We start from the raw sequence: 135095 nt of genomic DNA, 5'->3' as shown, positions 1-135095 counted from the left end.
CATACCTGAGCACTGGTGTTCTCCCTCAACAACAGGCAATCTGACAGAGTGTGCCACCAATTTCAGCCGTCAAAGACCATCATAAGGAGCATCTGGCGGCGATCTGCCGAGCTCCTTCTCGTCTGAACTGGTGATGGGGAAAACGACGACGCGTGGCAGGATTGACGGTTTGACCTGTGGTGCCAATGGAGAGCAAGTGGGGGAAAAAAAAGAGCTTGGAGACTTTGGAGGCCTGTTCTGGAGATAAGAGGAAGGTCAGTGGCGGAAAGACAAAATACAAGTGTGCGACTGAGAGGGACCCGTCTGGAAGGTTGGAGATTCAAAGAGTGGATGTGGTGAAAGTGAATGATGGGTCAATCATCCAGAACAATGGAGGGAGTTAGAGAAGAGGAGCAGGGTGGAGGTGGATGTCAGGGCTGATGTGTGACCGGAGGACAGCAGCCAGAGGGAAAGAGGCGGTTTCCAAACTGGCGACGCCTGCTGGGATGTTTGGTTCGGAGACGTTGACGGTGTATGACGGAGACGAGGCTGAGCTGGAGGTGAGAGAGATGGAGATACAGAGATTTTTACTGGGAGGAACTAGTATGGACTGAAATATAAATGAACTCATCAGGGGCAGTTTGTGGAGTTTTAGGAATAAAGCTGAGATTTAGAGGTTTGTTTTGGTTGATTGACCAAATAATACAAAGTGCTATGATTGGTAAGGTGTTCGTTAATAACTAAAAAAAACTAAATAAACTAATTCTAGTCTTGGCTTCTTCAATAGATGATTAAAATGAGCTATAAATGCCAACTCTTTTTTTTCAAAATTGAATATACCCAGATATTTGTAAGACCACACAAATCAATGGGGGAACTTTCTATACTTGGCAATAAACCCTTATTGTGATTCTGTGGTCACCATACAGGACAAAGTAAAAGGTACTTCCTGTTTGTTGGCCTTTGTCTCAACTTTATGAGCTGTACGGGATGACTGTAACTTTAAATTACAATTAACTACAAAAAACTGGAGTGACAGTGCAAGCACAGCAATACACAAGTGTCATCTGCATACAGGTGAACCCATGCTTTGTTAGGATACTATCTCATAAAAGTATGAGATACACCCCTCATATTTTGGCAAATATTCACATCTTTTCATGTGAATACACTGAAGAGATGACACTCACTCAGCGGTTTAGATATTAATGGCTGATTTATTATGAAGTAAATTTATCACACAAGCTGAACATAGACTACTTTACGCTGTTATTAATATGTCATATATTCAGTGTCATCCTATGAAAAGACATGATCAAATATTTGCAGGAAAGTGAGGGGTGCAGTCGCCTTTTGTGAGATACTTTAGGTATTAAGACTGAGCCTTGTGGTATTTTCAGCATTAAAAAAAATATTCAACACAACCGCTTTGAGTCAAATAAATAATTATTAAATCCAGAGCAGCCAGATAGGCCTCTGCCATGTGGTTTTTAATGGAATATTTTTTTTTACTATACACACGTTTCAAGGAATAATTTTAATATTTGTGGCAGACAAGTAAACAAACTGACATATCATTTGTCTGCATACTTTTTCAAGTGGACCTTTTTTCTGAGCGGCACAGTGGGTTTAGTTTTGCTGTGAGAATCTTTACGAGAGAGAGGAAGAACCGGGTTAGAGTTTGCATGTTCTCCCAGTGCCTGCATGGTATCAAGCGAGGATGAAAGATGGACGGACGAATAAAATGCTTGAGATATGTCACTTGATCTCAAACAGATTTAGAATAGTTCAAAGATTTACCGTGCCAAATAAATATTCTAATGTTTTTGAGATGCACCCGTAGTCCAGCTCGTACTGATTCAGAATGCCGCTTTACAAAACAGACATGGCTTGAAAGATGTTTACTTGGCTTTGTCACAAAAGACACTATTAAGATGCATGATGGGAAGCGAGGGATCAGGCATTGTTTGGAGCTTGATCCATTGTGTGAATTAAAGCCCGCGCTTCTTAGTCTCGGCTGAATCCGTTGTGCTTTGAATCCATCTTTTTTATTTTTATTTTGCTCCAGAAAGTCGAACAACTTCAGGGAAACGTTAACCGGGGGGGGGGGCAATGCAATGCAACCAGGAGCGTGTTCCCACAGTAATTCTGTTTTCTTCCACGGTAAATTTGTTTGTTGCAGAATTGCGTTTGCAGCGGGATCATGATCTGTTGATAGGCTTTAAGGACGGAAACAGACGGAAGCACACTTTCTAATGCAGGCTCTGAGGCAATCTGCTGGATTCCAATGTGAACCGTATTTTAATCACAAGCGACACGAGCATCAGTCATTTTGCTCTATCTCATTTACACAGTGAGTGGGTTTCTCAGCTGAGAGGCATTGGAAGGAGCTCTTCAAACGGAGTTAATATTCATTAGTGATTTACAACCAGTCTGCCAGTTTCACAAACATTGCTTCTACTATTCAGACTCCGTTTCAACAGTGCGTCATGTGCTCACGTCATTGAATGGGATGAGTGTCGCCGTATCTCATCGTCACCTTTTATGGTGCAAGTGACCACCGATATGACAGCTGACAGCCTGCAACCAGCAAGGCGACCGCGGCACGGCGACGACAGGAGAGCATGTGACAAACGCAGCCCCGACGAGCTGCCATCCAATGAGAGCAACTAATTAGAGAGTTTTCTCTTCCACTCAAGGGGCTGTCTCCTGATTAAGAGAGCCCAATGAATATGTATACGATTGGAGAACAGGGGATGGCTGGATCTAGGTCATGCTGCTGGTGGATGATGATTTGCCTGTGAAGTGAAGCAAGGAGGCGTGCGGCAACATCGCGCTTTTTCAGAGAAACCCTCAAGAGGCGCTCAGATGTGAGGAACCTTAACTTTTCCAGATTATGGCTCTAACAAGTTTATAGGCGCTTGGCATTCGGAGGGAGGCAGTGCATCCAGCCGAGGAGCCCTAAATGACTTCTCGGGGGATCATTTCTGTCTGTTACAGCTTGGCATTTAAATACAGCAACTGGGTGCATCGATTGGACTGATTCTGCAAACGGCATGTGAGAGAGACAATGGAGTGATGGAATCTGCTGCCAGTTGCAAAACGGAGTTGCGTATTAGATGTGGTTTGCAAGATAAAAAGGCAAATTAATGGGATGAATGGATAAAAAAAAGGCCAGTATTCTCATGTTCAGGTCCTGTGACTCTTTAGTAGTCACTGCTTGTATATATCTATCCAGGATCATAATTGTAATAATTATAAGAACCAAGAGGAGTCCTCTTATTCTACCATATACTTACTGTGGCTTTCAACAGGGGGGTCATTATACTCTTTAATTCCAAAGCAAATAACATTTTTTTTTTAATGTTGAAGAGGTCATTTTATGCAAATTATCGCTCTCTTTGGCTTGTTTCAGTTTATAAAAAGTGTGCTGCTCCAACCAGCCAATCAGAAATCAAACCCTATATAGTGTCATCGGGGGTTTAGCCAATCACAATCAAGGTAGACTCCTCCCCTTTGACTCCTTCCATAAATTGGCAGCTCTGCTCTGGCACATGGCACCACGGGAATTCCCAAGACGGGCATGTGTGGGCGGAGCCAGTCCAGCTCACACAGACACAGCAGATTCTGAATGTAGCGCCTATCATTCCATATTCAAATGGAAGAAGATCAAGGCGAAGCTAGAAATTTTAGTTTCTGGTTTCTGGACCAACAAGACCATGTGAAAGTGTTGAAAATCTGTATGATATGACCCCTTTAATAAAATTGTTGACTTAATATTTAATTTATTGGGATTGCTGTGGCTCTGATGGTAGGGCGAGTTGTCTTTTTCAATCAGAAGGTTGCAGGTTTTATTCCTTACCTGTCCACATGTCAAAGTGTCCTTGAGCAAGACATTGATCTCTAAATGGCTCCCTGTGGATGGATTGAGCACTTTAATAGGCGGCTGCCTTCAAACAGTGTAAAGTGCTTCGGAGGCTGCTGTATAAGTGAAATGCATTTAATTCCCTTTTGTCACGAAACTACAAGTTACAAGCAATTTCATTAAAAAAAAGAAAATAATATTAAAAATCATTTGCGATATAGACAAAAGTAGATGGAATGGAGATACATCAGGCTGAAGAGAAAGAATTATCAGTAAAAAAGGTACCAAGAGTTGCAAAGAATGTGGCTTCAAAGAAGCAAAGGAAATAATTGGAGCCGAATGAATCTTTTGTGGTGAAAAACTGGCGAATGAAAGTTTGCAAGTGTAAAGCTGAAGTCGCACCAAACCACCAAACACCCTCAAGTTCACAGTCGTGAAAATTTGGTTCCCTCCCTTGGTTCCATGCTCGTAACATGTCTGGCGGAATTTAAAGGTGAAGTTATCTTTGGATGTGAAGTGGAGCCGATCCCTCCCTGCTGTCGCAGTTACCTCATCAACAGATCTGTCAGAGGATATGAGAAATGCCCCCACTATTATTCCCTTTTATTAAAATGTGCAAGCTTGTTTTTTTTTTACCCCCCCTCCCACTTACTAACCACCCTGGGGGAATTATAAAAGGTTTTATGATTCCTGCACGCATGACAGCTTTCAATAAACCTGCTGATTTTCTTTCCATTTTTTTTCGTTTTTTTGTATGTGATTCGAAAAATTTACCCCTCGCTATTCGTGTTACATTTCAAAGTGGAACCACTGTGCGACACAAACCTGTGATCCCAAAGCTTTTTAAAGCGAGTCTTACATAACTGTGACTGTACCTGTGACTGTTATTCTCAAGCTATTATCACTGAAGAATTTCCGAGATTCACACACACACACACACATGCGCGCCCACACCCTTTTCATTTGTGAATTCTGCTTCAGGACTGAAGTGTTGGACAGGATTGGGGAGGCAGTGCAGGTGAGATACATTGGCTGCTCTCTATAATGAGGAATGCCTCAACTTTATAGGGCTGTGAATTTCAGTCTGGGCGTAATGAACTCCCCGACAGGGACGTGGCAGCATCACTGCAGTAAAACAAGCCTGTTTCCTGTCGCTGCTACTGGGAAGAAAAAAAAAAAAAAAAAAAAAACCCCACACCCCGGTGTTCTTCTAGCCGCGGTGGGGGAGCCGCCGCCGGCATCACACTTCGTGGTGCTCAATCAATGTAATGGATGAGTGTGTGTGCTGTAGAGATGCACAGGCATGCACACATCATCCGTGTTTTATATATATATATATATATATATATATCTCCACACAGGGAGGAAAAACACTGTGCAGCTCTCTATAAGTGGTCACATCTCACCTTTTCTCTGTCATGCAGGAGACGTATGACACAAAGTGACGCTCTTCCCCTGTGCGTGTCGAGTAAAGCCACATCAGTGCAGCTCAACTGAGCAGTGCAGTGGAGCCGTGATCAAATAAACAACCTTTCTCAGCTGAATTGGATCGTTATGATCCTGCTCTTATTTATGGCTCCATATTCCGAGACACGGCTCTAATTGCAGCAGCGTCCCTCAGATGTGATCAGATCGTCTGGGACTGAGAAAGCGTTTCCAGCGGTGGAAGAAGGACAAAGAAACCGATGTTGGTGTTGCAGAGGATGAGCATCCGATTCAAGGAAACTTGGCAAAAAGCAACGTATTCTCGCACCAAAAAAGGGTTCATTCTGGGTTTTCACACTTTTTTTTTAAGAACTTACATTTTTCTCATGTTATTGTGTATTATAGGACGTTGTATTTGCTGGCTTGGAGTTAACAAAATCACCCAAAGTTGTAAGAATGTCAAATATCTCGACATATTTGACAATTCGTGAATTGTTTTCAATCTATTGTTTGAAATACTCAGCGAGATATAAAAATTGCTCCACTCAGTGACATTTTTCAAGTACATAAGGCGAAGTGTGTAAAAATAAACTATTTCTTTTCTTTTAAAATATCTTTTTAAAGGAGCACAATGGAGCAACAACACATCAACATAAAAAAACTTCATAGATGAACAAAGTTCCATCCAGCAGCAGATTGAAAAATACAAGATTGGATGAGGAGGAACTGTAACCAAACAACAATCTCAACCACTTTGTCCATCTTGTGACTCAAACATCTTCAGAAGCATCGTCTTTCTATCCCACGAATCTCTGACGTTTTCAACCCACGGAAGGTGTTTGTTTGCAACCATTTGCCAGAAATCTCTTTCTTTACCGCTACTATTAATTCTTTCAGGGGTTTTCCGTAGTTTCCACCCGCTCCGGTAGCTCACCGAAATGAAGTGTAGTGTTTGCGGTCAAACAGTTTTCCAGCAGTTTTTCCCTTCGATATCTTGTAACTCCAGATGATGTGTTGGTGGTTCACATCCCCGTCGCCACAAACTCTCCAGCACGTGTGATTAAATACGTTCTCGTTTCCGAACAAAGAAGCGCAGGGGATTCTTCTCGACCAAATTCAGGCCGCAGTTTCAGAAGCAATCCCCCACCGTTGGTAGTTTCTGGTGGCTGCGGCATCGTGGAGACGTGTCAGAAGGATAATGAGGCTGTGGCGGTGCAGCATGGAACCACCAACCCCGCTTTCTGTTGAGTCGATCCGCGGGGACGAGGCTGCGTCTGGATGTCAACAGTTTGATGTGCTGGATGTTAAAGGACATGATGATTTTACTCTGGATTTGAAGGCAGAAACCTCATTAGAGGCTTGTGGTGATAAAATTGAACGCCACTTAATTTTGACTGTGTGACGGTGACTGGCGAGTGGCGGGAGAGTGTGACGGTGGCAGGGCCTTCCTATTGGACCTACAAACTGTCACTTCATGTCCTTGTATTTTCTATAGGAGGCATTCTGTACAATTTATGTGTTTAAGAGATGTGCGGTCAAAGAACAGGCAAACGGGCAAGTCTAGGAAATGATCCAAAGCTGAACAAATGTTGGGGTGAAGCAGGAATTTTGTCTTTTTCTCTGTTTTACAGAATATTGGACACATGCATATCAGTAGTTTTTGTATATTTATTGTGGACTTGCAATACTTGGCAATGGCTTTTAGTTTTAGCAAAGTAGATTACATTTTTATTGTATTTTTCTATGATTAAAATGACCTAAATAAGTAATAAAAAAGTGACTAGATACAGTAATATGAGAATTGTAAATCTCTAAATTCAAGTCAAGTCTATTATTTGTCACATTTATACACAGTGAAATGTTTCTAGTACTTCTTCCACGCCAAAAAGAACAATTGTAATAATAGAAGAATGAAAATCTAATAGACAGTAATGTTAACGATAAATTAAAGCACAAGAGATGAATAAATATGTATAAATGCGTGCGTAGAAAACTAATAAGGGAATGTATGAATCTGGTGAATAGTGCAAAAAATCTACAGGCAAGACAGTCTGTTGATTCTGTTATTTGTTCACATTTGTAATTTCTCACTCAAAAAAATATTGTTGGAGAAACGTCAAGAAAAAGCCACGTGACGACACAAAAACCAGATGTAGGAAAAGTTGGGGACTCGTGACAAGTTGTAGTTAAGACAGTGTATCGGCATGAAAACGAAGAGTGAAAAACACAATAAAATATGCAATTAAAAATACGAAATGGGTTGGATCAGCTTTTTTCTCAACTCAAAACTGACGCAAACATAATTTGTTGAAGGAAAGAAGCGCCGCTGCCTTTGTGAACCTTCGGCTTGCTAAAAACCTGCCTCTGCTGGAGGGAAACTATAAGAAGCGATGTTGAGTTAATTCACTTGTTCGGTCATGAGGGGAGCTTGTGTTTGCAACGTGACGGAGAAACTTTCTCCGCAGATGGTCGACTTCGTCCTTGACGAGCGTTTTCAGCCGTGACAATGAAACAAGCAGGAACCTCCTCGTTTAGCTGCAATCGTCCCGGGAAACGCTTCCTATATTTCTTCCATGGTACATTTACAGTATGTCGACTTCGCAGATGTTCATTTCAAAGCATGCACGACAACAGGGGGAAAAAAAAAAAAAGAAAGTGAGAGGATGTCATTATGCCTTCTGAAGTCCTCATTGAAAACACTTCCACAGAAGCAGAAAACTATTTCTTTTTCTCTCTCTTTCGTCCACACTGTTTGTTTTCCCTGTGTGACACAACAGTTCGAAGTGTTCAGATCCTCATTCAGGTAAACGCGCGACCGGAGGGTGGGCTCGATGGCGAGGACAGGCCCAGCATTTGTAATTATGCTTAAAGCTGCATTCATTATCATTCTAATTAATCAAATGACTTTTGTGCCACGTGGCGATGGTCGCCTAATGATAAATCCATACAGGAGTATCTTCCAACTGCAGCTGCGTGGCGCCGCCGAGTCTCTGCGCTCGGTGTTTTGGTTTATTCATTATCGCCGTCTGAAGTTCAGCTGCGGAGAAACCCACTGGACACATTTTCAGTCCTACAAGCTTCTAGAAACCAGAGTGAATATTGGACTTTCATTTGCCTCGTAGCCAGAAGCAAAAAAAAAAAAAAAAAAAACACCGCCCGAATGAATGTTGTATGAACGACGTGTCTGTGAAACGAGTGCGGTGGGAATGTTCATCGACAGCTGCTTCACCAGCAGCCTGAATGTGTCTCTCGTGTCTGCAGATATCGTGTGATGCTTACTTTTGTTGATCAGTGGTTCGGTTGCTTGAAATGCCAGTCAAAAGTTTTGTTTCTAAATCATTACGGGTTGAAGGTATCGATTTAAAAACTGGCACCACCCTCACAAACGGTATTTAGTTTGAACATACCAAAAGGTATGATAAACATTTTCTAGAGCAAAGACGAAAAAATGAGCTGCTGTAAGACGATGGAGCAGGCGGGCAGCCGGTGTCGGGTTTGAATTGGACGAAATGTACCTTCCGTGAGAAATTACATAACTGCATTACACGTATCCGACCACCAGGGGTGCACTTTAGTCTGTAACGTGTGGCGAGTCAGTTCAGGTGATCAGGATTACTAAATGTGTCTACAATCGAGATAATTTCTAGGATTTGATAAGTTATTCTGATCACGATGTGAACTCGACGACTATATTTTCGAGTTCCAGCAACATGTAGCCAATTGTCTTATGCCTTTGAAGATTTAAATAGTTTAGCGAAAATCCGCTGTAATTTGTAAGTTGTCAAGCACATGGTGAACTGAGGTGTGATATTACTAAAGTTGGAGTTGTTTTATTCATATTTCAGAATTTCCATGTGTTTTAAAAAGATGATTCATTAAATGTGAACTTCTTAGTGATATTTGAACATTTTGTTGATCTAAAACAAAGACGGCGATTTAGCATTCTGGTTATTTGAGTGTGAGGCAATTAGTTGCTGGTCTGGCTCACTTGAAATCAAATTGCACTTAAATGTGTCCCCTGAAGTAAAAGTGGTTAGAAGGGTATCTGACGGAAATGGCTGACATTTAATCCATTTTACCAATATCAGGCAGATTTTAATGACAGGTTGGCAAAACAGTTTTACCTATCATGGTAAGCTACATGTACCTCACCTTTTATTTTTCTATGTGAATTTTGGTGGGAACAAAACAAGTTTTTAAAAAAATGGACTAGACTCTATAGAAGTAGAGACCTTGTGAGTGGAAAGTTCAAACATTTCATCCTGACTTGAGTTATTACATGTATGACGCTGTGAAAATATGTGGAATGGGGAAAACACAAAACCTCGGATTCAAGAGGAACAATGCGGTTTTCGTCCTGGTCGTGGAACACTGGACCAGCTCTATACCCTCCACCAGGTGCTTGAGGGTTCGTGGGAGTTCGCCCAACCAGTCCACATGTGTTTTGTGGATCTGGAGAAGGCGTTCGACCGCGTCCCCCGAGATGTCCTGTGGGGGGTGCTCCGGGAGTACGGAGTCCGGGGTCCCTTGTTGAGGGCTGTTCGGTCCTTGTATTCCCGGAGCAGGAGTCTGGTTCGCATTGCCGGCAGTAAGTCGGACCTGTTCCCTGTGCACGTTGGCCTCCGGCAGGGGTGTCCTTTATCACCGGTTCTGTTCATCATATATATGGACAGAATTTCTAGGCACAGCCGGGGGCCGGAGGGGGTCCGGCTTGGGGACCACAGAATCTCATCTCTGCTATTTGCGGATGATGTGGTTCTGTTGGCCCCATCAAGCCTGGATCTCCAGCGTGCACTGACAAGGTTCGCAGCCGAGTGTGAAGCAGCTGGGATGAGGATCAGCACCTCTAAATCCGAGGCCATGGTTCTCGACCGGAAAAAGGTGGCTTGCCCCCTCCAGGTCGGTGGAGTGCCCTTGTCCCAAGTGGAGGAGTTTAAGTATCTTGGGGTCTTGTTCGCGAGTGGGGTAAAGATGGAGCGTGAGATCGACAGGCGGATCGGTGCAGCGTCTGCAGTTATGCGGACGTTGTATCGGTCCGTCGTGGTGAAGAAGGAGCTGAGCCAAAAAGCGAAGCTCTCGATTTACCGGTTGATCTTCGTTCCTACCCTCACCTATGGTCATGAACTATGGGTCATGACCGAAAGAACGAGATCCCGGATACAAGCGGCTGAAATGAGCTTCCTCCGTAGGGTGGCTGGGCGTACCCTTAGAGATAGGGTGAGGAGCTCAGTCACCAGGGAGGAGCTCGGAGTAGAGCCGCTGCTCCTCCACATCGAGAGGAGCCAGCTGAGGTGGCTCGGGCATCTATTTCGGATGCCCCCCGGACGCCTTCCGAGGGAGGTGTTCCGTGCATGTCCCTCCGGTAGGAGGCCTCGGGGCAGACCCAGGACACGCTGGAGAGACTATGTCTCTCGGCTGGCCTGGGAACGCCTTGGGGTGCCACCGGAGGAGCTGGAGGAAGTGTCTGGGGCAAGGGAAGTCTGGGCAACTCTGCTCGGACTGCTGCCTCCGCGACCCGGCCCCGGATAAAGCGGTAGCCAATGGATGGATGGATGGATGGGGGAAAACACAGTTGATATATGTAAAATAACTACCCGTACATTTTAGGGTTAGGGTTCCATCTGGAGTGGGTTGCACCAATAAAATTGTGCCATAATAACCTTTAAATTTAAACATTTGCCATTGTTGTGGCGCAGAGTATACGTGATGAAAATGTCTTGTGCCCTCAACTCTTGGGAAATTTGTTTAAGAATTTTTTTTTTTATGTTTTATTTGCAATTTTTTACCATTTGCTTAATGGTGTGGCGACCAGGTTGGAGCTTTTATTCCGGATAGTTTTTGGTCCACGGGGCTTTATTGTTTGACACTTATGTAAAACCAGCTTCTGCCTGAAGGGTGCAGCAGCAGAGCTGGAAAACGTTTTTTCCCCCCTAAGGTTTATTAGCTTATGTCTATGTATCATGTTCACTTCAGTCACATGACTCCAAGTTCATCCTTCCACTTCATAAAGCTTTGTGTTTTTCTTTCTCTGCTCCAGATTCCCTCTTATGTCTATACTTGCACATGTCGTCCCGCCTCTTAGGTCAGTTTCATCACTTCACTGCAATCCGTCATGCATGAAACGCATTGATGGACACACAAAAGGACCCTCTCCTCTCACTATACTGTCCATTTGAGATGAAACCAGTACTACTGGGGAAAGAACCCTCTGGAATAGCAAATGTGTTTGTGCGGAGACTTGTTGAAACGTAAGCAGTGCAATTAGCTGAAAATCTGCAGAAATCATTTAAACCTGCTGGTTTGTTGACGCGACATTGATGAATCTACTTTTTCACCCAATGTCAGCTGGGATAGACTTCAGAAAGAAATGACATGAATGATCGTATTCTTTATTGTTTCGGGTCGTAGTGGGGAAACTACGACCAATGACGCATTTTAAATAAGCAGAAAGTTCAAGTCTATTGTCATATGTACAACAGAAACATGTTTCCCTGCATGGATTTATTTCTCTGGTTTTCACAGAGAAAAGTAAAATGGCATATAAAAGAGTCTGTGTGGTTTTTACATAAAAGACAGTATTACATGACCATAATTCTTGAGTAATTGTACTATTGGCTTCTGTTACTGTGTCTTTGGGCTCAAAGTGGTGGACTTTAGCCCCCCCCCCCCCCCCCCCCCCACACACACACACACACACACACACACACGCCCTACTGAGAGGTTTGAAGGTTCTTGCTGCCATAATTACACTCATCCTACAGGAAGCGGTTCAGCAGAGGGTGTGAACAGAAGAAAAACCTCTCAGCGGGAGGAGAAAACAGTGAAAAGGACTCAGAATCAGCCAAGCAGAGGTTCCAGTGCAGGGGCCTAATTACAGAGTAACTACCCATGAATCTGAACTGTGGCGCTGCAGTATGTGTGTGTGTGCGTGTGTGTGTGTCCACAACGTGCTGCACTCATCAGCCCAATCAGTCTCACTCTCAGGTGTGCAAGTGCAGCCACGTGCTTTGCATAAGATCTCTCACAGAAAACGACACTCGGAGTGATGGATCGCCTGCAGCCTGGACCACATACACGTCACACGAGCTTTATAGGCGGTGTGTGATTTCCCACACGTTAGAAAATGTGCGTGTTTGTGTGTGTGTGTGTGTGTGCATCGAAGCAATTTGTTTGTATTGTTTCCGGGGTTAGTGGTGAGTGATTGATGCTCAATGCAGTGATTCTCTCCAGCTGGACAGTGATGAGAGATATATTTCTTTTTCTCATATTTCAGGCACGCGCACACACACGCGCGTCCAAAGCAGTTTACCTTTTCTTTCCTGGCAGGTTGAATTCCTTCACAGTTCCCCCAGGTTGTTGAATTGTGAGTCGGGGAAATGATGAAACGGAAATTGAGCTCCCTTGGGAAGCCGCTCGTGAGGGCTCCAATAGATGAATATACAGTAGGTGTGGTTGTGTGAGTGTGTGTGTGTGTGTGGGCAGAAACACCCTTGCTTTTTATTTCATTGGCAACATAAATGAGTCGCGAGGCTGTGACTGAAGCTGCAGGAGTTGGAGGAGCTGTCCAGATGCTGAAAGAGCAGCCAGCAGCCTCTCAGTGGATAATAAGCGCTGGTGGCTCTGGAGGAGGAACTGATGTAATTTTAGAACTAGGTGGAAAATAAACTATTAATCCGCTTCCTCTTTTTGAACGTTAAATTCGGGGACTTTATTTGAAAGGCATCCCTTACAGGTTTTCTTGTTGTTGTTTTTTTTAAGCCAAAACAAGAAAATTTATTTATTCATATTTCTTAAAAAAAAAAGGGGCGCGCGGGGGGTTGGAAGAGACAAGCCAAACCTATTTATCTTCTGTCCTTACAAGCAGTTTGGAGCAGAATAACGATCCGTCTGCTGGAGATCAATACCGTGGATCTGCAACGGGTGTCAGTCGCAGCCCTGCGTGTAGGAGAATGCAGACAGGAGGGTGGAGTTCACAGCTTTGACTTTTCCTCTGGCACAAACAGCTCAGCCTCTGCTCGGAGGAGCAGCGGAGTTTGGCGCTGACGCGTCCTGGCATGTGAACCCCCCTCATCCTCCTCCTCCTCATCCTCCTCCTCCAACACCCACCCTCCTCAGCCGAATCTCTCCGGGTTGAACTTTCCATGCTGGTGCCCCCCTGTCGGACGCCACTCGGGGGGTTCGCGTGGACGGTGGTGCTCGCCCTTGCTCGCTCGCCCGCCGCGCCCCGGCTCTCCGCGCTCCTCCGTTGCCCGGGCTGAGCGGCGGCCGCACGGGGAGCTGGCCCCGGTCCCCCGCGCCCATGGAGGGAGACGTTATGGACAAGGTGGAGGCCACGGCCACGGTCCGTGACTTGGACCCCATCAGCGGCAGCATCCCGGCCACCAAAGTGGAGATCACCGTGTCGTGCAGGTGAGTCCTGCGCGGCGGCGGAGCCCCTGGACTCTGCGTCAGGCTCCGGGAGAGGAGCGCGCGCCACGGGGAGCGCACACTTCGTTCCGTAGTTGTAGGAATTTGCATTGCATTGGCTTTCTCAACACTAAAGCAACAATCTGACCAACTCTTTGTGAAAAGATGAGCGTTGAAAGATTTCGAATAAACTTTAGGAAACGGATGGAGAAACGATCCGCTCGTTGCCTCAGAGACGTCCAAAGACGTCACGAGAAGATCTGGGCGTAGAGTGCTTAAACATAGTCTCCCTTTACGTTTTTTTTTATTAAATTTTTATTTTTACATAAAACTATCTCTACACACACAGTCTAATTAGAATTGAAGCCATGTACAAAACTCCTCATCGTCGTAAGTGAGACAATCTCATGTGATTTAATTTCATCTGTCCAACGCGCTCTTCCTCTCGTCTCTCATCTGTCGTTTGTATTTGTTGGGTTTGTTGTCCAGATTAACCAAAACCTCCATCAGTCTGCGGCTCTGCAGAGCTGTGTTAATGTTAGGTGGAGTGTGTGTGTATGAGTGTGTGTGTGTCACTTTGTCAAGGAAAAGGTGAAGATTTGACAGTAAACATTTGTTTCCATTCAGCATCTGATGGGAGGAATGAGAGGATGCAGGCTGTGTGGTTCAGGGTGGGGCTGAGCTGCAGGTACACTCACTGTATACAGTACAGAGCTGGAGCACAGAGCGGCCGTGCGCTTGCATGATAATGCAGTTTTAATGAATGTGTGTCACATTTATTTGTTTTTTTTTTTTTTTTTTTGTTGGCATGACTCTTCCGGCCCTCCATCATTCTGCTGCTGTGATCCCCTCTGGACTCGGCTCTTTGTACCTCCCGGTTCCACACACGGTGTTGCACGCATGTAAATGAAGTAGGCAAAAGCCACAAGGGAGAGATTTATCAAACCAACTCTCTGCTGCCGTCGTTTTATTCTCTCAGCTGTATTATTCAACCAGTCGCTGAGCGATGCCTTGAAAGGTACCAGATTTTTTTTTTCTTAAAGATTTGCATTGAAGTCAATAAAAAACAAACAGCAGCCCTCTGGAGGAGGCAGGTGAGAGGCTGATGCAGCAGTGAGGTGCGACTCTTGTTTGAGGGAGATGAACAGCGTCACCTTTCGTGAGCTCTTGTGTAGTAAATACATTAAGGTGTATGTGAGGCTGGTGGGAGCTCACACTTCGTGTGTGTGTGTGTGTGTGTGTGTGTGTGTGTGTGTGTGTGTGTGTGTGTGTGTGTGTGTGTGTGTGTGTGTGTGTGTGTGTGTGTGTGTGTGTGTGTGTGTGTGTGTGTGTGTGTGTGTGTGTGTGTGTGTGTGTTTTGTCATGAGCAGCAGCTGGATCTGTTTCCCACCGGGCTGTTCTCTTTCTTCTCGGAGTTTCATGCTTTAAGCCGAACTCCCCTCCCATGTTGATCCACAGCTCCCCTGTCTGTCGTTAATTTCTCCCCAAACAAAGACTCGCTTTAGGACTCGGTTTGATGGAGAAGAAAAAAAAAAAAAGAATGCCTGCTTTCTCAGGGCCTTGAAACACCATCTGCTTTCGATGCGGGGGACCTCAAGTCCTGCCTGCTCCTCTGTATGATTTGCAGAGATTGGCACAGTGGTGTGACCCCCGACGACTCAAAGCTCTCGAGTCACTCGTCTGCAAAGTGATATATATTGGAGGGATCCAGCCAGGCATGCCGCCATTCCCTCCGCTTATCGGGAGGCGCGCCTTGTTTGGTCTTCATGATAGAAGCAAACAAAAACAATGAGCGCTGCACGGGGAGAGGAGAAGGCTCCACGAATCTGTGTAATTGATTTAGCAAGCCTGAGAGCTCTGAGATTGCAGCACACGTGGAATCGAACCACGCCGTGCAGCCCTGCAGGCATTCTCATAACCCTCTGCCAATATTGTAGCTACACCACCACCACCACCACCCCTGCTAAACCTGGGCGACTGGAGCAGACAGCCGCTTATCAAAACGAGTGCATATCGCCGCGATGGCACATTGTTCCAGTGTCTGTGGCACTGATTGGTTTCTGCTCACAGGTCAGCCAGTCAGCCGCACCCCGAGCATCTGCCTCTTAGCCGCGAGGTGACACTCCGGCTCGGCGATAAGACGCCTCTCCAGACTCTAGTAAGCCCCCCTTTCCCTTTTTTTTTTTTTTCTCTCTCTCCTGCAGTGGCCTCGCCGTGTACAGTGACGACAGTTCAGCGGGTAGGGATGCAGCGCGGTCCCCCTGGTACTCTCACCGGTTTAACCCCCCCCATCACCTCTTCCGCGGCCGTAATGAACGTGATCACGTTATTAATACTTCAGCGGCCCCGTTGAATGTTTCATCGGTTGACTGTGATGTTTTGCTGCATCATGCTTTAATTATGAGCAAAGTAGTAAATGTGAATCGTGGCGGATTGTAGAATTGTGCCCTTTTCTATATCTCGGCTTTCCAGACTGTCTCAGAGTTCATGTACAATGACTTCAGGGAGACTGGGGTTTCAGCTCTGCCGTTCCACTGTGAAGAACACTTTTAGTAATGAATGTTGGAGAAAATGTGCACACAGACAAAACCCACAGAGCCCCTTAAGGCTCGACACACAGAGCTTCATTTATGGAAGATGGTTATTATTTTTTATTTTTTTCCAGTTGCTGTTCCACAGTGTTAGTAATGATTTGTAAATGTGGTTTGTGCCGTTATGTGCCTCTGATAAGCTTGACAGCCCTGACAAAGGTTTACAACCCTTATCAGGGCAAAGCAATGGGGACAAAGAAAGAAAGAGGAAAAAAAAAAAATCATGTCACTGAAAGAAAAATAACAGAGTTATTTGATAAAAAGGCGAGGAACATATCATCATCAGTACATGATATGTGCTTCAGTGCGACAGGCACACCGAGCACTTCCAGTCAACAACAGAGTGCATCTAATAAACATTTATTGGCCTTTATTGTCGTGTCCAAACACACCACAGGTATGCTGTTAAAAGTCAAATTGGCTGACAAAGCCCACCCTCCCTCCCACTGTACTCCGCCTCCCATCCGACGGGCTGAACATCGAGCTTTACGAGCCCCCGGAGGTGCTGCGTCTCCTCCACCCTCTGCCGCTCTGCAGCTCCCACTAACCCATTCATTGGCCGTGATGGATTGGTTAAAGTTGCATTGCATCCAATCAATGCATTCCATCGCCGCGGGGAGATTTAACTCAACCGGGCCACTCTGCTCCCGGGGGGGAATTCATTACCTGGTGAAACCCGGCAGGTCACATGATTCACTGTGGGTGGTGGTGGTGGTGGTGGTGGTGGTGGGGGGGGGGTTCCCCGGTGCACAAGGCTGCTGATTGCAGGTTCTCAGGGTCACTCTAAAAACTTGTGGTGTGCTCCTCGATCGGGTCTCTTCGTGCCCGAGGCAATCATCGCAGCGGGGGTGGGGGTGGGGGGGTTGTAATGAAATCATCAGGACGATTAGGATGTGTGTCGTCGCCACCCAATCCGCCAGAAACGATTGCCTGAGCAGACTAGTTGGGATTCAAGCTGTGAAACCAGCCTATTGTTTATGTGAAGGCCTCGTTGTGTCAATGGCTGTCGGAGCTGCTTCTCTCATTCAGTCTTGGTTGTCTGTTCAGTCGATTCCTCTGACCTGCTTTTTTTTTTAATTTATTTTTAATTTTTTACCCCGGTTTGAACAACCTTTTATTTTACCCAGGCGCGAGTTTGAATTGAACTAGTTTGCATTGTTGCAAGCACATAAATTATTAATAAAAGATCTCTGGGAGTGAGAGAGAGAGAGGAATTTCAATTTGCAGCGTTTTACTGCGCTGCTCTTTTCATACTGTGTTCTGGGTTAAGTCTAACCCGGGGCGAGCTCGCAGCTTTTATCTTACAGATTGGCTCGTGCTCGCGATGATGTGCCGCATCTGTTTTGGGGATCTTTGCCCGAGAGACACTGAGGCGCTGAAAGGAGCCCTACTTGTTTTGTTTTGTTGTTTTGTTTTTTTTCTCCCCTTAATTTTAGGGTTTTCAGTCGGCGAGTCTCGCAGGTCAACGGAGCGGATAATTATGCATGAACCCCTAACGCAGTGAAAATGAGTTTGGATCCAAGGCACTTTGGGGCTGTGGCGGTGTCACTGTTATTAATATATTCTCATCTGGGATGTTTGACAGCGGAGGAGGAGGGATCCCGTGGAAGCACAGTCTGTGGCACGGCGCCAGAGGTTTATAACAGTCTGCATGTTGCCTTGTGTCATGTGAAAGTGTTGATTGGAGTGACGGGAGGAGTCGATGGGAGATCAGATGAGTCCCTCGTGGCTCAGATGGAAGAAGCTGCTTTTGTCGCTATTTTCAGAAGGAAAAAAAACAACAAAACAAAACAACCTTGAGGGTCAGCTCGGTGTGTGAGTGGAGTTGCGTTTGGGGGATGTTCGACCCGACATGGCAGCTGGTGGCAGATTTCTACAGAGAGTGACGGGTTGCTCAGCGAGGATCTCGCCGCACAAAGTTGCATATGTTGACGATCGTTCACTTGTTGACAGTCTTTAGCTTGAGGGGCGAAACAAGCCACTCCTTAAGATGTCACTCCTGTAGACGCTGTCTATGTTCTGACTTTTATTCTTAAATCCAGAAGAATTTAATCAATATCCACTCATCTACATGCATACTTTTGCTATAAAGGCCTGGAAATCCCATTTTCAAGCGAACACGACATTACAACATTTGTATAGTAAGCTGTCGACCTAAACTCGGCTTTTATTCATCCATCCATCTTATATGGAGCTTCATCCATCACTCTGGCTGGTTGCGGAGGCGATCCCAGTGGAGAGGGCAGAAAACACCTGCACAGGTCAGCAGCTCCTCAAAGCACAAACACAAAGAGTTAATCTCACAGACTCACGCCGACTTTGGAGTTCCGGTTAATCGAGTAGTTGGAGAAACCCGCACAGGGAGAACGTGCAAAACCAAACGATGCACTTTGCAGCATGTCAGTGTCGTGGATGGAAGTCTAAAATAATCCAAAGAACCTTCTTAAACAGTCACATTTCCATTTTACAGTCTTGAATACCTTAAAAAAAAAAATCATTTTCATCCTGTCATTCACAACTGCAATTTAAGCAATGCAAATAAATACGGTGTATTGACTTCCTCAGTCAGAAAAGCAGCTTAATCAAAGTTTGTAGTGCCGCAGGCCAGCCTGACTTTTTGAATCCAATAAGATTTTTTCAGTTGAATGTTTTTGAGCTTAAACACTGTTGGCAGATGTGACAAATTCTAAACACGACATTTCACCTCCAGATGTATTTCTTTAGGCTCAGAAGAATCAGCTTCCTGCTTCCAGTTTGTCTTGATAATATTCACACTTAGCCAGACATTGAAAACACAGTAAGTATGGGATGAACTATCTGGAAGATGCAGATCTCGTGTTGAATTTCCTTCAAGCTCAGATTACATAATGTAATCAAGTATTTTCAAATCACCTGCTAACTCTATTTCCAGATTGTTGCTGTTTAACTAAATGACATACATCATAGAGACGAGGAACGAGGGTGTTAATTAACACCACAGCCAGCTGGCATGGAGCATGATAGTGACGATATCTTCCTTCAAAGTGTTTTACTAAACCAAGTGTCAGGAAAGAAAAAAAACCAAGCAACAAATGTGGATTAGCTGGAAATAGCCGTACAAATTGTTTCAATTGACTCAAAGTAAATTGCTTCTTGTAATCACTTTTCCAGTGTTTCTTTTGTAAAATCGAATAAAAGGGATTTAGTTTCAAGTCTCAACTATTTGTTGAGGAACTAAATGGGATGTCTATTCGTATGTATGTATGTGTGTGTGTGTGTGTGTGTGCATGTGTGTGTGATAACGCTGTCTCACTCACCACTGAGCACGTGCAGATCTAGTTAGTGTTTGTCAGTTCATGTTCATTGCGGTTTAACACCACTTACCTACTGAGTGCCGCTGTCACACAGTTCCAGCGCCAATTAGAAAAAAAGCTCAGTTTCTTTATTTCTCCACCGTTTGATGCACTCACAGCAACCTCAACCTTCGCTGGCATCAATTAACGTGACAATATCTCTGTATCCTTTATTGTTTCAATCACTGTTGAGCTTGACCCGGCGCTCCACCCAATCTTTTTAATGATCCATCCTTTTTCAAAGCCAAAATATGCATGAGCTTAGGAATGCTTTACTGGGCCTGATTTGGCTCCTCGTGTACAATTTTCAAGCCTTTTTAAAAAACATTTTTCCAGTCTGTGAGCTACATGGGAAGCGGCAGCCTGCGAAGATACTTGGTGCTCAGGTTCTTTCGGATGGAAACGGCGAGATGAAGGGAAATTGATGTGAATTCACAGCAGAATAAGTGCAAAGTGCTCTGCCAGGAGACGAGCCAGCCGTATAAATATCACTGTGGGCATTTCCCCAGCTCCTCGCCAAGAAAAAGCCTTTTGTCTGCACAAACCTCTGGATGTCACGGTGTGCAATTAGCAGTGGTTTTATTCCCACGGCGGACATTAGTTACACGCCAGAGCCAAGCGGAAACGGGGAGTCGGAGCACATGCGCGCTCCTATTTATTCTCCCAGCAGTCGAGCAGGACCGAGATTGTGTCGGTGCCCGTGAGATGGCTGCCCAGGGAGCGCTCCGCTGCAGGTATCGCGAAACCTGCCCGGGATCCCAGGTTGAATCTGAATAATTAACCAGACGGATGAGAAGGAGACACCTGGTGCCGTCGCTGTGAGAGTCAGCAGATGGCTCCGTCACTAATAGTGGGACCAGATTGTCCATTGAATATTATGTATGGGCGAGTATTCAGAGGTCCGCACAAAAGAAACACTACTACACATTGTTATATGTCACTATCCAGGGATTCAGTTATGCAATTCTGGCAGATTTCCTTCCTCCCATTTATTATTTCCAGTAAAGAAATGACATTTCTCTGCAGCATACTGGAAACCCTTTTAATTCAGAGTTCAAATACCGCCCCCCCCCCCCAAGGAAAGCTGGTTATTTTGTTCTAAATAGTGGGATGTCTCTTTATTTGTGACCTCCCCTGTTTGCTGCCTTGAATGTTTAACCCTTGAGGGCTGCTTGGTGGGGCATTAGACGGAAAGTAGCCCCACTGACCTCGTGGTGCCGGAGAGGGAGTCGACGTCTGGCCTCAGTCGAAGGAGAACGAGGCCGCAGGGCGGTCGGAGGAAGTGAAGTGACAGAGGAGACATGAAAACGCAAGCCACTTTTCACTTTTGCCCTCCGAGCCATCTCCATTGTCTCTGATGTAATAAAGAGACGTTTCCCCCCCCAACCCAGACGGCGACTTGACTTTCATCTTTGCGTTTGGCGTTCCCCTTTCAGAGGCAATGGGGCTGCGGCTCATCGGCCGGCCGGATCCGCCGCCATTTAAAAACACTTTCCACTGAATTAGATGCGATTTCTCCAAGGTGCCAATTATGATTTCAACAATGCCAAGAAAGTGAAGGGGGATTAAGGAACTGCACACAATGAAGCACATGGGCGCAGGAATTAATTCCTACATTTCTTAGTTTAACGATCAGGCACATGGACCATGGAGGTGCAGTAATATCTCAGGGGCTCTGACTCGGAGGGAAAGCACGATTCGTATATATTCTTTTAAACTTCAGTGGCCAGGTGCGCTTCAGGGGTCAGTTTTCAATTGTGAGGCAAATTAATTTTGTTTTTTGGAGAAATTATTCAGCTGGTGCGAGTTTCCGATTGGGCGCTTTCATAATTTCATGGTATTAATTTATTGTTTTTTAATAATTCAAGTGTGCAAAATCAATAAGTAGGAGCTTAACTCACTATGCAATAAATACTGGTTGGTTGAGGTTGATTAAACTCAGAGAGGAATGTATTAAAAGTACTTTTTTCCACATGTAAAATTACGTTTTCTGTAGTTTTGTTTGTTAAACATCGACTAATTCACTCCAGATTAATGCTTCACTCGCAGCACAATGTTTAACGTTCATCTCAAACCGGGGTTTTCTTTTTCTTTTTCTTTTTTACCCTCAGACTTTTAATGAAGGTGGTGAGATCAAGAGGAATAAGGAACGTGACGTTTTCCATTTCCATTAACGTATATCAAATGAGACGTGGACTGAAGCGCGGCTGATTCATGAAAAAGTGCTGCTGTATCTAATTACTTTTGTCCTACTTTCAATGAACTTCATCAACAAACTTTTCCTACATCAGCTTTCGGTATAATGATCCTCCCTTATCCCACTGAGATTTGTAGTTAGACGGAGTTAACTTGTGGAATTGGCAGCGTTACTCCAGTGAAGGCACACGGATTATCCGAGATGCTAATACCCGTCCTGCGGTACCCGTGTGTGTACTCTGGCCATGTGCACACTAAGATGTGCGGGATTAATTTGTATTGGTGTATAAGTCTGTACACTAATCATTTCTACTCCTGCTTTAACAAATTGAGGCTCAGCAATTCAAATGAGGGCTGGTCCTCGGCACCAAAGTGAAACAGGACGTCGTGTTAGACTGCCTCCTTGTTATCCGCCATTCGACACGCTCTCCTCCGCACCGCGAGATCGGATCGGCTGATGGACAAGCTAATTGCCGCGGGGTAATGGATGCCAGACAGAAACAGGTGGATACAAAGAGGCAGTTAGTCATGGCTGGCTTTGTTATCGCCGATGATAATTACACTGACAATTTTTGCAACTGTAGTGGGGTCGGCCCGAGGCTAACGCCGAATGAAGCTTGCATGTGTCGCCCGCCCTCTGATCAGCCAGCCTTGTGTCCAGGAATGCCGAGGTACACGCACGTGAATGATGTCCTGCTCACTGGATTCAGTCCTGAATCCTCATCTATATTCATAGAAGCCCCGCTGTCGCCCAGAGGGACGGGGGATTACATGGAAATGTTATTTATTGACGACGCTCACAATCAAGATCCGGAGACGGGACGCCTTTATAGGCCTGTGCAACGTACTGATATGTTAATGGGATCACTGTAGCCATCAACAAAATGTCGCTCTTCTAAAATGCTGGAGAAAGTGATCTCTGATAGCACGGTTGAATATATTTTAAAGCGGGAGGTCTGCTTCATTTTTAGATCGGATGCGGTGGTGGGAGGGGATTTAAACATTGGCTTCAGTTGTTTGGGGAAAATTCCCCCTCTCCCTAAAAATAGAGGTGGCCCGATTATTTTAATGCTGATTGTGCCTCTTTTCTCGATCAGGCCAATCAGAGAATCTGGCTGCTGGAGAGGATTTGTACGATGATCAATACGCTAAAAGTCCCGAATGGTCTTTTCACAGTCGGAGAGGAAAAGCGAACTCCAGATGACGGCTAATGCACGACTCGGAAGCCGTAGTAGTTTATCTAAATGTTATTTGACAAAGGCAGAAAGTGCTCATAAAGCGGGGCGGAAATACACACGCCTGAAGAAAACATGGAAACCTGACTGGAACGTGACGATAATCTTTGGCCACATTTACAGGTACTCTGACATTTCCTTGCATTCATACATAAACGCAGCTACGAGTCACCACAAAGGGTGATTTCTGAAAACTCCGGCCACAGTGGAGAATCCAAATACCCCCCCCCCCCACAAAAAAAAAAACTTGAATCTAAAGCGTCGTCGACAGAGATTAAGGTCACAATATGCGGCGGAAGTGTCATCGGCGTCATCTGTGTGCAACCTTGTTTACAGTCTGCTGTGATGTCATCCTTTTTATAGGATTCTGATTGGCTATCATGGCTTCATGCTTCTCGTTACACTGCCCCCTACAGGTCTGGAAGGCTCATAGCAGCTCTGAACCAGGTGTTGATGTAGGGCTGTGTCAGGGAAGTTATCTTTGTAAGTTTTTTTTGCAAAAATCCAGTCTACTTGTAAATGTGGCCCGAGGCAGAACAAGATGGAGCGGCAATAAGACAAAATGAGACAAAATGTTCCTACATTAGTTAGGGGAGAACTAGTGAAGCCAATCGGGGGTTGGGTAGACAATCTGGGAGAAAGTCGGGGTCTGAAACAAGAGGGGAAAGGCAAGTGTGAGGAAGTGGATAAGATTAGACTTCAACTTAACGTGCAATTGACACCAAAAGACTTCACATGACCATCTAATGTCACCACCGGGACTGTTGCGTTGAAATTTTCAGTATTAATGCTCATATTGGTTTCTATTATTTTCAACTGATGCCGTAATAAACAGCTGAACTTGTCCCACTTCATTCTCAGCTTACGATCGGTCACAGTTATTATAATTTCTGAGCCATATGTAAGAGGTCCGGCTGAAAATACATTTAATTCTTGGTTTTATCGGCGAATTATCTGCCAACTCAGTTGTAGAATAAAGTGTCCAAGTCCCAGGCTACAATTCTATTATCATTTTGGGCAAAGTAAAGTGTAGAAACACAGAATATTTGCTCCACTTGATTATCCAAATCCTTTGATGATGATTTTTTTCCCCCCTCTATAATTAGTTTTTGCAGCTTTGATTTGGTGAGTGATTATTATGACAGAAATAATGTTCCTGAGCATCTCTGCATACTTGGACAATTGGTCTGTGTGTAATGGCTTCAATCAAAGAGAGCATTCTGGAGCTTTATCACTTTTTTCATTTTATCCTCATGGCTTTTTCGACATGTATTCCTGCCATATGACCTGCAGTTTTACTCCAGCATCTGTTCCACAGCCTTCTCTGGTTTTATGAGACACGAATGAACTCGCTGTTGCAACCTCAAGCTGACCTCTCTCCACTCGTTTTTTTATTTTTTATTTTCATAACTCCATTTACAGCATTTTGTCTTTTTCTCTTCTGACCGGCCACATTCATATGAATTAAATCAATCTGCTTGGTTTTAAAATAAATCTTTTTGTGTTGTGCCATTTATTTAAAGCTGTGAATGGTTTGCCTGTGGCAAAGGTACTCTGAATACTTTGTAGTGTCAGATGTTGTTTTTGTAATTTGTGCCCTTGTTTCTACTTGTCTGCTCTGCTTCTGTGTCCTCTCCGTCCTTTTACCGAGCTTTAATGTGTTTATTGTTCTTCTCGCTTGGAAATGAAATCATTCCAAGGGCAATGTGTGGAGCGGAGTGTGTTTGTGAAAAATCGTGAAGTTAACAGGAGACGAAGGGGAAGCGCGTGTTTAAACTGTGAAGGCTCTGTTACACTAAACCTGCTCACTGTAATGAGAGTTTTATTTGTTTGCTTTTCTCGCAGGAACCTCTTGGACCGCGACACTTTCTCCAAATCGGACCCATGTAAGTTCTCACTCTCTCATCAGTTTTTTTATGAGTCGTGTCCCACCGACTCATCTGCTTCTCACAAAGATTCCCTCTTTGCCTTTGCTGAGCTTTAACTTTGATTCGGTTTACTCTGCCATTTCAAAGTGTCCCCTCAACAACCGCATATCATTTGCACAGTAATGTGACAACCTTTCCTCTCAGAGAGCTGAAAGTACCTTAATGCGTGCGGCGTACGAACGCCAGCCTTTGAATACAAATGGCTATCCGTTGGGGAGGCACATGGGGAAATGCCATGAAGACATTTTCTTTGATTCTCCCGGTGGGCAAAAAAAAAAAAAAAAAATGGAGGAGACATTTACCATGATATGGAGAGAGGGTTCAAGCCCTTTGTGTAAATAAGCCACAGGGAAAATATCACACTCGGCCCATTATGTATTCACCAGAAGGTAAACCTTGGGATATACTGCATGATGGGTCACGTTGTCTTGGCACGCTACTTCCTTTGAGGTGGAAGAATCAAAAATATATATTGTGTTCCGTGAAGATCTCGATCTTTATTTCCAATCTGAGCTTTGCATTTTTGCACGTGGACGCCATACGATCGTCACTCCTGGTACTTCATTACGCCGCTAAGCATTCTGAGGATAACCAATGACGCCCGGCGGTTAAAAAGGGAGCAAACAAACATGCTGTTGAATGAGATTGTTTAATGACGGCGTTTCTTTTGTTTCTGTCTTCGCCCTTTCAGTGGTCGTGCTTTACACGCAGGGCGTCGAGTGCAAACAGTGGCGAGAGGTAAGAGACCGGCAGTCCGTCAACAGGCACAACTCAATCGGCTTGTTTCCTCCGCACGGCAGATTACTCTCCACCGACAAACCCCCCCCCCTCCACCTATTACTCTCCACCGACAAACCCCCCCCCCCCCTCCACCTATTACTCTCTGCCGACAAACCCCCCCCCCCCACCTATTTCTCAAGGTAAATGCAGTGAGTGCCAATCATTGGCCATTGATTGACCCTGCGAACACTGGTGTGCTGATCAGCACTGTGTTGGCTGTGACTGATTGACTGATTAAGGGAGCAGTTACAGGTATTGATACAGGTTTGTCCCTTCTGGACGCCGGCCACCGGACCTTAATTAGACCAGAGAGGCAGATAAAGTGGGGAGAGGTTGCAGCCGGGCAGAAGGCCCCTCTGGGATTATTTGTGTGTCCACGTAATCTCAGTGGGTCGGAGGCTATATTGTTCTTCTACATTTTCTCTTTTGTTGATCTGACGCTGCCTGATTTAGCAACTGTTTCCAAGCTTTTTTTGGGGGGGGATTTTGCATGTTCTCCCTGTGCCTGTGTGGGTTTGCTTCACGGGTTCCTACTATAGTCAAAACATGCTTGATATTTCAGGATTCCCCATTTGTCGTCCCAATCATTCCTCCTAAGAGCCAGACAGGTCAAACGTCTATTACCCAATACTCATAGATCACACGGAGGATGTAAACGCATTTACGACACCCAGTCAAGATGGATGCAGCGTAATTGCAATTTCCTTTTCACAACTGCACTCCGACTCATATTATCTTAGTATTCAATAGCTCTATAGAGGACTGTTGAAGCTGAGGTCAGGTAAAACTCTTGAAGCATGTCCGGGATTATAATCACGTGCAGCTCTACCCAACTGGGAAAACAGGCTGATGGGTGTGCTGACATAATCAAATATAAAGTCACATTGTGACGTGAGAGTTTGCGAGTCAGAAAGGCTGCGATTTAAAAGCTTTGACCGATGAGGCATTTTGCTCATTGGAGTGAGTGAGCAGTATGAGAAATAACCACCAAACAGTAGTTTTCATCAAGTTTTCTGTGTAATGTTTTCACACCGCTGTGTTTCTTTCATGTATGGAGTACTTTTTACTGTCTCTGTTTCTGTTTCCCATCTCTGTTTCTATTCACATCTTGGCGCTGATATTTTCATTGACGGTTTGAATTAATTTACATCTTTCCAGGTCAAATTATTGCATTAGAAAATAGCATGTCAGCATTGCTGTGTGAGGATCTGAGCAACATTGAATATTACAATTTATTGGAAAAAGGAAACACTACAATGTGTTTGATATCTATACATATATTTAACAAAAGATGTGCTTTTTCCTAAACACCCAGCGCCGTCTTGTACTGTATGTTCTTTCTTTTACATTCAAATTATTTTTTGTGAATAATGCTTCTCTACTTCTGTCACACCTTCAATGCAAAGTGAATGTTTTATCATCTGTGATTGTGTGAAAGTACATTTTCAAATTTAACAAGTAGCTCCAAAAAGGGATTTAACATTCAGAGTATGGTTTATTACAATTAATTAGGATAATTTATAGTAATATTTCTTTCAACCGGTGTCACAACCATGTAGCTTCTGATAAATAACAATAAAAACAGATTCTTGTTTTCATATGATTAAAAAGATGTATCATGGAAGATCAATCTGGACTCGTCTGTCAGGAAGCACAGGAGTGACCTGCCTACAATTTTTTAGATATCAGATATTTTTATTATAGAATAAACACGTTGGCTCTGAATGTTATACAAATTGATAACGCCAGCAATAATACATTTGACATGACGAAACAAGCAACCATTTAACGCTCCTGCGTGAACTCAAGGGTTTTATACAGACGTCAAAAACGACCTTGGGACTGTTTAACTGAAAGCGACTGGATGTGAAAATGAGCTCAGAGAAAAGGTCAAACATGGTGCGTGTGCTTCTGTATCCAGCGGGTCAGCAAATGGCAGCCGTTCAAGCTCCACAGTTGTGCAACGCGACGCAAAGTTTGAACAGTTTGTGACTGAAGACGGAGGAAACACAAGAGGCGCATTGCAACGGCGTGGACGCCGCGCCGCCGACACAATCAAGAAAGCTGGGGGGGTGGCAGCAGGAATCACAGCTGAGATCAACGGGAATACCAGACATAGCGCAAGTCGGCACAAGCTATTCAGAAGCCGCGGTAATGGGCCGAGGCATACCGGCCGCCCGTTAGGCGAAAGACCGAAATTCCACACAGCACCGACAGAGAAAATCATCACCGTTAATGCCGCCGTCCTTTGGACAAAGTGAAAACTTTGGTGGCGCGTATGTGGAGAAAACCTTCGTCGCATCTGTTGTGGAGACATTTTTGAACGGCTCGTCGAAGCTAATGGACGCCAGACGCCAGACATTCCCTTGACAAGTATGCTTTCACTGACATTTTTAAAACGCCGGGTAATGGCTTCTCAGAACTGGCGTGATTATCGGGAATAAAGCGAGTGGCTTTGTCGGCGTGCGGCTGAATGAACGGCGCAGCAGGTGAAGGGAGATGTTATTGTTTGAATGGAGCAGAAAGAGTCACTGACGAGAGAGTCGAGGCGCACAGCGGACGGAGACGCAGCTTTGAAGGGAATGTTGACGCGTAAAGGTGCTTCTGGACACATTTTTGGAGGAGGAGGTTTCTCACCAGTCATCCATCAGGAGAAACAGACAAAATAAAGACTCAAACCAGGCACCTTTCTAATCCTGCTGTTACGTTTGGCGATGCGTCGTTTGCATGCAGAACTTCAGCCAGCCTCCTAAACAAATCAATCAAGGACCAGTTTTACATCTATCTGTGTGTGTGTGGTCGCAGGTTTCCTTCGAGTAATGGTAATAAAATGGGAACAAAAAACATTGTGTGTCTCATCATCCTGCTCGGACGTGACCCGGCCTCTTCATTCAAAATGCAACGGCGAGCACAAAAGCTGTCGCATGTAATAAATCTGAGGGCTGAGTGATAAAGTGAAAGGAGATGGGTAAGAGTGCAGGCAGAGGCGTGTCCATACATAACATCACTATAATCCAAAGCAGACAAGAAGAAAGCCTCAATTATCCGTCTCCTGCTGAGCGTAGAAAATTAGCTTTGTCTCTGTATAAATATTACTTTTTTTTTTCTTTTCCCGGTTTTAGCTTTCTGATAAGTCTGTCAGCGTGAAATTTAGAAGTAATGTTTTGATTCAGCCAAATACAAAGATATTTGTACTCCCAATGTCAGCTCCCATCAAAGTGTTGACATTCTGGCTTTTAGAGAAAATTACGTGTTTAGTCCCACTTTAAATCCTGTTTGGGTGTTTAAATACATAATGTAACCGTGATACGAAAGATTGCGCACACATGCATGCACACCTCCATTAGTGTGTGAATGTGTGTGTCAATGGGTGAATGTGACGAACGATGTATTCATCATTTATCGATCTCCCAGCTTTGTAGCCCAATTTTACCCACTCGTTGTGTTTTGGGTGTCGGTTAAAGATGACGGCAAAAAAACACTACTTTTTGAAAATGGCTACCAAGGTAGAACTTTTCAAAAACATTCGGACTCCATGGAAACGGGGAAAAAATGCACAACTCTGTCTCCATGGAGACGGGGTGAAAAAATAACCAAACACCTTTTTGAAAATGCTCTGACACTGTCTCCATGGAAATGGGGAGAAAACACAACTTTTTGAAAATGCTCTGACTTAATAAGATATTTTTGACGTTGTGATGAATCATCTCCTGGACTGGTATTTGTGCTTTTTGGGTTTTTTTTGTTGCCAAAGTCAGATTTATTTGCTGTAACGCTCCACTATGTTTGATAAATCCGACATTCCAAGGTAAATGCCAACAAATGAACATGGAATTGATCCTATTTAACAGTTCCTAATGCATCATAAAGCCTTCATTTCAATACTCCTGTTGTTATACTTAGCAAATGTTTGCATGTGCGTGTAATCCAGTACTCTTTATGTCGACTCGTCATACACCGGCCCTGATCCTTCGCCTTAACCCTGTTTGAAATCCAAATCAAACAAATTGAATGAGTTCTTCTTTCGTTGGCCCAAAATCAAATATAAATATCCTTTCAACTGGTCAAACTTTCCTCCAGCCTTGACATTTGAAAGAAATAAAATATACTTGAGTATCTCGGTGGCTGCCGGTCTGTCCTCTCGTGTCTTTCAAGGCTCTTCAGCCGGCCTCCGCTCACAGAGAAGTGAGCTTTGATAGAGACGGCAGCCAGGACCCAGTTATTAACATGCAAATGTAGATGTGCATCAAGTGCGGAGGCGAGAAGAGCCTCCCACACCTGTCACCTCTGGTTACCGCGTCTCAGCCCCAGTGTACAAACTGTGGGCGCCTCCCGGAAGAGATACGACCCGGCGTTTCGGCGGCTTTGTCAGCGGCCCAGTCGAGCTGTGCAGTGTCGATAAATCCAAAGCGCTCCCTTCTGTCAAGTAATGTGGTTTTTTTTTTGTTCTTCGGGGAGAAGATATGGTCGGGAAGAGCAAGTTTCCCTCTGTCGCCAGCCGGCTGTAATCCAATTACTCTTCTGTGGCACAAAGTCCCCCGTCGACTGTTTCCCCCCCATCAGACGTCGGAGACAAATGTTAAGGGTTCATTGTGTTTTGATTGCAGTTGAGTGTATTCATCAGATCTCTCTGAACCCGGCCGTCGTATAAAACTGTAGCTTCAGCCTATCATTCTGTTAAGCGCACGTCTTCATGTCTTCATCTTCGACTCCCTGGTCTGTGATTACTCCCGGTGCATGGCAGGTTTCCACCTCTGTCTCTTCTCACTCAGCTGCGCAGTTGGCACAATATAACCTCCTGAAATCCAAGCGAAAGCCCGGCCTTTCCACTGCAAATCAAACCCTCTGACGTTAATCTCTCTACCAGGAGGAATTTTTCTCATGTTCTGGCACAACAGTATTTTCTCTTTATGGTTTAAAAAAAAAAAAAAAAAAAAAGAGGACGAGCACTGCCAGCGCCCAGATATCTCTGCAGTCGGGTCCTTTTTTTTTTTTTCTCGTTTTTGCTGACAGTTAATTGTCATGCTTTGAAAGCTCGGCCACACAGACTGACCGTGTACCTGCCAGGTGGTTTATACACTGATCCAGCGCTGATTCCTCCTTCGTTGTTAACTTCGGCCCCGGGCCAGATGCCGAAGGTCCACCCCGCCCCCCCCCAACCCCCAGATGCTAATTTCAGCTTCTGTCTCTCAACTAGCCCCTTGAATCTCAGGAGAAGGAAGCAGCACCGCACTGAAACTTTCATAGAGTGAGACACACTTTTATTGTGGATGGCAGGTGACACTTCAGCAAAGCCACGCTCTGTCATTCCGCTCCACACAATCCGGCCCGACTGTCTTCCAGTTAGCGCCGGCATCGATCCCTCCTAAGTATTCTGTCACTGTCGCGATGTACGTCTGCTCCCACGGCAGGTTTCGCTTTAAGTCGTACCCCCGCTGGATGTAATCACAAAAGTGTGAGTCTGTAATCCTGCTGTTTCATCTCCTAATTAAGCCTCGGCAACGCTATTATTAATTCACTGTGTCAGTTTATGGCAACACTTTTTACAGAGGATGTTTTATTTATGCAGCTCAACATCAGCTCTCTGACTTTGAATTATTCATTCTGGATACAATTAATGTGTGTGTGTGTGTGTGTGTGTGTGATGCAACATTTTGGGTTTCTGTTGATTTGTTTGTGGCACATCAAGTTTTTCTCTGGAACACTGACAGTTTTTCTTTCTTTCTTTCTCGTTTTTTTTCTTTTTTCTTTAAACATCTGCGCTTTACTTTTAGTATTAATGGCTGACGGATGGGATTTGCCAGGTTTTATTGTTCCAGGTGTGTTTTTCTCTCCCTGCCCGGACTCATTAAAACGTTCGCTCCTCCTCGGCGCGATGGAAAAACAAAAAGGTGGAGAAGTAGAGGTGTACGCTGTGCAGTCATTGACTTCTAATCAGATTCCATCACATCTGGAGTCATGAATTCACGCAGCTGTCGGTGAGGGGGTGAGGCGATGGAGCAGCAGCCATCATTCCTGCGCCGTCGCAATGTTGTGTACTAACTTCATTTGACCCCCCCTGTTTTTTCTCTGTTTGTTTTGATCCAGTTTGGGAGAACGGAGGTGATAGACAACACGTTAAACCCAGACTTTGTCAGGAAGTACATCCTGGACTACTTCTTTGAGGAGAAACAGAACCTGCGCTTTGACGTGTGAGTTATTCCGTCGGATTGTATTTCTCCGAGGACACAAACCTCGCTGTTTGTCTTATAAACCAGTCCAGCAGCTCCCCCTCATCCACCACAGGCTTAACATCTTCCCTGTCATCAATCTCCATCATCTCCCATCCATCCTCTTTCTCCCGTCCCACCTCTTCTCTCTCTCTTTTCCCTGCCTGCCTTCCCCGTCGCAGCTCGGCTCTCTCCTGAGGAATTATTCATTGGTGCGGTCTCTCAGCAGTCGTTCGTTGAGGGCGGATTGGTATAGGGTTGATAAATATTTCATAGAAAGTTTTATCCTTAATCTTCCTGCTGCTCAGCAAAGCAAATGTCTGAAACCAAGTTCCCATAAAACTCAGCGAGGCCTCTGTGATCCCTCTTCTATCTCTCCCTTGTTGAAAAGGCCAGACGAGTGAGAGGGTCAGGAAGGTGCTGCTTCATTTTCAAGCCGCCCACAACAGAGTCTGATCATTTCCTACATTCCCCCTTTTTCCTTGCCCATTTTCATTTCCTCAAGAATAGGAGATACCCCCCCCCCCAAAAAAAAACAAAAAAAAACCCATACCCTTCATGTGTGAAGTCCCCTGCGGCACTCCAGGAGGTACCCAGGACTGAGCCGGCGGTCTCCCAGGAGCTCCAGGCACTTAATGAATTCATTTACTGTGTTATCGTGATACAACACTGGTACAGGAAAGACGGGAGTACGTCCCCTCACAATTAGTGTTGCTCATTTACATCTCTCTTTTATCACAGAGGCGGGAGCGGCGGCGCTCTCAGGTTTAATTACTTCCACATTAAGTTTGACTGGCAGATGCTCCAAAACTTTCCCAGCGTTGGTAGATTGTTTCAGGATCTCCCCCCTGGTACAACGCAGAAATTACATTCATAAACTGTGAAATGACTCCCTTAATTAACTGTCACTTTATTGCTTACGTGTTATTTGTTTTATTTTTTATTTTTTTTCCTGGGCAGCGCTGTGATACACACACACACACACACTAACATACACACTGACCCAAGTGTGTAATTGACAGGCAGGGAGTTTCCACGCTACAGCAGCCAGAATCTGTTAATCGGAGTCACCGGTAATTTGTAAACTCTTCTGATGTCACCGACACCCAAACCTCTGTGAATTGTGGTTCCCTTGTGATTTCAGGTATGATATTGACTCTAAAAGTCCAGATCTCGCGAAACATGTAAGTGAAGAAGTTTTTTTTTTTTTTTTTTACAATTGTGTTTGACTGACCCGACATTGTAAGTGTGAGCATGTGTGATATTTTCGTACTATGCAAACCAAAGTTGGTAGCATCTAAATGCTCAAATATATCTGAAAATAATGAGTGCTTCATCTGCCAGATTGTTGTTGTTTTTTGTTTGTTTTTTAATTGTCTTTACCTTCCATCTGCTTCCAAAATAATTTGGATTATTTCTCTAGGGCAATGATAATCAAAGTTTCATTTGCAACTGGCATAACCTCATTACCCTTCTTTTTAAAACGAGAAGTGAAGCATTGCACATCATTATCAAAGCTATTCAAAGCATTTCCCCGTGTATTATGTGGAGCTTTTTTGGAGTTTCCAGGACAGATTACATCCATTTGAAAACAAGCAGCGATGCTTGATTGTAGAACATACATTCACCGGAGCAGCTCATTAACTTGAATGTATGTTAGCATCATTTTTAATGCTGAAAGCTTTGATTAATCAGTGCCGACGATGCAGGCGGCAAACAATATATTTGCAGCACTCGGTTTGCATACTGCTGAAATAGTCATCCTTGGATATGCTTCTGTCGTGTAGTGTTTTTGTGTTGCGTGCCATTCTCTGCAAACAAATCGTTCCCCGTGCGAAGCTCCTTCCATCGCTTTCCCTCTCTCGCTTTCTTTTTTCCTCCTCTTTGACTCCTCACCCTCTGTCTTTCGCTCTCTGCCTATCTGCTCTTTTACATACTCAGTGTTGCTCTTCTTTCTTGCACTCGGTTGATGACAGCCTGGTATTTGAGTCGTGTGCCTTCTGTTCCATGATATGCTCTGTTGTGTCACTGCTGCTGCCTGGTGTCTCTCTCTCCCTCCTCCTCTTCCTCCTCCTCCTCCTACTCCTCCTCCTCCTCCTCCTCCTTCTTCTTCACCCCGGAAGCCAACCGACTTTAACGTACGTGTCTGCTCTCAGATGTCCCAATTATTTCCTGTACAATCCTTATAAACATGCTTAACTGCTCACCGACTCTCCCTGTTACCCCCGTGACCCACTTGAATGCCCCCATCCTGTGTCTGTCTCCATCCCACTTTATGCCTCCTCCCTATGGCAGGACTTCCTCGGACAGGTGCACTGCACGCTGGGGGAGATTGTGGGTTCGCCTGCCAGCCGCTTGGAGAAACCTCTGGGGTGAGTTTCACTTCCTGTGTCCGCGCCCTCGTTTAGCTGTGTGGAAAAGTGTCAGATGTCTGACTCCTCCCATAAAGCAAAAACACGAGTTTTTAGAAAGGATCAGATAATGAAAATTCTCAAGTGAAAACGCTAAGCTTTTGTTGTGTTTTAAGACGTCTGTTTACAAGATGTGTACGGTGCTCGGAGAGTTTTTTGAAAGCGTTCCTGCTCATTGGATGTGTAAAAGGGGGGGAAACGCAACTTTCTGAAAACCCGTGGCCTCTGTTTTTGTGTTGACGACAAATGCGCTGCGATTGTTGCATGCGCTTCACGGCCACAGTAAAAAACTCTTCTGCACGTGCTCAGTAGATGGACAATAAGAACAATGTTTGCCTCCAGAGTGTCATGATAGTCCCTATTCTCCTGGGACTTGGTAGTTTTAGTCGTCTGGAAAAACAATCCAACTTTGTTGTCTGTCCATATGAATGTCTGTGTTCTCCGATTGTTAATGTTTATATTGTATTGTTCTCTGTGCGCATGTGTGTGGTTTCATTACAAAAACAAACAGCATCTGCTATTGGCCCAACATGAAGACTTCAGTTTTCTGAATTTCTGTTGTTTACATGTAAATGGACATCGTTTTCAAAACGTTACTGTTTCCAAAACGAAATCCCAAAAACGATGTGTTTTCAGTTGAAAACGATGCCTTGCCAATCTGAACTCAGCCCTCCTCTTAGACATGACTGGATTCCACACGTTCTGACAAAGATGAGGCGCTGATAAATACGCCATCCTTCCAGAGCCGTCTGTCTCGTACATTATAGTGCAAGATTAGACCTGCGTGGTTGGATGGAGATGGGTAATTGTACAAGACCGGAGGCTTTCTTGATACAATTATTGTCATTAGGGAGGTGATCTTGCACAAAAAAAATGGATTGAAGTCAGTGTGAGACGCTTGGTACTGTCAAGTAGGAATTATGGCGCCCTGAAGCTGCTCTGTCCATCACCCAACGTGCGCTTTCTCTCATCTGTCATTTGCATTTGTTGGGTTTTCTGTCCAGATTAACAAAAAACCTCCATCAGTCTGCGGCTCTGCAGAGCTGTGTTAATGTTAGGTGGAGTGTGTGTGTGTGTGTGTGTGTGTGTGTGTGTGTGTGTGTGTGTGTGTGTGTGTGTGTGTGTGTGTGTGTGTGTGTGTGTGTGTGTGTGTGTGTGTGTGTGTGTGTGTGTGTGTGTGTGTGTGTGTGTGTGTGTGTGTGTGTGTGTGTGTGTGTGTGTGTGTGTGTGTGTGTGTGTGTGTGTGTGTGTGTGTGTGACATCAAGGCCACATTTACACAACATTCAGAAAAGGTTTGTGTTTACATGTCAACTTTCTGAAAACGATGTCCGCTTACACAACAGAAATGCTGAAATCGACGTAGTTTTTCATGCTGTTGTTTCTTTTTGCAATGAAACCACAAACACATGCACGCAGAGAACAACACGCTAGAAACATTAACAATGGGAGCACACCGACATTTGTATGGGCAGACGACCAAGTTTTATTATATTTATGGTGACTGTCAAAATAAAACTACCAAGTCTCAGGAGAATATGTCCTGTGAGTCATGACTCTCCATTGTCCATTTACTTGATCATCTACATAAGAGCTATTTACTATGGATCTGGTGCACATGTGCAGTAGCAACCCAGCGTTTCCAGAAATGTGCATTTTCCTCCGTTTACACCTCGACTGTGTCGGAACTTTTTTCCGAAAGTTTCACTTCGGCAGCCGTTTTGCAAAAAGTTGTGTTTTCTGTGGTTCCGAGCACCGTTGTTTTGTCAACCAACACCCTAAATGCAACAAAATTGTTGCATTTTTACTTGAAAATGTTGTCTTGTCAACAAACCTTTAGTGCAGCTTGTCTATATTTATGTGATAAATGAGGCGGGGCTGACCCCAGACTTTCAGGGCTGGGGGGTGGGGGGGGGGGGGGGGGGGGGGGGTGGGGGGTGTTGTGAGAACAGCAGGGCTTCGCTGTCGACCGTGAACCGGAGACTGGCATTAGTAGATTACAGAGCTCGGTGCCCTTCAGTGCCGAATAAGAGGATGAGCAGGATGAAGAGGCCGTGTTGACCAGAACGCTGTCAACTCGACTTCACGGCTCGAATCAGAGCCAGGCAGCCGGATCAGCAGCTCCAGGCCCACGAGAAGGAGAACGATATCGATTCCTCAGTTTCAGCGGACACCTTGATCTCCGCTGAGAGAAAGATGGTGATTATATGTTGCCGTTACACAGTTAACGGTTATACAGAAACGTTTCCTTTGATTTCCCCCGTCGATGACATTTGTTAAAAGTGTCGAGCTTTATTGGTCCCTGTCCTGTAACCCCGGGGCAGCGGCGTTCTCCTTCCCGTCTGCAGCCGGCGTCAGTCCAGAGTGGCTTAATGGCTCTGTGCTCCATTTGCCTGCCATGCATCCCAGAGTGACAGAGCCTCTCCGGACTGTAGCGTTTGAGGCTTTGAGGAGCGACTCCTGCAGGGACTGAGGAAATCTGTTAGTCATGCTTAAACGAGCCCCCCGAGACTCTCTGCATCCAATGACCTGCTTAAGAAGCACATCAGCACCTCTTTCCCTATTTTCCACACTTCATCTTTCATTTATTCCTTTTCCTTTCATTTGCCAAATTGCACTTCTTCTCATAGCTTGACCTCCTTTTCAATCACGTTTCTTTTTTCTCCCCTTTTCATCCTTTTCTCTTATTCTTGCTTTAGTGTCCTCGATCCAGCACGCTGCCATTACGCTGAATTATCCCAGCCTTCCCGTATCATTAGCTTTAGCTTCGACTCACCTTAACTTGACCCCGACTGATCAAAATTATCTTCAGTTCTTAACAGACAATTGTTTTTCCGCCTCAGCTGGACCGAACTTTTGTCTCCGAAACACTGGTGAGTCCACACACGTCAGAGTCTTCACTGATTCATCATCGGCTAGAGTGAAAATTATTTGGCTCCAGTGCAGTACAGCTATACAATAAACCAGCAAGCAATACGTTTCTGTGAGGGAGTCGGGAGACTTTTTGTGTTTTGGCTTCCATTGACAGATGGGAGAAATAGAGAGGAGACTGCAGAGAACCTTGGCCCGAGTAAGACTTTTACTTTAATATTAGTGAAAGTCAGTAAGTCATGCATTGGCCCACAAGTATGGAAAAATACCTCGTGAAAAAACAATACTGCTTTAAGCACTCGCTGTAGTTTAAACCAATATGAAAACTCCATAATTTCAGCGGTTCTGTGTAAACGGACATTGTTTTCAAAACATAAACGTGAACATTTTCTGAAATGAAAGTGCAAAAATGATGCGTTTTCACTTGAAACATTGTCGGGGTCTCCTTGATGTTGAAAGAAGAGATACTTCCAGGAAGAGGCAAAGATTCATTTGGAAAAACCACAAACACTCTTGCTTGAGAATTATTAGTCCTGTTTGTTTTGCGATGCTCCACAGAGATAAGCGGATTTCACCTGTAAGCCTATTTACCAAATAATTTTTTTAAGTGGATGCTCATTCTTGCACCTAGTTTTCATCATTTCTGGGGTTTCCTATTTTATCCACATTGTGTCGAGAAGATGCACAAACGCAATGTGAAACAGAACCCGCGACTTGCACTTCGCACTGGAATTTACCTTCATTTGAATTCACCAGACGATTGCGACGGTGTGATATTCACTTCAAAGGAAATAACAAGGTTCCAGACTGAATGAATGTGAGCGATGAGGCACTGAACTGACAGTGGTACAAATCCTGTTTATAATCCATTTTTAATGAAAGCCATGCATCACAGTCGCTGGTAAAGGGAAGGAAATGCAAAGCTTTACAGATTGACGCAGGTGAACGGCGGCGTCTCCACCAGGAAAACATGTCGGCTGTGACGTCGCTCACACAGCTGCGACCGTGTGTTCGGGGGATCCTAACAGTGGAGGAAACATGATGATGGTGCTCATTAAACAAATGGCAGGAACCTTTTCTGTTCGTATCGTGAATCACACCACACACTGGAGTGTGTGAATGGTGCTGCACACCATTAGCATGTTAAACCCATTAGCCCGCTGTGACGGTCTCCTCCTGCCGCACGCTCGGAGCTGGAAATGAACCCTACGCATGTGGCGACTGGTGTGGGGGCGCTGGCTGCACCCACGGGAGCCAGAGGAGGGAAGGGGATTTGTGGAAATAAATAAGATAGTGTATGAAGAAGATTGAAGTGAGAGCTGCAGCTCACATCAAAGACTCACCTCGACAGTTTCTCACCCGCGGTGAAAAACACCGACCATCAAAAGGAATCGTCTCGTCTTTCGCTTGTTCCTACAATGGTGACCGTGGCACGCCAACCGAGGAGGAGGTGCAGAGAAACGTGTTTACACAGGTCAGGGTCAGCCGGTAAGTTTTGTAAAAGCTAGGAATGCAACAATAAACACTTTTTTTTTTTTTTTTTTATAGGACGAATACCAGTACGAGTGCGAACCTTTAGCTACTTGCCGACACGGAGTATCGATATGAGCACTCACTCAATGCCATGAAACCTAATTTGTGCCCCATTTGTAAATGATATGCGAAGGCGATACATCGCTTTACACCAGGCTGCTGCGTCTACAGTCCACAGGGCAGTTCTTGTGCAATATTTAATTATTTGATCGGCCGTAACCCCTCCGTTGTTGTTTACATGCGCCGCTTTGCCCTCACTGGTTGATTTGTTTACTGGATTTATTGACATGTCAGCATAACACAACATCCATGTTCTTCGCTGGAGTCGTTCACAACCCCGCCTACATTTTTACCATACTTTCTGTTGTGGTGCCGTACCGTAACCTCCTGCTCCGCCACGTACTGTGGCGGAGAAACAGCGGCTTATGGGTACTGTAGACTGTAGACAGAGGGTTAATGGGTGTATCAGGGCACGTTCACACCTGGCGGGTTGTAGTACTCGGCTGGTTGTATCAGGGAGCTTTTACCTTCGTACAGTATCGTACCCGATAACCGATACTGGTATCGGTATTGGTATCAGTATTGGTACATCCCTAGTAAACAAAGTATCAACTCTCCACCGATGTAATAAAAATGTAACCCCAACAGTACGGTACACAGTGGCTTCATATACAACGAGACAGCTCTGCGGTTAATGTCGCACACTGCTTCTGTGTTACTTAGATGCAGAGACAATATTAAAGTTTAATGAAACATTGATTTTATGGCCTTGGTTGCATTACGACTGTGGGACTGTATGTGTAATGCCTTTTCTCTAAATGCAGTTGAAAGTAGTATGAAAGAAATCAGTCTTTTCAGCCCGACGGAGCCGGCGCCGCAGCGGTAATTTGAATGCAAAACTTCAAAGTCAAAGGCCAGGCAGAGACTACATTAAATAAACCCAGGGGTGGAGTCCCAGAAATAAATAATGAAATCCTCAGAGATGAAAGACGAGTTAAACTGACTGATTTTCGCTTGGATTTTTGATAAAGGAATAAGTCGATTAAAGTGTGCAAGATTTCTAAATGCGATCAAAATCACACGCCTGTTTATTTGATAACTATCGGTATCAGCAGGGATTTATGTGGCGTTTCCTGTGTTGCGACATACTGCATCAGCGTCCAGCCTGCTGTCAGATGAAAATAACTAGCTCCCTTTTAAATGACCTCCACAGAGACAAACGTTTGCTTATCATGCATTTTTTGGGTGGGTGGTTTGTTGTTTAGTTTCCCATTTTCAAGAAAAGCATAGCGACCCTAAAGAGAAAGGTGAAATAATTAATTGAACATGCAGCCGCAGAGTCGAATGTGGGAAACAAAGAAGTTCACACGATTCTAGCAAATTTTCCCACATTCAGTTTAACGTCACAGAGATGTGAAGGAATTCAGAGAAATAAAAAAACAAAAAACAATTAATACTAAATTATTATGGACAGATTACACATGTATAATACAGTATTTGGCTTCCTTGAACTAAGAATTCACAGATGTGTCTTTCGCCTGCGAGAGAAAATATCTAGATCAAAAAATTAATTCATGACGGGAACGTCCGAGCAACTCACGGCCAAAGGCAGTGGTAATGTGCTCACTGTCCAGCAAATAGTTTTCACCTCTGCAGCCACTGCTCTCCTCACAAGAGACCAGAGGCTGGGACTGTGAGCATTTTGAAGTTGTGTATTTCTTTTAGCCATTATAAAAATTACGCCGCATTGCTCTTCGTAAGCTGACGTGACACTCATGATGAAGCCACTCAGGCCCCGTTTACGTGACAACGAGGGCCTGTAATGTCAGGGTGGAAATGACACTGTTTAGATTTACTCTTAAATTATTAGTAACACTTCATGGCGACACCCGGACTGCAGTGGCTGCTGAATAACGTGTTTAATACTTGACCTTTATGTGCGTCGTAAATGACGTGTGCTCACGGCAGTGTGAATACTGAATGATGATCACAACAGTCATAACAATGACAATAAAATATAAATTAATCTCGCGTAATAATTATCAAATTAGCAGCCCTCAAATTTAGCGATTCGTCTCTTAAAACTGTCACTTCTGTAATTGAGTTTCAGATTAAGCATTTCACACAGCAACCCGAGTACAATCTGATGCAATATGTATTTGGTAAATATCTTAAGATCTAAAGTGTTTCATCACGTTGAGGCGGATTTGAAGGTTTTTATTCTGCGTGTCTGATGTTGTAAAATCAAATTCATATTCTGTTTTTGAACTCGTAAGAAGCTCTGTTCTGTTTTCAGAGTTATTCACACAGTTTGACTACTCTTTGCTCTCACGGCCTTGACGGTGTGTGTGAAGCTCACAGCAGTCAGCTCAGTGGATTCACCTGCAGCAGGTCACGTTCACACAGTCAGGTATTCACGAAAACTGATATTTCCCCCCACTCTACAGTTTCAAACACATTGTTCACACCAGATCATTTTCCCCCCAAAAAATCTATTTACGCAAACCTTGTTAACTACTACGAGCATGCCAAACCTATAGGGGGCAGTGTAACGAGAAGCATGACGCCTCTGCTCCTCGTCATAATAGCATTTGCAAAAACGCAGCTCGACGTAGGTATTCTCCGTGCTTCCTACTCTTATTCCATTCATACATTTTCTCAATTAGTTCAGTTCCACTTCCTGTTTTTTTTTAGTTCTGGTCGGCACCTCCATTCATAAGTAATCTTGGTTTTGGTGAGTTGCCGGTTTGTCTCTAACCTCCTGCCCACTAGTTGGCAGTATTGAGTCATTGTTGATATACTTCAGCAGGACTGCTTTCTGTTCCCTTTTTCTGAATGTCCTGTCTTTTTTTTGTCTATTTTTGTGTGTTGTGTTTCGCTGCTCTGCATCTGGGTCTCTGTACCGCCCCAGTAACATCTGTATTTTCATCCAGCGTCAGCCTTATCTCAGTAAATGTCAGCTTTTGTATTGTGGGAGGAGGCTTATGAAAACCAACAGGCACAGGAGGAACATCCAAACTCGACTAAGAAAAACTGTTAAACAAAAGATTGATATCAAGCCTGTTTATTTATTTCTCCATACCTCATGTAGGGTGCTTCAGCATGGGTATAAATCCAGGATCTGGACACGCCTGTGGGAGGAGATTTTTCTAGCAAAAGGTCGATTTGAGCCCAACAGCAGCAACATGATGTACAGTTTCCACCATGGATCCTTTCATTCAGTCCTGCAGCGTCACTCATTAACCAGCCCTGTTGTTAAAACCTAATATCAAATACATGACATGCTTACAATATTTCAAGCTACTGTGTCGAAGCGCAGAGCGTCATAACTCGAGCAAAGATCTGCACTCGTCTTATCTCGCCTTCAGAGACTCGCAGTTCTCTTAAAGGGGATGGTGAATGTGGCTGTCTGCCTGACTCGGGGCTACACGGCGGATCTTCCTCTGAGATGAAATAAACTGCAGATTTAAATAGCGAGTGGGAGGGAAAGGAGGTCGTTTGGTGGTGAAACTGAAAATCCCTAATCCGAGAGGCTCTCGGTGCTATAAATGGAAAGACGGATGCAGGTACAGTGTGTCTCGAACTTTGCGTCCCGGGTTTTGCTTGTTTCACTTAACTGGGAGGTGAAGTGTTTTCGACGGCTTACAGTAATCACCGTCTTCTGCCTCGGGACATCACACACAATTAGAGCATTCTGCTGCCTCGCTAAATGCCAATTTGAGCTCCAAGGCTGAACACTAACAAGGGTCCCACTCTAATAATGTGTATTCCTGCTTAGATGTGGAAAAGCCCAGCCGTGCTGAGTGCACAGGAACCCTTGTTGTCCAGTGAAATCGGGGTTTATTAGCTGCAAATTTTGACGCCGCAAGATGCAAGAAGTCTCCTCTCTCAGCAGCACAGCGCAGCTCGCTCACCTGGCCTTCCCACACATTCAGCTAAATTGCTCCATTTACGACTCTTCATGGATTTCGACGTGAAGCGAAATATGAAGATTTGTGTTATGTTCCGCCATGAAGACAAGCCATTGATTTAATTTATGCTGCTGTTGTGGAAGGTATTTGCTTTTAGAGTTTGGTCGATAATGAAACACAAGAGTTTTCTCTTTACACTGACGGAGGCCTCTGGTGTGAGATCATATCAGGGCAGTGGAGATTTTTTTATTTTCCCTCTGCAGACATTGCAGAAATTATGTGTTTCATACACAAAAACAGATGCTGTTGGTTTCTGCCATGACCACAGCTGCGCCCGCTGGAGACGAGCGAGAACAACCCGAGAGCTTCTGAATGAGCTCCCTGCCACCCCGTTATAACACTCCTGTGTTCCTGATCTTTGCAGCAGCTGAAAACAATCTGTCAGCACGCAGATTGCAATCTGTAGTCAGCAGTAACACCCACAGAGGAGGTCAGGTCGACCCAGTGCATGATATGAATTCCATTACACCAGGTGAGGGGCGAAAGGTGCCTCAGCCCGGAGACTCAGCCGAAGGGGGAGTCGGGCTCTGATTTGATGTCCATCACCTGCACTGGGAAAAAGGGATGAGATGCAATTTACATTACACGTAGGGATGCATCGACACCACTATCAGGCGTCTGTTTGATTCTGCACGACGGACTTTGACGACTCGGCGAGTACTAAGGGACATCGTGCGTCGGCAACGTCGCCCACAGGTATGCAAGGGAGGACGAGATGTGGAGATCCTTTCATATTCATCAGAATGACAAAAATAAGAACTGGAAATTATGATCTGCCGCGAAACAGTTCGTGGAACCAGTGACTTAATCAGCAGAGACATTTTAGAGCGGCAGAGTTAGCACAATGCCGCTCATTAGTTTTAGAACGCAGAGGAGGTTCACAAGGGCCAACGCACATCCTGTGGATACAGAGAGTTTGAATCATCGGCGACGCATAGGCTGTGGGGACGTGGTTCATGGCGGCACATAGCTTTTGCACACTGTGTACTTATGGAGTCAGAATTAATGAATGAATCAGTGCTCATATCGCTACTCAGGAGCTTAAGGTTGGTACTCGTCCTTTAAAGGGGTCATATCGTATGAAATGCACTTTGTAATGGTTTTCTAACAGCAATATGCATGTCCATACCGCTGCGTGATGCCCCAGAAGAGAAGAACGTTTTTTTAACTTTAGATCCACAGAGAAAGTTTCCTTTCGATTCGTAGTTCCTCCTTCAATGTCAAAACCAGCGACTTTAAGCTCGCAGGTGGTTGATAAAAGCCAAATTTACTTAAAATCCCACTAAATCAAACATTGGGATATTAATTGAAGCCCGTGCTGTGACTCCTGTAATCAAGATGTCAAATCGGCACTCGTTACGCCAGTGTGCAGTCAGATGTCATATATGGTGTTCGTAATTACTGAGAGGATAAACGACGGGGTTAGTTTCCTTCACTGACGTGTGTTAATGGTCATTCCTCATCGGCGTGATCACTGGTAATGTGGCGCTTCATTTTACTGGTGAAAAACAATAAATAAAAAGCAGACAGCATCTTTCTTCATGGTTGTTTTGTATATCCATCTGACATTTTTTGTGCACCACATTTTGTCTCCCTATTTACTCCTTTGTGCTGCTTGTAACAAGGCTTCAAAAGGCTCAGCTCAGGTTGCCTGTGGCTACCTTCTCTAAACACAAACAGCAGCTCCTCTCGCTGCAGAAGCACGACGCTGCTCTCTTCCTCTCTCCGACAACTACAGCAGGTTTTTGAATTAGCTGGTGCAGTTTACATTCTGTCTTTTTTATTTTTAAATCCTGGTGAGGTGAGGGATTATGGATACTTATCGGTGTATGAAGATCAAGGGGATTAGTGGTATAATCCCATTTGAGCCCACATAGAGTTTTGGCAACCTTGTCTAATTCTGTTCAACTATGATCTGCCCACTGCCCCGAACGTTTACTGTGGCACCGAGCCAGACGACCGGTACGCCCTCCCATCTCTGGTGGTTCTCCACTCAACCCAAAACAGCTAGATTTGTTCATTTATCCCAATCTCCTCATCTGGGCGAATCCACTGGATTGATTGACCTGGATATCAATCTGTCAATTTTTGCATCCTTTAGATTTTGTTTTATCCAACGGAGGGGAGCTGATCCCAGTTGACCAGGGATGAAGGCGGGGTTCGATCCGAACAGGTCACCTGTCAATCATCATGGAAACACAGAGAGTCACAAACTTCAGAGTCACATTCAGAGAGGTGGTGTTGTTTTTTTGGGACGCAGCAATAAAGTGGAGTGTAAAGAAAAAAAAAAGAACATGAAAACTCCAAACAGTGGGTCCAACTCGGGTTTAACTGGGGATATTGTTGCAGTGACTCTGGAGAGTGAACAGCATTCGTTTTCATCCGTGTCCCCTTTCTCATCTCAGTTCTCGCAGTGCTTGCACATCAGTGTCAACCCCCCCCCCCCCCCCAAAAAAAAAAAAACATCTTTTAATTTGCTCATCCCCAATTATGGGTAAAAATGCAAAACAGCACTCTTTTTTTTTTTTTTTTTAGCATGATAAGGATGCAGCTATTTTGCTTCAGGAAGATATAGAGAACCACCCTGCAGCAACTGCAGTGAGGAAAAAAGGAAAAAGGTTTTCTTCGTCTTGGCTCTCACTCATGCTGTTGAAGAGATAACCTTCCCCCACTCACATATGCACGACACGTTGCGGCGTTGTTAAATATCAAGACCATTCGTCATCCTAATGACCTAATGTGAACGGCATCAACAATTGCTTCCTTCTCCTTGTTCGGACTTTAATCTCAGCAGCCTCCATCCGCCCCGACTCCACGCTGGCCGGTAATGGAAGGTACAGGCATTGTGAATCACCGTTTCACGACAGCAACTGCTTCTAGATGGGAAATTATAGGGGCCACACATTGAGCCTGAATATCTCTAATGTGATATGTCATGCACAATAATCTTAGATGCTTGTTTTTTGGGGATGAATAAATGACCGTCATGCGCTCTCCCCCGTGCCAAAATCCAGAGAGGCGTCTCATTGATATTCTGCTGAGCAGCAGTATCAAAAACTTTGGCCAAGTAATTGTAGTGATGCTGAAATATGCTGCTTGATCTCTTTCCATTCAGTTGATCAAACAGGGGCTCTGTCAAGGCAGCTGTGGCTAACGCTCCGTTTGTGTGAGAGCATGGAGCACGGCAGCACTTTCTCCTCTGCACCTCTTGTCTGCGGTGGAGGCAGCCACGGTGCTACGAGGCCCTCCCCCTCCACGTCTGTCTCGACTTGTTTGTTTTTACCCGTGAAGCGTCGTTTGATCTCTGGCGTTGCTGCTGAAACAGAAACGTCAGGCCTGATGCTAATCCGACTGTAACTATGAGGCCTGCTGATGTTTGCGGGCAACATCAATACGCACCGGGGCTTGGTACCGGATTGGTCAGGAACATATGGCGAGTGTCAGGGGAATCCTGTGTGCCTGTACGCATTAAGGAGAATGTCTTTGAGCAATACGGCTACTTATCATCTGGTTAGTGTGTTCACTGCTCACCTGCATTGTTTGCGATGAAGGGAGACTTCAGCCGGCCCACATTAATCACTGTGGATGACGACACGCTGTCATCAGTCTTTTCTGACTGAGTCAAAACTTTCCTCAGCTTTCTGGCTGCTCTTGAATCTTAATTTGGATGCTGCAGCTGCAAAGTCACTCCGTCTGCTGTTGCTCTTTCCTAAATGCATGATTAAACTGGGTCATTTCCAAGCCCCTTCAGTGTCCCTCAGTGTTTGTTAAAAACTGATGATGATACATTTCCTGGTGTAATACGGACGTCGTAACATCAGAGCCGCACGTTATTTGACTTTCCCGGTGGTGGTGATGTAACTCGTCCCATCGACCTCTGGGACGCTCCATAAAACTGTGTGACAAAAACAAATCAATCTCGATGGTGTAATGTTAGGCGCTCAAGCTGGCCGGGTTGTTGCATTCGGGACCGTTTTTTCCGACTGCAGCACATCACAAAACACCCGGATGCCTTCGACCGGAGTCGTTATAATATTCACACGTTACAGATGTAGGACGCGTTCACACGAACAGCTGATTAAAGCCTGTCAGTTCCACACAGCCGTTCGACTGTAGCGCTCGCTCGCTGCGGATGGTACAGGAAGGAGGGCCGCGGCGGCACATTTCACATGATTTCATCATCAAAGCGTTTCTCCAGTGAAGAACCGTCGGTGAAGGACTGCTGAGAGAAAAAGGCCTCCCGATGCAGGACACTTCATATCGCCAGCAGTCACACTGCAGCGGCGGAAGCTTCCAGAAAATAACAAGGAAGTCTTGTGCCTCAGATAACTGGCAGGAACTGTATTTAACCCGTCACTGCTCGCTTGCTCTTCGCCGTAACTTCGTCGTGGCTGTAGAGAATGTCACACTCAATAATGCATGCCTAATTTAAAAGGACCACTGCCCTTTCTGGTCCCTGCTCTTTTTCTCAGCTGCAGAGATTGGAGCACCGTGGGGCACGTGAACCGGGGCTGATATTTTATCAATCACTGGATCTCATTCCCTACTTTGATAGAGTGTCAGCTATTATGGTGACCTCAGCGAGATAATTTGACCCGTGGAGTGTGCGGGGTTTACTGGCCTCGTCGGCGAGGGCTTTACTGGCTCTTTGAGACCATCGTCAAACTGCAGGGCGGTGACTTGGAGTAAAGCATCAATAATTCAAGGACAGTTAATTCACCTTGACGCTGGCCTTCGTGGGTGTTGAAGATGGAGCTCGGGAATGAAGTGCGCCTGCCCTTTGAGAGCGCAATGACTTCATTTACCTCATTAAAGACTACAGCAGGAGGATGCTTTGGTCAGTCCAGTTGTATTGAGCTATCGATCAAAGCTGGTACATGATGGGCTACAGTAGCTGTGGTGGATCATTGTCTTGTATGTGTAATAGGTCCGGGAAGCCTGAGAGAGGTTAATGGAAACACCTTGTACCATACGTCTTAAAAATACAATACAAACACTTCCTGCGCAGGCAGATAAGAAAGAGGAAACCTCTGACTATCTCCTAATAGCCCCTTCGGCATAATCCCGGTCTGCAAGCTCAGTCACTGCAGGTCTGTTGTTTAGATTATCTTTGTAAATAATGTAAGCCGCTGTGGCGAAAAACAGCCTCTCGTCTGGCTGTACGCAGTCCGATGTTACCGACAGCCACATCAGCCATCGCAGTATGATGAGGATCTCCAGCATGTCTGACCTTCTAATGATTGGCCTCCAGCTAAGGCCACAGCAGGACGCTCGTGTAATAACTTCCTCCGTACATTGGCAAGATTACAGCAGTGTCGGCAGCTGGAGAGCTGCTGAATGATCGGAGAGGAACTCATCTTCGTTCTTACAGCTTCATTGGACACAGAAAGTTGGTGAAACGGGATAAAACGCAAAAATAAATACAGCCAAATAACATTCAGCATTTACTTTGGGGCGGCATTGTCTTTACTTTTTGACATTTTAGGGCCCGTTTACACGGCAACTGTTTCAAGTGGAAACGCAAACGTTTTGTTGCGTTTTGGGAGTCCGTTTGCAGGGAAACGGTACTTGGAGTCACTAAAAACACTACTTTTGCGTGTAGACACTGGAAATACAGCTACTGCACATGTGCACCACGACCATAGTAAGTAATTGTTCTACATTCAGAGTGTCATGACTCCCAGTCCATATTCTCCTGGGACTTGGTAGTTTTATTTTGAATAAAAATCCACCTTGGTTGTTTGTCCTCTACAATATTTATAGCACATTGCTCTCTGCAGCATGTGTGTGCGGCTTCTTTACGAAAACAAACACCACCAACATGAAAACTACACCATTTTCAATATTTTGCTGTGTAATTGTGAAACTTTTCTGAAACGAAAATGCAAAACAACACTTTCACTTGAAAGGTTATCGTCATCGAGCCTCAGTCGAGAGGTGAAGTGGAGAACCAGAGACATGTAGGACACCTCTTGTGCTCGTTACATCTCGATCGCCTGCTGCTGTGGGAATCCGTTGTAAACAACTGCAGACCTGCGGAGCTTTAAAGTCTCAATATGGATCTGGTGAACAAGAGCACTTCTGCATCGCGGCAGTTTTATTCCCCATTGCACTCGAGCCAGCTGTATTTATAGCTTGTTTTTGATTCACCTGAGGTGTTCTGGAAATATATTGCGCTCATTAGAGCTGTCAAACTGTCACGCTCAGGTAACGTTATAATCACGTATGCCGGGTTGCACTGGATGAAAGGTATATTTCCGTGTGAAAATACACACGTGTGTTTTATGCACGTATTGAAATGTGACTTGGAAAAAGAGAAAGCTTGTTAAGAGTTTTGTGACTGGTGTGATCGCAGATAAAGATGAGTTCTTAGCGTTGTATCAATAAACTGCTGAATGAACACAAAATAACAAGATTGCTTCTCAACTGTAGCTTTAATGCTCTAAACCTCAATGTGCTGTCTGTTGTTATTGAATCCATCCATTCATCCATCCATCCATCCATCCATCCATCCATCCATCCCAACTTTTCTAATTTTGAGGTTGAGAATGATACATGACATTTGCATAGTAATTTTTCTTCTTCTTCACCAAATCACTATGACACCACATTTTCAGGTGAAAATACAAATCTGTCGTTGCACTATGAGCGTCCATTTACATGACAAGGGTGTTTGGAACCACTGAAAACTGCTCCCAAGGTGGTACTTTTTGAAAAGATTTTGTCTCCATGGAAACGGGCAAAGCTTAACTTTCTGAGAATATAGAATGCCTGTGTACTCCTATTGTTAACGCCTATAGTGTATTGTTCTCTGTGTGCATGTGTGTGTGGTTTCCTTGCAAAAACAACCGACAGCAAGCGGCCCAACATGAAAACGACATCGTTTTCTGCATTTCTGCTTAAAAAAAATGTTCTCTAAAAAGTAAAACTTTTCCAAAACGAAAACACCAAAACGATTCATTCTCACTTGAAACTTTATGTAAACGGGGCCTAAATATGCCGTTGGAGGAAACCGGATTAACTGGACAACAGCCACACATGCTCAGGGAGAACATGCAGACTAAGAGTAAGAGGAAACTTACAAAGAAGTGTTTTGGGTTTTCTTTCCTGAAAAGTGAATATTTGTTTTCTTTCACAGCGGCATCCCCGGAAAGAAATGTGGCACCATCATCTTATCCGCTGAGGAGTTGGGAAACTGCAGAGTACGTACAAATGGGTTCCACCAGTCAATTGTCCCTTCCAGTGTCTCAATAAATGTTTTGCTATTTTTCACTTGTCTGAAGTTGAACTTGACCCTCTTAGAGGATTTTAATTGAAGATAGATTTTGCTTGTCGCTGTGTGACAGTGTGTGTTGGTGGGGAATCGGTGCGTAATGCCTGTTTAACAGCGATCACGAGCCTTCCGGAGTGAAGTGAGATGTTTAATGGCACCGACTTCAGTAAGATATATTGTATCATAAACAAAGTCATTAAACGACTGGGATACGCCGGCGCTGCTACGCAATTGCGTCTCTCGTGGGGAATTTGTGTACATAGTGAGCATGCCGTGAGTTTGAATGGCTATTTAATGAGACCGCCTTCTTTCCAATCGCTAAAACGGGCGTTTGCGCCTATGTGTGGCGTGTTAATCCATGAGTCTGCGTTAATAACCTCTGTCCACCGATGCCCATTGGCTTTCTCCTCGCGCTGCTAAATGAAGATGGTAAATAATCACATTATAGTGGCGCCGGTGGGGCGGGAGAAAGTAGCAGTACTTATTGGACGGAACAACCGGCCGCCCTCAGAGACTGTACAGTAAACCGCTGGGCCTCAGGGCACATGCTTTATGATGTCCTAATGACTGTAAGCGTCTAATGATTCAGCCCTTTCTGGCTTTCTGCTCCATAGTGGTGTTAGGGATCCGAGTTGAACCAGAATTATACAACCTTCATTATCTGGTATAACTTTTAAAGTCAGAATTTGACTCTGTTGCTGTGAAAGTTGGAATGAAAGGATACAGACAAAGCAGCTGTGGGAACAGAGTTTATTTAAATGTGGTTAATGATGACAGTCCGAACCAGTCAGGGTTCATGAGTGGGTGGTCGAAGTTACATCAACGGCTTATTTTCTGCAAAAATATAATCGGCTGCGATTTGGTTTTGAGCCAAAGATTTCAAATTGAGTGTTTTGCACACAGCTCATTCAGGACTATTTTAGTTTTTTGAATTCTATGAAATAATCTGAAAAATTTGATTTTTCATCCACTCATAGTAACAAGGGTCCGCAAACTGTGACTGTTTAGTTCCACTGTATTGGCTCAGTGATGCATTCTGAAAAGTACGTGTAGAACAATTTCCATCCTATTATTATGTTCTTTTGGGATTCTGGTAAAGTCACTTTCAATTTTATTTGCATAACTGGTTTATTTTCAAAAAGACTCTCCACGTTAAATGGTTAAAATGGCTAAAATGGCTAAAACTGCTACTAGACAAAGGCTGCAAATGGGGAAAAAGTCTGATAAGAAGGATTAGCTGGAAAGAAAAAATAGCCAAATCCTTTGAAACTTTTAAGAATGGAGCAAAAGCAGGGGAAAACAGCTAAAAGAGACTAGAAAAAAAACAGTTAAAAACAATCAAACGCGCTGAATCAGTTAAAATTGTCTGAAAAGTTAAAACAGCTAAATGTATTCTAAATTGTAGGCATGAAACATGAGTTTAGCAAACTACATGAATAGCTCCTTTAAGATTAAACGTGGTTATTTGAGGGAAAGTGACAAAAACCACTCTTTTATTGTGAAAGGCTGCAGACCCCTGCTCTAAGTGAATTAACACGGCTTCACTTGCCTTCTGAGGTAGGGTCACTTTCCTCCAAATTTCACTTCAGACATCCTTCGTGCATCTTACAGTGAGGTAGACGATAATAAAACCACGTTGATAACCGTCACCGATCAGGTCCTGCTGAACCAAAGTGTCGGTGCTCACAGCCATTGAAAGGTTGATGTGAGTCATCTGCCGCTTTGATTCTGTGATGATGGGGAGTTACCGGCATCGCCGCCAAAGCACCACTCCAAGAAGCGATTGAGTAATATAAATGCAAATGATTGTTGCTGGTACAAATGATAATTTCTTCACTCGGAGACTGAAAATTACAGTGTGGGAGGGACTCGGACTTGACATGTCACTCCATTGCCGCCCTGTTTACTCACAAGTTAACCTTGAACGGCGGCGCCTCGGGTTTGAGCCGAGAACGGTAAAACACGAGAGAACGACAGCTTGTAAACGATGACTCCGAAGACACGGCTGTCAGCACAAGTCCCACACATATGAATTATAGCAGTTTGGTATTGCTTCCATCCATCTGGACTGTGTTTATTCTATAATCCACCTGTGGCCAATAAAAGGAGGCAGCTGAGCTGCTGCTTCGCCCGAGGTAAACACCACAACTCTTGTTTGGGAAAAACTGAGACCTCCAGAGTGGGAATAAACCTGGGAGGGGGGGGGGGGGGGGGGGGGGGGGGTGGAGGAGGGGTGGTGAGGGGGGGTTCCTGCAGGGACTGTTTGGTCGCCTCTCACCTTGGCGGTCGGATTTGCCGGGTGTCATTAGACGGGAGCAACAGCCTCTGCGTGGATCAAAGGCTTCCTCTTGGCTGCCGTTATCTGTGGCGCCGCCGAGCAGTGGGTGGCTCACTTTCACGTCGCCTTCATGGTCCAGCTGCATCTCTTTTTCTGATTTGGATCTCGGCGAGGCACGCGACGGTTCACATGTGACAGCTATAAACCGCAGGCTCCCGCCGGCTCGGGGATTAAGCAAGCGTCGTTTCGTGATACAACCGGGAACGCCGTGGAGTCAAATTAAGGCTGTTTTTATTTATATGGGCCAAAATCACAAATCTGCCACAACAGAGGCTTTTACACTCAGGCTATAAAGCACGTCTTTATTCCCTCACACTAAGCACTAATTACTATTGATGTTGTGGATTATAGATGAGGTATTTTTTTTTTCCCTCAAGAAGAAGAGACATTAAAGATAACTTTAAAGAACACAAGCCCCATCATCAATTATACTTTAATTCACATAAAAACTACAAATTACAGCACATTTTTATAATGAATGCAATGATATATTTGTTGGAATCTATATTAAACAAATTCCTTCGCTGATGCACAAAAAGTCCTTTACTCTTTATGCTCATATCCGAGTTTTATTTCAGTTTTATGGCTTGTTGAGAAAACTCCCTCCCGTTGGATCTGCAGTCATAATGTACCAGCACCTGGATGAATGAGGCGATGCAATAAAAGGCACTGTGTTCATTTCTGGTCCATGACTCATGCTGCAGATCACCAGAAGTAACGAACACTCAAGCATTGTCTGCATTCCGTTGACGGACCAGGTTCACTCTCAGGATGCGTTCGTTTCCCAGCGATATCTGGAGAGGGCAGCGGAGGAGAGACGGGACTTACTCGTTCCCCCGTCGCTCCTAAACCTGGGTGGTTGAAATGAATGTTCTGCTTTTACCCCACCTAATGAGAGAACACTGCTCCCCTCCGAAGTGGGGATATGTTATCTGAGCCTAATGAAGGCTGACGGCGCTGCGTTGTCGTGTGCTCAGGGGGGCGTCGAGGTTAAGAAGGAAACTTTCCAGCGGGGCTTTTCGGGGCCTTTAAGTCACCTGAGCCAACTCTTTTAACATGGTTTGTTACAAGTTGTTGTTTTTATTTTGTTTTGGGGCATTTGTGAAATTATAGATTCTATCATCATAATAATAATTTTAAAAAAAATCCACCCAGAGAGAGAGACTGACACACTGAAACGAGTAATTCACACAGTGGATGGCTCCATAAGTTGGCTTGTTCATATCCAACTGTACAAATGAGAAAAAGTCAATTTTCCACTAATGTGCTCTTCGTCTACATCACAGACTGGAAATGTCAGTCGGAAATTAAAATAGATATACAGGAGGTCGTTTAGCTGCTGAGGCCTTTGCTTTTTTGGTGTGTTTCAACATTTCGCTGGGAAACCAGAAGAGCAGTCATAATTAAATCCGCCGGTTGTTCGAGGAAACGCGGTGCGTTGAATCGGTGTTGCGGCTTCCGACTTGCCGCCCAGCAGCAGTTGGCTCTCGTGTCAGAGCAGGTCTGTTCTGTGAAGTGTCTGGTGGCGTGACGTGGCGTGATGGGGGTTAGGTCAGCCCGGAGCACGCCGCGCTGATGTGGGTCAAAGAAATCGATGGTGGCCCCAACCGGCGCCGTGCTGATTCAGATCTAATAGCGGCACTTTGAAACCTGGAAGCCCCGGACGACCAGCCGGGTGGAAACCGCTCTTCTTCCTGCAAGATCAAGACTCCCGAGTGTCTTCTGGTCACATTGTCTCGCTTCATTACACAGTTGACTCTCGTCTGCACTTTATTCCAGGGCTTACTGTAAAGCAGTCCTGTTATCCAGCTTATTGACACTTTCATATGGTCTCGTTGGTTCAAAAACATTGTATTCAAAGTTTATTGTTTTCCTTGATTTTCCTCTATTTGAATATTGGATCATCGGAGCTGCATTCAGGATCTGCTGTGTCTGTGTGAGCTGGACTGGCTCCGCCCACACATGCCCATCTATGGGAAGAGGAGGAAGTACTTGTGGCACCATGTGCCAGAGCAGAGCTGCCTAATTGTGGCAAGAGTCAAAGGGAGGGATCTACCTTGATTGTGATTGGCTAAACCCCCGATGACACTATATAGGGTTTGAGTTCTGATTGGCTGGTTGGAGCAACACACTTTTTAAAACTTTAAACAAGCCAGGGAGAGAGGGGACACACGTTCTTCCAGTTATGGGAACAAACACTACTGCTGGAAAACCATTAGAAAGTGAATTTTGAACGATCTGACCCCTTCAAGGAATTGTCACACAGCGGGTGCTCGAGAAGACTCTGCAAAGTTTACCCGACATGCAGCCTCATTACTCCGTCATGCAGTGAAATACCTTGACCACCAGGAAGCTGTTTGGAATCAAGAGCATTATGGGCACATTCATTGTCCTCAATATAGCCGTCCACATTGAAATGCAGCTGAAATGAGTATAATTATGATAATGCCAGCCTTTCTAATGTATCATTAGCTGCACTCATACCCTCCGCATCCTTTTGGTGCACAGCTCCCTTGTTCACGCCAGGTTTTAGAGTCCATTTCTCTGTCTTTGCGCGGTGCCTCGTATTGTCGCCATTGCCGTATTCAGCACAATATGATATTGTCAGTTCCACATCTCTTATGGTAACGACGTTTTGAGTGTTGGAGTTGCATAATAAAGGAATGGTAATTCAACTAATGAATGCGTGTTCGGCTGTGGAAACGACGGGGCCGCCGGTTGGTTTCGCTCTCCGCCTTTTCAGGATTCAGTTAGCGTTCTGCTTTTATTTGGTGCTTCGCTGCTTTTATAACTTGGCACACAGCATGTATAAACAAGCAGCAGGAGGTAAACAGTAGAGCGTGGATTTACTATGTCCTCTACTTTTTTGTCTTCCCATTTGTCTGACCCTGGACTCCCTTTTTCAAAAAAATGTTTTCCTTTTTTTCTTCCTCTGACTGCAGGATTATGCCACCATGCAATTCTGTGCCAACAAACTGGATAAAAAGGACTTCTTTGGAAAGTCAGACCCCTTCATGGTTTTCTACAGGAGCAATGAGGATGGCACGTAAGTTTGTTTCTCGCCTCTGCATCTCAGCGGGTTTTCGGCTTCTGTATATCAAAGCCAGGTTGGAGGGTGTGACGACCGGGGAGGGAAGGGAGCCAAGGTCGACAGAAATTATACAGAGACTCGAAAACCCGGCTGCATATAGATCAGGTTGTAAAAGTATTCGGTTTGGAGAGGGAACCGTCTTTTTTTTTTCTTTTTTTCTTTTTTTTTTTTTAAGGTTTTGTATCCTTGTTGTTTTTTTGTGTCTCCAGGTTCACCATCTGTCACAAAACCGAGGTGGTGAAGAATACACTAAACCCTGTGTGGCAGAACTTCGCCATCCCCGTCAGAGCGCTCTGCAACGGAGACTATGAGAGGCAGGTTTCACGATGAAGGGGAATTAATTAGACACATACACATAGCAATTTTCACATGGAAAGAGCTGAATGGGGTTAAAATACAAGGTGATTTAAAAATGTTTTTTCAAAATGTCAATCAGCATTAGAAACCTTTTTTTTTTTTCCCAGCGTTACTACATCAAATATAGAATCATTACAGACTCGTCCCTGACGACATACCACATCGGCCCGCTTGTTCATTGATTCGCCCTCCACCGGCAGGAGCTTTTCAGAGCATTTCTCGCTTGTGATTGGCTGCTGCAGTGGCGTCCCCTATCTTATCTGAATCTCCTCAGAGCAAAAGGGCTTTGCAGGACACCTAAGGAGCAGGAACAGTTTTGGCAGGAAGAAGAAAATCAGTAGGGAGAGAAAGAGTGGGGTGAGGGGCTGACAGCGGCCTGGAACAACAAAAAAACCTTGCTATGTTGACGTGTGTGTGTGCGTGTGTGTGCGTGTGTGTGTGTAGCCCGTAGAAATCTCATGGGGAGTGTGCAGAAGCCGTCAAGCAGCAGGTGAAACCGTGGCCTCTCCACCAAACGCAGATTATTTGCTTCTGTTCGTCTTGGGCTCACCTGTCCACAGAAACTAATTGGGTCAGACTGATGGAGAAGGAGCATGAAAGACGCTTGAGTCCCTTTGAGGATTTTTTTTTTTGATGGCAGAAGAAATCTACAGCAATTTAGGGTCGCTTGACTTAAAAAATTTTTTTTTTTTTAAGATGTCAAGAGTTTGCTGTGCTGTTATTTGTGACATGCCCTATTTTAGAGATCTGTGCAGCGGAGCCACATCAAATTTTTCACTCTTTTGATCCAGTACTTTTCAATGAAGCAGATTCTAAAGTTCTGTGTAAAACATAATGGCTTTGTGATAATTACCAGTGGCCTTATTGTGACCCGCGGTAAGTAATTCAGAAGCGTTTTCACTGCGTCTTGCAGTCTCCCCGCTCCGCTCCCATAAATCTCTTGAAAACTACCTGGATTTAATACCGATCAGAAAGCAAAAGTCTCTCATTTTCAAACACGCCGTTGGATGTGGGAGCTGAAATGAAGCTGGTCTGCAGGGTAGAGACGTGTCACTGCGCCAACCCGACCCCGATCATCATTTTGATGTCGGCTTGTCACTGGAGATTCATCCACCGCCAGAGTGTCAAAACACATCAGGGTTTTTTTTTTTTGATCCGTCAGTCACGACCGGAGGGGGAAGAGTTTGTCTTACTTGGACTGTGAATATCTGCTTGTGTTTCCTCAGCGCTCGGGGGGGGGGGTGGGGGGGGGGGGGGTGCGTCGGCTCGCTTTAGCACCGACTCACAAGATAATTATTGTGGTTTTCTTTCTTCTTCTTTTATTTGTACCTTTGTTGTGGGGCAAACGTTGCCGACAGAATGAGTTCAGGTCAGGGGAACAGGGCAGCCCTCCATCACCGCGCCCTCTAATGGAGGCGCTGACGTGAGATTGACAGCAGCTGATGAGAGAGTTGGGAAAGAGAGGGCGGGAGAGAGAAAAAACATTGCTCGTTTCCCTTCAGATTCAGGAGAAAAAAGAAAGCACTCGTCTGGTGTTCAGTGAATTCTCTCCGGCTTACACGTTTTTTTTGTTTTTTTTTCACCTTCCAACATATTTTAGGAACTCGCACCAAAAGGGTTTCCTTTCTCTCTTTGATGGATTAAAAAAAACCCAACAAAACAACAAAAAACAAACAATTTACAGAAACTTTGGGAAACACAGTGGAGTCACTCTTTCCCCTGCGAGAGGCACAACCTCAGTGCCAAACAAGTACAGCACAAGTTTATCGTTAAATGAAGTGAATTTGTGCTGCTTTTGATATTCATTGCATTTATTGACACTGGCATTGATTTAGTAACTGTTCCCCCTCAAAAACTGACCAGTCTCAGTGTGCAGCTTCAAAAAGGTATAAATTAAATGAATGAATAAATAAAAAGGTCCTTGGATCTTCTGGAAAGATGTTTGCATCTTTAGCATGCAACACACAGACCCAGCTCTCCTCCATTGATTTAATTTAGCCTACACTAACAATTAATGAGCTTTAAAAGCTTGTTTTGTGCTGAGTCATTTTAAAACCGCTCTTTGTGAAGTTTGTGCTCAAGGGCAAAGCAGCAGCAGCTCATACACTGAATTAATTTGATCCCACAGTCAAATTTTCTTCTGTGTTTCGCAGGACGATAAAGGTGGAGATATACGATTGGGACAGAGATGGGAGGTAATGTATGCATATACAAAATACATTTTACAACAAAGTTTCCATGCTTTGTCTTCTGATGGTGAATGGTTTTTGCACTTGTGGAAAGACTCGGGGGAAACCCACATTCACATGTTTTCAGACTTGATCGCTGTGACCACAGTTTCTGAATAAACTCTCTGTTCCCACCAGCCACGATTTCATCGGTGAATTCACCACAAGCTACAAAGAACTGTGTCGGGGTCAGAGCCAATTAAACATGTACGAGGTAAGTAAGTGGAGATAAAGACAGTCGATAGTTTTATTGGCTCGTTTGTCCCCGTCAGAGCGGTGGTCCTGTATGTTAAAGAGAGAATCCTGTTGCTGTTGTTTTGCGTTTGACTGATTTTTCTTTTGCTCTGCTGACCAAGTGCCATTTACACGACCATGTTTCAACTGTTTCCTTTTGGGCCACTAGTGGGTGCTGTTTTTTGTTTTTGTAAAAATAAAACCACACACACATGCGCTCAGAGAACAACACTTTAATATATTGGCAAGCACATGGACATTCGTGTGAACAGACGACCAAGGAAGATTGTTATTACGGCGACTGTCAACTATTAAACTATCCAGTCTCAGGAGATTCTGGACCGGGAGTCATGACACCCTGGAGTGCAGAAACAACTATTTTCCATGACCGTGGTGTTTATGTGCAGTAGCAGCGTTTCGGCGGACTACAGGGAGACAGAGCCTGATCGTCTTCAGAAAATTGCGTTGTCGCATGTTTACTCGGAAACAGAGCATTGTCAAAAAGTTCCACCATGAGAGTCATTCTCAAAGAGACACAACAAACATTGTAAATGTGGCCTTAACAGAAGGATCTAGGGATATATATATATATATCTCCCCACTTGTGATAGTTTACCCACTCGAGATGCTAAATGTGTCCCAGATGAAGTGAGCCACTTTAAACACACAGACTTTGCGCAGACTCTTAATGAACCGCTGTGGAAACACCTTTGTCGGAGTGAGTCTGCCCGACACAAAAAGAGACCTGAGCTCTATTCCGGGATGCCGATGTGAGAAACCGACTTCAATTTAGGAGCAAATAAGTGTGGCCTTCGGCTCAGCAAGGTCTTCTTTAATGGCTGGAAACTCTTCAGGTCCCGCTCATTTGAGTCGCGGCTGCGGCTGCTTCAAATTAACTGCTCGCCTCGTCAGTCCGTCCGGGCTTTGCCCGCCACTGCGCCTCTCAGAGGTTAAGTGGTGCCGCGGACTCGCCGAGAAATGGCGCTTCTGTGGTGGGAATACAAATTAAAGTGAGAAACAGAATAATGGAGTCGGGTTTATTTCCTGGATTGGGTATTACTGTTTGGCACCGACTCATTAAAACACTTGCCATATTACATTAGCTTCTGAATTCATCATGGCGGCGAGAGAGGGGAGAGGGTGAACGAGTTGAGGAAAAACAATGGGGCAGGTGAGCAGAGGCGGAGTGAAATACAGAGGCCCTGTTTAGACATTTTCAAGTGAAAACGCAAAAGTTCTGAGTGTTCATTCAACTGAACTCTTTGAAAATGGTCCCCGGGGTGGAACTTTTTGAAAATACTCAATTTATCTCCACGTAAATGGGTTAAAACACAATTCTGCACATGTCGTGTCATGACTCCCAGTCCATTTTCTCCTGGAACTTGGTAGTTTTATTTTGACAGTCACCGCAATAACGATCCAACTTCCTCGTCTGTCCAGACGGATGTCAGTGCGCTGACATTGTTCGTGTTAACAGGTGTTCATTGTTGTACGCTGCTCCTTCACGGTCCAACCACAAGAAGCAGAGGCTCAAAGTGGCCTCCAATGACGCTCTGAGGCTGCTGCTCCGAGTTCCAGGTTGGCACAGTGCCAGTCAACTGCTCGTGTCCTCGGGTGTGCCAACATGTGAGGCACGGCCGAGACAGCTGATGTTCAGCTTCGTGTGTCGACTGGACGAGTCTGAGTACCACATTGTAGAAGCCCCATTAAAAAAGCTGCTCCAGATTTAATTGTAAACTGAAACCGGCGTTGGTGCAACAGTCTGTATACATGTTGACATGCACAATTCTGCATTATATAATCGTTTGTATAATAGTTAGCATTCATTTTAGAAATTAAAAATTTAACATTTTTAATATCCACAGCTCAGTATGCTGAATCTTTCATTAGTTTTATTTATTTATCTACTTTTTTTACATTATGTACTTTCGTGTTCTCTGCAATAAGAATTATATATTGTGTATTGTTCTCTGTGCACGTGTGTGTGTTTTCACTACAAAAACAACCAACAGCATCTACTAGTGGCCCAACGTGAAAACTACACCGTTTTCAGCGGGTTTTTTTTTTCCAGTGCCAAGTGACCAGATGTCGTTTTCAGAACATTGCCGTTTAAATGTCGTGTTTACTGGGATCTTGGCACCGGAGTGAAGGACTGAAGGAGTGAGTGGCGTGCAGCGCTGCCCTTTCACACTGCTGACATGGCAGAAGGAAGCGCATCCATTACCCTTCACAAAGCCTCTCTGTGTTTTAATTAGAAAGTTTAAGCTCAGCAGTTCCTCCGTACCCTCGTTGCCAGGTCTTGACCTCGGGTCAGTGTCGGGATGTGGCCCAAAATTATTATTTTTTTTATTTTACAAAAAAGACAAGACACCAACTTTTCTCCTCACGAGTTTGAAGAGGTCACCGACCGCAGTGTGAACTCGGCGGCGCCTGAACGCTTCCCTCGCTGCCACGGGGCATCGTCTTTGTAGAACGAGTTGAGAAGTAGCTTTGGCAAACCACAGAAGCAGAACGGAGAAGTGTAGACGAGGGAAGAAAAGAAGAGAACGGGAAAGCTTTTAGTTTATTATACGGCGCGCTCCTCCTCGCCACCCCCCCGGGGCTGAGGCTTTATGTTTGCGTGTGGACCGGCGGAATGAGCAGCGGGGAGATATTTGACCTCGCTGCTCGTTGCACACATGTTCACGGCCGCATACCCTTAAATGCAACTATCGGGGGGGGTGTTGTAGTTGCTGGGCTGCAAATTGCTATCTCGCCAGTTTGTGTGCATTTTTATGTTTACATCACACATTATTGTGCACCGGTGAATTTGCTCTGCATGTGGATATCGTTTTGTTTATTGTGTCGGTGAGATATGGAACATGTGCGTCTGTCTCCCCGGAGGCTGGGGCGGGTGCTTATAAGAGGCCCCCTAAATAATTTGCGGTTGTTGCTGGGAGGTATGATCAATGGTATCTCATTCTCACCTACTGCAGTTATTGGCTTCGCTCCGCATGCTCCATTACCCCCACAGACATGGAGCAGGAGGACAAAGATGTTTTTATTACTTGCCCAAGGGTGGATGAAAGGAATTGTGCAGCAAGTTTACATTATCGTTACCCTTCCTTCCCATTCTGCCTTCCTTCCAGGTGGTGAATGCCAAGAAGAAAATAAAGAAAAAGAGATACATCAACTCTGGGACGGTGAGTCTGCGATGGGAGATAAGGGCAAAACTCACTCTCCTCCCCACCTCACTTGTATATTCATTGTGAAGTTTCCCGCGAAATGGATTGCAGGGGGCATTTCAGCTCCCGTGTTTTTGTTCCCCTTCTCCGAGCTGACGGGCCAGACGGTGACGTTAAGTAGACGGGGGGGAAATAAACATCCTGGCGACCTCGCAGGGGAAGAGTATCCGAGCGCGTGAAGGATGCACTCGCGTCTGTCCTTCCAGGGAGGAGTCGTGGCGGTTATGAATGAGCTACAGCTTTGTTACCGCTCGCGCTGCGCGACGTGAATCCGTAATTAAAAACCTGTGACTGGGTATCCATCATGCGGATCATCAATCAGTCCGGAGCCTCGCCGATGTTCGGTGATTGTAACACTAACATGCTGCTCGGGCGGCTACATCACTCTGCATGGATAAGTCATGATGTGGGCGGTTCGCTCAGGGGTCAGGCTTAATGTCAGGATTTTGTTTCCCTCCCCCTCCTTAATTATTTTAAGTAAACTTGGCGGAACCTTTGTGGGTTTTTTGTTTTTTTCTCCTCAGGTGTCCTTGTTGTCATTCAATGTGGAGTCGGAGCACACCTTCCTGGATTACATCAAAGGAGGGTGAGTCTGATGCTTGTCTAAACTAAAGTTTCTTTATTGTTATGACGAACGCTGTTTCACCTTTTCACTCTCACTCCCCGGGGTAAGTACTGAAAAACATAATAATAATAATAATGAGTGTTTTCTTTTATGAGGAGCAGGAGTTTTAACACACAAGTGAACTTATTAGATCTCAGCGTGCATTTTGTTTTCAACAATTCACAGCGAAAACGTGCAAATTTGGCGTTTTCGTTTTGAAAACTGCACTGCAAACTATTTGGCAATAGGAAAGATTTTTTTATCCATTATAAATAATTTGGCTTGTGTACTTATCTTCAGTCCTTTACAATATAATCTTGAATTTAGTTTCATACATTTTATTTAAAGTTTACACAGTAATCGATGTAGTTTCACGTTTGGCCACTAGTGGCTGCTGTTGGTTGTTTATGTACGTATTGAAAACACATACACATGCGTGCTGACAACAACACAATAAACATGAACAAATGGGAGAACACAGACATTCTAGTGGACAGACGACCAGTTTGGATTGTTATTACGGTGACTGTCAAAATAAAACTACCGGTATTTCAGCGTTTCGGCGGTTTCCGTGTAAACACTAACATTTTCTGAAATGAAAACGCTGCTTTTTCCACTTGAAACGTGATGTAAACGGGCCACAATGATCCCCAAGCTGACTATTTTTCATCCGTTTGTCTCGCGGAAAATTGATTGCGCCTCTGAGCTGCGGATGCTGTTAATGTCAACGTACAAGCTGGAACGCAGGCGGGGAAACTGAAATATTCCTCTTGGCATTTATTATGCAGGTAACCTGAAAAGGTTACCAGAGAGCGTCATTAACCGCGATGAAGCCTCACTTTTATGGATGTGGCGTTTAGCGCGCTGAAATGTAATCGATATCCTCTGTGACCGTTGGTTTATTGTAGGATCCTCGTCTTCTTATCTTCCAGTATGTGAGCATAGGAATCCTCACTGTCAGCATAAAGTCTGCTCAACAACAGCCATCCAGGCAAAAAAAAAAAAAAAAAAGTCACATTTCCATCTGACGAACCCAGCAGGAGCTCTGCCTCCAACCCTTTAGCAGCTATGTAATAACTACAGTAGCCACGAGCTCTCTTTTCCCTGTTGGCAGCGGCTGTTTATCTTTAAAAAGGTTTCAAGCTCCCTGTTGTCACGCACACGCAGCAGTGATTCATCAGCGCCGCTGTCCGCAGTAAACTTCAAGAGAAACAGGCGACTTAAAAACTCATTGCCGTGTATTTCATCTCCTGCCGACTGGAGAATGGCCATCTTTAGGGCGTCTTGCTTGTCTTGGCTTTATTTGCTGCCAGTGGCTTTATGTTGGCAGGTTGTTTTTTTGTTGTTGTTTTTTTTGAATGATTGTCATGACAGATTCAAACAAATACCAACAACAGCAAAGTGTCTGATTTGCATTTTAGACGTGTCACAGTACAACCGGGGTGTCAAACCTAAACCGGCCCACAAGAGGCTCCAATCCGGCCAATCTGCCAAGCAAATGGTTAAAAAAAACATTTTAATTAAGAAACTTTGATTGTTTAAAGAAATTTCTTAAAAGTATCAGACACAACACTGAGACCTGAGCTGAGATTTTGGTGATTTTTACAGTTTACGTGTAAACCAACATCGTTTTCAAAACGTTATTATTTTAAAAAGGCCTTAAATTCATGCTGTCATAAAAAAAAAAAAAAAAAAAACGTTTGAGCAATTGGATGTTTTCGGGACATTTCACTGTATTTAGGACTAGATCATCATTAAAATGGACTTCATGTTGAAATTGAAGTCACTTTTTTTGCAGAGATATAAACATTTGCATTATGTATACTTTGCGCCACAAAAAAAATAAATTTGAAGTTTAACTTTAAAGATTATTATGATACTATTTTACCGGTCCGGCCCTCTCAAGATGAAACTGGACTATATATGGCCGCGGCTCGAAAATGAGTTTGACACTCATTACAGAATCACAGGAAATGCACATAAACAGGTGTTTCTCAAACAGGGCTGCTCGTATCCCCACAGGTACTTTGGACCACAGTAGGGGGTAAATAGATAAAACAACATAATGTCCCTGCAGCACAATCTGGGATTACATTTTTAATGTTGCTATGTGGGTTTGATCTACATAGTCAGATTCCTCTATCAGTTAGAATATGTTTCTTTCTTTCTTTCTTTCTATATTTTTTATTTGTTGGTATTTTTCAAAGATACTTTGATGCGTTAATAAATAAAGAGGGCTGTAAATATTAATTGAAGTGTGGCCTGACCCTGGATTCTTCATAGAGACGAGCAGGATAAGTGCAAGTCTGACACATCAGCAAGAGCATGCTGATGGTGACTGAAATAAAAAGCCTTGGTTCTCAGAAATGGTTGTTCACAGTGTGTGCAGGGGAAAATATTGCACTTTTCATTTTTTTTTTTTAAATCCTGGGTGTGGTGGGTTGGGGTATGATATGATAATTTCTCTACTTTCGGTTAAAACATTTTGCACCTGTCTGAGATTTGCTCAGCTCTACAAATCATTGAATTCATGTGTTCTGGTCACTTTCCTGGCCTCATGTGTATAAAGTCAGGTGTATATAGTGTGTATATAAGAGGGCCAGGCCTTGTCCTCCCACATTTTAACACATATTAAGAACATTGATAAACTCTATATTTCAGCGAGACGGTGACGTCGAACAAACTCTCCACAAGCAGCGCTTTAAAGAAGTTTGAACGTCAGGCGGTCGTGAGCATTTTCTGAACTCTAAAGTCACGGTTTTAGCATATCAGTCGATAGTGGGAGTTGAAGCTTTTTACAGCAACGCGCAGAACATCACTGACTGTCGTGGGCATTGTGGACATGTGGCGGCGGTGACTAACTCATGGAAATGAGGTGAGAAATCAGCTCCATCAGATTGAATGCAGTAGTTTTAAATGCATAACTTCTGCTCCCTTGACTCGGGCCTCCTTCCCTCGCCCTGTGATGTTCGAGCTCCCGTCCACACTTTCCTCGATCGGCTGCGGTCACTCAGCGGCCCCCGAATTTTCCATATATGTGTGTAAAGAGCGGTCTCGGAGGAGACGGGTCGGGGCTGCGGCCGCGCCGCCGCCGTGAAGGGATGTGACTGATTATGATAAAATATGGAGAAGATCTGAGGGCTTAATTAAGGACGGACAACCTGCCACACGTGGAAATGTTGTCTCTGTGGATCAGTGGCTGCCCTGGTTTCAGCTCCTGATGGCTGAGCGTCCCAGATCTGTCCTGTGGGCACGCACGCACACATGCACGCACACACACACAACTTCAACATTAGGAATACAGCAAAGTTTGGCTGTGATATTGGAATCAGCCAGTTCGAGTCATTTAAAAAAGAAATAAAAACTATAAAACTCGATTTGAACAATCAGTGTGTGCGTGTGCGTGCACACACTTTCCTAAGGCTCAACGCAATATGCTGAAGGTGAGTGTGACAGATGGAGATGTGAATATAGACAGGGAAAAAGCTCAATTTACATTTCATAGATGTAAATTGTTTAATGCTTTGCATTGAAATAAAGAGAGAAAGATTACGTCCATAAATTGCACTTTATTTATAGGCGCCTTTCGCGGCACTCAGGGTCACCTCGCAAAAGTTTAAAACAACATAAAAACCCATGCAAATTAATCTGCATTTATAAAAGCTGATTATGCAACATGCTTTAAAAAAAAAAATTCGATATCAGTAAATATCATACAAAGCTACTTTACTAGGACCTTTAATTCTTGACTAAAAAGGCTTCTAAAAATGGCAAAACAAAAATGGTTAAATAGTTAAAAACACAAGCAATGGGGGAAAAAACTGCTTAAATGGTCATTTGAAAAATCCTAAAATGGACTCGCACACACAATTTCACAATTTTATACATGAACAAAAATGCTGAAAAGCTTCAGGTGGAGGAACAGCTTGAAATGTAATGAAATGTTCGCCATCCTAAAATGTAATTAAAACTGCAACATAAGACACAGTTCATCCTCACATATCAAAACTATTTATGAAACTTTAAGAGCTTTGTCAGCCTCATTTCAGAGGTTCAATGTCTTTTAAATGTTTCCACCTTGAATTCGGTTGCAGACCCCTGATCTAGGTCATTGTTGAGTCATTTGGAAAATATGGATAAAAGAACAAAGGAAGACTGTTGTCCTCCTCCATGTAAGACCGCGGGGCAGGAAATGGACCAGCTGGACTTTTCCTCCCGCCTGGAAAGAGACATTTGTCCCCACATGATTGAAACCCAGCTGCGACTCATAGAAACTTCTCATCAAGTCAGACTGAAGATTTTAACAGCAGCACACAAGGTTCCTCACAGAACCAAATCTCACTCTCAGTGCTGTCACCGGGTGTGAGCCCGGGACGACAAAAGACGAGAAAAGAACTCGCAAGAATCTCAGACGAAGTTGTTAAAGTGACTGGAATTAACAACATCCTCTGGCAGGAAAATGATTATGCAGCGTCACTCTGTTCCCACAAACCAGCACCGTCAGGACTTCTCAATGTCAATATATGCACAGCTGGAAGGATGATTTATTATTTATTTATATTTCTATTTGTTTGTTTGAGTTTGTTGGTAAATATGCACATACATACTGACAGGGGAATAGTTACTTATTCGTTTGCTTGTGTTGCTCTGTTATGTTAGATTGTTTGTGTTTAATTTTCTGTTTTCAAATCAAATATTACAAATCATTTTGTGCTTTTAATGATTTATTCATGTCTTTGTGATTTTGTGTATGAGGAACAAGTGTAGAAGTATTTGTGTGTTTGTGTTTTTTTTTTAAGTATGTCTCCAATTTTGAATTAATACAAAAGATGAAAATGAAGTTTTGGGGCTTTTTAATGTTTCTTTCTGTTGTTTTTATGTTGGTGCAGCAGTTTGATGTTTGATATTCACAGAAACCCAGATAAACAATTACCCGCTTGCAGTAACCTAAATAAGAGTGTGAGGATTTGTTGATTCTGGGGCACGTTCACATCAGATCCCACTGCTGCTGCTTTAAATCGGTCCACAGAAGTCATTAGTGAAACATTTAAACATTTTAAACATTGTTGTTATCAAAAAACAGAAATCCCATTATTTATTTGACTAAACATTCAAGAACAAATGTTACTTCCATATATCACAAGATATAAACTCAAGTTTCAGTAAAATGTACTGTAGTATACAACAACTGGACAAAAAGAAACACCTGGAGAACGTACTTAGTATTGTTTTCTAGTGAAAACAGGACATTTCTCCTTATTAAAGACATGAATGATGTAAAATCTTTTTTTATAAGCATTATGTAAAAACTGAGAAAAAAGTCAAAAATCTTAATTTATATACTTTTATTTGCTTTACTCATTTATTTATCTTACGTTGTGTTGTTTCTAGAAACCACACACACACAAACATACGACTGTTTCCAGTGCAACACACTGAAAAATTCAATGATCAGAAATGATTTGAGCGGAATAAAAAAGCACTCAGCTAATGGAGAGTGTTTCTTTCGATATTGACGCGCTTCAAGCAGCACGGCTCTTTCTGGCTTGTGTTTCCCCCGCTGAGGTTTTATCAGGAGTTGGAGCTGCGTCCCCTTTTCATCAGCAAACTTCATGTTTTTATTGATGGTTGTTTTTTCTGTGGAAAACTCAAAATACTTAACCCAAATAAATGAGCCCGGTAACATGAATTACAAACCATTAAGGTTTATTGTGATTCATGCATCAAGATTAATCGGACTGCGGTGTGTGGCGCCGCATTATGCGTGCTGCAATATGTAATAATGTAATAAATTCTCACCTCATTATGTAATAAAATGACATTTAATCATTTCGCCACAATTGTGTAGTAACTGTTGCAAAATGTAGCAAGTTGTTACAAAATGCGGCAAAGTTTATTAGAAAATGCATTCAAGAATTTTATTACAAAGAGCAGCATTATTACATAATGAGTGGAAAATGTATTACATGAGTACATATTGCACCATTATTACATAATGTGGCTCTACAGGGTGTTTTATTATTTTCCATTTCATTAGTAGGAGGCTGAGGTAAAAAGAAAAATGGTGTAATTTTTTTACATGCAATTGTAATCAAATGACCCCGTGGGTCGAGAAGCAGCTTACAAGTAAAAGATTGTAGAAATAAATTGGCCCCAAAATTGTAAAAATAGCAAAGAAAACAGTACATTTATGAAGCTAATTTCTTAAGAGTCATGGACACAACTCAACACTGAGACCTGAGCTGAGACATCAGTCTTTTCAATAACCCTGCTATTAAAGGGTTAATCTGAGTTATTATCCAAAATTGCCTCTCATCTTATGAAGCTGCTATTATAGCTGTCAGCTCCAAACTTACAAAAAAAAAAAAAAAAAAGGCTTCCCCCCCCCCTCATTTATCCATCATATTAAGTGAAAAGTGATAGTTTTCACTTGAAAGGGTGTTTCACACCGAAACAGAGACAGAGAAGATCACATTAATGAAGTGACCCGGCGAGGCGACTGAAGCATTGTGGGAAGTGTCGCTTCATCTTCGTATTGCAGACATTTCAAGATGTTAAATGCCCGTCACATCTTTTGTGGGAGAGAGGCTGGGGAAGAAAGAAAAAAAAAAAACTTACTTTAAAGTCTTAAATTCTATGAAATCTTTAGAAGAAAATCTCCTCTGGAACAGTGGGCAGCTTTTCTTTTTTTCCCCCCCTCTGGAGGTATTTTACATCTTCATGACAGACTTGCTGCAGCCACTCTGTTGTCATCGCCCCCCTCAGGTTTTCTTTGAGAAACAATGAAAGTCGGCGCGTATTAAAATCTTCCCAAACATGAATCTTCTTCCAAAAGAGTGAGCTGTCAAGATAATTTGAGGATGACACATCGAAGCAAATCGTCGACATGTTAGAAGATTAAACGCGTCATTAACTTCCTCTCTCGACGTGCTAATGAATAATCCTGCACCTGGAGGACCTTTACCTTGTAAATATGAAAGACCGCATGGAAGCAGACATTTTCATTTACTTTTGTTTCTGAACTTCTGGCTGATGCATTATGTTATTATATAACCCCCCTCTCTGGTTTAACGGCCTCTGTTGTTCATGGTTTGTGGAAGAAATTACTTTGAAACTAACGTTGATGATTGACGACGATTAAAAAAAAACTGAAAACCGCAAAAGGGCAGAGAATACAGTTTTAATCACAAGAACTAAGGCTCAGTTTACAAAACGACGACTTCAAGTGAAAGCGCAAAAATATCATTGCGTTTTGGGTGTCCGTTTATACAAAGCTGCAAACATGCTCAGTAGATGGACAGTAAAAACGTAAAAACGGTAAAACAGTAAAAACGTTTCCTCCAGAAGGTCATGACTCCCAGTCATTATTCTCCTGGGACTTGGTGGTTTTATTTTGGCGGTCACCGTAATAACAATCCAACTTGATCATCCGTCCACAAGAGTGTCCCATCGTTGATGTTTATAGGGGATTGTTCTCTGCTGCATTTGTGTGTGTGTGTGTGTGTGTGTTTGCACTGCAAAAACAACCAACAGCACCCACTAGTGGCCCAATATGAAAACCGCATAGTTTTTAGTGTTTCTGGTGGGAAAACAGACGTCTCTTTCAAAACGTTTCTGTGAAAATGGGAAATCGGAGCACTTTAAAACAATTTTCCTCTGTTTCCACGACGGCGAAGTCCATACATTTTCGAAAAGTCTTGACTTTTGTTGTTGTGTCGCTGCGTTTTGCTGTGGTGTTGTGTTGTTGGCCCCTCTGGGCCACCGTAGACGAACACTGGGGGGGGGTGACGTTTACATCATTACATTACCATGGATCATCCTCATTCCAAGAGAACCGATCGATGAAACAATAAACCTTATAGAAACTGGCAAGACACATGGAATAGAAACAGTCTTCAGAAAGTAGAAATATCAAAACTAGACTGAGGATCAAAATGACAAAGAACTAGTAAAGAGAAAACTAACATAAGACACAAGACAGCAGAACAGGAGGCGAAAGCAGGAAATCAACAACTAAGAAAACACTGGAAAAATAATACTAAACAAAACCGTTTCACTCTTGTTTTGTTTTATGTTTTTTGTTTTTTCAAACAATGATCTCTGACATTTAAACTTTGCAATTCTCTTCATCGTTAAATGCGGCGTCAACACGTTAAGATGTAACGAGCTCATTTAGGTCCTCGGAGGAAAGCTGGCGGGAGCTTTTGAAGCTGTCGGGGTGAAATTAATTACGCCGCTGAAAAGCAATCATCACAATGAAATTATACAGATTTGACCTGTAATTACATACTGAAAAAAAAAAACTAAACAAAATACTTTGTTGACTAAAATCATTAGAGCCAAGCTGCAGTTGGTGCCAGTGAACAGGATTCTGGATTTATGGCGGTCCGGGCAGACAAATCAAAGATGGAGTTGTTTGGCCACAGTAACAGGAGGAACCGGTTGTTTCAGACCACGAACAGCTTGTGAGAAGAGAAACTCCCGCCGACTCTGGACCACGGTGGATGAAATGTTCTGCTGCGGGGACTTGGCTGATTACGGTCAACATTTCAAGCGTGAATCCGGCGCCGTACAAAGCCGTGTTTTGAAGATAATAGCGTGGGCATCGGCCTGAAACATGGAAGGGGAGCGGCCCGTTGATGGTGGACGGGTGGGGGGGTTGAATGGAGGAGGCAGCTGGATAGTATTATATTACACCAACCTAAGATATTATCACAGTACTTTATATTACTGTGTTTGTTCCTCCAAAATGAAGGACGGCACGTGTGGCAGTATAATCTTATGCTATATCAACATTTGTTTAATTATTTATCTTTGGTTGCACCACTGGGACCCAGATTTTTTATTAAAAATCCAATTATCACTAAACTTGAGGTTAGAATGCTGATCCCCCATAAGTGTTAGAAAGTCCATTGTTTTTGCCGCCTGAGGCAGCTCGCCAAAATAAAGCCCCTGCTTATGAAGAAACTCCATGAAACGGCAGCCTGGGTTTTTAAAAATTTTTTATTACGGTTTAACTGGAACATATGAACGTTGCGTCATTGCACTGGCTCATACATTTTAGGATCCATTTTGAATTTGCTTTATTTGCTTTTCAATCTGTCGACAGCCTTGCCCCCACCCTACCTCCGTGATCACACAGCACCTCGCGCCCTCAAGCTCCTTCCCGTCTTAAAAAACCTCTTCTCTTTGACCTTTAACACCATGGAGGCGTTTCACTTTTTAGTCTAAATGCTTATACTTTTATCAATTTTATATTGCCAATATTTCTGTCTTTTGCATTTGTCTGGTTTAACGTGTGACCTGTGTATTTTTCCATTTTATTTATTCTCTTTTATTTGCAGCACTTAGCTCCACTGTGGTTGTTTTAAAGTGCTTTATAAATAAAGTCAGTATGGTTTGGTAATTAAAATTATAAAATCAGATTAAGTACACAGTTGCATGAGTTGCAGACTATTAAAAGACTTAGTAATTCAAACATTTATAACTGTGGGCACTTGTTCAAACACAATCGAGTACAGCTGCAGAGTCTTGAAAATAGCCTAAAGTTATTCTGGGATGTAAAATCACCACTGTCATAAATAGCCAAATCAATCAAATAAAGGAAAACTAATCATATTAAATTGAACAGATTGTCGGTGCAGAGCAGATCGTGAGTCAGGATGATGGAGAAAATAAACATGATAAACCAGCGCTGGCGCAGGGGGCTGAAACGGAGAGTTGTGCTGCTTATCGCCGATAGAATAGATTAACTGTATCTGTGAGAAGTGACACACCAGCAGTGCTTGTGAGGGAAAATTAGCCGTCGATTCGGCCAATTAAAGCAGGAAACCTTGAGGCAGGCAACAAAGTCTTGTCACTTTAAAGTTTCTCCACTTAACATTCCTCAAGTTGGCTTCAGGTTTAATAGCTCTCACTTTGTCAGCAGGTTTCATCCACATAGTCCTGACTCTTTAATTTATATGTACGACTTTATTTCAAACATTAAAATGATTAAAAAATAAATAAAAAAAACCCACATATGATAGTGGCCAATAATAAGAATGAACAGAAAATTCTTTAAAGATTTAAATCTACATTCATATGGAATCCTCTTTCACCTCACTGAGGTCATCAGAATCTTTCGCTGTTCTGTTGTCGACGGTGACGCCTGTTTGAAGTTAAAGGTCACATATTATAGAGTTTTTCAACTATTTCACGAAGAGAGAACCTCTGATGCGCTAAAAAGCCGAGCAAGCAAGTGAAGGAGATGACAGACTTTCTTAAATTCTTGGGCCCTCATACACAAGTTATGAGGACAAATATTACTGTTAGAAACCTGTTATAAAGTGAATTTTGCATAATATGCGACCTTTAAGACTTTTGCTTTGCAGGGTAGTGAAACTCTCTTAACATGACGAGGATGGTATGACGCTTGATTACACGTACCCGGGTATTTAAAAAAAAAAATATTTCTCTGCGTTTGGGCCTTGCATTTACACAAAAACGCAGATACGGGTCACCACAAAAAATTATTCCTGAAAACAGTGGCGATTTAGAAAAACTCATCTAAACATGAGTAGGCAGAGTTTTACATCACAATTCGTGACGTTGTGGTTTTTCCTGAATTCTGCTTGGCTAGCGTGGCTTCATGCTTCTCGCTACACTGCCCCCTACAGGTTTGGCAAAGCTCATAGTAGCTCTGAGCCAGGTGTATATGCAGGTCTGTGTCAATAAAGATTTTTTTGCCAACGTAGAGGGGAAAATATAGGGGTTTTTTTTGGAAAAAAACTGGGTACGTGTAGACGTGGCCTGAGTGAATGACACAGGAACTAGTGTCTAATCCTGTGAGCTAAACCATGATTTTAAATGCCATAATATTTCTCACTGTGATGAATATTATTATCTGTCATCTCACTTGACATAAAGTCGGACCATTTCTTCCCACTGACAGATGTTTCTGCTCAAAAAGCTTGTTCTTTTTGAAGCAGATCCAGAGTTAATTTCACATATATGTACAAAAGATGCGTTTTGTGAGCTGCGGCAAATCGTGGAGCCCAGAGTTCGTCCTGTGAATCGCTGGTTTTTGACATCTTTGGCATCTTTACTCTATGGGTGAAAGAGGAGACTTTTCTTTCAGTCATGCAGATGTGTGAAATAGCATCTTAAAAAAAAAGAAAGATTAAACTCCAACACCTGATGCCGTCGTTCCGATAGATGATGAGTAATAAGAGCAGGAGTCTGAGCAGCAGGATTTATAAAAGTGATGTTAAACCCAAATTTGATGTTTTAGATCCCTGCTATTGATTTTATTTTTCCTGCTTTCATGTGGGGTTTGCTTTACTGCCTCTTTAACAGGTGATAACCACTGCGATGCATTTCAGATGATTTCTGAAGCGGAGGGAGAAAAGCAATTTCTTTCCCAGACCGACTCCTGCATCCCGACTGGTTGCTCAGTGAATTGGCTTTTTTTTCTTCTCTCTCATTAATTTCCATTAACCTTCAGCAGGACCAGAGATATAGTCAAATAGAGGTAATTAAAGTCCAAAAAGCCACACGCTGGTCTCATTCAGTAAGGGTAATGAAAGATTTATATTCTTTTCATCAAATGTTAAAATGTTTTTAAATTAAATCTGCTGTGAGATCAGTCGTGTAATAGATTGTGTAGGGCCTCTATTGTGTGAGGATCTTATTAAGCTTTAATATTTTCATCCCCCCAAAAATCCTGTTGTCCTGAAATAGGAGAACGTGACATACTCATATATTTCTAGTTTGACTCACCGGTTGGTTGGCTTTGTGGTCTGACTGCGAAATGGCAGAGGAGCTCACCCTTTTCCTTTCTTTATCATATTCGACTGCCGTCTGATTATTACTGAATATTAAATATGAGCATCTGCTACTCGGCTGTGACAGTCACTCTTCTGAACACTTATCTTGAAGGTTGTAATATTTAATCATCAACACATTTTTTCCCCCCCAGCATGCTTTCTTTTTAATTTCATGATTAAATACAAAAGGTAAAAAAAAAAAAAAGCTGATTTTATTTTGGTGCATATTATTATGGTTTATAAGAATATTATTATAGCTTTATAAGTAGGGATGCACTGATAGCAGTATCCTGGTCTGCCAGCTGGCCAGTGGGCATGTTGGTATTTCCAATAATTCTTTGTATGGGAGGAGTTTACGCCTGGTAAAGAAAGCATGTTGCTGTTATTTTACCTATTTGCCCCCTGCTGTGGTCCAAAGTACCCCCGGGGAACACGATCAGCCCCGTTTGAGAAACACCTGTTTTATTCATGTACATTTCCCGTGATGGTGTAAAGCAGGCGTGTCAAACTCATTTTAGATCAGGGGCAACGTGCAGCCCAGTTTCATCTTGTGTGTGCCAATAAAACAGTACCATAATAACCTTTACATTTACATTTTAAAGGTTTAATTCATGCAAAGTATACATGGTAAAAGGTAAAAAAAATGTTTTACAAAATCAAACAGTTACTACTGAAAATGGCTACAATCTCAACATAAAGCCAATTTTAATTAAACTTTCTGGTGCAAAATACAGTGAAATGTCCGCATAAAAACATCTTCTATAGCTGTTTCTTCTATAGCTTTCATGTCAGTATATTTGCGGTTTGGCCGGATTGGAGTCTCTTGCAGGCCAGTTTTGGCCCACGGGCCTTATGTTTGACACCCCTGACATAAAGCCTTGTAAAGTTGTAGTATTTCTTGCCTTATAGATGCAATCTGACCTCAGTCATTAAGAATAATATCTCAGAAGTTTGAAAGCTTTGTTTGCCAGTTTGGTGCGGAGTGAACTTTGAATGAGCAGCAGACACAGTGTTGGGGGTTTATGGCGTCTGCTGTTACCGTTTTGTCTCGCTGGTTTCCTCGCTTCCAGGTCCTGCGTGAGGGAAGGGCTGCACCTGCCTGTAGAAAGTGTCAGGACAGTTTCCTGCACTGTGACTCCTCTTTGCATTGCGCCTCCACGGGTGTCACTTCGGAGGATGATGTCCCTTTGCTACTGCTTACATTTCTGCCGCATCGTTTTCTGCTTTCAATTTACTTGAAGAGACCTGTGTGCCATGTCATTTCAGCCACCGTCCCACATACCGAGTTCTCCTGGGCGGTAGTATATTGCCATCATTCCATCTCACTGTTCAGTGCAAAAGGTCAGCGTCCCTCTGCCCTTAATGTGGCGGCAAAGCTGGAGACGGAACTGAGTTGAGGTCTGTGGAAACCCTTGTCGCCGGTTCACTCTCATATGATCTAACATCAAACCAATACTAAGCTCAGCCACAAGCAGAGAAACGACACACCTTCAGGGCAACTCATTTCATCAGTGGAAGTTGTCGAGGCCGTGTACAAGCTTTAGCAGTTTTGCGCAGCCCATAAACTATTTTAATCGTTATTGTTATTGGCAGTGAAGCGTGAATCTGACTGCCTCCATACCGCCGTGTGGGTTTTCTGTTCCAGGATGTACTTTGTGTAAATTTCAGTCACACTAAATTTACTTTACTGAAGCAGACTAATAAACGTTCAGCTGAGAATATAGCGCCTTCACTTGTGGAGCCGAACCCGCAGCGCCGTGTGCGTCCGCTTTGCATTCCATCACACGGGAACCGCAGCGGAATGTAAAATCGGAGATCTGCTCCAATATGTTCACCTTACCATCGGCATGTGTTGGCCACTTTCCAACACATGCCGACGGTATAGTAAACACATTGTTTGTGTGCGTTCTCACTGTTTTACATTACACACAGTATCCCGTTCGGCCCAGATTGCCGAGCCTGCAGGCAACTTCACATTTACTAAGACTCCTGCCATATGGCGTCTGTCTGGGGGGGTGGGGGGGGGAGTCAACACGACTCTCGTCCCTATTTGAAACTAATGCAGGAACCGTAGGTGATGCACAGGCTGGGTGGCGAGCTGTCAAATGCAGTGGAGAACAAAACAGCAGGAAGAGGAGAAGCAGAGCTATTATAATAGAAGGACACAGTGACACCCCCTGATGGAGGGGAGGAGGGGAGGGGGGGGGGGTCTGCTGCTGCTGCTGATGCACCACCGCTTCTGAAGACTTTGCCCTGAAATCACATTGTATGAGAATCGAATCAGAGTTAATAACTGCCGGCCAAATGTAAGAAATAATGGTCGCATATTAATTTGTCCGCTGAGACGTTTGTCATTCAGAGAAGAGAAGAAGTTCTATTCTAAGGACGGTATAAGAGATGTAAGGTGGAGGAGCTGGTGGCAGTTTGCAGAATCAGTCAGCATGAATCCATAATGATCAGTTCAGCTTTTATTTTTTTATATCAAATTCATGCCGTGAAGCACAACTGAAATAATGCAAAACTACACACAAAAAAAAAAAGTTTTAGACACTTCTTTCCAATATTTGAATGAAGGAACTCCAATATGTTCTGAATTAAATTATTTAAATGAAGCTCATTAACAAAAATTCCATTCCTTATTAAGTGGATTGGTTTGTGCCAATACTTTATCACTTTACTTTGAGTGCCCGAAGCGTTTTCTGTGTGTGTGTGCTGTGATATGTAAAGCAGGAAACCACTGCAGCAAACACAGATCCCCAGAGAGCCGTGTGTGTCCACGCTCGGCTGCTTTTGTTTGTTTCAATACTTTCCCTCCAACAGAAAGTGACATCAGTGAGGACGCTCCGACTTTTCACTCTGTTCGGCCGCCGAACCCTCGTGGCGAAATGCTGTCGGTGGCGAGACGCGGGGAGCGAGAGCGTAAAGAGCTCTGAACCTTGAGCAAATGTAAATCCCAAACCCAAATCCCACTGAGTGATGAAAGGCTGAACAGTCGCTGACTCACCGAGGTTTGGCGGGTTTCTTTTTCATCGAGGTCTTACCGCACAGGTCTAAATATAAAACGTAATTATGTGTAATCACGCAGTGCAAAGTTCTGGGAGAAAAGTGAATGTACCACTGACATATTTCAGAGAATTAATAAGTCCCGGTTATTTTTAGAGATAATGTTTTGTATTATACTGCACATACAGCGACAGCTTGTTCCTCGGGAATTCATTTCATCGTGGGGTTAGAACAAGGATGCAGCACGGTGGCGTGCAGCAGCCTCACATCGAGAATATTCACAATTTGAGTCCTGATGGGCAGTCTCTTTGTGCGGAGTTTGCACGTTCTCTCTGCGTGTGGGTTTTCTCTGGCTATTTCCTTCCACGGTCCAAAAACATTCCGTTTACACATCAACGTTTCAAGTGAAAACACATCGTTTTAGAAAACTTTTGCGTTTACAATGTTCTAGAAAGGTTTTCTGTTTCGCACACAAGATCCTCTTTTATGTGTTATTCTTAGTTAATCACCCACACAACGCATGCAAAGTCAAAGAGTCATCTGTTTGCAGGAGCATCAATGTAGCCTGCTTCATACAGTCTAAATGCTCCTTCTAATTATCTAAAATCTGTGACCATGGGTGGTTTATCTATCACTATGTGAAGTTTCACATTTTCTCAGTTTTCTTCTTTTAGGAAAGAATAATTGTGAGTTGGGAATTGTAAAGCTAATTAAAACGTTTTGCCTTGTTTTTGTTGTTGTTGGGTTTTTTTTGAAAAATCATAGATATTTGCCATGTCAGCAGTCACACTCCTGCATTTAGGTCACTGATTGCTCGTGTGCAAACACTTAATAAATCCAAATCACAAGGAAATCCCAGAAGGTATCTAATGACTTGCACGCCCCCGATGTCTTCTGTTGTGCACATGATTAAAGACGAGACAGACGAGCGGTTTTCCAGAAAATGATTTACCAAAGAACACAGCATGAATTTCCCTGCACTTAAAGAGTCGTTACTGTAGATTTTCCAGTGACCTATTAATCTTCGTTATACAGATTGTCATTTGGGGCACTTAATGGTGGAAAAATCAACAAATGCATGAAAACTTAATTTTTGACCAATTTCATCTTGTCATGGAATGACCTTCCAGATTTATGATTGTACACGCAGCCGTTTGTACACGTCGCCACAGTTTGGATGGAAACTCAAGGCTGTGGAGGCTGAACTGGGTCATGCAGCACATCTATCTCTGATATTGGGGAAAGCAGATTTGGAGTCGCGTGGCAGACTCGAGTGCTGGATGTCTTTTCATTCTTTTTCGGTAAAATGTTTTAGATCCTATTTGCCATCTCGACGACCCCGTGGAGTGTTTCCAAATGGGACCGGGCAGAATGCACCCTTGACATGAGCTGATACGATTTATCTCGGAGGGCATGTCGTGCGCCCCGGGAGAAAATGCAAACAGAAAGACTGGGTTTTGGACCAGCCGCGACGCGAGCAGCGACGCCGGTAACGCCTTAATTATTGACGTGTTACTGTCATATGACTACGTTTTTCAGTAACGAGTAAGCTAAGGCGTTTCTGTTTCCAAACCAGTAATTAGATTAAAGTTACTGATCCAAGTCACTGTGTGTTACTATTGTAGCATTTATTTATTCATAATTTATCATTAAAAGGTTGCATAGAGCATGCAGTGCAAATAAATAAATAGTGCAAAAACAGAGTATAACTACATCACCGGATAAATAAATACCAGTAATAGTAAAAATCTGATAATAAACACGTGAGTCAGATATAAATAAGACAAAGAATGAAGGTCTAAGGTTAAAATATGCATCAGCACAGAGTTTTTGGCAAAACCGGTTGTCCTTATGTTGAGACGGTGGTTGCTTTTAAAAACAAGTATTGAGTAAAGAAACTAATTTACTTTTTAAAGGAGTAACCAGTAAATCTGATTACTTGTGCAAGGTCACTGTGTCAACACTGGAAGCAAGGATAGCGAGCTTCATATAAACAGGGATTCACTCCTATTTCAGATGCAAAGACACAATGAGAAAGAAATTACTCTACTTGCATAAATACTTCAAGGATTTTTGCACAATATTTAACACAAACTCGATGATCTACATCGATTGTGTGATTGTTCAGTTCAATTCCTCAACCAGTAAAAAATGTATATTGAGGTGCTGACCGGTGCAGTCTGATGGAGGCGTTTAAAGTGTAGTGTGAATGGTCGCGTGAGGAAATCGGATCTCGGCAAGAAATCAGAATTGAGCATCAAGTTCCTGAGTGGATCAGGCCTCTAATATTACTAATGCGACATAGTAAACCGTTCAGGTGCAAATCCACTTGGATCAGTCTTGTGAGTGGTTGCAGTGGCAGCAGAGATCGTCAGTTTGAAGGTAAACCACCGGCTGATAATCTCATTAGCAGGTTGATAGTTAACTCCCATGTGAGTCTTGCTTTCTGTTGCTCTGCACCCGGGCTTCACTCCAAATCAACGCCTTGCTCCCCTGGCCAACTGATCTCGAAGCAACCGCGGAAATCAGCGGAGACTTTCAGACTGAGGCGGCACGCCACTGTAACAACTCCCCTTTGTGTGCCGAGGCGTCCGGCTCAATGCTGATTAATGAGCTGAGGTCAGAGTCTCCCCGGGAGGAGGCCGCCATTATCTCCCATACTGCGCTTGTGGGAATTTCTGAATGGAGGTAAAGTCAGGAAGAGGCAATCAGTGTTAATCACAATGAAAGAGCACACACTTTGATCCGGGCGCTGCATTTTCATTTGTCCCTCTTGGGGGGGGGGGGGGGGAACAGGCGAATTCAGCAGAGACTAGTTAGCCCGTGTTTAGTTTCCCTTTCCAAGGTTTTGGCCATCATTACAGGCTCATGAATAAAATAAATGCACCCAGCGTTTTGGGGAATTTGGGGAATTTTTTCTCCCGGCCGCGGTGCGGCGAGTGGAGGACCTCAGATTTCGGCATTGATCACAGATCAGTTGAATACAGAACGGACGGCCGACCGGTGGCCACATCATGAAAACGAGATTACAAGGCGACTCGTCGTGAAACTGAAGCCACACTCGTCTCCTTCCTCGGTGTGATGTTGATCATTAGGCCAGCTGCATCATCTCATTATATGTTTGTGGAAGCCATTTGGGAAATTACTGTGCCTTTATTGGAGCTGCTAGATTTTTTTTCTGTTTGTGGTGTTGCTGAATCTTTTAAGCAGGAGACCAAAGCATTGAATGCAGTGTGACCGGCAACTGTGTGTGTGTGTGTGCGTGTGTGCGTGCGTGCGTGCGTGCGTGCGTGCGTGCGTGTCTCTGCTTTGTAAATGGGATAATAAAAGCCTGATGAGAAAGCGTGCTGGATAAGTGATGTGAGGAAGGAGCTGTGAAAGTAGACAGTAGAGGTGTGCTATCGATTGTGTTTGGGGTTCGGTTTTGTCGCACCTCCTCTCGGATCAGAGCAGCCAGAGCGCTGAGACCGTGCGAGAGCTTCATTAAGCGGCAGCTCCCAGTTTTCCCGCCTGTCGCTTGTTAACAGCATCCCTCCTCCTCTTCTCCCGTTTCAGGACGCAGATTCACTTCACAGTGGCCATTGATTTCACAGCATCAAATGGTGAGTATTCTGAGTATTTCTTAACCTGCTCTGCTTGCTGATGTCATGTACAGTAAAAGCAAGACATTTTATATGAATCAAAGCGAGGCTGGAGTTTTCTCATGTCCTTTCAATTGTTTCTATGGGTTTTTTTTTTCTTTCTTTTAATTCTTCACATGCCGGTTGGCATCGTGTGATGTAGAACAGACACAGCAAAGATGCTTGAAAATCACAAAGAGGTTGAATATCTTTGCGAAAATACAACACAAACAAATAACTTATTATAAAAAAAAAAACATGATGAACAGACAACATTGGATTTATTTTGATTGAAGGGAACAAATTGTTAGATGCGGTACCTAAGGTACCATTTGCATGTTTACAACTGTCGCTGTTATTTGAGTGTACGTTTACATGACAAATGTACATGAGCCACTGATAATGCAACTTTTTGAAAACAACTCCCAAGGTAGAACTTTAAGAAAATTTTCAAATTCTTTGGAAATGGCAGAAATATATATAATGATATACCATAACTAGTTTTTCTGCACGCGCTCAGTCGATGGACAAATACAATGTTTTATACAGTCCAGGGACTTGACCGCCTGTCCTTGTACCTGCCATCGTTGGTGTTTGTAGCACGTTGTCGTCTGTGCATGTGTGTGTGGTTTCATTCCAAAAACAACCAACAGCACCCACTAGTGGCCAAACACGAAAACCACATTGTTTTCAGCACTTCTGCCATTTCCTTGTAAACAGACACTGTTGCTGTTTAAACACATTTTCTGAAACAAAACCAATGCGTTTTAACCTAAATAACTTTTTTCAACTCCAAATATAAACCATCAAGTCGTTTGGACAAAATTTCTGTTTGATTAATAACTATGATTTGTTAAGTTGGACGATTGCTAAAAAAAAAAGAAAAAAAAAAGTATCTTATAGCAAAAGTGTCATTAAGCTCCTTTGTAAGTTCTCTTGTTTTTTTCAATCAAAATCTACTCAGTCAGTCAGAGAAGATCTGTTTTATCCGGCCGACATTCACTTACCATTTTGAAGCTTAAAAACCATTGTTTCTTTTCAATGTTTGCTTTGAGCGAAGTGTTCAGGACGCCAGTAAAGCTTGAAAACATAAAGTAATCTCGCTCTGTCATGCGGCAGCGGTGAGAGCGTTTGCTGTGTCCGGCGTTGCTAACAAGGCACTTGATTTGTGCGAGCCGATGGCCCTGCTCCGACTCAGAGCATCCAATTTGGTTCCCTTGTTTCCTTTTTTTTTTTTTTTTCTTCCCCCTCCCTCCTGTTGCGGCTGTCACGTCGCTTTCAGTCTGCCGGTTTGCTTCACTGACTCTGACTTCTTTTGTCTTGAAAGGAAATCCATCACAGTCCACCTCACTGCACTACATGAACCCATACCAGATGAATGCGTATGCCATGGCCCTGAAGGCCGTTGGAGAGATCATCCAGGACTATGACAGTGATAAGATGTTCCCGGCTCTGGGGTTTGGTGCTAAGCTACCCCCTGATGGGAGAGTTTCCCATGAGTTCCCGCTGGTGAGTAAACCGTGCCGCTCGTTTAGACACCGCGCGTGTAATTCGTCAGGCGAATTGACGTGAATCCGCATTGAGAAGAGGAATTCCGGCCCTCCCGGCGGAGCAACGGCCCGTTTGTGTGTTTATGTCCCCTCCTCGTGTATGGGCGAGCGTGTTTTTCTATGTACCGTATGGATGTGTGCATTCTGCGATAAATGCCGCGACACCTTTGACATGCATAATTCAGAGGGAATTTCATTTACCTTTTATAGTGCAAATGAGGTTCTCCAAGGCTGAGGGATTCTTAAATCAATTTAGCTTCTGTGAGCCAGCTAATGTGCTCCGGCTGCTGCAGAATACAGCCTAATGAGGAGCGTGTCTACAGGGGGACGTCTGCATCACTCTGTTTCCATTAAAATTTGCAAATTAAGATTCATCTCTGCATATAATTGAAGCCTCATTCTTTCATGCCGTAGCCATGTAAGTCGGTTTAAAAGTAAAGTTGGTCTTGAGTGGCATATTCGCTACGCTGTGTGTTTGGTTCGAAACTTGTAGCCGGGTGAAGATAACCTTTGAAGCAAAGTTTGACAAGCATATCTCCAGGGGGTAAAAAGAGATTTTTTTTTTTCAAAATGTCACTCTGCCTTGAAATCCACACTGTAATTTGATTTTTTTTATATAGAGGGGAGACATCTGTGAACACAATAAACTGCTGGATCACTACTGGTGTGAGAGAAGTGACTCCTCTAGTGAAACAGTTATTAAATAGACAAGGCATTAATGGATTTGGTTACACGATGTAATTCAATATTCCAATTGGCTTGTTTTACCCTCCATTACCAGCTGGTGTTGGCAGAAGCTATGGTAATTAGCACAATCACTCTGTACATATGTGTTGTTGAGTTATTCATAAAACATTTATTCTTCTTTACATAATTATTCGAATTTAGCAGTGGTGTTTGTTTCATGTGAAGCATTTCACTCAATCTGGATTCCAGCTAAGTAGCTTTTTCAAGCTTGTTATTCTTGGTTGGGGTTCATTGAAAAGAAGCGTTTTAATGTATGTCTGTTTATTCCAGTGAAAACGCCTTCATTTTCTGTTTTTGTTTCAGAAAAGTTTTACATTTACACAGCAACATTTTGAAAATGATGTCCGTTTACATAGAAGCAGCAGAAATGCTGAAAAAGGCTGTAGTTTTCAAGTTGCGCCACTAGTGGGTGCTGTTGTTTGTATTTGTAATGATGCAAACAGACCCTCAAAAACACAATGAAAAATGTGTTACTTTACGAGAAAACGTTTGGTTATAAACCTGGCCAAGGTGCTATATCAACAATATAATATATATTTAAAAATACAGAAAAACTGCGGTCAAGCGATACCCAAGAACTTTGTCAACAACATGCATAAAATTATGAGTTCACAAGTACCACATTTTCTGGACGAGTGGTTGCCCATCTACAACGGTTCTGATACATACCATCTATGACCACTAGGTGTCACTGTGTGACAACAAAATGCTGCTACAATACCACTGAAAAATCTCTATTATTACCTTAATTGCATGGTGCTGGACTGTAATTTTCCATTGTGTAATCATGTAAAAATACCCGCGAGATTCCTAAATTGTTTTTCTTCATGATGCCTCAGGAATATACATTACATATCATTGTTTACACTTATCAGGGTCTACCGGGGTTGGGAACTACTACTGTACAAGTGAGCTATAAGTAGAAATAAGTCTTGGACGGTCTCAAAAATTCTTATCCTGTCAGCTTGTAAATATTGAAAATGGACATAAACAGCTGCACCTTAACTGATCAATGCCAATTTATTTTAGATTATTGAGTCTTTTGTGTTTTCATTTGAATAATTTTAGCAATTAAATCGTGAAATTCTTATATTTCAACATTAGAATATTACATCAGTCTCACGATCACGTCCTCTTATATCAGGCTTATTGAGTGCTCAGATCTGATTGTCAAGTTTTTTTGTACAACTGCCACAACTCATGTGTTGGTTTGTCTTTCTCTCAGAACGGCAACGTTGAGAACCCGTACTGTAACGGCATGGAGGGCATCCTTGAAGCGTACCACCAAAGCCTTAAGACGGTTCAGCTGTACGGACCCACTAACTTCGCTCCCGTCGTTAATCACGTGGCAAGGTACCGAGACAAACCTCCCGCGTTTCGTCACAGCGCAGTCAACCTTTCTCTCAAAGTCACTTCTGTACGTAATCTGCGGCCGGCAGACACGCCGTCGGAGAAATTAAAACAGTGAATGGTGGTTTCTCCAAGAATTATCGGAGGAAAAGTAAATGGCCAGCTGCTGAGAGGAAGAGGAATGATCATCTGGAATATGTGAGGTTTTATTTTTCCAGACATGTAATGAAAGTGAGGAGGTGTGAGTGGCGGGACGAGAGAAAAATGAATTCGTGTCATTTAGCCTTTCATGACATGTGTTGATTAGTCACATTAGTCATTGAGTGAGCTCGAGTATAAATGGGCCGGCACATGCTCCAGTTCCCCGTTACAAACGTCCTGTCACCGCAAATGGAGTGAGTGCGCAAAGTGAAAGTAAAGGTCAGATTTATAAATTGAACCGTAGCACATTAAACACACAGCAGACATGATTTGATCAGCTCACGTTGAACCAGCCAATCAAATTATTGTATTAAAACACAGCGACACAGTTTGATCTCTGCTATGCCAATAATCTCTGTGTTAAAACATTCTTTTTACTGGTAATAGTTTCATTAAGGCAATAATGGAACAAATAACTCAAACTAGTATCGCAAACTTTAATATTAAAACTGGATTTATGTGAATTTTTGTTGGTGGATTTTTTTTTTTTTTTTTATCATTGAAACGTTCTCAGGATAAAATGTTACTCCAACTTGAACAAAGAGCTTTGTATAGAGTTTCTGGGTTTGGAAAGTTTTGACGGAACAACAACTGACAGACTAACGACCGACCGGGAATGAGGAGAAATGCTGGCGTCCGGGTTTAAAACGCAGAGCTGCTGCCAGACGTTTCCATCTGAGGAGGCTGAAAGCTTTCTGTCACAGTTTGTTTCTGTTTGGATTGAACTCTTTATGTGTCCCGTTAACAGGCAGCACAAGCTGAAGATGAGGCCTTTAAGCGCCCTCTGCATTTAAGAAAGAAAAAAAAAAAAATGAAGAAGAAGAATTTTACAAGATATGTCCCCCGCAGACCTTTAGACATGATTTCAAGCGATAAAAATAATTCATTAAAGTCTCTGAAGGATTTTAGGTCTAATAAAAGTGCAGCAATTGGAGATGCGTTTATAAAAGGGCCTTTTTTTTTTACAGCCTCTTCGTGCCTGAAGGGTGCAGTGTAACTACGGGTGCAGTAAAGTTATTCATAAAGAAGTTAGAGACCTTGAAAGACGTCACATTGTTGAGAAGAAATGAAGTATAACGCCCAGATGGAATACAGCGGCGAGAAGATTAAAATCACAGAAACATTTACAGATTTCTTTTTTTTTGTAAGCGGTTGAGTTGTGGAATTTACATCTTTGGTAATTAATGAAAGTAGGTGACGATGTTACAAAGGTTGAAACTTGATGCATACCGATACCGAGTATCGAGTACCGATGCTGAGTACCGATACCAGTACTTATTAAATGCTATTAAGCCTAAAACGTGGCTGTGTCACCTAAACTCCGATGAGTTTGATTTCCCTGGTTTGCAGTTGGTAGTTCGGCTAACGTGCTCAACGGCCTCCGAGGTCGATAAACGGCGGGCGGGGAAGACAAATGTGTGTTTAATCCTCTAAACAGCAGCCATCACTCTCGCTGTTGTCTCAGACCGGTCACGCTCTTTGATTAAAATGTCAATCGCCTCCGCAATCAAACTGAGCAAACGCAAGGCGGCGGAGAGGCGCCTTGACCTCCGACCCGCCCTTGGATCTCACAATGATCCGACACATTTTCTCCTCCTTGTCGCTCATCAGCTCTGGTCAGACGCCGCGATCAATAATGTCCTGAAAGAATAAAGACTGCTGCACTTGCATAAACAGTTTGATAAATTATTCATTGTGCAGCCAGCGATGGGCGATTGAATCTAGGCCACACTCGCCGTGGCGTCTCTCATGGCTTTCATAATAGCGTCTGGATGGACCTGGGAGACGTGACGCGCTTTACAACACACTTCATTCCTTTACATGTCTATATTAAACTTTTGTGTCGCACACTGGGAACAGAGGGAGTTTGTTTCTGCACAACATGCCGCTGTGGTTTTTCTCTCTGTTCTCAAGTTTGACGCGTAGACCCACGCAGTCTCCATCCTGCTCCACGTTGCCGTGTGCCGCCGTGCTCTAACCACTGCTGACGCTCTCGCCCAGGTACGCTGCGGCGGTGCAGGACGGCTCTCAATACTTTGTGCTGCTCATCATCACTGACGGCGTCATATCAGACATGGCTCAGACCAAGGAGGCCATCGTGAATGTAAGTGCTGCTGCTCTCTCTCTCTCTCTCTCTCTCTTTCTCTCTCTCTCTGCAGGGGCTTTTAGCTCCCCGCGCAGCGGCTCTCAGGCTTTCTGTTACTTTGAAGGTTCCTGAGCCTGCGGCGGTAGATTTGAGGATTCACGGGATGTTTTCCGCTCCACTTGTCTCGACCTCTCTGCCCGGATCCTGTGTTTGTTCAATATTTATCCTTCTGTTTGAGACCCTCAGACACCCGGGTTCACTCCCGGTACAACACGTTCACTTCAACGGAGGCAAGACCCTCAACTCGTGTGTTACTGTTGTTTATTTGTCGGCTCTGCTGAAGTGGAAGGTGAGGCCCTCGTCTGCCAGGTGGACCGTCACCGTGTTCTGACCCCCAGCAGACTGGGTTTAAAGGGAATTTGCGACTGTTAATCAAACCATTCGAACAGCCACACCTTCCTTTTAAGATCTTGTCTGCTGCTCTGCTCTCTGCTCAGCCTGAAGTCCTCCTGCTGCTGTTTCCACTGGACGACCTGCTTCGCTTGTCCCACGGCCTTTTAGCTGACGAACTCTCATCGCTGCATTTTTGCTTTCCTCGTGTGCGGTTAACACCAGCTTTAAAGATTGTGGATGGATATTTGTAGGATTGCCGCTAATGAGGAAACCGGACCTCTTTGGTTTGTTTGTCCGACACAAACCAGCACCGCTCAGCCTTCAGGAATAAATATTATGTCCACATTAGCAAGAGAACAGCCTCTGGGGTAAATAAATGCTACAGCGCTTCACTTTGATGTTTTCCTTTAAACTCCACGTTTCATTTAGGCGCTATGAGTTATGAAATATGTCTCTTTCTGACCTTCTGACTCATCAAAAGTGCTTTCACACAGAGGTATTAGATCAAAAAGGTCTTTTCAAGCAGTAACTTGAATAGGACTCATTGTTTTTAATGGTTCGCAGCCCATTCATTGTGAATTAGAAAAGAAAAAGAAAGTTGCACCAGTTTCAACATTTGAATCCCGACAAAAAAAAAATAAACAAAAAAAAAGTTGGCGTAATTAAGCCAGACTTGGTGGAACTGTTAACAAGTGCTACGACTCCATTCCCATGGAAACGGAGGAAATCAACGTTGCTGTCTGCTGAACACAAAACTTTTGTGAAGCTAAAACGTAAAAAAAAAAAAAAACGTTTCCACTGAACTATCACTGAAACGCAACAATTCCCAAGGTGATAAACATTCTGGATTTAGGAGGAAAAGAGCTTAAAACGACCCAAAGCAGAGCTAAAATAAGGTATTTGTGCACTAATGAAATTGTTAAGAACGTCTCCTAGTTCAACAGATCACAACAATGCAGACGAGTTAATGTTGAAATGAAAATATTTTCTAATTAATGACATATTTGTGAGAGAAGTATTATTAAACTTTTAAAACCTGTCACTTCTGTCACCCACAATGCACGTTTACCACGGATGGATTGATTAGAGGTTTGCTGGTAACAGTGAAATGTGAGTTTGTGTTAAGGCGAATAGCAGTTAAGAATTCATAGATCTTTGTGTTTCTAAATAGCAGCATTTCTCCAAGTTCTTGTTTCATAAGAAATTTGATTCTGTGTTGGAAAAAGGGACATTTAATTCCACTGAAACAAATATTAACACGCACAGCGGAAACATTATTCTCCGCCTGTGTCTCGTTGGTCACTGGGTCAGCCTCGAGATGCTGTTAGTATTTACATGCAATATTAAATAAAGCGTTTATTATCGGCGTGGGTCAACGCTGAGTCTCTGCATACGTTCCGTGAGAGGAGCGAGTTCAGGGAGTGACAGGGTGAGGTCCCCCGAGTGATTCCGCATTACAGGAGAAGAAGAAAGCCGCGGTGTAAGTCTGAATTATTCAGCTCTGGATACAGAATCTGATCTGGCATTTATAGATGTAGACGCTCGTGGGCTGCGGCATCCTGGAAGAACTGGCAAACAGAATATGTATTTCTGTGTGAGAGCAGGAGGTCACGAGGAGCGAGGGAAAATGGGGGAAAGCAAAGGAGGGAGAGAAAATGATAGAGACCATGAAGGGGGTGGTCCTCCCGAACCTATTTACTCGTATCTGTGACAGGCTTCGTCCCCCCCCCCCCCCCCCCCCCGGGAGGTTTTTTTTTTTTTCTCGAGGAAAAGCTGACCCACTTTTACCCCAGCAAATGCATTTCTACCACAAGCATGTATCATTCATTCATTCATGCCAGAGCTTTCACATTGCTCACATCAGGGCTGTGGTCTGGAGCCGTGTAGCACGGCAACGTCTGCAACCACAAACTGTTTCAGACCTTCACCACCGAGGCTGAAGATATTGTTTGGGCTGGAGTGTAATGTGCAGGACATGGAGCTTTTCTGTTCCCGTGTCGGCTGGATTTCAAACATTTCTCTGTGCACACCACCTCAATAAGTAATGCTCGGCTGAATTATGTAAGAAACATTGCTATACGTTGTCGGAGAACATACAGAGGGTTGAAAACGGTGTTGAACTCTGGAATCATCCGTTGGATACATGTAAGGAATGCGATGAACATAAAATCGTAGGATGAAGCGTCCCAACATTAACTTTGTGACAACTGAGACATGAGCTCGATCGAATCAGTGAAGACAAGATACATTTATTAAATTAATGCGCTTTATTTACAGGATCATTTGTTGAGTGTGTAAACCAGGGGTGTCAAACAACAGAGCTGTGGGCTAAAAGAGGCTCCAATCCCCCCAAACCATTAAGCTAATTGTAGAAAACATTATTAAAAAAAAAAAAATATTTCTTAAGAGTAGCAAATGCTGAGACCCGAGCTGAGTTATCAGCTGCCCTGAAAGATATCAAACTAGCATGAGCCTTAAAGTCGTATTGTCGGGGTGAGTTTGTAAAAAATACTAGAAATAGAGGGAGTTTTTTTGTTTTTTTTTAGACATTTCACTGTATTTTGCACCAGAAAGTCTCATTAAAATCGGATTTAATTTGAGATTGTAGTAATTTTCAGGCGTAATTGTTCGGTTTTATGAAAATAGAGACATTGTCATCATGTATTTTTAATATTTAAATTCAAAGTAGATGTTTAAATTTAAAGCTTGATATTGCACTATTTTAGCAGTCTGGTCCACTGGAGATGAAATCGGCCTGTATGTCGCCCCTGAACTGAAACGTGTTCGCCACCCCTGTTGTAAACTCCGACTCTCTTTTGAACACGTAAAATCAGATTGTCGCTTATCCAAGACAAGTTGTGTTGTCTCTTCTGTTTGTTTACTCATTTGGAGTCATTTCTTTTTTTTCTTTATCTGATTGTTTTTGTTTCTTTTTACATGTTCGAACTGTAGATTTATAGCATATTCAAACGGTCCTTTTGCATTTTAGACTTCATCAATGATTCTACATCACCAAAGTAACGTGCAGAGTATGTATATATAGACATATATAGTAGATATAGTAGATTACATTCTGTCTATCTTTCTCTGTGTTCTAACCAGAACCTAAATCGTACCATAAGAACCAGTGATGCAATATATAATTGATATTTCTCTCGGTGTACAGTAATCCCTTCATTATTGTGTTTATCTGCGTCCTCCCTGGGGAACCCTTACTGACTTCACACCCCGTGACATCCACATCGTGGGAAAGTGCTCCTAATTGGAATCGTAGCCCTTTGTTGTAGGCTGATGAGATCTCGCGTGTTGCAGTGTTTTTACAACATACTGGAGTCAGAACTGACTGTTTGCTCTTCTTGTTCACGCAGGCAGCTAAACTCCCCATGTCTATCATCATTGTTGGAGTTGGCCAGGCTGAGTTCGACGGTGAGAATATTAACCGAAGCTGTCGGGAGACGAAATGCGTGGAAAATACCGAGTTATTTCTCAGTATCAGGAGCAATTTATTCTGATTAAACCAGCTGAAAAACCAAAGGAATAACCATTATTGTTGAAACTCATTAACTCACAGTGATAAAAACAGTAGTTCTGCATGTTTTTGTTTTTTTTTTCTTTAATCAAACGCTTTATTTTCTGCAGCCATGGTTGAGCTGGATGGCGACGACATCCGGATCTCTTCGCGGGGGAAGTTAGCAGAGAGAGACATTGTACAGGTGAGACATTTCCAATGTTGTGTTTCGCACTCGGTTTGTCTTCAGAAGGAAATGACTCATTTCCCAAAAGCAAAACAGGTGAAACGTTTCATTTCTGCCTCCATTAGCGGCTTCTCTTATACAGCAGATGGCAATCTTCATTCTTGTTTTAGTTTAATGCAAAATATTTCCCCCGACACGAGCCAGAGAAAATCATTTTCAATCATTTTGTCGATCCCCTGATCTTTCATCTTCCGCCGCCATTTACTGGTACACATGTAATATTGAAATTCGCCAAGCATAATACCGTGACATTTACCAAACACATTTATTAAACATGAATGAATAAATGAATAAACTTTGCACAGGTTACCGCAGACTGAGAGGCAGCGTTTCGTTAGAGTCTACTCTGCCTGTTTGATGAAGACTTGTAAACTCTTTCCAACAAGCAACGAAAGACTAAAACAACATTCCTGTTTCGTAACGTGGAGATGAGCCGCTGTGACACTCTGAATAAAGTCAAACTATTTCCAAGCACATTATGAACCGCAGTCATTTTAAAAGTAGGGGTTCGGAGTAGGGCTGCAAGTAACGAGTAGATTAATAATCGATTAACCGGTTGATTATTTTTTTCAATTAATCGACGAATCGGTTAAAAAAAACATTTCAAATTGTCGGACCAGTTGGTATTGAATGAACCAAACACCAAATATGTTATAGTTATTTAAAAGAACATAACTGAACCAATACAAAGATGTATAAAATATAAATACATATACACACATGTATATAATATGTATACAAGATAATTATTAAATATGATTTAATTTACTTCAGGGACCACATACAGTCTAGATTCATCCTGAGTGGACCAGACTGCTATATTATTGCTATAACAACCTTTAAATTTACACTTCAAAGTTTTTATTTGTTGTGGTCACAGTGTATGGAATTGAATTGTCTATAGATTTACAAGATCAAACAGTTTGTACTGAAAATGATTACAATCTCAACATAAAGTCACGCAGCCCACATTTTTCGATTTTTATCAATTCATTGTTGCAGCCCTTGTTCGGAGAGTTATTTACATTCCACAGACAGTTTTACTTACAAAAACAGGCAAAGCACATTTATTTTATAACACCTTTCAGACACTATTCAGTGCTTTACAAGGAAATAAAAAGAAAATACATTCAAGCAAGACAATGAAGCGAATTCTTGCTAAACAGTGTCGGCCTGAATATTTTTTATGAGTATTGATATATTTTTCACTTGTTTTTTAACTGTATTTTACCATTTTTATCGTATACAGTGAGCAGTAAGCTTCATCTGTCTTTTGGCACAGATCACACTTGTTAAAACATGTCATGTGTCTACAGTCACTAAAAATGACTCCAAGATATGCTGCTTTTCCGCAACAAGAGTCCACTGAGGGGATTCACACCAGGCGATGCCTTCATGTCTTTCCCTGTTCTCTGGCAGAGTATAATAAACAGCGTGATATGATGATATACAGATATGAGGTGTTTGCTCAGTAAGCACTTTTTTTGCCCATCTTGTGACTTAATGTGACTGTCAGAGGAATTTATTGATGGTCTTTTTTTTTTAACCACCTGCAGTTGATGGCGGTCTGTTATTACTATTAGTGAATCACACTTAAGGACTGGGCTCTCGAGCTTCCCGTGATTCACACGGCTGGGTTCGAACGCCACTCGGCCATAACATTATGACCAGATAGCTTTACTGTGAGACGCTCGGACCCAGTCGAACGGCTCCTGTGAGACTTTCTCAAATCCTCACGCTTGCCATGTTCTCTGCTTCTAACTCAAAGTATTCTACTAACTTTATGGCTAATCACTGAAACGACACGCAGAAGTTTTTTGCCGTGCATAGCAGGATAAATACAGGAGTCGCCTGAAAGTCACCGAAATCCACCAACTCTTTTGATTTCACTCATGACGTGACACCAAAGTCACACAGTGGTCACACAAACAAACTAATTGAGCAAAGCGGCGGTGCACCAGCAGCTCCGGAGCTCCTCCGGGGTCGTAGCAGCTTTGATCAGTGAAGTCCGAGGGTCTCGGGGGGGGGGGGGGGGGGGGGGGGGGGGGGGAGCAGAGGGTGACGGGGTGGCTTCACTTCCACATTTTCAAAGAGCTGAAGCCACAACTGTTGTTACAACCCGAAGCTGGATTCAACGTGACGAGAACCTCATATATTAGACAAGGGCAAACAGTTATTTACAGGATGAAAAACAAAGTTTTAATAACAAAAGTGTCTAGATAAAACAGGAGTGTCAAACATAATATCCATGGGCTTTTCCTCAGCTTTAAAATGAGGTATGATTTGTGTTGCTACGTGGACTAGCAAGCGAGCTACAAATGTTTTTGGGGATTCTCCAGCCTGGGATCTATATATTTAGCACCAGTGGGAGAAGATGGCGGCGCTGTAGACACGTCATGTCAATAGGCCATGTGGCATCTCGTGTTTATATCTATGGCTCATATGATCCAGTATTCAAATGGAGGAAAATCAAGGAAAAATTGGATTTGGAGCAATAAACTTTGGATGCGATGTGCTTGGTCCAATGAGACCATGTGAAAGTTGAATAATATGACCCCTTTAAAAGTAGGCGTAGTGATTTGTAATCTAGTGCGTGTTTTACTTTAATCAATGTTGAGATCGTTTTGTTGACATTTTGTATGTTTTCCTTGTAATTTCCAGTTAATTCTATCATCTATTGCAACAAGAAGAAGTTAAAACTTCACATTTATCATATGTTTAAGTTAAATCAAAGCTTATTAATATCAAACTTTTTTTTTTTTTTAAATGTTGATCTACCTAATTGCATTTATGGATTGAATTAACCACTGCAAACTGCATCCGACCCTAGAAAAGCTTTGCTTACTGAATCCTCATGAGGACTGCACGCCTCGCACCCCGGTCATTAACTGCCTCTGCCTTGTGACGCCAGTTTGTCCCGTTCAGAGACTACATGGACCGTACAGGAAACCACGTGCTGAGCATGGCGCGGCTGGCCAAAGACGTCCTGGCCGAGATCCCCGACCAGCTGATATCCTACATGAAGAGCAGAGCCATCAAACCCAACCCCGTCCCTCCGCCGTACTCGTCCTGCGAGGTCCCGCAAACCAACCCCGTCTGAGGCCCCGCCCACCCAGCAAACCCCCTTCCGCCCCGCCCCGCCCCAACCTCGCCTCTCCCCCGCCCACAAACACGGGCTCTGGGTCCAGATTGATGGGAAAACTGACCTCCAGTCCTGAAACGGAGAGTGGAAATGCTTTCCGAGGCCCTTCTTTGGTGAACGTGAGTCGAGTCAAACACGACGAGACTCCGCTGGCGTCCGGAGCCGTGAGACCGCCGAGCGGCTTCGGCTCACGTTTGGGAGCGTCTCCCCTCCGAGGCGCGGAGACGAGAACCGCCGCAGGAGGAGGTTTTAGTTGTTCGCTGTCAAACCTGTCAAAGTGGTGATGTAATGGATAGCAAGTAAACCCGTAGAGAGGGCCTGTTGGAAGGCATCAATATATTAGGACGTGCCAGTGCGTATCATGTTCGTGATACCGTTTGGAATCGATGTGTGTGATACTAGGAAATCATGTGTATACTGATTTATCTATTTATTTATTTATTGCAGAAATTATTTATCCCTTTGAAGGTGTGGGGATAAAACTCACATATATACCCCCCTGTAGTTTTCCATCCTATATTTTGTGACCTGTGTATTTAAAAGGATCCCCATTTCTACTTTGATATGGACTGTAATATAGAAGCATGCGATGAAACCTATTCAGCAGTTTATGAGTCATTTTCACTTTTGAGCGCACCCTGTACAAGCCTGTGAGCCGCTGCCATACTGTTTGTTTTTTCCCAGCACCACGTCTTATACGTATTTCTTATATTTATAAAAATAGAATGCACTAACTACTGTCCAAATGAAAAGCACAAAGGTAATGATAAGTTCTCTTGGTATAACCAACCAACAATGAAACTAATGGAAAAGACCCGACGTGACGTTCGATGTTTGTACGTCTTCCAGCATTATTTTAAACCGACGTGACAACGGAGAGGACTATTATAGGAATGTGATGAATTTCACTTATATTTCAATCATGAACACATGATATGTTTACAGAAACAAAATTGAATAAATGGAAGCACACGTGTTTGTATTCATCGCCGGTAATGCTGCCACATTTCATTCCCCCTCCTGTTTCTGTTTCTCTCCATTATGTTTGTTGTGGTTTATTATCGGAGCTTCTTTTAAAAGAAACCTTCAAATATACTTTCAAAGGCTTGATGTCAACTATCATCCCCCTTGTTCTTCCTCCTCCAAAATGATTTGTTTTTCCCGTGATGAACTTTGAACAATCACAAATGTTGCAACACAGTGCAAGGTTTATTTATTTGTTTATTTTGTTATTTATTTTCAGGGAGATATAATTGAGAAGACGTCTCCATCTTTGTTCCTATTGTTCAGCCTAGATGTTGTCTATTATGTTTACTCTACTTTGTTCGCATTTGCATGTACTTGTTCCAATATTACTTTGCGCCGCGTGAATGCACAGCCGCCAATTTTAAAAGTCGTCGGGAGGCTATTTAAGTTACGAGTGGATAATATTTGTTTTGCAACATAATTCAAGCCACTTGTTGACACACACACACACACACACACAAAACACATTTATTCTCTTTTCAGTGACGGTGTGCACATCTGTCCAAGAGCTACATCCTGAGTTATCTCCATCTGTACAATGGCCAATGTTTTCACTAGTATCTCTCAGTCACTCAGTATCTCAATCCGAATGTGCCTACTATATGGAAACATATCCAAATTCAGTTACCCAGGTGTTGCTCTGCCAGCAGTCTTTATCTTTAGCGTGGCGGAAAATGTCGGAGATGATCAAACCGTCGCAGGATTCGGACTCTCCGCCGTCTCCGCCACACTTCTGTCCTTCCTTTTTATACTAACAGCTCCTCTCTGACATCTTTGAAGTGGTGAAAGCGAACAGTGTCGCCGAGCCTTCTTGTACTATATTCAAAGTCAAGACTTGTTTACAATTCAACCGTGGCTATTCACATTGCCTCAAGGGGGTAAAAAAAAAAAAAAGAGAGAGAGAGAGGAAAAGGTAAACATTCGTGGGTGTCATTGGGAACTGACCTTATGAGTTTATTGTAGATCCCTTATTGTTTGTGCATTATTCAAGATGTTGTTCTGCACTTCAGGAGATTCACTTGAAAGTCGCTGGAGAGCCAACAGAGATGTTGTCGGGTCGCTCTCTGAGAATGTGAAACCTTATGTCCTATTTAGTTTTTGTGTTTGGAGCAAATGCGTTTACATGATTCACGTGGCTTTACGATCTTCGCCAGCCACTCAATTGTTGGTTGACTTCACGCTGCTGAAAGAAAGTCTGACGACGGTGCAGGAAACTTCAGTCCCTTCAGTCACAGTCCCCACATCAATACTTTTCTTTCTGTTTAAATTTTTCATAAATGGTGATATTTCTCCCTCAGAAGACAAAGCAGAGTTTAATCTGCTGCCAAATTCACTTATTCATCACAAGTGAAATGAGGCTGTTTAGTTGCATAACACTCATGAATACTGGGATACCTCTACAGCAAGCCATTCAGTCCAAAAGGAAATAAATAATATACTTTGGCTGCATTTATTATAAAATATATATTTTTTAAGTGCCATCAATTATTTAGCTATTCCGCAGAAGTGACTGAAATATAATGAACTTATAAATATCTGATATTTCGCGTTTCGAGTAGCCTTTTTAAATGATAACTTTCAGATTGACTCAGATATCTTTAATTGGTCATAAAAAAAAGGGGATTCGGCTTGTGTGACGCTCGTTAAATCAGCAGGCAGCTCGTGTACTGGGAGTGTGACTGCACAGATTCATGTGAGCCAGAAGTGTGTGAGCAGTTTCCCAATCCTACTTTACGTAGATATCATCACATGAATTGAGTTTGAGTCGAGGGTTAAATGGCTTCTTTTTTTCTTTTTTTTTTCCGTGGTTGCTTCCCCCCCTGAAGCTGATAGCCGGTGTGATAGCGCCTCGTAGAATAAAAAACCAACAACTCTGAAACACACACAGCGATAATACTTATGCAAGACGCATTAAATTACTTTGGATTTGTATTTTTAGGTTTGTTTTTCTCATGTTTTGTCCCATCGTTCTGCATCGTCTCTGAGGATGGCCCCCGATTATGTACATAGGCCCCGTATAGAGAATTTTCAGCGCCAAACACGTGTTCGCTCGTCGAACTTGGCCTCTTTAGACAATGTGCATGTTTGTGCCAAAGTGGCAGAGAGTTTGATGGCCTGCCTTCATTTCACCCAGTTAGTGCATCCGCCACGTGCTGCATTTGTTTCTTAGGATGTCGCGTGGCGATAACGGCCACCTCCAGCATGCTGCATCTCTGGTTTCCTCCCATTCCGTTTCTATGAGACACATACTGTATGGGTTCTTCTTGCCACTGCTCCTGTTTTATCCCAGGTTGTTTACATACCTCTCTTGGTCTCTGACTTGCATGCTGAATAATTTCCAAACCAGGTGTTGGACATGATCTTGTCGTCATACTGTGGTTTGTGAAATGCTTTGTAATGGATTGCCTTAATTCAAGATTAATAAAAATGTTGACAACTTTGGCAGAATTCTGTCATTTATTTTGTGTGTTTTCTGGAAAAACTGACGTTTTAATGGGCATAAAAATAACAGAGGATTCTATTCTCCAGTTAAGATGTCTATTAACTCCATCAAATCAGTCACTGACCAATCACTGACCACAGGAGTTATAAGTGGAACTCATGACTTTTGCAAATAATGAAATTAATATGCAAACCTGCATATGGCAGCAAATCTTGAGTGTCGAGATATAGTTAATAAAAGGAGACCAATGGGATTTGAAAAAGAAAAAAATGGCATCTAAATTGCCCAACTATGTATTCATGTATTCTACACTGTGTGAAACATTGTGGAATGAACCATAAATTGGCATGAGATGAAAATATACAGCATTGGATCTGACCTGGGACCAAATAACAACTACTAATACTGCTACTACTACTACTACTATAAAGTGAGAGGAAAGGGAAACCCTATAAAGTTGCATTCATTTACATACATATTAAAATGAATAGGTTTCTAAGATTTGCAGTGTTTTTTTTCTTATTTTTTTTAAGTTGGGTTTTTTATGAGGTAAGATATCATTATTATAAACACACACTTGATGGGCAGAGTAAATAGCGGTTTTGGAGGAGTCGTGGCATTCAACGGTTGTTTTGATGTTGTTTGTGAGCCAACCTGGAACGGACACATTATTTACTCATTCATTCCTATTTCAGGTGATGTTGAGGATATTTTCACGTTTCTATGCTGACGACTGGTGAGAAAATAGACACGCACTCAGTACACTCCAAGTGTGTGTGTGTGTGTGTGTGTGTTTACCAGAGCAGTCTGCTGTGTGGGCGATGTGACATGTAAAAACATACTGTAAACGTATAAAGTGTTTTGGGGTTTTTTTTTTCCCCAATAGCAACAGTATTTAGTGCCAGCAGCAGTACGTTGAGGCCTCACACACCCTCTTCGGTGTGGAGCGGTAGTTTTGTAACCTCGTCACACAGTAAAGCAGATCAGAAACAAACCGACCTGCCAGCTCTTCCTCCTCCTCTGGACTTCAGCCCCCGAGCCTTTGTCTCCCTCATGGCTGCTCACTAATGCGCTTCTGTGGTGACTCACAAACAGGAGACGCTTGAAAAATGAAGGCGAGCAAATAGGACTAACACCCCAGTCATCCCAGGTAAGCCTTTTTTCATCCTGTGCCGCTGGTGGGTTTATTTCTGTGCTGCTTTACAAAGAAAAAAAAAAAAAAAAAAAACAGACCTTCTGCAGCTGCTTTTGTGACCCTGAAAGAGTGGATGTGCTTCAGCAGGTGCCCGAGAAGATGTGGACACAGTATTGAAAAGCGCTCCATCATGTGATTTTGTTTTCTTTTATTGTTCAAACAGGTGCCTCTGCTTGTGATTTAACAACTTCCCTTACATGTTTTTTTTCCTTTTTTCTTTTTTTTAAGTACTCTGCCCGGGGCTGTTGGTGGTAGGCCCACCTGATTTTCTCTATGCCCACTCACAAAGTGATTTCTGGCTGTGCTGTTGGATTATAGTGTGTTGGGTTTTATTTAGAGCCTGGCTGAAAGCAACACCCTGCTGTGGGTGAAAACAAAGCAGTTAGAGCGAGGTGAGTAAATCAAAATGTTGTGGCAGGGACAGCTGAGGATCTGACGAGACTCACTGACTGTAAAGCTACAGAAAGGCGAGGGGAGCTGCAGATTCTGCCTATTAGTTACAGTAGGTCCAATGCTGCTCCGAATCCACATATATTTTTATTATTAGATAGTTATTGCTCTTAGTACTACCATTCTGTATGGTGATTATTGCTGCTTTTACTCCAAATTATCTCTATAGATTATTCCATCAGTTTATTATTTCAGTCATTGGATTCCTAAATTCAATTCAATTTTATCTTTATTTGGTCCGTCCATCCATCCACCCATCCAAACACACACACACACACACACACACCTCTTGGTGCTAAATACAGGAAAATATCCTCTGTGGCTTGGATTTTCTCTTGACATTTTTTTGCACTCAAACATGTAAGATTGAAATCAAACCTGCCGCAGTGTTTCTCTGCAGAATAATGTTTGCAGACGTTATTTCCCAGGAACCAGGATGCCTGTGGCCACATCGAGGCCTGAAGGAGGTAAGAGGAAATTATGAGTTCCCTTTGAGCAACAGCTCAACTATTAATCCACCTCACCCCCAGAGGTGTCAAGTAACGAAGTAGAAATAATCAGGTAGAAGTTTTTGGTATCTATACTTTAAGTAATTGTTTTTCAGCCTACTTTTCACTTACACATCTTACTTTTTCACGCATTTATCTGTATATTCTGCACTTTACATTAAAAAAAAAGGTCTGCTTATTTTTTTCATTGTTTAAAGAAAAACCCAACATCCTAGTTAATCCTATCAGATGGGTATGATGTAAATGCTAATGAGCATAATAGGAAGGATTTAGATTAGGTTATGTTCAATTACCTTTATTTCTCCCACAAGTGAGAAATTTCAGTATTTCAGCTAATTTCTGCATGAAAGCACGTATTTTCAATGTTTGAACATAGTTCATACTCCATCCCCAGTAGGTATAAACGCACCGCAGGGCGCACGGGGGACTCATCCAAGATGGCCGCCGCGCCAGTTTGTGAGTCCTGAGCACGTATGTAAATTAGCCATGTGCCAAACAGAAGACGGAAGCTCAGCTGAGAAGTCAGAATGAAATGGCGAGAGAGCGACAGCTGAACCAGATTGTTTCACGGAACCAGAACAGAGACTCAGGTGGTGAGGTAAAGCTAACGTTAGCTGCTACTGCTACGAGCACCGGCTGCTTGGACAACTAATGGAAAAACTGTAAGTTAAGAAACTTTTTTTTTTTGGCTATTTTTTAAGACTGAATTGTGAACTGATTAGTGTGATTGGGCGTTTGCGTGCGTGCACCCGCTGTGGTGATGCTTGGCTTGATGTGGTCTGTGTTGTCAGCATCTGCCATGGTGCTTTTTTTCAATTTGAGAACTGGCCTGTTTGCACAATTAGGTGAAAGTACTTTGTGTAGCTTTGCGTTTATTAATGCGTCTGTGTGGTGGCATTTACTGGAGATGGATGGTTAAATAATGTCATATGATCGGTCATACTGCAGGCTCTCATTTGAAAATGCAATGCACATGGGTCAATTAGGAAAGGAAGTTCCACTCTGGGGATTAATACAGTACTATAAATTTAAAAAAAGAAAAATGTTGGGTTTGTTTGGAGGTGGGGTAGTGCACAATAGGCCACTCTGGTTTTGTCGTTAATTGTATTTTTGCCCCTTTATTTTACTTTTATTCTCGTTTTGAAACCAATACTTTTATACGTCTACTTGCGTAAAAAGCTTGAGTTGATACTTTGACGTCTACGAAAGAATTTTTAAAACCCAGTATCTATACTTGGACGTTGACTCGTTTTAGGTGTCTGTTTACATTACAGCGGTGCAGTCGTTCATCTTGTAAATGGAGAAAACGCAACTTTTAGAAAATGCTTGAGTTCTCTGTAAACCACACAAGCGCTGCTTCATCATCGGTCCATATGAAAATCCATGTTCTCGCAATTGTTAGGGTTTATAGTGTATTGTTTTCTGCTTGAATAGTTTTATGACAAAAAAAAAACCAGCACCCACTAGTGGCCTAACATGAAAACGGTATCATTTTCAGCATTTCTGCCGCTGCAGTGTAAAACGGACATCGCTTTCAAAAGGTGGAAACGGGAAACTTTTCTAAAACGAAAATGCAAATGTTGTCGTATAAATGGGGCCTAATACTTCATCACACTTTCATAGTTACTATTACCAATTCAAATAATCATGGAGTTGAACGATTTCACATTGGGCTTTCCAAGTGAAGTAAAGGTTAATTTAAAAAACAAACATTTACCCATACATTAGCAGGATATCACAGATTGTGGCCTCAAACCTTCACACCTCAGGCAGAAATGAAGACTTCAGCACCTCCATCTCAGACTTTTCATTTTTAACTCCTGTCCATCCATTTATTAGATTTTATGCATGTCCCTTTGCAGCCACGGAAGGCTTTTAAAACTTTTTTTTGTCCGTGTTTGTCTCCTATTGTTTTTGTCATGCATAAAGTTACAGCTCACTGCACCTGGAAAATACAGTTTTTTCTTCTTGGACTAATAAAACTGTCAGTCTGGGATCATATTTTAGAATAACGGCCAACATCAGATTTTTATCGGAGGGAATTTATCTGTTCAAACTACATGTTTGATTTGTATCTCCCCTTCCATCCTCCTGGGAAGCGAGTGTCCAATCAGACGAGCGCCGTCCCCTCGCAGAATGCGTCCCCCTTAAAAATGTGTTCCTCTCCCCCTAATTAGATGCACACTGCTGAGGAATTAAGATGTCCACCTGGAGAGAAGGAGACAGCAGCTGGAGACATAAATTACCAGCCTAAGATGGAGCCAACACCTCCCCATGCCCACCCACTTACTGCCTGAACAATAACCACCGACTGGCAGCAGGAAGAAAATCAACAGCTAATGACATAGAATTAGACCCTACTTACACCACATATAACTTTTCACATGTATAATGTGCAAAAATCATCCCCAGGAGAATTTGGCTCAGATCATAGTATAACAATTACTCTGCAGTCCTGGCAGGATGAAATAGTTGCATGTTTTAAAAACATGTCTGGGCTGGAAAATCCACTTGAAGGAGTCGCCCGGCGTGTTGGAGGAAAGACGTTGGAGCCAAGAGCCGGAGAGATTGTATCTCGTCTCCGAAATGTGAAGCAGATGGTCTCGGTCAGCTCAGTGTAAAGACCTCAAACTGCCTGGAAGTAACAGATATTACCATCAGTACGTCGACAGACCACTGTGTAACACATCCCTCCGTCCATCCATCCATCCATCCATCCATCCATCCATCTGTCTGTCCATCATCAAACCGTCCGTCCAGCCCTTCATCATCCATCCCTCCCTCTTTCTCTCAATCATCCAACCATCTATCCCTTCATCATCCAACTGGCTATCCATCCATTCATCCTTCTGTCCATTCAGCCTTTCATCATCCATTCATCATTCACCTGTCCCTCCATCCCACCAGCCATCCGTTCCTCAATCATTCAATCGTCCATCTATCTGTGGGTCCATTCGTTCATCCATCCATCTGTCCATCATTCCACTGTACATCCATCCAGCCCTGCATCATCCATGCATCATCCCTCTGTCCGTCCATCCATCCATCCAGCTGGAATGTATCCCGGCTGACTTTGAGCGATTGTCTGGATCCTCCCATCACAGGACAAACTCTCAGACACTGTTTCCACACGTGAGACCGGCGTACTTCCGAATGACTGCACAAACATGGCAGCTCCACCGGCACGATGCACTGCAGATACGTAGCACCTTTGGTGAAAAGGTTGTTGGTTCTGCCAGAGTCTTTCTCTGAGAAGTTGGCACGTTTTCCCGGTTGCTTTTTGGAGGGAGTCGGATGTCCTCCCACAGTGCAAACGCATGCAGATTAACTGTTCTCTCTGAATTGGTCGTAGGTTTTGAATGTGTGGGTGGGTGATTGTCTTTCCTAATCCCATGATGGACTGGCAACCTGGCCCTACGCCTCTCAACCAAAATGAGCTTGAGATTAGCTCCAGGACCCTCTCTGGGATGTAGTGGATTAAAAAATAAGGGATGGATGGACATGGCAGCAGCATCCGTCCACTGCAAGAAATCCGTTAGGCATACTGCCCAGTATGTGGAACTTTTTACTTAATGCTGAAATCCACAATTAAGTCAGACATGTTTACACATTCAGATGTGCTGTAGTACACTATCCCGAGAATTACATTTGCAAAGCAAACAGAACTGTACCTTTTCTGTGTGGTCACAAAGAAGAAATGTTTTTTTTAGTAAGAAGCCGTTTTCAAGCTCAGCAAACAGCGAGGCATAAAAACCAAGACTGAGCAAAGTAAATCTTTTTAGTGAAACCACTCAAGACTAACAACCATCAGGTACGAGTGAACAACACTCAAACAGACAAACCTGTCTGTGCCAAAGGCTTGTTTACATGACAACATTTCAAGTGAAAACACATCGTTTTCATACTGCTTATTCTAACAGCCGGTACCTTTTTAACATGAGCCATGGCAGCAGTGTCTGATTAGGTTGCATGAGTGGGATCAGTCATCAGGATGGTCAGTGGCTTGAACCCCCCCCCCCCCCCCCCCCCCCCCGCTGTGCACTGAACTACTTTTAACCTGCACAGCAGGGTGAGGAGGGAGGTGTGCAGAGGCCGTTCCCACCGCAATCAGGGATCACGGTGGGCTGCAGCTTCATGTTGACCTGGAAACCAACCAGGAGCAAATGTTTTCATGGTATGTCACATCACTGCCAGCACAGCCCAATTAAAACCGCTTCAGCATGGTGAACGGCCTCAAGATGGCTGGAGGAGGCAGGAACTACATCTATCAATTTGTGCAGCTCTGGTCAGTGGAAGACAGATAGCCATTTGTTCTCAGATGTGGGTTTGGGGTTAGTGGGAAGAATCATTGCGGCTCCTACTCCCCACTTCTCTCTTTAACTGTATGGCATACGGCTCCTTTTGAGAGCTTTCTGCTCCGCTGTTTGAAATAAACTCCTCTCACCTCTGGGCTACAACACGGGTCTCGCTCAGGAGCACAAACCTACTCTCCACTCCAATTCAATAACTACCATTGTATTGCCTATAAATCATAATTTAGCTACGGATAAGGAACGATATTAAAGGTATGAGTGAGTTTTCAGAGTGTGATAATGGAGCCCGAGCGGAGCAGTGGGTGGTTTCCTATTACCTCCCATGTGAGATAATGTGCCGGCGATATGTCAGCTGAAATAGCCGCTCAGTCACAAAGAAATGGTGATAGAATATCGTAATCACTGGGTCAAGTTCAGTAAGAGACACACAAAACACGCAGTCTTTCTTCCACCTGTTCATTTTCCATTTGAGCAAAAGGTCACAGTGGAGAATTGCAGCTTAAAGTAACCTTGAAATTAAGTTTCTGCCTTCAAGGAGGAAATTAAAAATAACAACAACAACAGCAGCAGCAAATGGAAGATGACTCAATGTGCTGACCACATATTTTAATAACACCAGCAAATATAAAGTGGAGAAGAGCTCAGTACTCTGACGACGAGAGTGCTGGCTTCTCAGAAGGGAGTCCAATCCAGTGAATATCATCACATCCAGGCTGAGGGAGTCTTATTTACTGTTTGCTGCATGCGGGAACAGCCTGTTCCCTCCCATAAAAATGCATTTCCATTACGGACAAAAACAACACAAAATTGAAACTGTCTGGGTTACTTTGCTGATTTTATTTGATTCTTTATGCCGGCACAGAGCAGAATGAGGAGGTAAATAATCCAGTCTGAAAGGAAGACACTGAAGGCCAGCCACAGTTTTTAATAGCCTGTATAGCAAACAGACCACCGCCTGAACAGTTTCAGAATATAATTAGAGGTGAAACTAGTTGGTTGCCTGCTGGAAAAAAAAAATAATTGGCAGCAATTGTTATGATCCAATATCGATACAAGCTTTGCCACAGGAATTTAAATACAGTACTTGGCGTCCCCGACTGACCTTGAAATATTTAAAAATCCATACTTGGTTCATCACAGACACACACTCGTGGTCGTATCACAGAAGAGACAAAATTACCTCCAATGGATGTTTTGAGGGCTGTGAAAGGAAACTGGAGTCGCAAGAGCAGGGGAGGCTGACAGTCTCTGCGTTTAAGGTTTTTCTTTTTAATAAAGCTTATAACAAGAGCTGTTTCAGAACACCGTGGACCGGTTTCTAGTGAATCTGCTGTTGGTTTATACAGCTGGGAGACCTGCAATGAGCTTCTGTCCTCCCTCATTCACCATGTGTCACTAATCTGTCTCTCTCTCTCTCTCTCACTCTCTCTCTCTCTCTCGTTATAGAAATTAAATTAATTTCAATAGAATACGGCCCACAAGGGGGTCCAATCAAGCCCGCAGGTCATTACCAAGCTTCAGGAACAAATTAAAATGTAGGTAAGCCCACTTCACGTAAAATGCTCTGCAATTATTTTTTTATCCATGAAAAATACAGTTCTGTGAAAATATTTTAAGACATTGAATGTTGTGCAATAGCATTTGAAGCCACAGCTTCAGGACAAAAGAGTTTCATGCAGGGCTCATGCATTTACAAGGCAGAGGGATAAATTAAGCTTCCTTCCTTAACATGTCAAACTGTAGTTTGTTTGGTGTGTGGAGTCAGTTCAGGTGGTCAGGACTTCCACACAGATGTTAAAATGTTATCATGAAATAAGTTTCACCCATAACAGTAATATGACAATTCCATATACCTGTGAGTAAAATTTTTTCTGCCTTTGCTAGAACTCCTGTCATGTAAATGTTGAATGGTATTGTAGAAATTGCACTTGTGTTTATGTTTTGCAAAGAGATTGGTCAATAAATGTTAACATCTTCAGAATGTAGTTATATTTATTTGTAAAAAAAACCATGCATGTACAGGGAGAACATGCAAACTTCATAGCCGGACTGCAGGATTATACAGCAAATTTTACAAATACATTTTTTTTTTAAATCACAGTGGCTCCGGTGCAGTGAAGCTGCCCTGCTGAAAACCTGTATTGTTCTCCATTGCCTGAATAAACAACCTTTATGTTAAATTGCCTCTTAATGGGAAATGAACTCGCAGAAATGGTCAGATTGAAGCTTCATCATTGCACATATGAATCGGCTTCACCCGGTATTAGTTGAGCTCTGTATATGGTAAATCTCACAGGGTGAAGGCTGAATTAAATAGTTCATCTGATGCAAATGAAACGGGCGCTATGTCTGCAGGTGCTGCCAAGAGCCATGAAGCATCTCAGCATTGAGAGGCGGTCCCTGGTTGACGTCTGCCGTTTAGCATCGAAGTGAAAAGCGAACACAATGCTCAGTTTGACTCGCTTGTCATGCAGTTAAAAAAAGAAAAAAAAAGAAAAGAATGTAGCAGGTAGTGTCACCTGCTCTCATATTAATTCCTACAATGACAAATGCTCTATTTGCTGCTGCCGCTCACCCTGCAAGCGTTTTCTTCACAGGGTAGTTTATCTCGACAAATGACCTGCAGTCCAATCTCAGTGGCTGGAGGAGAAGAGGAAGAGAGGATATGTGAGCGGTAGGAGACGATCGGGAGGCGACTTTAAAGAGATGAGAAAGAAGAGGAGCGAAAGGGAAGGAGAGCTGGCAGGTGGGAGAAAGTGGTGGGAGCAGTGGCTGCAGCGGGGAGTGGAGGAGATTAGAGAGCACAGAGGTGGAGGAAGGAGAGCGAGAGGGAGAGACGGCGGGAGAGTGAGGAGGGGAAGATGGAGAACCCATCGGGAAGCGCTCTCCTGAGTCACGCCTGAAGCATCTGGATGTGGGCCTTTGTAATCCTGACTCCCCGCACTGTGGCCCAGAGAGATACCGACAAAGAGGCCGTGATGACTGACTGCTCCTCAGATAGAGGGAATAAAAGAGGGAAGTGTTTCTCATTGTGAAGTCGCTCTGTCTCTGATCGAAGCGCTTTCTGACCGAGACAATGCAGCGGATGAATTAGATCAAAGGCAGCTGCACTCTACTTTCTTGTGACGCACAAAAGCTTCTTAAGTGCCAAAAATCCACCAAAATATTTAACGTGTGTCAGCACAACGAGCCAATGTTGACGTGTTTCCAGTGCTTTTAATGAGTGTGGAAAACTACCAGTCTCAATGATGAAAAAGACTCTTTGATTCACAAAATAACAGCTCCATTTTCTGGAAATAATATATATATATTCTTTTTTTTTTTCTTCTTTCATTTGGGTTTGGCAGCTTATCTGCCCTCTCTCCAGTCAACACAGATGTTTCCTGACGACTGTGCTCAGGCTTATCCCTCTTACTCCTGCTCACACTTATTTATCCACTCAGAAGACACACAAACACTTGCATTGTGACATGGATGCGTGTGTGTGTGCGTGTGTGTGTGCGTGTGTGTGTGTGTACGTACACAGAATACACAGAAACGGAAATAGCTGTAGACTGCGAGCAAAAAGATAACAGCCTCTGCTGCTGTGCGGGTGTGACACTGCTCAGCTTCATCTCCCCTTCTTCTCTGCGACAGTCGGGGGGAAAAAGAGACTGAGAGAAATCTCGACTAAGTGCAGAAAGCAGCGGCTTCTCTTGTCGTCGGTCCCTCGCTGCCGAAAGTCCTGCTCTGTGCCTCTGATGTTAGCCACGCTGAGCTCTGAGCCGCATTGTCTTTGAGGAGCTGCGGAAAGCAGGCGCACTCAGCATTTCTGCACATTAAAGTGGAAGTGAAATAAGGACAAATCGGTTTTCTCTGAGCTGTGAGGTTTGGGGAAAAAAAAAAAAAAGCTCATCATTTTCGCCTACAGGAAAAGCCTTGCGTCAAGTCAAGCTCTCTGTCGAGTTGACAAGCTTGGTTTAATTTTTCTATCCTCTGCTTGCAGACCAGTGCGGCCGCCCGAAATGTGACGCTTCACTGGGGCTGTGAGGACTCCTGCATCATGGATGAGTGTTTCTCTAAAACCCCCAAAAACCTGGAAAATATATTCGCTGCAGTTCAAACCTGCTGTTCCGCCAAAACACCGCTCTGCAGTAATTTCCGAGTTGGATCGGTGGTGGTGGAGTTCAGCGGGTGCTGTCCGTGGTGCTGAAAGGCCACAGACGTAATCAGCTTGTTTAATGCAGTGATTCCCAGCTGGGGGGGGGGGGGGGGCTGAACCTCAGGGCCAACTCTACTGTTAACAAACATTCACACACTGGATGTAATGTAAAACCTGAACTTTATATTCTGTGTTTTATCTGCAAGTATTTGAGGTTGATGGTAAAAGACATTGTCTTGTTTGGTTTAATGTTGGACTTCCTGATACTTTCATAGAGGATTAAAAAAAATACATGACTTTGTTGTGCTAGTTAGGTTAACAGGTTACTACTTAGAACTTCAAGCAAGCTTGGTTACCTTTTTTGGTACGTCTCGATCAGGGGTGTCAGTCATTGTAGTTCAGGGCTCACATGCAGTCCAAATTCATCTTGAGTGGACCGATAAAACATTGTCATAATATCCTTTATTGTGGCTGCAGAGTACACATGATGAACATGTCTAGAATGTTACAAAACTAAAGAATTATTACTAAAAATGTCAAATAAAAAATTTATATGATGCCAATTTTAATGAAACTTTTTGGTGAAAAATGTGGTCAAATGTAAAATAAACAACTTTACATTATGTATGTTTTTACAAACTCACCAAGTCAGCATGGCTTAGAGGCTCATTTGATGGCAGAATAGAACAGAATAGAAACACCTTTATAATCACTGTAGGAAATACTTGGTGTCAACTTGGCATCACAGATATCTCAGATGGGGTCTCACTGTTGTTTTGTGTCCGCTACTCTTAGAAATGTGTTTTTAAAATAAAAGAAATCCATATTTTACTTGACATTTTTACCTGGTCGAGCTACAGATTTGTCACTAATTTATCATTTAATGTGTGATTTGCTATATGCATTTCCCTTCTGATTAATCTTTTTCTTCAACCACAGAAGAGAAAAACATTCATCTCTGCATCGTGACCAAAGCCACTTCCCCAGCAGACCAAACCAAAACACCACAAATAAGCGATTATGCTGACAGAACACAAATAAAACAGGAGCACACGTTTGAAAGGTTTTGCTCTTTAGTGTGATATTCACTCCAGGTTCTATATATCCTCTCACTCTGTCATATTTTGCACGCAGAATCCAGAAGTATTACCGCTCGGGTGCACTGAAGTTCACCTTGACAAATGCATTTACGATCACAATAACCGGCGCCACCGGCTTCAAGGCACAGGGACACGGCTCAGTTTCACAAACTGTAAACCAAAAACTGTCGCAGTCTTCACTTCGTGCACAAGTACAGCTTGTGCTGCTCGGAGTGGTGACAGCTCAATAACTGGATTTGAACATGCTGAGAGGGGGGGGGGGGGGGGGGTGAACTGAGGAAGTGAGAATATCTTTTTAAAAGGTTTATGCAGATCCACATGCAGTTCTTCTATGGAAACTGTTCTTATATGGAACCAGTGATGAACAAACTGAGATTCACTTAGAAACCCTACACATAGTTAAGTAGACTATGTGTAGGTAGGCAGAATTTGTACTTTTTGAACGATGTAACAATTCTTCATTTCTATTTATTAAGCTAGAAACCGTGAAAAGGCATTCTGAGCTTTGACAGGATAACCTCAAACAATAGAGTCGCTGTCTAGGACTGCAATTATAAGTTAATCCAGCTCCCCGTTGTGGTGGGATGAGTCTTTAGAATTGGAAAAACACAGCAGATGATCAAAGGCGTGTTGTATGAACTAAATCTAATAATGGGAAAAGATGTAACTGGGAGAAAACAAGAACAGAGCATGAATCAATGGAGCCCTTGTTACATTGGGTCTTGCAGCGAAAGGAAGTTATGAACGAGACGTCTTGTCCTCTTCAAGGACTTCACGGTGCAGCATTGAGTCTGCGGGCCACAATCTGGGACTCGCCGTGATTTACTGCTTCGACACTTAAAAAAGAGGTTCGGCGTGCTCGCCTGTCATGTGCATTAACTTTGTTTTATTTGTTGCTCTTGAGGGCAACTGATCCTGAGTCGCGGCTAGCACTCTAAGAATGAAGGAGGAGCTCTTTCTGTTGCAGAGCAATAAATTACCCAGCTGCATCTTGCTCTTCTTTTAGTGCAACACTTGAGCAAAAGAGAAGAAAAAGACGCATCGATTCTGAGTGAGTGGTGTTGATGTGCACCTGGCTCAGCAACTATTTCAGTCAGTAGGACTGTAATCTATCAGATATGTCGAGAAAGAAATGGAGACTTTAAAAAAAAAAAAAAAAAAATTTAAGATCATCTCTCTTAATGGAAATATAAGGTTTGAATTGAGACTTGAGCATACTTCACAATCCGTGTCGTTCTCTCAGCAGTTTTCCTGGTGGTAAGAGGGCTCGGCCTTGCAGGTGGCGCTGGCCTCATGATTTCCACTTTGAAGTAATGGCGTGTGTGAGGAATCCATTACTTTAGCCCTAATACCCTGCTGTGATGTTTGTGGGGGTATGTGACACTCCATTTCCTTTCATTTCCTGGCTTCACTGCCAGACTCTCATAGTCTCTGTGTGTGATGGGGGGGGGGGGAGAAAGAGGGAACGAACCCCCCCTCAATGAACACACATGCACCACCACAAAATGAATCGTATTTTAGGCACAAACATGTTTTCCGTTTTTACTCGATCCAAATATAGCATGCAGGGGAAAAAAAAAAAGAGGCAAGTTTGTGTTAAATATGCAGAAGTTTTGATGCAAATTCAGTCTCGGGCGTTGTCTCGTCCTGATTACAATTCAGCGAGTCTCGGGAGGACGGCAGTGCGTCCCCCTCGCTGCCAAGACAGATTACAAATGGCTATTATCCAAACTGTCATCTGAGTGCACTGAAACAATCCATCCACGTTCTCCTTCTGTCCTCAAATTTGATTTCTTCCCCCACCGGGCCCCTGGCGGCGCAGCTCACATCGACATCTGTCCATGTGTCCAAGTGTCTTCGGTGTGTGCAAACCCTTCACCTGGCTCCTGTCCATGGTGTGTGTGTGAGTGTGAGCATGAGAGGGTGAATGTGATGTATTGTTGCTAACTTTTGTTGGACGAGCTTCGTTCATTTTTCATATTTAAATCCTTAAGCCATTTCCGCGGCATCTTAATCTCAAGAGTGCTCTTTTCTGTTACATTTCTCGCTCATTTCAGGAATTCTACTCGGCAAACAATTGAATAATTTGGATATAATAAGGAGATTACACCATAACAATAATTAGGAGCTACACTTCTGTATTAATTAGTTGAGAAAAGCTCCACCTCGAGCAGCTACGACGGTAACACCGCGCCCCGCACATGATTACGGCAGTAATTATAATCCAATGATGCAACGCATCCCCCAAGATAAAAAATTCAATAGTTGCTGCCCTTCTTCTCTCTGCCGCTCCAAACACAATAAAGAATACATTCATGTGAAGATTCTCAATTTTAATGTTACATTTTCTGACTTTCTTTCATCGATTGTGAAGCAAAGCGTCGTATTGACCTGATCTGAGCTGGATGAAGTAGGACAGCAGGGTGCAGCACAGGCAGAAAGTACAGCGCAATCATCTCACAGTGATTAACACATTAAAGTCTAACGCACTGACAGGAACAATTCCACCGTGAATAATGGCCGCGAGGAGAAACTCCTGTTTAGCGGTCCGCTTGTACCGGCTGGTTTAATCCTGAGGTCTGCAACCTTCACCATCAAAAGACGGACTTTTGCACCCCAGCCCCCCACAAAATCATTTTCTTATGGAGCCTCGGAGCATGATTAACCTTCAAGCAGAAGATAACCCCTCAGATAGGCCTATCTTAATTTCATTTTGCATTTTTAATCTATTCATGTTCAGGTTATTCAAGGCTTGTGACGGAAAAATGGCTTTCAAATGAAATGTGCCACATCCCTTCAAAATGTCCTCATCTCTCTTAATTTCTTTATCGTGCCAAATTGTCATTTACACCAACAACTTCTGGTCAAAATGGCCGTTCTCCTAGTCTTAGATTGCGGCCATGTAATCTACAGATCTGCCTCAAAAACTCGCCTTCACAAACTGGATGTTCGCTTTGCAAACTCAACTGACAGACAAACTCGCTGTTGGTAAAACTCACAACTACAGTCCTTCCTCAATATTCACGACACAACTCTCGGCCTACGTTCTCGTAGATTCTGATCGGCGCCAGAGCCCGTACCTCCCTTGTTCGCTCCTAATTTCAGTTTTCTGCTGCAAATTAGTGGAATCATCATGCAACAGACCTTAAAACGCTCTAGATTAATTTCACAAATGCCATAAAACCAGTAACAAAGGATGACTGCATTTTTAGCTTTTATTGATTCCACACTGTAAACACCACTTTCTTTCTTTTAAGAGTGCGTCACGCTGTTTTATTGCATGTATGCACGTGCACCATTTATTTCTATGTGTTTCCTGCTGCTTCTTGTCTAAAAACCTGGTCCTCAATTGACCTACTATATTAAAAAAAATAAAAAAAATAATGGAATAAACACAGAATGAGGTGTGCTCTATTAAACTGCAAAATAAGACTAAGTCGGTGGCATTCTTCGCAACAAAACAAAATAAAATTAAGTTGATTTATATATACATTTGTGAACGCTACAAAGAGGTTTGGGAGCTGCATGAGACTCCAGAGCGGTTTTTTGCAGACCCCCTGGGTTATGACATCAGAACGGAGAGAAAACCACTGCATGGGGACGAATAAACGCCACCACAGAGTCAGTGGTGTCGTTGGGATGACAGTTTAATGCAGCGATTCCCGACAAGATTCACGAGGGGTCGTGAAAAGTCTCCCGAGCTGCATGTGGCGGTAAAACTAGTGAAGTTTGAAACTGTCCATCAAACACCTGGAGATGGTGTGTGAACCCAATCAATCAATCAATCAATCAATCAGTCAACGGCTATTTATAAAGCCCTTTACAACCCTCAAGGTGACCAAAGTGCTTTGTTCACAATGGTAAAAAATTTGGTTCCTTCACGAAAAAGGTTGGGATCGACGGGTTTAACGAAGTGGCAGTCGCAGTTATGCGAGTATTTTTTACTGTGTGGTTTTGATGAAGGAGGCGAGTGCCTCCCGTGTCATAAGCATCAGTCTGCCTTGTGTCCCGAGCAGCTCCTCCAACATGCCGATCATTCACCCCGTACGACTCCCGGCGGCGGCCTCACAACCCTCCGATGGCGACTTTACGGCGTCGCAGCGTGTGATTTCTGATCTCCACCCTGAGAACACTTCTCACGCGGGCCGTTTGGCGCTCAAGGCTAATGGGCCGTGCTACGAGGGGCAGGTCCAGAGAAAATGTTTATACACCCAGACCAGTCGTGCTTCTTTAAAACGGCTCACTTTGCTGCTGCGCTGTAACCTGCGCAGCCACATTGTTATCCTGTTCCCTGTCCATCTTCCATTACTGCCGTGTCAGTTTGGCGCACTCTGCTCTGCTGGGCTGCAGGTTTTTTTTAGTCCCTCAGGGTTCAGGTGATGCTTCATTAGTGGAGCGGCAGGAATCACGCCGCGCTGCGGACTACCTGAAACGGCAGGCGCTGCTCTGTAGTCAGGCCGTGCAGCACGCCTCAGCGTTGGATCCCTCCAATAACCTGCTCTGTCCTCGTCGGAACACTGAACCCGGTCTGAATCCGGGTTCAGGTACTTTTATCCAGGATGTAGACCTCATCGAAACACAATTGTACACAGTGTCGTGTGCAGCGGAATGTTTTTAGCACCTGTTCCAGACTGAAACAAGGTATATAAGAATAAAATACAAATTAAAACACACAAGAGAGAAATAGATGTAAATAGATCATATTACAGGACAATGTTATTGTTTACCTTAACTGTGATGAGTAAAATGCAATATTGTTCAAATTATCTTATTATAGTTAAGAGATTAATAAACCAAAAATAAGCGAAATAATTCTTCAAGTTGAATTTAAAAAGTAAAAGGGATCAGGTATTTTTTTTTATAACAAACTACTGCCACCTTAAGGAAGAGGAACGGTACTGCAACAGAAAATATAAACCTCAGTCTATTTTGAGCTATTACGCAGATTTTAACTGTACTTTTAGAGGGACATGAATAGAAATATTGGTGAAACAGTGCAATTTATTAAAATGATTCATAATCTTGTTTTAGCATCCATGGTACAGTTACAGACTTTATATCCTTTTCTCTTAATCCACAAGATTTCAATTAATCATTTACGAAGCAAACTCTTCCAACACAGTATACGCTCGATGAAGCAGACGGGTAGTACGTGATTACATGAATAAAACACTTCCATGATGTATTTCCCAATGGAAATGCACAGTACTGACAACACATGAGACGGCAGTGTCCTACAGGTAAGACTTAAGACATGTTGGGTCCATTTAAACTTTGACACACACATTCATGAAAACACCACAGCTCAGACATACATAAAGTGTCATACAGACAAATATATTCACCAAATTAGATAAAATCCACCTGTAAATTCAGTTCGGCTAGAAATGATACAAGAAGTTAGAAAAATGTCACTTCTGTCGCTGGTGATCTCTAGAGGACACTGAATGTTTTTACACGCTGCTCTGAAACACGAAGGACTGAGAAACACTGACGTGTGGGACAGACGTCGTAAAAATGACTGAAAAGATCAAATACTCCCAGGGGGTTTATAAAGTTTGTGCTTGTTTCACAAAACAATGATTCATATTTTGACATTACACACCAGCCGCCTCCAGTGTTAGAATTCACACACACGGACCCACAAATACACACTGCTATAGTATAAGACAATACTCTTTGGTAGAATTATTCCTCTAAAGAAAGCAGATATGCAGTAATGTGGTTTGAAGCAGAAACATTATTATAGTGCCACCTTGAGGACAACCAACGTGTTATTTGTTGCACCTCCTGTGTTCTTAATCAACACTGAATCAAATCAGATCTTTTACCTGTTGAGGAAACATTAATGTCAATCAGACGTTAATTTGTCTGGAGCAACACTACGTGGTTATAATAATAAACTGATGATAATATTACACGTCTTACACACTCCTTTACATATAAAAGCTTCAAAATCATCCAGAAGAACAGCTTCCAAATAGGGGAAAAAAACTGAAACCAAAACACACAAGATTCCTAAAATCAGCCATAGAAACTTCACAAACGTTACAGAAAAGGCCAAATATTTGCATCATAAAGGCTATTTAGACAAGCGACGCAAACAAACTCGACTGAATTGAAGCGTTCTGTTGGATAATTATGGCTTCAACTCACTTCACTGGAAGAGAAAAAATTAAGATGACTCATTTCAGACAATCAAGGCAAACAAGCTGTTCCTCCAATAGTCATCAACTGAAACTCGGCTGAAAAGTAAACAGAGACATAAGGCCACGAACGTAATGTACCAACTGAGACACGAGCACAACCAATCACAGATTCAGAAGACAAACGGCAACTCACAGATTTCTCCTCCGTCTCCGCCACAGTTCACATGTAGAGGTCGACTCCATCAGGCAGAAAAACTGTCATTTTGGTTTGATTTGGCAAACAAGAGAGTGGGGGGGGGGGGGGGTAAATTAATATGAATTAATTTTTGAATATGATCAAGTTACTTATTGCGGATCATAACATACAATAATAATGTAAAACACACAAAGCTTTCTAAAAGAACATTATGTCACAGGTCCTCTTCTGAGGGATGAGCGGATACTGCTGCACGAGGCTCCTGGGCAGAAGGCCGCGGGGATTCATGTCCTCCGTTGAGAAGATGAGATTCTCCAAAAGGCCGATTTCAAGCTCCTCTAAAGAATTGCGCTGTCGCTCGGTGAAGGAGCCGGACGAGGCGCCGGACTCCTCGCTGACGTCGTTCTGATCGGTCCCGCTGTGCCGACTCGTGTTTTCCCCGTCGGACGCGGCGCGGCGGCTCGCTGCACGTCTGTGTCCGTTCCTCACGTTGTCATCGCTTTCAAAGGAAGAGCTGTTGCGGGCGAATCGACCGAACGGCAGCGACTCTTCCAATGCCGCGTCGTCTGACACGGTTCCGATGGCGTCGGAGTCCCCCGCGTCTCCAGCTTCTGTTCGGTTTCTGTTTGGAGAAACGTTTTGGCTGAAGTCCATCAGGATGCAGTCCTCCTCGGCCTCGCTACTTCCTGTGTCCATCTCCTCCTCGGACTGTTCCAGGCGGTCCGCCTTCACGGCGTCTTGACTGGACCTCCGAACAGGAGAGTCAAAGATCACTCCTTTGGGAGACAGACGCTGGAAGTGTCTGCGGTGGACGTTTGCCGATGAGCAGAGCTGCTGCTTGGGTTGACCCAGCATGTAGTTCCTGACCGACTCGGGCACCAGGACTTCGTGGCGCTTTCTGCTGGGGAGCAACGCAGCGAGGCCGCCGGGCAGACGGTTTGCCAGCAGAGGCACCACAGAGGCAGGTCTGAGTGCCGAGACGAAATCCTCCAGCTCCTGGTAGGATGAGTGGTCGGAGTAGGGCACGACGTAGACGTTGGGGTGGAAGGAGACCAGCGGCCTGCTGGTGGGGAGGATGGCCAGGGTGAGCTGCTCCGCGTTCCACTCGCGCAGAGCAGCATGACAAATCTCCGACTGCCTGACGGCGCGGATGCGACCGGCCCCGGACTCGGTCGTAAACACGTCGGGCAGCTCCAGAGCTTTGAGGGTTTCCATCCTCTCCACGCTCACCTCCACCCAGGTTTTGAACTCCAGCGCCAGCTCCAACAGCAGAGACTCCTTACCCAGCGTATACAGACCTGCAGGAGGGAGAGAATCTGTGTCAGCAAATCAAAGTGTAATCCTGCGGTTCTGTCACCCAGAGGAAAAACCAGCAATTCCACATGAGCAAGTCGAGGAGACAAGAGCAAGTGATGCGGAGTATACGTCAAGAACATATCTATGTTTTTACAAAACCAAATGATTACTGCAGAAAATGACTTCAATCTGAACATAAAGCCAATTTTAATGGAGCGTTGAGCTATGTCACCTACAAGAAATAATTGTTTTAAATCAATGTTTGATTTGAATTTGTCAAAATTCACTTGGTGGTTTGGCGGGTCGGATTGGAGTTTCTTGCAGGTCAGTTTTGGCCCACCGGCTTTATGTTTGACACCTGTGGTGTGAATCTTATCTCATTATATGCAAGTATCCTAAATTATGCTTATTTCTAAATTTAAAAAAAAACATGAAGTAAATTCCTTATATGCTCAACATAACTGTCAATTATGTTGCAGTAATCTGCAAGTTGTGCAACAGAATTTTGTTTACCTCACATCTGTTGCTCAGATGTTTGAGCAGTAAAATAGGAGAAATGTGCTGTGAAATAGAAGCTTCAAAAGTTCACCTATGACAACAGCATGCTTGGGGTGGCTGCGAATGATCTCTTTGATCTGCTGTGTGGCTCGCTGCCTGGAGGGCAGCATGCGGTTGGGGTCACAGTTGGTGTCATCCAGGTACAGCACATCGATGGTGGTGTTGGTCTGAAAACACGGCTCGCGCAGCATTGCGGGTGTGTATCTGAAGTCGCCTGAAACGAGCAAAACATCAATGCCAAAAGTTCTATATTTCGCTGTTTTAATATAAATATTATCAAATATAGCTTGGAAGAATAAGACAAACTGACCAGTGTATAGGATGGTGCCAAAGTAGCCTTCAAACAGGAACATGACTGCTCCTGGACAATGGTTGGCGTCTATTAGTGTGACCGTGAGTCTCTCCTTTCCAATGTCATCCAGCGGGAGCAGGTGGGGTTCATCTAGCTCCAGGGGGTGGATCCAGTGCTCTTTCACCTATGTTATGATTGAAATAATCACAAGTAGTACATAAATGTCACATCTACTTCAGCTCACACCAGAATTCCAATGAAGTTCCTTCAAAATGCAATTCACTTATTATAAATAACAACTTCCAACGAAGGCTATCTAATTTCTCAGAAGGTTTAAGGGAATGGTGGGAACTTGTTTCTTGAGTATGGTCGTACACATGAGACACTGCTATTTTTAACAATGTGGCATCTTAAATAAAACTGAATCAACGTGTAAAACGATTAGAATTGTATATAGATACACAAACCGTTGCAGTTGTTTTGCCTGTTTTACTGGGCATTAAAATGTAATAACTAGAATGAAGGGAGGAATAGATGGATGGATTAATGGATGTTTCGTAACTTTTTGTGAGCCTTATTTTAACATCTGCTGTTATTAGTAGCTGCGATGGCCGCTAAAGGAAGCCGGTCACCAGTCAACAGGGGCACCGGATGACCCGAAACACCGGTCCTCACCTGCAGCTTGAGTCGGAGCAGAGTGGCGGTGACCGGGGAGCAGTAGATCGGCCTGTCGCTCCAGGTGGAGCTCAGTCCCGCCGTGTGGTCGCTGTGCATGTGGGAGAGGAAGAAGAGTCGAGCCCCCGCACATCTGCGGACCTGCCAGAAGTCCACAGCCAGCGGGGTGTAAGGGATCACCTTCCCGCAGGACATGCTGACCGAGTGGGATCAGCAGCTGCTCATCTAAACGTTTAGGAACTAGTTTATAAAGCCTGGCAGCAGCCTCCGGGATCCCTAAGAGCCACCCAGCCTTTACATTTGAATAGTTTAAACAGAAACTGAGGGAGTGGCGTTCTTCTCACTGCCCGCCATTTCTGTTTTCAATATGCTTCTTCTTCTTCTGTGCGCCTTGAGGATTCAGTCCGAGAGCGCCTGTGCCACACTGCCCCCTGCAGGACACCGTGTGATAGAACATATCGTCGTCTGAAGACGATAGAGCGTAACTCGGTGTGGGCAACTCATTTTCTTAAAGCGCCACAAGAGAAATTCAAATTACCACTGCTATACAGCTGAGGCATGAGTTAGAATGACTTTTGCTCAATAACAATAATCTCTTTATTTCCCAGAGTCCCCATCTTTGTCTGGATATCAGAATTGCCCCCCCCCCCTAAATTCCAAGTTCAGTAAATAAAAACTATATTTTCTTATTCCATCAACTTATTTTCCCCCCACTGTAAAACACCAATTTTGTGAGGTAGCAATTACTTGCTCTGCTCGCCGAGGTGCTCGACCCAATAATAATGGCCAAGAACAAATGGAAATGTGACCATTTTAGATGTAATGAAGTCAGTAATTACAGTAAATATAATCTTATTCAGTGTCAGTTTTTCCTTAAACAGTTCTCATTTGCATTCATAAATGTGAATTGAATAGAGAATCACTACACCCTGGCTGAACCGAGGTTTGAATCCATAAACAATCTCTATTGTCTTTCCTTTTCTCTTCTTCTATCCCTCCACCCCAACTGGAACAGCAGAAAGCTGCAACCTCTGAGTCTGCAGCTCAGCGGGTTTCTTTCTGTTAAAAGGGATTTTTTTTTCTTTGCACCGCCTCCTCTGCTTGCTCATGAGGAATTGTTGAGTTGTTCTCAGTAAAAGCACCTTGGAATGACTGTGTTCGGCCTCTCCCTGCTGTGGCACATCCGACTGAAGTGACACACTTTGTTAGCAGCTTGGCGATGACGTGTTTTGAAGCAGAGAAAGGGGCTAAAACATGCAGGACGGGGTCTCTCCGGTCCAGGACCAGGGTTGACACTCGCTTCACTGCAAGAATGTCCTCTGTTTCAGCTTTAAATCACTCAGGTACGTGGGGAGGTTGTAGAGTTTGTCTTTGTTTTCTCACTCTTCATCACACCAGTCCCCACAAACCTCGGTTGGCTCAAGATACGGATGATGGATGAAGGGACCTGACGTGATTCATCCTCTCGGCAAACATTATCTGCTCTTGTCTTGTATGTGTCTTTCGGATATATTGCTTTCACACAAATAATTTTTGACAGAATAATGCTTTGCATATTGACTCCACAGAGACCTTGGCATGTTTGTGAGCAATGGCGACATTTAAAAGTGTTAGAAACACTTGACACTTTCAATACAAAGTGAAGGTTTCAGTCCTTATCTCTGTTTTTGTGAATGAAGAAATCTCTATTTGTATTAATCAGCTCTTACCAAGCATGTGGTAATGATCATCACCTTCATATCAAGGTAAGCATGGAGACTTGCAATCATCAACTGAAACAAGTGATCGCATACTGAAACAATTGTGCCTTAAGTCAGCTGAAAAACTAACTTAAACTGTGCAGCAAAGGTTAAAAACGGAGATTGTGGGAGACAGTTTGGGGTCACATATTATACAATATGGCAAGATTCAGTACTGCAGCAAAACCGCATCAGAAAGGTTTCCTGAGGGTAAAGATTTAAAAGCAAACTGAGGTTTCAGGATTCAAGTTGTGATTAAAAAAAAAAAAAAAGAGAGAGAGCGAAACAATGAAACAGGTGACACTGCCTCTATCCAAGGAGAAATGGTCATGAATATTAGTGCAGCACATGAACAATATCTGTTTCTGGGAATGGTTTTTCATAAAGTAGATAGGACAGTAAGCCTCACAAGCTTTTATTTTGTAACTGAGGTGAAGAAAAATCCAAACATGTGCTCCAAATGTGTGTCTGTGGCGTGGGGCAACATTGAGTGTCATCAGGCAGCAGTGAGCTGATGATTGATGAGGATTATTATTATGACTCGATCATTTTGTCCTTTTTTTGTGACAGTAAATCACATCAATAACATTGTTCTCAGCTATTCTTTGTTTATAGAAGAACAATAACTTTGATCTAATAAGCAAGTCTATCTGTGTCAATTTCTCCTTCAGTTGGTCTTTACGGTTTTTATCTGTTGCTGTGAAGAGTATATGTGATGGAAATGATTTTATATATAATTTTTTTCTTCTTCCAAGACTACAATATGGACATAAATAAAATTTGAACCAAATCTTCTGGTGCAGAATACAGTGAAATATGGACATAAATTAACTTTTAAAAACAAATTCCACAAATATCTTTATGAAACAATTAGAAATAAATTTAGAATGTACAGGTCATAAAGACATGGAATCCTTTATATTAAAGGCTGCACAGTTGTGCACGGTTTGGTATGCTTGCACAGCGATGATATCCCCGGTTCAAGTACCGACTGAGGCGGGGAGATTCCTCTGCGAATAGTTTGCATGTTCTTCTTGTGATAAAGTAAAAGAGGGTAGTATTTCTTTTTCTGGAAAAGAGCTGAACAATACTCTACAATCCACTAGATGGCGCCAATAGAAAGCAAACAGCTGTCCGACAATCGTCACATTTTAATGACCTGGAAAAGCTGTTAGGTGAAAATATGATGTCAGATTCTGAAACCATATATTTAAGTGTATTAATTTTCTTCAGCATGAGCTAAAAAGCACATTCAATTTAGAGGTGTTCACCTCATTTCACCTCACATTGGAGGATTTATTGTTCCTCCTCTACAACCTCAGTCACCGACTCGTTTGTCAAATGTCGTCTCAGCACGTCACCTAGTTATTACAGCATCCCTGCGTTTGTAATGATCGTCTTGCATTATTTGGGTCCGACATCCTACGGAGAGAAGGTAGTACTAAATGGGGGCGTTGCCATGGTGACGACAGTCACCCATTGGATCTCATCCCCCCATCCTCATCCCTGCACATCGCTCACTTTCCTGGATTCTACCTGGGATTGCAGCACACATTACACAGCGAGTGTGCTCTCCTCGTGTCCAGAAGCACATTAATCACTGCCTGCTTTACACTTAATTACCCCCCAACGCTCCCGTTCAACCCCAGTGCTGTAAATCAGAGACGTTCCTGTTACTATTTGCATCTATATGCTCTGTGAGAAGCAATTCAGCGGGTGGGCCCTTAGATCATTGCTCCCGGTGTGAGGTAACTTCAAATAGCCACGTGACTCGAAAAGAAGCAGAGAAATGAATTGCAGTTTTACTTCCTGTTCACTGGATTCACGGGTATTTATAGAGGAATGATGCATAACCTCTCAGAAAGAAAAGAGACATCCCTACAAAGGTGCGGCAAATCATCAATCACGCGGCCAATAAGCCTCATTTAGTCATGAGAATATAGCTGAGTAAAGACTAACTCCATGAATAAAGCTGCATTTTAACAATCGAATAAAATCCATATTATATCACAACACAGAGACGGAGAACAAACGGAGAGAATATAGGCCCAGTGACTAGAATAAAAACAGGCTCTGTATCCTTTCATGGGGTCAAAGGTTGCAAAGGTCAAGAGGATGGCTTCTCTCTCCTGTCATGTTGCTTTGCAAAAAAAAAAAAAAAAAAACACCCGCTGTCAGACAGCAACAGTGATGCTACAAAAGCAGATGGCCGCACAGTCTGCGATCCGACGCCGCCGTTGTTGAAAGCGAGGCGTCAATTCCTCCATATATTCTTTTACTGACCTCGTGTGCCAGCGTGGCTCTGCACTTTCCCATATGCGCCCGACTAAATGGACTGTTAAGTGGCTCCTGTTGTTTTGTCCACAGCAGAAAGAAAGAAAATAAGTAATCCGAACATTTTTTATTAATTTTTTTTTCCCCCCTGTCTGTAAATCCAAAAATAGTCTCATCCAAGGCTGTTTTTCTATCTTTCCAAGTTGTTCTATCTCGGGCTTCATTATCAGCAGTGGGAGTCTGTCTCTACTGGCTTCATTCATCTGAGTCAACAAATTTGTACAGTCAGAGGTGATGGCGGCTTATGTCTGACATCCCCCCGGGGCTGATGCAGAGGTGCTGCACACACACAAACACACACACACACACACACACACACACACACACACACACACACACACACACACACACACACACACACACACACACACACACACACACACACACTCTCTGCTGCAGGAGATATTTATGGACGTGTGTGAGAGGCTGTACTCCAGGAAGCTCCAGTCCCCGCGAGGCTGAGAGCAAGTCCCCGGCTAAAGCAAGCCGGCGAGAACACATATCTTCATTTTGGCAGGCACACTCACTTATTCCATCTGCCTTTCTCTCTTTATCTCTCTGTCACTTTCTTGTTTCCACACACACACGCACACACACTCTCTGCCTCTCTACATCCAGGAGTCTTTGTTGCATTTTCTTGACATTATCCTCTTCCACTCTGTCATCCCCAATAGGGTTTCCCTGATCTCTTATTCTGTGCTCCTCACTTCCCGTCACTTCTGACACTCGCACAATGCCACGGCTCTGCAGTGTGACTTCTGCCCTCCTTTACAATATTTGTAACCACCTTGTTGGGCAAACTACTTCGGCGGCGTGTGCCAGGAGCGGAGGCGCTGCAGCCTTCACACCACAGAGTTCTGCTGATGAGACTGATCTGATTTGATTAGATCACGTCATTAGACTTTCAGTAGGGTTCTGAGCCCAGCGATGGGTACCGTCGTTTCAAGGCCTGCATTATGTATTGCAGTGTTCTTGTCGCCTGCCGCCACGGCGACGCTGCACGCTGAGTGAAAGATGGCTCTAATTGTCTTCCTGGAGGGCTCCGGGAGCTGCGGAATCTCTCTTGGTAGGATGCAAGTGCCGGGAGAATCACAGTGGCTGAAAGCCCTTGTAAAGGTTGCCTTCCTATAAGCGTCGCCGGAGTCGGAGGGCTGAAGACGGTCATTAATTCTCAGCATATAAAAGCTCAAGCGAGGCCCCAGTCAATTTATCAACTGAAGCTTTCATCTGCGCTGCCATTTATTAGGCACTTGCCAATAGTTAAGATCTTATTCTCAGACATGATAGATAATTTAGCTTGTTTTGAAAGTTATTTACAAGTTCTCAGTCCTGGATTTTACAATATAATCTTAAGTGAGGGATAAAGATGTAATTTCTACATTTCTTAACACTAATAGTTACTTGATCCACGGAGAGGTATTTCCACTAGTTTTAAATCATTTTCTTCTCAAATTTAGTGTTTATATCTTATATTTGGGTTACTGTTTTTTGCAATGTACTATTTTGCACTTGTTTATTTCATTTCTGTTTTAATTCCAATGTATTATTGTCTGAGTGGAAGTGCTGTCTGTCTGTCTGTCTGTCTGTCTGTCTGCCGACATAGCTCGTTTCTACAGATGAACTCATATGCTTCATTAGTCTTTTTTATATTTCGTTGAATCGATAGGTTCCTTGTACTTACTATCATATAAATGTTCTTTTTGGAAAAGCGTCAAACTTCTCCTAATCCTCTTGTTCATCTGCAAGTCACTGATTGTTATAACTTTGTTCGTTTATAACCTCCTTAACAAGTGAAAAAGTCGTTTTCATAGATTTATGTGTCATGTTGGGAACTCCCTACACTTTGCATCCATCCATCCATCCATCCATCCATTTATCCATCCATCCATCCATCCACATGTACAAAGATCAACCTCCGTGGCTGTTTGATGGTACCGGTCGAACAATGGTGACTCAGGCAGTTTCTGTATCGGCGCCGACACTGTAAATTACTTTTGTATGCTGTATTGAGTTTGTGTAATGTTGTGTGTGATAGTCTATTTGTTTCTGGCACGGACACATCCACCGTCCATGCCCTGGGCTATAAGCGAATACTTTCATTTCAGGAAAAAAAAAAAAGATATATTGGCGTCTCAGGATTTGTGGCACTTCTGCTGCAGCAGACAGGTTTGTTTGTCTCTCGTTTACCCCCCCCCCCCCCCCCCCCCCCCCCCCCCAAGCGACTTGTCCTGACAGCTGGCTGACAACTCCTCATGAAAGTGCTGTCGACGAGAATATCAAGCCGAACGTCATTTTGTCTTTCCAGATGAGCGACGGGGAACGTGAGCATCACATTTGCTCGTGTCGCTTTAGCCTGTAACATGTTTTGCTTGACTGGTTTGCGGCTGTGACGGCAGATATTTGCTTGCGTGCTGTTTACTTGCTTCTGTCAGCCCTTTCTCAGGACAATCATTCTCAGAAGCGGTTTGAATGCAATTTAGCACTGAAGCTAGTCGAGAAGAGTGGTGAGGAAAAAGAAGGCCTTAAAGGGACTCTTTCTCGCCATGAAAACTGTTATTGAAGACAAATTACTGAAATGATTAAAGAAGAGTAGCATCCTTCGGAAAAAAGATCCTCCTATGGAGCCCTGAAAAAGTAGAGTTTCAAAGTAGCCTGCTGGCAACGGATTGAAGTGAAAGTACAAAATTGATCATGAATCCACTTTGTGTGTGTGTGTGTTGTATCAAAAACAATCATCGTGTGAGAGAAGTTGAAAGAGCTCCAGATGGAGCTTGTTATTGAATGTTATGGCTGTAATTTGGTTTCTTACCAGACGTCTCACTTCTATAGAAATGCCCATTCGTGCCAATGGCACGCCGTACGCTAAACTATAATAAAAGCGGCGATGAATAATTGATCGTAAACGCCCCGAAGAAGCCATACTCACAGGACTGTTATATGCTTTAGTGTATCAATGTGCATGACAAATTATGCGTTTGCTCGTGATTTAGGAAAGTGCTCTCCACGTGCATAATGCATGAGTGGAACTGTATCGCAACGAGATGCATGTACTGCACAAGGACTGCTTGATTATTTTACAGTCCGGCGACGGCACCCATGAGACAGTAGGGATGTTTTTTTCCAATCAGGTGTTTCCTGAGAATGCGACTTTTTGAAAACGGCTCCCAAGGTGTAACCTTGAGAGATAGAACTTCAGCACAGAGGGGAAAGGCTGCTTTGTGTTTGTTAGTGGCTGTGGAAGTATTGCAGCGACCCTAAAGGTCCCGGCACCAAGGAGCCAAAGAGAAATTAGGGTAGTAGCCTTGTTGGTGTTCTCTTAGTGTGGCTGCTTAAGCAAACTAACTTCAGGACAATACTTTACACTGCTGCTAATGAGGCACTGGGGCAGGCATGCACACACACACGGTCGGTGAAGTCAAGAGGACGTTGTGTCTCTGTGGAAGAAGTCGACAATACAGTTCATTAAAAAGGCAAAAAAACAGCCGTTTGGTGAAACTTCGGGTCCCAGTGAATCAATCCCAGGCTGTGGGGAACAAATGTTTTATTACCAGGATCATTATATTCAGTATGGGGTTGTCTACATGGATGTGCTTGCAACTACAGATTGATTTGCAGGGAATTAAATGGTAGCTGTTCTCCCATGGGACCGCTAGACGATCAATACACTGTCTCAGCAGTATCAATTTACTGTATAAAAGCAGGTACAGGATCATTTTTATTTCATGTAATCAATGGACAGAGGCTTTCCCGCCAACAAAAAAGCTCTAAAGTTGTGGGTTGTTTAATTTTTCACGAGGTGTTTCAAGCGCTGGGCATTCTCAGCCTTTTATTCCCGGCGTCCTGCTGCAGTCGCAGCGTGACCTTCGGCTGCGAGGTTTGCAATCACTTAAAAGCAAAGCCAGTAAATATCAAATATGTGATCAGTTCCACTCACTTTGATAGCAGTGGAAGTCTTATCTTTGGCTGCAGGATTAGGCAGCTGGTAATATCTCCACTGAAAGATGGAGAGAGAACAAGTCCGCTCTGGATTATGTGACAGTGGGTCTCACGTTACTGTGTCTGTTTAGCAAAGTGCATGAAAATGGAAGGTAAATGTTGTCTGTGCCGCAGTTTTCACTCCGTCTGCGGATGCTTTGGGGAGATCTGCGACGGTAAACTTAAATGAGCTTCGGCACACACGAAAACCCCGATGAATCTTCTGGGTTTCCACTCGGTTGGCATCCGGGCTAACCCACTTCTGTTATCGTTTACAAAACTGTGGATTCACACAGCGCAGTAGAAAATGATTGAAATTATTTATGCGGCTCCAGTTGAGCTGACATAAAAGAAACTTTTATGGCATCTCTCCCGGTCGTTATCCCCGGGATGCTTCTGTTTCGCTCAGTCCCGTTTCTCTTTTTTTTTTCCCCCCACATGCTTGTGTTGTCTTTTTTTTAACTTCAGTCCTTTTTGTTGATAGTGAATCCAAATCATTGAAGAGATAAAAATAGAAACACTGAATTATAATCTGTCTTATTTAGAATAGGCCGACTCAAAGAGTGTTTTCTCTCTTGTGCTTTAAATATGCATCCAGTTAAATACCGTGTGATTGTGTTGGGAACTCACAATGCATACCAATGTATAAAAACAGTGTTTCATCAGTAAGGATCATACACACAGTTTCTTCAGTGCACAAACTGCTGCTTTATGCTCTATGTATCGTCAATCTGCGCCCAATGACCCATGAGTGCAGGTGTCTCGTTTGCTTCAATGATCTTTTGGATGAGTCTTGAACCTGATAAAAGCTCCTGCCTGTCAGGACAGAGACAAAGTCATGAAGTCCAGGGACTCTCTCAAGATCTTCACAATATAACTGTGATGAGGCATTGATCGAAAAAAGACCATGAACCCAGTGAGTGCTTCCTGGCGTGCAGCAGCCTGAATAATTGTCAAAAATACAAAAAAAGATCACTTGAATTCTTGTCTCAAGTTCATCGTGTGGCCAAATCATCTTTATAGTCTGTAGAGAAAAGACATCACGTAGATCCAGCAGTCAAATTGAAGCTCTGCTCAAGGACGGCGGCGCTGCTGGAGGCCGTCATGGCAGAGCGGCGAGATAGAAGCCGCTCCGCGGTAAAAGTCACAAAACAGCCCTTTTGAGCTCTGCCAAACAGCATTTAAAAGGCTCAGAGAGCCACAGTAAAAAAAAAAAAAAAACGATACTCTGATCTGATGAGTCAACAACCGACTAACTGACTCACAAACGCCAGACAGCACCAGTCATCGACGGTTTTTATCGAGCCAAAGGGAGGTTTGTTTTTTACAAGTCTGTACGCACAACACACAGATAAGTGCGCCGCAACATACAACAAATACCTCTCGCCCATGCACACAAATACAAACGACACCGAGGCGTGACATCAATGCTCGCTCCTCTTATTACAGTGATGGCGGGAGGCAAACAACTGCCGAAACCAGCTCTCTCTTTCTCAATTTGAAGTCCTTTATCTGCGCTCTGACAGCGGCAGTGTGAAGAGTCCATTAGAAAGTGATCAGTGTCATTCGGTATTATCCGCACAAGAGGTGTGGCGGCTGCTGGAGTCAGTTGTGAGGAAGCTGTAAATACAGTGAATAAATGCTTGAAGTGGGCTCTCAGCTCTCGTGCGTGGAAAACATTATGCAGTCGATGTTTGGCTCTACCGGAAAATATAATGCGTTTCTTCAGTGTTATTAGTGTAAATGCAACAGTTTGGAAGTGGCGGCCACCTGGGGAATAGGAAGCTTGGAAGTTTGGCGTTGACTCTGTTCTGTCTGATTACCTAAAGATGATGTTAAAAAAAAAAAAAGAAGTGGCGGAGTGCTCCCGAACACAGAGCTGGAGGACCCGTGCTGCGATGCCATCTGGACCCGCTGCGTCACCATGTTTATTCATGCACAGCTGCCGTTGACAACCATCGACTGAAACCATCTTTTCATAATTAAGCACGGCGGCGGTATCATCATACGGCAGAAGGCCTGTCAGTGTCACGGGGCAGGGTGACGGGTCACAACTAAAAGAGGCTATATCGAGAAGTGGCATGTCGTTGATTGGCTCAGCTGAAATGGAAACAGCTGGAGAGGCCAGAGGACGGAAGGTCACACATGCTGCCCGTCCAATCCGACGCTCGGAGCGTCTGTTGGGGAAAAAGAGCCAAGTGGCACAAAGCTCACAGAATCGTCCGAGAAAACTCAAAGCTGTAGTTGTTATTAAATAAAGAACAACAACAACATTTGGATTATTTTGTGAATGAGATATTGAAGTGAAATGAATCTTCTTGAGAAAAACGAGCTTGTCTGAATGTTTTCCCAAAGTGTTCTGATCCGAGGATCGCATCCTGACATTTGTTGAATTTTTGCTCCCTCCATTCCGATTTCCCCGCAGCACTTCTCTGGATCAAGCTGGCATGGAATACTGAGTTTCCTTTCGCTGTGGTTTACAGGAAGATGCATACATTTTTCAAAGAGCCAGATGCGCACTTGCACCAAAAAAAAGGAAAAAAAAAGAAAAATGCTCAGGTGCCCATCCCAGAGTGCGTTCACCACAGAGAGTGGAGTGAATGAAAAATGCTCTTTTATCTAAACCCCCCCCCCACCTTCTCCTGCACTCGCGCACCATCCAGATGCCAACATTTGACGACCTGCTCAGCATCAATTACAGCCGGTGTAAACTGAAGTGAATCACTGCACATGTTATGGATAGGAGCTGATACAACACTTTTAAAGGTCGTGCAGGGAAAGTCTCCCTCTGACACAGAGACTGACTCAGAATGCGGATTCCCATATTCCCACAGCCAAACTGCCACACTTTATCATGCCCGCAGTCGCTCTGTTGACCTGGACCCAAAGAAACCGAGCGAACGTTTTATGTCTTTGTTTTACGACCCGTCTTCATCGACCGTGCAGTGACGTGATCATTCTCTACGGTCATTTTAATGCTCTCGTTAATGCTGCTGTTATGCCGGACTCGAGCTGCAATGGACATTGTTTCCAATTAAATCGCCATTTATTGGCATTGACCAGCATACCACAACATTTATATCCCAAATTTAGTTTCCAACGCCCGTCTAGCGTTCTGTCCCCCTCATCATCCATCCATATATAACTGCTGCTCAAATCATTAACATTGCCTGCAAATGTAATAAAGTACAACAAGCCAAAAACTGTAGAGATAAATCATCTGCTTTCCCATGTTGGTTTTATTTTATTTTGTTGTTATTATTACATAACAAGTGCAATAGATTGCAAAAGGCCATGCATCCAGCTAAGCTGCAAGTCATTCGGATGAACCAAGATTTAATGTAAGACTCCAGTGTTGAGCGAAGCGCTGTGTCCCGCGTGAAGAGGACGAGTGCTGACGTTCCCTCTGAACTCCGAAAGCCCAGAGCTGTGAATTTATACAGGAGACTGATTTCCAATAACGAGTTCTTAACTGCACGAGTTCATTTGTCTTCATTAGCTCTGGCCTCTTTTAACAGACTTCAAAGATGAGAGTGGGGGAAAAAAATAAAAGTCTGATGCGTTGCAGAAATCGGCGGTTTGATTGCACGGCAGTCGACGAGACAAGTGAAAATGAGTTGTAACTCCTTCAGTTATTAGGTTAAAGATAGAGAAGTTGCTCCTAGACAAATAAAAGCGGTTGACACGAGATGATCCAGAGATTAAATCGGCTCAGTTCAGTTCAGACAGCTTTAAAGTCACTTTAAAAATAAATCCTGTCAATTAGCCTCTAATTTATTATAGAAAAAGAATTATGTGAAATAAAAATGTATGGAAACTGCCACAAAGAACATAACGATTTAAAATTAAGACAAAAGACAAGTCTAAAGTACTATGATGATTAGCGTTAGTTCTTTTGGAATAAATCGCTAATAAGCATAGTAAGGTTACGTTTACACAATGTTTCGAGTGATTCGCATTTTTGCATTTTTGTTTCAGAAAACATTCCTGCTTGCACAGCCGTGTTTCGAAAACGATGGTTGTTTTCAAAACGCTAAACAGCAGAAATGTTGGGCCACTAGTGGCCGCTGTTGGTTGTTTCTGTTCTGACGCCATTAGCCGTGACTATTTAGAAAACAGCCATGGTTTGCAATGTGCAGTAGCAGAGTTTATGCCGTCTATGCTATGACAAAGTCGGAGCATTTTTGAAAAGTTCCCATTTGGGAAGCGTTTTCAGAAAGTTTCCAGTGGCTCCGTTTACGTATAAACGGAAACCCCGTAAATCAACAAATGCAGTGTTGCGTTCCGTAAAACAGGGCCTAAGTGAGGGGAATTGCAAGTCATAATCACGATTGGTGAACTGTTTAAAAAAGAAATGTTTTTTTAATGATAATTTTCTCATTAGATGGGGCGACTGCTATATTTACCTTATTTTCCTCATTTTATACTACGGTGTACAATCCATGATGATCCATGTCTCTGTAGGATTACTAGTAACAAGGGAAAGTTCATTGTTTACTATTTTTTCTGCACCGACTGTTGAGGGCTGCGAGAGGCTGCATGGTGTGTGATTGTCTCTGGAGTTTTCAATACATGAATTCAACACACACACATGCTCCCGTAATTTATTATTGATGCAGATTTTATAATGATTGATCACAGCTGCTTCACTTAACCGGCCACAGAGGGCAGATCTGCTCCCTGGTTAGATACGCGAGTTAAACGTTTGTGAAATCCAGCGCTTGACCTGCAGCTTAGCCTCTTGTTCACACAGCAAGTCTCTTTTAAATCTTTGCTTCTCGCCGCTCCAGTCGCATTTCCATACTGTCCTCTTGTGAGCTGTATCCACATTCATCTCCACGCACCCTGTCAGCCTGATGGTCTTTTAAGGATATTCTTATGTACAGGCAGTGAAATATTAAAACCCTCAGAAGCCCCCAGAGAGATCGGGTCCTACACAGGATCTCAAAGTGTTAACAAAAGACGTTTGCGAGTCACCGGGGACTGCAGCAAAGAGCAGCCAGTTTACAGGAATAGCAGCCGGCGCTCTGTTGGCGCTCACATCAGGGGCAGCAGAGCTGCTGCTCTTCACTTTTTGAATGATTGCAAAATAACAGCAGTGGCAAAAAGCACTCGCACTCATTACTTCAGAAGGAATAAGGACACTTGGGGAAGAAACTGGTTCTATGGAGAAGTAAAAGTACTCATTTTGCATTTTTTACTCAAGTCAAACTGAAGACGTGCAGGTGTGTATGAAGATAAAAAACACTAAAACAGAGTTTTGATACGTGATGATCATATCCTGGTACATGCAGTAATAATAAAGCAGCTGAATCATGACTAATTCAACTGATATTATACTTTCGAGACAGAAACTAGTGAAAACACAAAACTTTCGTGAGGTTTTTGCAGTCCGTTTACACTGCATCGGTGCTCGGAGCCACTGAAGACTAAAATTTCTGAAAACGGCTTCCAGGATGGAACATTTTGACAACTCTCTGACTCCGTGTCCATGGAAATGAGGGGAAACGCAACTATTTGAAAATGCTCTGGCTCCATTTTTGTGGAGATGCCGCAAACGCTGCTCCCAGGTACTTGGTAGTTTCAAGTACTTGAATGCTAAGGGAAATTAAAGATGGCGGAAACTACTGCGCATGGTAGTTTTATAGTTGACAGTCACTGTAACAACAATCCAACTTTGTCGTCTGTCCATAAGAATGTCTGTGGACTCCCATTGTTGATGTTTGTATCGCATGTGTGTGGTTTCATTACAAAACAAACAACAGCACTAATTACCTGCAGTGGCCCATCGCTTTCATTGCTTTTGCCGTTTACATGGAAACAAACATTTGTTTTCAAAATTTTCTGAAACTAAAATGCAAAAACGATGCGTTTTCACTTGAAATGCTGTGTAAATAGGGTTTAAAACCAAACAGAGCCTCATAGAAACCATTAATTCCTTTAAAACATGTCACCAGCTTGTAGAGTGTAACTATAAATTCAGTTCAGCTTAAATGTCTGGAGGAAAAGTAAAAATCATCAATTCTCAGATGAAGCACCGGCACCTGAAAAATTTATACTTATGAACAGCAGTGAAGTTAAAATACTAACTTGGCACCTCGGTAAGACACTTCACCATAAATGAATTTGCGGCTTTGATTTTGCAGCCGTCAAATATGAACCATTTTCAGAAGTGATGATGAGGGAAGAGGAGAGATTTTGCAGAGCGCAGTGTGTGGTTGTCGGCGAGGGAAACCTGGTCTGAGTAAATGTTATTGTTTTTTTTTTTTAAATGGGGAGACACTGAGCCGGTGAGACAAAGTCAAGCAATCATAAATATGTTTCAAAGCCGTGATATAAGCAGCCAATCTGGATGTGTTGCCAGTGCATCTGTGTTCGTTGAGTCTATTTCATTGTCAGCAGACAGCAGCGTTCTCATTACCATTTTATGAGGCCCAGTTGGCAGAGAGTCTTTGGCAGAGTGCTGTGTGCCTGAGAACTCTGGTGGACTGAATTAATTTAAAAACAGGATTCAAACACAGGCTCAGGTTATTTTTAGTATATTCTCAGGATGAAGCTGCTGGGACCAAATGTCCGGAGCTCAGAGAGCAAAAGGCGAAAATCTGTGCCGGGACATTTCCTGCAAAGCTGATAACGGCTTAGGATCAAGAAGTCTGGAGTCGATCCTTTTGCTTCGTGTGCCTCTTCACCACTGCTCTGGCTCGGTTGGTAGGGTGGGGCGTCTCTCAATCGGAAGGTTGCAGGTTCAATTCTCTAAGGTAGCTGATATAATGAATTACGGTATATTTAAAGTAATTGTTAGGTTGAACCTTAAGTGAAAATGCATCACTTTTGCCTTTTCATTTGGGAAATTTTCGCAGAAATCGCAGATAGGCTGAAAATGATGTTATTTCCATGTTTGTCCACTAGTGGGTGCTGTTGTTCGTGTTTGTATTAAAACTGCACTAACGGAACAAAACGCTGTAAACATTATCAATGGGAGTATGGACTAGGAGTGATGACACCATGGAGGAAACGTTATTGTTATTGTCCATCTACTCACAAACGTGTAGAACAACTATTTACCACAGCCGTGATGCACAGTAGCAGCTTTTCAGAAAAGTCATGTATTTAAGAAGGGAAAAAAAGAAGAAGAAAAGTCAAGTTTTTCCACCATTTCCAAGGAGAGTCGATGTGTTTTTAAAAATTCCACCTTGGGAGCAGTTTTCAAAAAGTTGCAATATTGTCCTGCAAACTGGCACAGAAAATGCAACGAAGATTTTTCATTCTCACTTGACGTCGTCACGTAAACGAATCCCTGGTACGAAACTGAAAGCCAAGAACCGACAATCGTTTTTAATAGGATGACACACAGGCGTTGGCGTGTTGCAGCAGTCCATGTTGTTATTATCTTGTTTTGCATTGAACTGGAGGCGAGAGCTTCCCCCCCCCCCCACCATGGTGTTTACCAGGATGCATTTCTTGGTCCAATGAGGCCATGTCTGTGATATTCTTTACAAATCAGTAGCAGCTTTCATGGTATCTTATTCACTAGAGACGTGCTTGTTCATCTTGCTTTAAAAGATAAACCTTCTGAACGGAGAGTGGGGGGGGGTAGGAGCTGGAAAACTCAGCACCTCAGCACTTTCAAATGGCTCTCCACCTTATCTCTGTGCCCAGTTGAGTTGTTATGCAGGCAGATGACGAATGAGAGCCGCATGCAGACATGAACGATGTAAAAATAAGCTGTAATGGCAGAGAAATATTTTCCGATTTGATCTGAAGACTGTTTGTTCAGGATGTGGAGCAGAAATCTCTCGGACTGTCACTGCATTACCCCGATGAAGACGAGATGTCCCTCTTTAACGTCAGCTGCGTTTTTATTGTCACTTCTTTGTCCGTCCAAATTCAATTCTTTCCAAATGAGAAACTGGACTGTTCGTCTATTGGCCATCTGCTAAAATGAAAGCACTATTTTTCTCTAACCGTGGTGTAGTAGCTTCTCAAAAAGTCGCATTTTCAGTGACTCTGAGCACCGTTGTTGTGTAAACAGACCCTCAAAACGCAAAGAGAGATTTACATCATCACCTGAAGCCGTCGTTATGTAAACAGGCTGGACTATTGAGGCTTATTTTACGTGTCATTTGTCGTTTTTTTTTTCTTTCATAATCCGAACATCAAAGAAACATCGTCCTCGTTGAGCCAATTCCATGTGTTGACATGACGAGATTTCAATCGGGTTACTCATGTTCTCGTCACTCTTGTGATGTCAGTAAAGAGTTTAAACTGCTGGACTGAGCGAGCAGCGAGCTTCTTCAAACAGATATCCAACTTCGAAGTTTCCCGGGCAGATTCTCACCCCACCGTGTAACTTGTTAAACAGCACTTGAACATTTTATATCACAAAAAAAAAAAAAGTGCACTCTTGAGGAAGGACTGCTGCCTCATTTCATCAGGAATCTGGGTTTACTTTAAAACAAAAATTTCCTTCAGGCTACATTTTCTCATTATGAACAGGAGCTGGAGTGGATCAGGGACGGAGCAGACGGTCACAAGAGCTTTTTATTCCCTCCGTCTCTTTTTAATCCTCCTTCAAAAAATTGTAGAGTCATTTTACCTCTCAATTTGCCAAAGGTGAAAGATGCACTTGTGTTTAACCTTGAATTATTTGATGTGTCATGATTCTTAGAGCGAAGAGATGATGACCACGCCACCTATTGATCGCAGGAAAGGGAGATGCAATCCGATATTCAATATCCGCCTACTGTCATGCCAGGCTGCCATGTTGACAGGAGACTATTTTCAGAGCGGCATGAGCAGACATTCATTATTCATTTGACCAAGAACACTCTGTATGCATGCCGTTTATGGATTCTGATGCTGCTCGCCGTGCAGCACGTCTTGGACTTTGAGGCAATTATTGTTGTTCAGAGGGACAGAAATCAGACATACATCGTGACGCATGATTCAATTCGGCAGTTTTGCTGCAATC

General features: G+C 43.4%; 2 protein-coding genes across 2 annotated transcripts; one reads left to right on the top strand and one right to left on the bottom strand.

Moving 5' to 3' along the window:
- Positions 1-13562: 13562 nt before the first annotated feature.
- cpne5a (copine Va) lies at positions 13563-93691 on the top strand (the record flags this gene model as incomplete). Its single annotated transcript, XM_080497335.1, has 21 exons — positions 13563-13678; positions 24875-24915; positions 25649-25695; positions 31825-31928; positions 33091-33130; positions 34070-34084; positions 34242-34318; positions 49869-49932; positions 55284-55387; positions 55642-55746; positions 57943-57984; positions 58156-58231; positions 61380-61433; positions 62000-62061; positions 80445-80491; positions 81837-82018; positions 84032-84159; positions 86359-86461; positions 90205-90262; positions 90476-90549; positions 93503-93691. The coding sequence occupies exons 1-21, from the start codon at positions 13569-13571 to the stop codon at positions 93689-93691; spliced, it is 1722 nt and encodes a 573-aa protein (XP_080353461.1). The 5' UTR covers positions 13563-13568.
- A 20202-nt stretch (positions 93692-113893) lies between these two features.
- Positions 113894-118402, bottom strand: dclre1b (DNA cross-link repair 1B). Its single transcript, XM_080497226.1, has 4 exons — positions 118077-118402; positions 117420-117585; positions 117141-117323; positions 113894-116553 (listed from the first exon to the last, which is right to left on the bottom strand). The coding sequence occupies exons 1-4, from the start codon at positions 118269-118271 to the stop codon at positions 115454-115456; spliced, it is 1644 nt and encodes a 547-aa protein (XP_080353352.1). The 5' UTR covers positions 118272-118402; the 3' UTR covers positions 113894-115453.
- Between the last annotated feature and the right edge of the window lie 16693 nt (positions 118403-135095).

This window comes from Blennius ocellaris, assembly GCF_963422515.1.
Source record: "Blennius ocellaris genome assembly, chromosome: 5".
NCBI classification, from domain to species: Eukaryota; Metazoa; Chordata; class Actinopteri; order Blenniiformes; family Blenniidae; genus Blennius; species Blennius ocellaris.
Note: the sequence above shows the minus strand (reverse complement) of the source record. Positions and strands in the feature narration are given on the sequence as shown.

Bases quoted from the DNA above. Each gene is read 5' to 3' on its own strand.
- dclre1b (XM_080497226.1), bottom strand. From the start codon at position 118,271: ATGTCCTGCGGGAAGGTGATCCCTTACACCCCGCTGGCTGTGGACTTC. The intron at 117,586-118,076 runs GTGAGGACCGGT...ATCATAACATAG, and splicing joins TGCTCCGACTCAAGCTGCAG to GTGAAAGAGCACTGGATCCA. The intron at 117,324-117,419 runs GTCAGTTTGTCT...TGCTCGTTTCAG, and splicing joins TGGCACCATCCTATACACTG to GCGACTTCAGATACACACCC.